Below are 129,305 nucleotides of genomic sequence, written 5' to 3' on the forward strand. Positions count from 1 at the left end.
TACTGCCCCCACACTGCACTGGGCCATTACCCCCGCTCCCTACTGCCCCCACACTGCACTGGGCCATTATCCCCCGCTCCCTACTGCAACCACAGTGCACTGGGCCACTACCCCCGCTCCCTACTGCCCCCACACTGCACTGGGCCATTACCCCCGCTCCCTGCTGCCCCCACACTGCACTGGGCCATTAACCCCACTCCCTCTTGCCCCCACACTGCACCGGGCCATTATCCCACTTCCTACTACCTGTACTCTGCACTGGGCCATTACCCCCGCTCCCTACTGCCCACTCTGCACTGGGCCATTACCCCCGCTCCCTACTGCCCACTCTGCACTAGGCCATTACCCCCGCTCCCTACTGCACGCACACTGCACTAGGCCACTACCCCCGCTCCCTACTGCCCCCACACTGCACTGGGCCATTACCCCCGCTCCCTACTGCCCCCACACTGCACTGGGCCATTATCCCCCGCTCCCTACTGCAACCACAGTGCACTGGGCCACTACCCCCGCTCCCTACTGCCCCCACACTGCACTGGGCCATTACCCCCGCTCCCTGCTGCCCCCACACTGCACTGGGCCATTAACCCCACTCCCTCTTGCCCCCACACTGCACCGGGCCATTATCCCACTTCCTACTACCTGTACTCTGCACTGGGCCATTACCCCCGCTCCCTACTGCCCACTCTGCACTGGGCCATTACCCCCGCTCCCTACTGCCCACTCTGCACTGGGCCATTACCCCCGCTCCCTACTGCAACCACAGTGCACTGGGCAATTACCCCCGCTCCCTACTGCTCCCACTCTGCACTGGGCCATTAACCCCGCTCCCTACTGCCCCCACACTGCACTGGGCCATTACCCCCGCTCCCTACTGCACGCACACTGCACTGGGCCATTACCCCCGCTCCCTACTGCCCGCACACTGCACTGGGCCATTACCCCCGCTCCCTACTGCCCCCACACTGCACTGGGCCACTACCCCCGCTCCCTACTGCTCCCACTCTGCACTGGGCCATTACCCCCGCTCCCTACTGCCCCCACACTGCACTGGGCCATTATCCCCGCTCCCGACTGCACGCACACTGCACTGGGCCATTACCCCCGCTCTCTACTGCCCCCACACTGCACTGGGCCACTACCCCCGCTCCCTACTGCCCCCACACTGCACTGGGCCACTACCCCCGCTCCCTACTGCCCCCACACTGCACTGGGTCATTACCCCCGCTCCCTACTGCCCCCACACTGCACTGGGCCATTACCCCGGCTCTCTACTGCCCCCACACTGCACTGGGCCATTACCCCCGCTCCCTACTGCACGCACACTGCACTGGGCCATTACCCCTCGCTTCCTACTGCAACCGCAGTGCACTGGGCCACTACCCCCGCTCCCTACTGCCCCCACACTGCACTGGGCCATTACCCCCGCTCCCTCTTGCCCCCACACTGCACCGGGCCATTATCCCGCTTCCTACTACCTGTACTCTGCACTGGGCCATTACCCCCGCTCCCTACAGCCACACACTGCACTGGGCCATTGCCCCCGCTCCCTACAGCCCCACTCTGCACTGGGCCATTGCCCCCGCTCCCTACTGCCCCCACACTGCACTCGCTATTACCCCCCTTCCGTACAGCCCCACACTGCACTGGGCCATTACCCCCGCACCCCACAGCCCCTACTCTGCACTGGGCCATTACCCCCGCTCGCTACAGCCCCACTCTGCACTGGGCCATTATCCCCGCTCCCTATTGCCCCACTCTGCACTGAGCCATTACTCCCGCTCCCTATTGCCCCACTCTGCACTGGGCCATTACCCCCGCTCCCTACAGCCCCACTCTGCACTGGGCCATTACCCCCGCTCCCTACTGCAACCACAGTGTACTGGGCAATTACCCCCGCTCCCTACTGCAGCCAGTCTGCACTGGGCAATTACCCCCACTCCCTACTGCTCCCACACTGCACTGGGCCATTACCCCCGCTCCCTACTGCACGCACACTGCACTGGGCCATTACCCCTCGCTTCCTACTGCAACCGCAGTGCACTGGGCCACTACCCCCGCTCCCTACTGCCCCCACACTGCACTGGGCCATTACCCCCGCTCCCTACTGCCACCACACTGCACTGGGCCACTACCCCCGCTCCCTACTGCCCCCACTCTGCACTGGGCCACTACCCCCGCTCCCTACTGCCCCCACTCTGCACTGGGCCATTATCCCCGCTCCCTACTGCATGCACACTGCACTGGGCCATTACACCCGTTCCCTACTGCCCCCACACTGCACTGGGCCACTACCCCCGCTCCCGACTGCCCCCACACTGCACTGGGCCACTACCCCCGCTCCCTACTGCACGCACACTGCACTGGGCCACTACCCCCGCTCCCTACTGCCCCCACACTGCACTGGGCCATTACCCCCACTCCCTACTGCCCCCACACTGCACTGGGCCAATATCCCCGCTCCCTACTGCACGCACACTGCACTGGGCCACTACCCCCGCTCCCTACTGCCCCCACTCTGCACTGAGCCACTACCCCCGCTCCCTACCGCCCCCACACAGCACTGGGCCATTACCCCCCGCTCCCTACTGCACGCACAGTGCACTGGGCAATTACCCCCGCTCCCTACTGCTCCCACTCTGTACTGGACCATTACCCCTGCTCCCTACTGCGCCCACTCTGCACTGGGGCATTACCCCCGCTCCCTACTGCCCCCACACTGCACTGGGCCACTACCCCCGCTCCCTACTGCCCCCACACTGCACTGGGCCACTACCCCCGCTCCCTACTGCCCCCACACTACACTGGGCCATTACCCCGGCTCTCTACTGCCCCCACACTGCACTGGGCCATTACCCCCGCTCCCTACTGCAACCACAGTGCACTGGGCCACTACCCCCCGCTCCCTACTGCCCCCACTCTGCACTGGGCCACTACCCCCGCTCCCTACTGCCCCCACACTGCACTGGGCCACTAACCCCGCTCCCTACTGCCCCCACACTGCACTGGGTCATTACCCCCGCTCCCTACTGCCCCCACACTGCACTGGGCCATTACCCCGGCTCTCTACTGCCCCCACACTGCACTGGGCCATTACCCCCGCTCCCTACTGCACGCACACTGCACTGGGTCATTACCCCTCGCTCCCTACTGCAACCACAGTGCACTGGGCCACTACCCCCGCTCCCTACTGCCCCCACACTGCACTGGGCCATTACCCCCGCTCCCTCTTGCCCCCACACTGCACCGGGCCATTATCCCGCTTCCTACTACCTGTACTCTGCACTGTGCCATTACCCCCGCTCCCTACAGCCACACACTGCACTGGGCCATTGCCCCCGCTCCCTACAGCCCCACTCTGCACTGGGCCATTACCCACGCTCCGTACAGCCCCACACTGCACTGGGCCATTGCCCCCGCTCCCTACTGCCCCCACACTGCACTCGCTATTACCCCCGCTCCGTACAGCCCCACACTGCACTGGGCCATTACCCCCGCACCACACAGCCCCTACTCTGCACTGGGCCATTACCCCCGCTCGCTACAGCCCCACTCTGCACTGGGCCATTATCCCCGCTCCCTATTGCCCCACTCTGCACTGAGCCATTACCCCCGCTCCCTATTGCCCCACTCTGCACTGGGCCATTACCCCCGCTCCCTACAGCCCCACTCTGCACTGGGCCATTACCCCTGCTCCCTACTGCAACCACAGTGTACTGGGCAATTACCCCCGCTCCCTACTGCAGCCAGTCTGCACTGGGCAATTACCCCCACTCCCTACTGCTCCCACACTGCACTGGGCCATTACCCCCGCTCCCTACTGCAACCACAGTGCACTGGGCAATTACCCCCGCTCCCTACTGCTCCCACTCTGCACTGGGCCATTACCCCCGCTCCCTACTGCCCCCACACTGCACTGGGCCATTACCCCCGCTCCCTACTGCCCCCACACTGCACTGGGCCATTACCCCCGCTCCCTACTGCAACCACACTGCACTGAGCCACTACCCCCGCTCCCTACTGCCCCCACTCTGCACTGGGCCATTACCCCCGCTCCCTACTGCACGCACACTGCACTGGGCCACTACCCCCGCTCCCTACTGCCCCCACACTGCACCGGGCCATTATCCCGCTTCCTACTATCTGTACTCTGCACTGGGCCATTACCCCCGCTCCCTACAGCCACACACTGCACTGGGCCATTACCCCCGCTCCGTACAGCCCCACACTGCACTGGGCCATTATCCCCGCTCCCTATTGCCCCACTCTGCACTGGGCCATTACCCCCGCTCCCTACAGCCCCACACTACACTGGGCCATTGCCCCCGCTCCCTATTGCCCCCACACTGCACTCGCCATTACCCCCGCTCCGTACAGCCCCACACTGCACTGGGCCATTACCCCCGCTCCCTATTGCCCCCACACTGCACTCGCCATTACCCCCGCTCCGTACAGCCCCACACTGCACTGGGCCATTACCCCCGCACCCCACAGCCCCTACTCTGCACTGGGCCATTATCTCCGCTCCCTACAGACCCACTCTGCACTGAGCCATTATCCCCGCTCCCTATTGCCCCACTCTACACTGGGCCATTACCCCCGCTCCCTACTGCAAACACATGGCACTGGGCAATTACCCCCGCTCCCTACTGCAGCCAGTCTGCACTGGGCAATTACCCCCACTCCCTACTGCTCCCACACTGCACTGGGCCATTACCCCCGCTCCCTACTGCAACCACAGTGCACTGGGCAATTACCCCCACTCCCTACTGCCCCCACTCTGCACTCAGCCATTACCCCCGGTCCCTACTGCTCCCACTCTGCACTGGGCCATTACCCGCGCTCCGTACTGCTCCCATTCTGCACTGGGCAATTACCCCCGCTCCCTATTGCCCCACACTGCACTCGCCATTACCCCCGCTCCCTACTATCTGTACTCTGCACTGGGCCATTATCCCTGCTCCCTACTGCCCCCACACTGCACTGGGCCATTACTCCCGCTCCCTACTACCTGTACTATGCACTGGGCCATTATCCCTGCTCCCTACTGCCCCCACTCTGCACTGGGCCATTATCCCTGCTCCCCACTGTCCCCACACTGCACTGGGCCATTACCCCCACTCCCCACTGCCCCCACATTGCACTGGGCCATTATCCCCACTCCCCACTGCCCCCACACTGAACTGGGCCATTACCCCCGCTCCCTACTGTCCCCACTCTGCACTGGGCCATTACCCCCCTCCCTACAGCCCCCAGACTGCACTGGGCCATTACCCCCGCTCCCTACTGTCCCCAGTCTGCACTGGGCCATTACCCCCGCTCCCTACTGTCCCCAGTCTGCACTGGGCCATTACCCCCGCACCCTATTGGCCCCACACTGCACTGGGCCATTATCCCTGCTCCCTACTGCCCTCACTCTGCACTGGGCCATTACCCCCGCTCCCTACTGCCCCCACACTGCACTGGGCCATTAGCCCCGCTCCCCACTGTCCCCACACTGCACTGGGCCATTAGCCCCGCTCCCCACTGTCCCCACACTGCACTGGGCCATTACCCCCATGCCCCACTGCCCCCACTCTGCACTGGGCCATTATCCCCGCTCCCTACTACCCCCACTCTGCACTGGACCATTACCCCCGCTCCCTACTACCCCCACTCTGCACTGGGCCACTACCCCCGCTCCCTACTGCCCCCACACTGCACTGGGCCATTACCCCTGCTCCCTACTGCCCCCACACTGCACTGGGCCAATATCCCCGCTCCCTACTGCACGCACACTGCACTGGGCCACTACCCCCGCTCCCTACTGCCCCCACTCTGCACTGGGCCACTACCCCCGCTCCCTACCGCCCCCACACAGCACTGGGCCATTACCCCCCGCTCCCTACTGCACGCACAGTGCACTGGGCAATTACCCCCGCTCCCTACTGCTCCCACTCTGTACTGGACCATTACCCCTGCTCCCTACTGCGCCCACTCTGCACTGGGCCATTACCCCCGCTCCCTACTGCCCCCACACTGCACTGGGCCACTACACCCGCTCCCTACTGCCCCCACACTGCACTGGGCCACTACCCCCGCTCCCTACTGCCCCCGTACTACACTGGGCCATTACCCCGGCTCTCTACTGCCCCCACACTGCACTGGGCCATTACCCCCGCTCCCTACTGCAACCACAGTGCACTGGGCCACTACCCCCCGCTCCCTACTGCCCCCACTCTGCACTGGGCCACTACCCCCGCTCCCTACTGCCCCCACACTGCACTGGGCCACTACCCCCGCTCCCTACTGCCCCCACACTGCACTGGGTCATTACCCCCGCTCCCTACTGCCCCCACACTGCACTGGGCCACTACCCCCGCTCCCTACTGCCCCCACACTGCACTGGGTCATTACCCCCGCTCCCTACTGCCCCCACACTGCACTGGGCCATTACCCCGGCTCTCTACTGCCCCCACACTGCACTGGGCCATTACCCCCGCTCCCTACTGCACGCACACTGCACTGGGCCATTACCCCTCGCTCCCTACTGCAACCACAGTGCACTGGGCCACTACCCCCGCTCCCTACTGCCCCCACACTGCACTGGGCCATTACCCCCGCTCCCTCTTGCCCCCACACTGCACCGGGCCATTATCCCGCTTCCTACTACCTGTACTCTGCACTGGGCCATTACCCCCGCTCCCTACAGCCACACACTGCACTGGGCCATTGCCCCCGCTCCCTACAGCCCCACTCTGCACTGGGCCATTACCCCCGCTCCGTACAGCCCCACACTGCACTGGGCCATTGCCCTCGCTCCCTACTGCCCCCACACTGCACTCGCTATTACCCCCGCTCCGTACAGCCCCACACTGCACTGGGCCATTACCCCCGCACCCCACAGCCCCTACTCTGCACTGGGCCATTACCCCCGCTCGCTACAGCCCCACTCTGCACTGGACCATTATCCCCGCTCCCTATTGCCCCACTCTGCACTGAGCCATTACCCCCGCTCCCTATTGCCCCACTCTGCACTGGGCCATTACCCCCGCTCCCTACAGCCCCACTCTGCACTGGGCCATTACCCCTGCTCCCTACTGCAACCACAGTGTACTGGGCAATTACCCCCGCTCCCTACTGCAGCCAGTCTGCACTGGGCAATTACCCCCACTCCCTACTGCTCCCACACTGCACTGGGCCATTACCCCCGCTCCCTACTGCAACCACAGTGCACTGGGCAATTACCCCCGCTCCCTACTGCTCCCACTCTGCACTGGGCCATTACCCCCGCTCCCTACTGCCCCCACACTGCACTGGGCCATTACCCCCGCTCCCTACTGCCCCCACACTGCACTGGGCCATTATCCCCGCTCCCTACTGCACGCACACTGCACTGGGCCACTACCCCCGCTCCCTACTGCCCCCACTCTGCACTGGGCCATTACCCCCGCTCCCTACTGCACGCACACTGCACTGGGCCATTACACCCGCTCCCTGCTGCCCCCACACTGCACTGGGCCACTACCCCCGCTCCCTACTGCCCCCACACTGCACTGGGCCACTACCCCCGCTCCCTACTGCACGCACACTGCACTGGGCCACTACCCCCGCTCCCTACTGCCCCCACACTACACTGGGCCATTACCCCGGCTCTCTACTGCCCCCACACTGCACTGGGCCATTACCCCCACTCCCTACTGCCCCCACTCTGCACTGGGCCATTACCCCCGCTCCCTACTGCCCCCACACTGCACTGGGCCATTACCAACGCTCCCTACTACTTGTACTCTGCACTGCGCCATTAGCCCCGCTCCCTACTGCCCCCACACTGCACTGGGCCATTAGCCCCACTCCCCACTGTCCCCACACTGCACTGGACCATTACCCCCACTCCCTACTGCCCCCACACTTTACTGGATCATTATCCCTGCTCCCTACTGCCCCCACACTGCACTGGGCCATTACCCCCACTCCCTACTGCAACCACTCTGCACTGGGCCATTAGCCTCACTCCCTACTGCCCCCACACTGCACTGGGCCATTACCCCCACTCCCTACTGCAACCACTCTGCACTGGGCCATTACCCCCATGCCCTCACTCTGCACTGGGCCATTATCCCCGCTCCCCACTGCCCCCACACTGAACAGGGCCATTACCCACGCACCCTACTGCGCCAACACTGCACTGGGCATTTACCCCCACTCCCTACTGTCCTCACACTACACTGGGCCATGACCCCTGCTCCCTACTGTCCCCACACTGCACTGGGCCATAACCCCCGCTCCCTACGACATGTACTCTGCACTGGGCCATTATCCCCACTCCCTACTGTCCCCAGTCTGCACTGGGCCATTACTCCCGCTCTCTACTGCCCCCACACTGCACTGGGCCATTACTACCGCTCCCTACTGCCCCCACTCTGCACTGGGCCATTATCCCTGCTCCCTACTGCCCCCACTCTGCACTGGGCCATTATCCCTGCTCCCTACTGCCCCCACACTGCACTGGGCCATTACCCCCGCTCCCTACTGCCCCCACACTGCACTGGGCCATTACCCCCGCTCCCTACTGCCCCCACACTGCACTGGGCCATTACCCCCGCTCCCTACTGCCCCCACACTGCACTGGGCCATTACCCCCGCTCCCTACTGCCCCCACACTGCACTGGGCCATTACCCCCGCTCCCTACTGCCCCCACACTGCACTGGGCCATTACCCCCGCTCCCTACTGCCCCCACACTGCACTGGGCCATTACCCCCGCTCCCTACTGCCCCCACACTGCACTGGGCCATTACCCCCGCTCCCTACTGCCCCCACACTGCACTGGGCCATTACCCCCGCTCCCTACTGCCCCCACACTGCACTGGGCCATTACCCCCGCTCCCTACTGCCCCCACACTGCACTGGGCCATTACCCCCACTCCCTACTACATGTACTCTGCACTGGGCCATTATCCCCACTCCCCCCGCACTGAACTGGGCCACTACCCCCGCTCCCTACTGCCCCCACACTGCATTGGGCCATTACCCCCGCTCCCTACTGCCCCCACACTGCACTGGGCCATTACCCCGGCTCTCTACTGCAACCACAGTGCACTGGGCCACTACCCCCGCTCCCTACTGCCCCCACACTGCACTGGGCCATTACCCCCGCTCCCTCTTGCCCCCACACTGCACCGGGCCATTATCCCGCTTCCTACTACCTGTACTCTGCACTGGGCCATTACCCCCGCTCCCTACAGCCACACACTGCACTGGGCCATTGCCCCCGCTCCCTACAGCCCCTACTCTGCACTGGGCCATTACCCCCGCTCGCTACAGCCCCACTCTGCACTGGGCCATTATCCCCGCTCCCTATTGCCCCACTCTGCACTGAGCCATTACCCCCGCTCCCTATTGCCCCACTCTGCACTGGGCCATTACCCCCGCTCCCTACAGCCCCACTCTGCACTGGGCCATTACCCCTGCTCCCTACTGCAACCACAGTGTACTGGGCAATTACCCCCGCTCCCTACTGCAGCCAGTCTGCACTGGGCAATTACCCCCACTCCCTACTGCTCCCACACTGCACTGGGCCATTACCCCCGCTCCCTACTGCAACCACAGTGCACTGGGCAATTACCCCCGCTCCCTACTGCTCCCACTCTGCACTGGGCCATTACCCCCGCTCCCTACTGCCCCCACACTGCACTGGGCCATTACCCCCGCTCCCTACTGCCCCCACACTGCACTGGGCCATTATCCCCGCTCCCTACTGCACGCACACTGCACTGGGCCACTACCCCCGCTCCCTACTGCCCCCACTCTGCACTGGGCCATTACCCCCGCTCCCTACTGCACGCACACTGCACTGGGCCATTACACCCGCTCCCTACTGCCCCCACACTGCACTGGGCCACTACCCCCGCTCCCTACTGCCCCCACACTGCACTGGGCCACTACCCCCGCTCCCTACTGCACGCACACTGCACTGGGCCACTACCCCCGCTCCCTACTGCCCCCACACTACACTGGGCCATTACCCCGGCTCTCTACTGCCCCCACACTGCACTGGGCCATTACCCCCGCTCCCTACTGCAACCACAGTGCACTGGGCCACTACCCCCCGCTCCCTACTGCAACCACAGTGCACTGGGCCACTACCCCCGCTCCCTACTGCCCCCACACTGCACTGGGCCATTACGCCCGCTCCCTACTGCCCCCACACTGCACCGAGCCATTATCCCGCTTCCTACTATCTGTACTCTGCACTGGGCCATTACCCCCGCTCCCTACAGCCACACACTGCACTGGGCCATTACCCCCGCTCCGTACAGCCCCACACTGCACTGGGCCATTATCCCCGCTCCCTATTGCCCCACTCTGCACTGGGCCATTACCCCCGCTCCCTACAGCCCCACACTGCACTGGGCCATTGCCCCCGCTCCCTATTGCCCCCACACTGCACTCGCAATTACCCCCGCTCCGTACAGCCCCACACTGCACTGGGCCATTACCCCCGCTCCCTATTGCCCCCACACTGCACTCGCCATTACCCCCGCTCCGTACAGCCCCACACTGCACTGGGCCATTACCCCCGCACCCCACAGCCCCTACTCTGCACTGGGCCATTATCTCCGCTCCCTACAGCCCCACTCTGCACTGAGCCATTATCCCCGCTCCCTATTGCCCCACTCTACACTGGGCCATTACCCCCGCTCCCTACTGCAACCACATGGCACTGGGCAATTACCCCCGCTCCCTACTGCCCCCACTCTGCACTGAGCCATTACCCCCGGTCCCTACTGCTCCCACTCTGCACTGGGCCATTACCCCCTCTCCGTACTGCTCCCATTCTGCACTGGGCAATTACCCCCGCTCCCTATTGCCCCACACTGCACTCGCCATTACCCCCGCTCCCTACTATCTGTACTCTGCACTGGGCCATTATCCCTGCTCCCTACTGCCCCCACACTGCACTGGGCCATTACTCCCGCTCCCTACTACCTGTACTATGCACTGGGCCATTATCCCTGCTCCCTACTGCCCCCACTCTGCACTGGGCCATTATCCCTGCTCCCCACTGTCCCCACACTGCACTGGGCCATTACCCCCACTCCCTACTGCCCCCATATTGCACTGGGCCATTATCCCCACTCCCCACTGCCCCCACACTGAACTGGGCCATTACCCCCGCTCCCTACTGTCCCCACTCTGCACTGGGCCATTACCCCCCTCCCTACAGCCCCCAGACTGCACTGGGCCATTACCCCCGCTCCCTACTGTCCCCAGTCTGCACTGGGCCATTACTCCTGCTCCCTACTGCCTCCACTCTGCACTGGGCCATTACCCCCGCACCCTATTGCCCCCACACTGCACTGGGCCATTATCCCTGCTCCCTACTGCCCTCACTCTGCACTGGGCCATTACCCCCGCTCCCTACTGCCCCCACACTGCACTGGGCCATTACCCCCGCTCCCCACTGTCCCCACACTGCACTGGGCCATTACCCCCATGCCCCACTGCCCCCACTCTGCACTGGGCCATTATCCCCGCTCCCTACTACCCCCACTCTGCACTGGACCATTACCCCCGCTCCCTACTACCCCCACACTGCACTGGACCATTATCCCTGCTCCCTACTGCCCCCACACTGCACTGGACCATTATCCCTGCTCCCTACTGCCCCCACACTGCACTGGACCATTACCCCCGCTCCCTACTACCCCCACACTGCACTGGGCCATTACCCCCGCTCCCTACTGCCCCCACACTGCACTGGACCATTATCCCCGCTCCCTACTGCCCCCACACTGCACTGGGCCGTTACCCCCGCTCCCTACAGCCCCTACTCTGCACTGGGCCATTAACCCCGCTCCCTACAGCCCCTACTCTGCACTGGACCATTTCCACCGCGCCCTACTACCTGTACTATGCACTGGGCCATTACCCCCACTCCCTACTGTCCCCAGACTGCAATGGGCCATTACCCCCATGCCCTACTGCCCCCACTATGCACTGGGCCATTACCCCCACTCCCTACTGCCCCCTCACTGCACTGGGCCATTACCCCCACTCCCTACTGCAACCACTCTGCACTGGGCCATTAGCCCCACTCCCTACTGCCCCCTCACTGCACTGGGCCATTACCCATGCTCCCTACTGCCCCCCCACTGCACTGGGCCATTACCAACGCTCCCTACTACTTGTACTCTGCACTGCGCCATTAGCCCCGCTCCCTACTGCCCCCACACTGCACTGGGCCATTAGCCCCGCTCCCCACTGTCCCCACACTGCACTGGGCCATTACCCCCATGCCCCACTGCCCCCACTCTGCACTGGGCCATTATCCCTGCTCCCTACTAACCCCACTCTGCACTGGGCCATTATCCCTGCTCCCTACTGCCCCCACACTGCACTGGGCCATTACCCCCACTCCCTACTGCAACCACTCTGCACTGGGCCATTATCCCTGCTCCCTACTACCCCCACTCTGCACTGGGCCATTATCCCTGCTCCCTACTGCCCTCACGCTGCACTGGACCATTACCCCCACTCCCTACTGCCCCCACACTTTACTGGATCATTATCCCTGCTCCCTACTGCCCCCACACTGCACTGGGCCATTACCCCCACTCCCTACTGCCCCCACACTGCACTGGGCATTTGCCCCCACTATGCACTGGGCCATTGTACCTGCTTCCTACTGCCCCCACTCTGCACTGAACCATTACCCCCGCTCCCTACAGCTCCCACACTGCACTGGGCCATTACCCCCGCCCCCTACTGCCCCACACTGCACTGGGCCATTACCCCCGCCCCCTACTGCCCCACACTGCACTGGGCCATTTCCACCCCTCCCTACTACCTGTACTCTGCACTGGGCCATTATCCCTTCTCCCTACTGCCCCCACTCTGCACTGGGCCATTAGCCCCGCTCCCCACTGTCCCCACACTGCACTGGGCCATTACCCCCATGCCCTACTGCCCCCACTCTGCACTGGGCCATTACTCCCACTCCCTACTGCCCCCACTCTGCACTGGGCCATTACTCCCACTCCCTACTGCCCCCACTCTGCACTGGGCCATTACTCCCACTCCCTACTGCCCCCACTCTGCACTGGGCCATTACCCCCGCTCTGTACTGCCCCCACACTGCACTGGGCCATTACCCCCACTCCCTACTGCCCCCACACTGCACTGGGCCATTACGAACGCTCCCTACTGCCCCCACACTGCACTGGGCCATTATCCCTGCTCCCTACTGCCCCCACACTGCACTGGGCCATTAGCCCCACTCCCTACTGCCCCCACACTGCACTGGGCCATTACCCCCATGCCCTACTGCCCCCACTCTGCACTGGGCCATTACCCCCATGTCCTACTGCCCTCACTCTGCACTGGGCCATTACCCCCATGCCCTACTGCCCTCACTCTGCACTGGGCCATTACCCCCATGCCCTCACTCTGCACTGGGCCATTATCCCCGCTCCCCACTGCCCCCACACTGAACTGGGCCATTACCCCCGCACCCTACTGCGCCAACACTGCACTGGGCATTTACCCCCACTCCCTACTGTCCTCACACTACACTGGGCCATGACCCCTGCTCCCTACTGTCCCCACACTGCACTGGGCCATAACCCCCGCTCCCTACGACATGTACTCTGCACTGGGCCATTATCCCCACTCCCTACTGTCCCCAGTCTGCACTGGGCCATTACTCCCGCTCCCTACTGCCCCCACTCTGCACTCGGCCATTACCCCCGCTCTCTACTGCCCCCACACTGCACTGGGCCATTACTACCGCTCCCTACTGCCCCCACTCTGCACTGGGCCATTATCCCTGCTCCCTACTACCCCCACTCTGCACTGGGCCATTATCCCTGCTCCCTACTGCCCCCACTCTGCACTGGGCCATTACTCCCGCTCCCTACTGCCCCCACACTGCACTGGGCCATTACCCCCGCTCCCTACTGCCCCCACACTGCACTGGGCCATTACCCCCGCTCCCTACTGCCCCCACACTGCACTGGGCCATTACCCCCGCTCCCTACTGCCCCCACACGGCACTGGGCCATTACACCCACTCCCTACTGCCCCCACACTGCACTGGGCCATTACCCCCGCTCCCTACTGCCCCCACACTGCACTGGGCCATTACCCCCGCTCCCTACTGCCCCCACACTGCACTGGGCCATTACTCCCGCTCCCTACTGCCCCCACACTGCACTGGGCCATTACCCCCGCTCCCTACTGCCCCCACACTGCACTGGGCCATTACCCCCGCTCCCTACTGCCCCCACACTGCACTGGGCCATTACCCCCGCTCCCTACTGCCCCCACACTGCACTGGGCCATTACCCCCGCTCCCTACTGCCCCCACACTGCACTGGGCCATTACCCCCGCTCCCTACTGCCCCCACACTGCACTGGGCCATTACCCCCGCTCCCTACTGCCCCCACACTGCACTGGGCCATTACCCCCGCTCCCTACTGCCCCCACACTGCACTGGGCCATTACCCCCACTCCCTACTACCTGTACTCTGCACTGGGCCATGACCCCCGCTCCCTACTGCCCCCACACTGCACTGGGCCATTACCCCCGCTCCCTACTACATGTACTCTGCACTGGGCCATTATCCCCACTCCCCCCGCACTGAACTGGGCCATTGCCCCCGCTCCCTACTGCCCCCACACTGCACTGGGCATTTGCCCCCACTATGCACTGGGCCATTGTACCTGCTTCCTACTGCCCCCACTCTGCACTGGACCATTACCCCCGCTCCCTACAGCTCCCACACTGCACTGGGCCATTACCCCTGCTCCCGACTGCCCCGACTCTGCACTGGGCCATTACTCCCGTTCCCTACAGCCCCCACACTGCACTGGGCCATTACCACCGCTCCCTACTGCCCCCACACTGCACTGGGCCATTACCCCCACTCCCTACTGCCCCCACACTGCACTGGGGCATTACCCCCACTCCCTACTGCCCCCACACTGCACTGGGGCATTACCCCCACTCCCTACTGCCCCCACACTGCACTGGGCCATTATCCCCGCTCCCTACTGCCCCCACACTGCACTGGGCCATTACCCCCGCTCCCTACTACCTGTACTCTGCACTGGGCCATTACCCCCACTCCCTACTGTCCCCAGTCTGCACTGGGCCATTACTCCCGCTCCCTACTGCCCCCACTCTGCACTCGGCCATTACCCCCGCTCCCTACTGCCCCCACACTGCACTCGGCCATTACCCCCGCTCCCTACTGCCCCTACACTGCACTGGGCCATTACCCCCACTCCCTACTGCCCCCACACTGCACTGGGGCATTACCCCCACTCCCTACTGCCCCCACACTGCACTGGGGCATTACCCCCACTCCCTACTGCCCCCACACTGCACTGGGGCATTACCCCCGCTCCCTACTACCTGTACTCTGCACTGGGCCATGACCCCCGCTCCCTACTGCCCCCACACTGCACTGGGGCATTACCCCCGCTCCCTACTGCCCCCACACTGCACTGGGCCATTACCCCCGCTCCCTACTGCCCCCACACTGCACTGGGCCATTACCCCCGCTCCCTACTGCCCCCACACTGCACTGGGCCATTACCCCCGCTCCCTACTGCCCCCACACTGCACTGGGCCATTACCCCCGCTCCCTACTACATGTACTCTGCACTGGGCCATTATCCCCACTCCCCCCGCACTGAACTGGGCCATTGCCCCCGCTCCCTACTGCCCCCACACTGCACTGGGCATTTGCCCCCACTATGCACTGGGCCATTGTACCTGCTTCCTACTGCCCCCACTCTGCACTGGACCATTACCCCCGCTCCCTACTGCCCCCACACTGCACTGGGCATTTGCCCCCACTATGCACTGGGCCCACACTGCACTGGGCCATTATCCCTGCTCCTTACTGCCCCCACACTGCACTGGGCCATTACCCCTGCTCCCTACTGCCCCCACTATGCACTGGGCCATTGTACCTGCTCCCTACTGCCCCGACTCTGCACTGGGCCATTACTCCCGTTCCCTACAGCCCCCACACTGCACTGGGCCATTATCCCTGCTCCTTACTGCCCCCACACTGCACTGGGCCATTACCACCGTTCCCTACTACCTGTACTCTGCACTGGGCCATTACCCCCACTCCCTACTGTCCCCAGTCTGCACTGGGCCATTACTCCCGCTCCCTACTGCCCCCACTCTGCACTCGGCCATTACCCCCGCTCCCTACTGCCCCCACACTGCACTGGGGCATTACCCCCGCTCCCTACTGCCCCCACACTGCACTGGGGCATTACCCCCGCTCCCTACTGCCCCCACACTGCACAGGGGCATTACCCCCACTCCCTACTGCCCCCACACTGCACAGGGGCATTACCCCCACTCCCTACTGCCCCCACACTGCACAGGGGCATTACCCCCACTCCCTACTGCCCCCACACTGCACAGGGGCATTACCCCCACTCCCTACTGCCCCCACACTGCACAGGGGCATTACCCCCACTCCCTACTGCCCCCACACTGCACAGGGGCATTACCCCCACTCCCTACTGCCCCCACACTGCACAGGGGCATTACCCCCACTCCCTACTGCCCCCACACTGCACAGGGGCATTACCCCCACTCCCTACTGCCCCCACACTGCACAGGGGCATTACCCCCACTCCCTACTGCCCCCACACTGCACAGGGGCATTACCCCCACTCCCTACTGCCCCCACACTGCACAGGGGCATTACCCCCACTCCCTACTGCCCCCACACTGCACAGGGGCATTACCCCCACTCCCTACTGCCCCCACACTGCACAGGGGCATTACCCCCACTCCCTACTGCCCCCACACTGCACAGGGGCATTACCCCCACTCCCTACTGCCCCCACACTGCACAGGGGCATTACCCCCACTCCCTACTGCCCCCACACTGCACAGGGGCATTACCCCCACTCCCTACTGCCCCCACACTGCACAGGGGCATTACCCCCACTCCCTACTGCCCCCACACTGCACAGGGGCATTACCCCCACTCCCTACTGCCCCCACACTGCACAGGGGCATTACCCCCACTCCCTACTGCCCCCACACTGCACAGGGGCATTACCCCCACTCCCTACTGCCCCCACACTGCACTGGGGCATTACCCCCGCTCCCTACTGCCCCCACACTGCACTGGGCCATTACCCCCGCTCCCTACTGCCCCCACACTGCACTGGGCCATTACCCCCGCTCCCTACTGCCCCCACACTGCACTGGGCCATTACCCCCGCTCCCTACTGCCCGCACACGGCACTGGGCCATTACCCCCGCTCCCTACTGCCCCCACACTGCACTGGCCATTACCCCCGCTCCCTACTGCCCCCACACTGCACTGGGCCATTACCCCCGCTCCCTACTGCCCCCACACTGCACTGGGCCATTACCCCCGCTCCCTACTGCCCCCACACTGCACTTGGCCATTACCCCCGCTCCCTACTGCCCCCACACTGCACTGGGCCATTACCCCCGCTCCCTACTGCCCCCACACTGCACTGGGCCATTACCCCCGCTCCCTACTGCCCCCACACTGCACTGGGCCATTACCCCCGCTCCCTACTGCCCCCACACTGCACTGGGCCATTACCCCCGCTCCCTACTGCCCCCACACTGCACTGGGCCATTACCCCCGCTCCCTACTGCCCCCACACTGCACTGGGCCATTACCCCCGCTCCCTACTGCCCCCACACTGCACTGGGCCATTACCCCCACTCCCTACTACCTGTACTCTGCACTGGGCCATGACCCCCGCTCCCTACTGCCCCCACACTGCACTGGGCCATTACCCCCGCTCCCTACTACATGTACTCTGCACTGGGCCATTATCCCCACTCCCCCCGCACTGAACTGGGCCATTGCCCCCGCTCCCTACTGCCCCCACACTGCACTGGGCATTTGCCCCCACTATGCACTGGGCCATTGTACCTGCTTCCTACTGCCCCCACTCTGCACTGGACCATTACCCCCGCTCCCTACTGCCCCCACACTGCACTGGGCATTTGCCCCCACTATGCACTGGGCCATTGTACCTGCTTCCTACTGCCCCCACTCTGCACTGGACCATTACCCCCGCTCCCTACAGCTCCCACACTGCACTGGGCCATTACCCCTGCTCCCTACTGCCCCCACTATGCACTGGGCCATTGTACCTGCTCCCGACTGCCCCCATACTGCACTGGGCCATTACCACCGCTCCCTACTGCCCCCACACTGCACTGGGCCATTACCCCCACTCCCTACTGCCCCCACACTGCACTGGGGCATTACCCCCACTCCCTACTGCCCCCACACTGCACTGGGGCATTACCCCCACTCCCTACTGCCCCCACACTGCACTGGGCAATTATCCCCGCTCCCTACTGCCCCCACACTGCACTGGGCCATTACCCCCGCTCCCTACTACCTGTACTCTGCACTGGGCCATTACCCCCACTCCCTACTGTCCCCAGTCTGCACTGGGCCATTACTCCCGCTCCCTACTGCCCCCACTCTGCACTCGGCCATTACCCCCGCTCCCTACTGCCCCCACACTGCACTGGGCCATTACCCCCACTCCCTACTGCCCCCACACTGCACTGGGGCATTACCCCCACTCCCTACTGCCCCCACACTGCACTGGGGCATTACCCCCACTCCCTACTGCCCCCACACTGCACTGGGCCATTATCCCCGCTCCCTACTGCCCCCACACTGCACTGGGCCATTACCCCCGCTCCCTACTACCTGTACTCTGCACTGGGCCATTACCCCCACTCCCTACTGTCCCCAGTCTGCACTGGGCCATTACTCCCGCTCCCTACTGCCCCCACTCTGCACTCGGCCATTACCCCCGCTCCCTACTGCCCCCACACTGCACTGGGCCATTACCCCCACTCCCTACTGCCCCCACACTGCACTGGGGCATTACCCCCACTCCTTACTGCCCCCACACTGCACTGGGGCATTACCCCCACTCCCTACTGCCCCCACACTGCACTGGGCCATTATCCCCGCTCCCTACTGCCCCCACACTGCACTGGGCCATTACCCCCGCTCCCTACTACCTGTACTCTGCACTGGGCCATGACCCCCGCTCCCTACTGCCCCCACACTGCACTGGGGCATTACCCCCGCTCCCTACTGCCCCCACACTGCACTGGGCCATTACCCCCGCTCCCTACTGCCCCCACACTGCACTGGGCCATTGCCCCCGCTCCCTACTGCCCCCACACTGCACTGGGCATTTGCCCCCACTATGCACTGGGCCATTGTACCTGCTTCCTACTGCCCCCACTCTGCACTGGACCATTACCCCCGCTCCCTACTGCCCCCACACTGCACTGGGCATTTGCCCCCACTATGCACTGGGCCCACACTGCACTGGGCCATTATCCCTGCTCCTTACTGCCCCCACACTGCACTGGGCCATTACCCCTGCTCCCTACTGCCCCCACTATTCACTGGGCCATTGTACCTGCTCCCTACTGCCCCGACTCTGCACTGGGCCATTACTCCCGTTCCCTACAGCCCCCACACTGCACTGGGCCATTATCCCTGCTCCTTACTGCCCCCACACTGCACTGGGCCATTATCCCTGCTCCTTACTGCCCCCACACTGCACTGGGCCATTACCACCGTTCCCTACTACCTGTACTCTGCACTGGGCCATTACCCCCACTCCCTACTGTCCCCAGTCTGCACTGGGCCATTACTCCCGCTCCCTACTGCCCCCACTCTGCACTCGGCCATTACCCCCGCTCCCTACTGCCCCCACACTGCACTGGGGCATTACCCCCACTCCCTACTGCCCCCACACTGCACTGGGGCATTACCCCCACTCCCTACTGCCCCCACACTGCACTGGGGAATTACCCCCACTCCCTACTGCCCCCACACTGCACTGGGGCATTACCCCCACTCCCTACTGCCCCCACACTGCACTGGGGCATTACCCCCACTCCCTACTGCCCCCACACTGCACAGGGGCATTACCCCCACTCCCTACTGCCCCCACACTGCACAGGGGCATTACCCCCACTCCCTACTGCCCCCACACTGCACAGGGGCATTACCCCCACTCCCTACTGCCCCCACACTGCACAGGGGCATTACCCCCACTCCCTACTGCCCCCACACTGCACAGGGACATTACCCCCACTCCCTACTGCCCCCACACTGCACAGGGACATTACCCCCACTCCCTACTGTCCCCACACTGCACAGGGGCATTACCCCCACTCCCTACTGCCCCCACACTGCACAGGGGCATTACCCCCACTCCCTACTGCCCCCACACTGCACAGGGGCATTACCCCCACTCCCTACTGCCCCCACACTGCACAGGGGCATTACCCCCACTCCCTACTGCCCCCACACTGCACAGGGGCATTACCCCCACTCCCTACTGCCCCCACACTGCACAGGGGCATTACCCCCACTCCCTACTGCCCCCACACTGCACAGGGGCATTACCCCCACTCCCTACTGCCCCCACACTGCACAGGGGCATTACCCCCACTCCCTACTGCCCCCACACTGCACTGGGGCATTACCCCCGCTCCCTACTGCCCCCACACTGCACTGGGCCATTACCCCCGCTCCCTACTGCCCCCACACTGCACTGGGGCATTACCCCCGCTCCCTACTGCCCCCACACTGCACTGGGCCATTACCCCCGCTCCCTACTGCCCCCACACTGCACTGGGCCATTACCCCCACTCCCTACTGCCCCCACACTGCACTGGGCCATTACCCCCGCTCCCTACTGCCCCCACACTGCACTGGGCCATTACCCCCACTCCCTACTACATGTACTCTGCACTGGGCCATTATCCCCACTCCCCCCGCACTGAACTGGGCCATTGCCCCCGCTCCCTACTGCCCCCACACTGCACTGGGCATTTGCCCCCACTATGCACTGGGCCATTGTACCTGCTTCCTACTGCCCCCACTCTGCACTGGACCATTACCCCCACTCCCTACTGCCCCCACACTGCACTGGGCATTTGCCCCCACTATGCACTGGGCCCACACTGCACTGGGCCATTATCCCTGCTCCTTACTGCCCCCACTATGCACTGGGCCATTACCCCTGCTCCCTACTGCCCCCACTATGCACTGGGCCATTGTACCTGCTCCCTACTGCCCCGACTCTGCACTGGGCCATTACTCCCGTTCCCTACAGCCCCCACACTGCACTGGGCCATTATCCCTGCTCCTTACTGCCCCCACACTGCACTGGGCCATTATCCCTGCTCCTTACTGTCCCCACACTGCACTGGGCCATTACCCCTACTCCCTACTGCCCCCACACTGCAGTGATGTCATTCCCTGGGGGAAACCTATAGTTATGATTTCATCTGAATGCTGTCCAATGGGACATACGCTATGAAGACTGGGTTCCTTGTTGAGATAGATGTTTTAACAAATATTAACAATATTAATTAACAGAGGCATGATATCTCAGAATTATACTTGGGGGGGAATTTCATAGAGGTCTGAGCAATGTGGACTATCACGAGCTGTGTGGCAGAATTACTCAATAAGTGCAGAAAAGCACATCTCAATATCCACAGGCAATGATCACAGACACTTCGTCCACAGATATTGGCGTGCAGCATCCAGCATGCCCTTGCAATGAACTGGCAGTGTAGGGCAGGGCACACTGGCAACTAGTGTTGAAAGGCTGCAGTAGGCACAGAATCACAGCTCATGGACTGGATGAGGTTGGTATATCAAAGTTGCTCGCTTGCTTTCTTGGCATTCACTAACTGAGCACTTACCTACCATCTAGATGTTGCCTTGCCAGTTGGAGCAGTCACACAAACAGGCAGCATGCCTTGCTGCTAAGCAGTCATCAGCCCTCAGGTGCCAGCAGCTTTTGCTGCAAACACACTGCAAGTGCAGCAAGCAATCAGCTATAATCCACCTATTACAGGAGTTAACATCAATTAAGTCTATGGAGGCTCAGTCAGGGGGCTCTGGCACTATCAGCCAATGGCAGCCTCCTATACTGAGGAATGCCATAATCAGGTGTCTGGTTGGACCAGGTTTGATCAGTGGCTGTGCTGTTGAGATTCCACAGAGCCAGTCCAGGTGATAAGGTTAACTGGTCAGGGAAGGTGTACGCCACCAGTCAGTGGGTGAGCAGGGGGTTCTAGACACATCTTCCCTGGAACTGTCTGGTCAGATTAATTGAGAGGGTGGGCCATGGTCTCTCCTAGACCTCCAGGTACCCATCAGAGAATCGTGGTGCGATCATCCCCTTCCCTGCCATCTCCTGACTCTGTCAATCAGCTGGGCACCTTCAAAATGGCAGTGCTCATCGAGTGCCCTTTAAAGTAGCTGGACTTTTGGTGGATATCTGCTGAGGGGCGAGTTGTTCTGGGAACGGTACACAGTAAGATACAGTGAAAATCAAATGTGAGAGATACCATAGAGCCGCGGTAGGTAATTAATGAAGTGAATTTGGTGAGATACAGTGAAAAGGTGCACTATGCCTTGCAGTAAATAAATCGCTGAAAAAATTGGACCCAAATTAGACTTAGCCACAAAAAAAGATTCAGCCTATAGTGTGAGTTCTATGCTTAATTTTGTTACTGGTATACAAAGCTCTTAGCTGATTACACTACACTGGGCTTGCTTAACTAACTGAGTAAATTTATACCAGAACATCACATACTGTGATCGTAACTAGCTTCCCCAAAGATGCCTTTCTGAGATCTGTGCAATAATACCTTGGGCCCAAATCTCTTGATATTCTTGCTTAATAAAAAAATTATCTATCCCAGATTTAAATTTAACAATTCAATTACCATTGACCGCTGCTTGAGGAAGAGAGTTCCAAACCTCCTCTACTCTTTGCATGTACAAGTATTTTCTAACATCTCTCCAGGTTGGCCTGGTCCTAATTTTTATAGTATACCCCAGGTCTAGAATCTTCAACCAATGGAAATAGTTTATCATTATCAACCCCATCTTTCCCTGTTAATAGCCTGAAAATCTTGATTAGATTACCCTTTAACCTTCTAAATTTTAGAGAATAAAGATTTAATTTGTCTATTGTCTCCTTATAACAACCCCTGAAGTCCAGGTGTCATTCTTGTAAACTTGAATTGAACTCCCTCCAGGACCAAAACATTCTTCCTAAGGTGTTGTGCCCAGATCTACTCACAGTACTCCAAGTTGGGTCTAACTAGGATTTTGTATGACAGCAGCATAAGGTCTACATCCTTGTACTCCAGCCCTTTAGATACTGAAGGCATTTTAAGAGTCCAGTAAGGTCAATTTCTTCGCCAACAAAATACTACTTTTTAAAAACAAGTTGCAAAATCTTTAATGTTCTGCAGGCATGACATTCCCTAATGATAAATTCCCCGTTCTGATGAAGGGTCACTGGACTTGAAACACTAATTCACACTTCTCTCAACAGATGCAGGCAGACCCGCTGAGTTTCTGCAGCAAGTTTTGTTTCTGAACCAAATATCCTGTTTCTAATGCTCTTCAAATCTTCTCTGTCCCCCTCCCAACTCTGCCACCCGTATCGGTAGAGACTTGGCTTTAGCTACATTCCCCCGAAGATCCATTATTCCAGTCAGTGCTCAGAACTGAATATTGGGTGGAGAGTGAAATACACTCAGGCGACTTCTACACAACATGGCCGCCTCCTCCTCCTTGACCATCTGCTAGTAATCCATTCTCTCACTCCCTACACACTCTTGAATGTGATATGCAAGAAGCTCCCAATCTCATGGATGCAACCCAGCTGCAGCACAAAACTATGAAACCTAAATTCAAACTACTGCATTGGGCAACACTTGCTGCAAAACTGGCAGTGCATGACAAAGCCTACGTCACAGGATGTGAACTCCAGGGGTTAGAGCATTCACCTCTCTACATTTCGCTTCTGACTCCACTGTAGAGGATACAAAAATATCTGAGTGATAGTTGTAAGTCAGGAGGTGGAAGGAAAAGAGGAACTTGGTGAAATTATAATCACTTGGATCATAGTACAGAGCAAACCAATGGAGTTGTGAGATGACAAATCCCTGGGTTTGGAGTACTTCATCCTAGGTTTTTAAAAGATGTGGCGAATGAATTATGAAATGTATTGGCACTAATTTTTCAAAATTTGCTATATTCTACTGGAAAGTAGTAAATATAACTCTGCTATTCAAGAAGAGAGGAAGGCAGGAAACAAGAGACTGTGGGCCAGTTAGCTTGACTTTTAGTGTGAGAACCATATCTTTAAGGAGGTTATAACTGGGCACTTAGAAAAACTTAGAATGGAAATCAGGAAGAATCCTGGATAGCAGGCACTAAAATCACAGGGCACAGTCCTTGGATAATGACTGCACTCACTCCTCATTTATGGACCATGGTACCCAACACATACCAGCACTACAGCATCATCATGGCACTACTGCACTATCATGGCAATCCACTTACACTACGAATCTGCACTTCAATGCTGCACTGTGGGAGCACATCGATGTCTTTCATTGGAATGCTGTTGCCAGGACACTTTGCACAGAGGGTCAGATATCCATGTCATGGATTTAGGCAATGTGCATCTCAAAGATCCTCACTTGCTGTCTCAACACTCACTCATTTTGCACCTATTTGGATACTCACAGCATCCTTGCCTTTCCTTTTACTAAGGATTATACCTTGGTACTCTGTACTTAAGATGGCGCTGTGTTAGTGACATTGTGACATGATAACTAATCTGTAACTGAAGAAGTTGTGCCTTGGTATCGTTGACCCTAAGATGGCACTGTAAGTGGCAACACATCAACTTTTTACTGTACTCATTTGAGTACATGTGACAATAAAGCTAATTCAATTCAATTGTTCTCATCACACATCTGTGTTGTTTCGCATATAAATCTAGGCAGCTTTTCATACTTGCTAGTAGTGATTAGTAAAGAGAATGGATGTGTTGCTTGCTATGAAAATAAAAATGCTGGCAATCACAGCGGGTTAGGCAGCATCTCTGGACAGAGAGGAAGCTAATCTTTCGAGTCTAGGTGACTCTTTATCAGAGACATTCCTTGCTATGTTGGGTGACCTCAGGGGGAGTTTATGTCCAGAGGGCCCAGACCTGCTCAGAGACTGGGCACTCTCCTTGATTTGAACTCTTATAGGCCTGAGGGGGGACAGGTAGGGTGGAAGGTGGGAAATACCCGAGAGTAGACTTCTCGGGGGTGGGTAGGGGTGTTAGGTGCTGTAAGTGGTGGGAGAATTTCTGCTTTGGAATTAGGGAAGTTTCTAGGAGCAATAATTCGGGACAAAATTAATAGTTACATTGGCAAAAGTATGCTAATTAGGGAAAGCTAGCACAGATTTGTTAAAAAAGTTTCATATTGAACTGAATTTCTGGAGTATTTTTGAGAAGTAACAGAGAGGGTTATAAGGCAAACGCTGTTGATGTAGAGTACATGGTCATCCAAAAGGCAACATGCGATAATATATCGAAATCTAAACTCCAGGAAGCAAGCACGTCACAAAATCTCTTTGATAGGTGTTGGAAGAAGGTAATTGTGTAAGATAAGTGGATGAGATTGGCATGTATGTGGGTAGGGAAATAAGGTGGTAATGTGACAGGTGGGTAACAGGGTAGGGTACCAGCTGAGTAAGGGAAAGGTGGCAGGTGGATAAGGGTGTTGTCTCGGTAGTGATAAAATATGGAATATCAATTTTAACTTGTAATATGTGATTTTATTATCTGAGATCATTTGCAAAATATTTTTTGATTTTAACAAAGGACAACTATTAATATAAAATGGCTGCAGCATCACCTGAACACAGTTTGGCTCAGAAAATCAATGTGAAATGAATAAACAAAATCTGACCTTAAACGTGTGAGAAACAAAAGCTCACTCACTTTAATAATTTCAGTCCGAGACTAATTTCTGATCAGCCATTTATTTGTACACCTATAGATGGGTGCTTTGTCTAATTACCTGGTAAGGTAATGACAAAATGCACACCAAATCCAACAAACTCTCGAAATTTATACAGTTTGAATCCCCATATTTTTCCTTATTCCATTGTTTGTTCCCTGCTTCGCTTACGTCACAGATTTCCTTAAGACTGATCCCACAACTTCTGTTTATCCTGTCTTGTCCGTGACAAACTCTTATCTCTGACTCCCATAAGGGTGTTTTACGTCAGTCTATTGTAGATTATTGATTAGGCATATCTTTTCTTCTATCAGCATCTATTTCCATCCAGAGGCCACTTTGACCTCTTTGATTAGGGTTAGTTCCTGTGGCCCCGTGTAAGGGGGAAACAGATGCTTTCCTGTTTGCCCATATATCCACCATTGTTCTGTATTCACGTCTCATGCTAACATATCCTTACTTTTTGCTGAATATGTATTTTCTCATTCCTATTCTGTATCAGAATTTATACTTGCAGAAATAACATTAATTCATTTATATCCCACAATTTCCCCTTTTTCTTTTCATTACTATCTGTTATCTTCTGCATTTTTGTCTCTTTTTTTTTAAACATTGTTCCCAAAATTCGCAAGCATCATTTCAGAGATTTCATCCATCTTAGTCTCACTCATCTCCTTATTATTTAGTTGATAAAGTTCCTCTGTCTGATTCCCCTCAGGGGCATTCGTTTCACCAAGGCTGTTTCAATCAGCCTCTGGGTGAGCCCTCGTATACAGGGTATGATACAACAGCCAATGGCCACCAATACCCCGACTACTACTATCAGGGAAGTAAGGATAGAAACCACCACCCCCTTTCTCTGCTAAAATCATATCAAGGGCTATTCTGTTTTCCCATGCCATCCTACTTGTCGCATCAAGCTGTTCTGATATTCCTTTAACCGCCTCTCTTGTATAATTTTATAAATCGCTGTTGATTATAAAGAAAATGTAATTTATCCAGTCTACATTTTTATTAATTGTTACCCACCAAAAGAGAGCTGACTCAAAACCTGCTGCAATCTGGTTACGAGCTTTGAATTCAGGTACTCCCCTAGGGACTCCTACCGAATCAAGATAAATCCTGTCATCAAAAGAATTATCTAACAGTAATCTCTTACCCCTTCCCTTTTTCCCTACTATCTTTTCCTTCTCAAATGCCAAGGTAAATGGAATTGCCAATTGTACAATTGCGCATATCCCTTTCCAATCCGGAGGTAGGGTGGGTCTCAATATTTTTCCTCCACAGTACCACCACAGATCCGCTCGGGGAACTTTGAATGCTGAGTAGTTCCCTCCCTTCTCCGTTTCGGTAACATTCTTAATCTCTGTACATAATTTCAGCTCCCCCAAATCTCTCGACCGACTCGTACCTCGCCTGCACACACATGACGTGTGATTTCCAACTGCGGCGGAAAATGTGGGGGGAACTTTTGCATCTTTCTCCTCCAAGGGAGGGAACATCAGAGATAGGGAGGTACAATTTCTATCATTCCATGCAGTCTCATCCTGATACAGGGCTATCATACATTTCATGCCCTTCCTGTCTCGCTTCCACCCGAGCGGAAAGGGAACTACCTGGGCCACTGGCCTACTGGAGGCACATGCATAGCAATTGCTTTTGTTCAGACTTTTTACAGTATACTTTACCCATTTAAACCCAGGCATTTGCATCCCCATACCCAGTTTCTATCTCGATGGTCTGTTTCAAATCCTTTACCTCTATAATTTTTACTACTTTAGGATCATTGGGAGGGGTGAAAGGTTGTATCTCATTACCCAGTAATTCTACCCATTTTTCCCTGTTCTATGCTAATTCGAAAACAACAGCCCACAAACTCCTTCCCATTTGCTTTCATTTCAATCCCAAATGTTTCATTTAATTGTACCTCATAAGTGCAACCTCCCAAAACTGCTTCGTGCCATGTGGTTTTTCTTATTGTTAAATATATGGGGTTACACTTTTTATCGGGACAATCGGTGCTGGTCGAAAGGGGGCCTGGTGTATTGTGACAAGACCATTATACCAGGTACCATCCCCGAGGCCATCCCCATAGGACTTAAGATGTATCTCTGAGTTGCGGTATTGTCTCTGATTAGCTACATTCCCACAATTTACTAAGCTACATATATCAGTGTCTATTACTTGTGGATTATCAGACTCAGGAACCATTAATAATACATATGAAAATGATATGTGACAAAATCCCAATACCAAGAGGACTAGCATCATAACTCTAAGCATTCCCAGTATTCTGATCATTATGCTAAAACACAAAAAGGCTTAATATACAATCTTACAGAAATAATCCCGCGCTCGCGTCGCCACTGTATAGTCAATTACTCAAAGTCTCTTTAGTCTGAGTTTCAGCGGGTCTTGCGTTGATTCGGCTGTCCAGACTTCTTCCTCAACTGGAGGGTCCACTGGCCCTTTGATCCGAGTGTAGTGAGTCCAGCCTTTTTCCGCCATCCTTATTGCCGTTTCGGTAGTCAAAAGAGCCTGGTACGGCCCTTCCCAGTCTGGCTGCAGCTTAGTCTCTGTCCATGATTTTATTAAGACCCAATCTCCTGGCCGGATGGGAGGAACAGCAAATTCAAGGGGCGGAGTCTGTGCCAATAGACCCTGTTTTCTGAGGAAAGATAAAGAGGAGGACAAGCCCAGTATATACTTCTTTAAAAACAAATCTTTAGTTTCGGGAATTGGCAATTCTCCCTGTGTTCCCAGATAAGGTAATCCAAATAAGATTTCATAGGGGGATAGTCCCAAATCTTTCCTCCGCCAAGGGACAAGCCCAAAAGGCATCCTTTAAATCTATCACACTAAACCATTTGTGATCATGAGGGATCTTACTTGACAACATATAGGGGTTTGGTACCACTGGGTGCCTGACCTGCACTATCCGATTTAATGTTCTCAAATCCTGCACCAATCGATAAGTTCCATCAGATTTCCGCACTGGTAGAATTGGGGTATTATAAGGAGACATACATGGCTCCAACAGTCCATCTCTAATCAGTCCCTCAATTACTGGCTGCAGTCCTCGTTTACCTTCTATGGAAATAGGATATTGTCGCTCACAGACAAAGTCCCCTTTCCGTTTTAAATTTATTAACAGGGAGGGATCTGTAGTTTTCCACGATTCCCTTCTCTAGCCCATACAATAGGGTCTATCTTTCTCTCAGCATCCTCTGTCAACATCGCCAGTTGTACAACTAATTCTTTTTCCTGAATTCCAATCTCCAGTCCTAAAAGGATAATTAGGTCTCTCCCCAGTAAGTTACTTCCTATATCAGGGATATACAGCAGTTCCCCTGTAACCCTACCTTTAGGACCTTCTATCATCATAGGTTCAAATAGTGGAACAGTAAATCCTTCCTCTTTCACCCCCGAAACAGTAATTGACCGTGTAAACATTTCTACTTTCTTTGGTTTAAAATTCGGCGATGACCGTGCTGCCCCGTATCTACTAGGGAGATTACCTCCTCCCTACACGGTCCCACCTTCAAGTTTATCAAAGGTTCCTGGTGGGCCCCTGAGGGCAGGAACCCCTGACACCCCTATTCTTCATCATAATTCATAAGCGGAATTGCCTTTTCTTCCCTTTGTAGATCAGGATACTCCCGCTTAAAATGCCCTATCTTTCCACAATAATAGCATCCTGCCTGTAGCGACTTCCATCTCTGCCCCTGTCGCTCAAACCCTCTATCAAATGTTCCCCCTTGTCCTCTCCCTCTTCCTCTTCCTCTCTGTCCTACATGCTGCCTCCTGCCGCTCCGGTTGCCCACTATTGGTTCCATTCTCCTCTTAATTACCCCATCAACCGTAGCTACCATCATTTTCACCTTCTGTTTTTGTCTCTCATCCTCCCTCTTTACAAACACTTTCTGTGCCCCTCTCAACAATTCATCTAATGGTTTTTCGCTCCATCCTTCTATCTTCTGTATCTTTCTCTGTATGTCTGGCCATGCTCTTGTCACAAAATGTACTTTCAAAAGACCCTGTGCCACTGGGTCCTCAGGGTTCATTCCAGAGTATTTCCGCATTGAGTCCCTTAATCTTTGCAAGAAAGCTGAGGGAGTCTCATCTTTCTCCTGTCTAATTTCAAAGGCTTTAATCAAATTCTGTGACTTCGGAACTGCCTCTCTTATTCCTTTTAGAATCAGGTCTTTCAATTCCCTCATTTCTTCTCTATGCTCTGGGTTTTGGTTTTCCCACTGGGGTCTCTGAGGGGAAACTTCACCTCTCCCTGTCCAGCATCCCCATCTCCAATCGGGTGTTCCCTGTCCCATATTTTAATGGCAGTTCCTCGTATAAGTCCCCTTTCCTCCCCAGTAAATAATATATTCAAAATAGACATTAATTCAGCCCAGGTATACAGACTGGGCCCCAAAAATTGATCAATTTGTTCAGACAATCCCACCGGATCCTCAACCAGGACCTTCATTTCCTTTTTAAATGTTCTGACCTCCCCACTGGTGAGGGGGGCGCACTTACAAACCCAATCTCTTTGTCCCCTATGGGTACCTCCCAAAGGGGATAAGTCGTTACGTTTTTCCCCTTTATCTTTTTTTTTAAAGAAATATTGCAATATTTCTAGCTCCCCATAACTTCAAACACCAATTCATCAATTCATGCTTGACTAACCTTCAAAGCCTGTTCCTAACTTATAAATATATTTATATATATTTACGTTCATTTCTTCAGTATTTAATAGTCAAAATGCAAAATGCATACAGTTCCCAATTTTGCAATTCACTGTAATTACCCAGTTTTAGTCCTTTAATTTAGATCCAGAATTAGTTTTCTTAAATAGTCCTGACCAATCATTGCTCAATTACAATACTATAGGTCGTAAAATAATCTGAGCTTGCCTTAAAAGAATTTGTCTACTCAAGTTTTTTTTTAAAAAACAACTTCCAATGCATGAACAATGGCTGAATCCAAGGTCACAGATATTAACCATAGAATTTTGCTTTTACCACAATCTAATGTTGAACTGAAACTTCAACTGTCCTCCATAAATCGCTGTTATGTAAAGATAAAAGAGATTAGTTAGAAACTGATAGTAAGGCAGTCATGATCTGTAAAAAGAACAGGAGTTATCATTCCTTTTTTTTTAATCTCAATAGAATCCTTAACCTTAAAAGAAATCATGTTAAGTTTCCATAACAAAATCAGATTGAAAACAGTCCTGGAACACAAGCTCCAGGGAATAAAACACAAACATTCAATCACCAACAAACAAATGTTCACTCAAACCAAATCACAAAGGGTTAAACTTCCTACCAGCTGTACAGCTCTTTTCATTCTCTCTCTCTCTCTCTCTCTCGCACATGGACATATAAACTCAGATATTCACAAACCCAGTCTTTGTCCGATCTGTACTTTGGCCAGAAGACAGCGGGACGAAGAATGGAGTCCTTAGTCCATACAAAGCAACAATATTTAATCATCTTTCTCCCTTGTACAAGTATTATTTTGCCAATTTCCACAACATCCTGCCCAAAGGACTTTCCGGAGGAATGTTGTAAGGGACCCCGCCTCCATTTCCATTGCCGTTTCCTTACTTTGTTTCCCCGGAGGCTTTTTCCTTACCCAAAGCGCAAGCCATATTGAGTTCCTTCGTTAGTCCCTTATTAACTACTAAAACTCAATCCCGGCCACCAAGGCAATACTTAAAAGTCAGTTTTCTTACCTTGGTCTGTGCACAGAGTTGCCTGGCCCCTTTTGTCACCGTATTTTCTATCAAGCTCCTATCACTGTCTGATTCAGATGTCTCTCTTATAGGATTCACATCAGTCACCCAAGGGAGCAGACCAAACAGGGACACGAGACCGTTCCTCAATGGGGAACGGGACGCGTCTTCCCAGTGTCCAAGGCCAGCCACTCCCCCCGGTGATGGAAGAAAATCCCGGACACGAGCCCCCAATGGTGAGAAACAAAAGCTCACTCACTTTAATAATTTCAGTCCGAGACTAATTTCTGATCAGCCATTTATTTGTACACCTATAGATGGGTGCTTTGTCTAATTACCTGGTAAGGTAATGACAAAATGCACACCAAATCCAACAAACTCTCAAAATTTATACAGTTTGAATCCCCATATTTTTCCTTATTCCATTGTTTGTTCCCTGCTTCGCTTACATCACAGATTTCCTTAAGATTGATCCCACAACTTCTGTTTATCCTGTCTTGTCCGTGACAAACTCTTATCTCTGACTCCCATAAGGGTGTTTTACGTCAGTCTATTGTAGATTATTGATTAGGCATATCTTTTCTTCTATCAGCATCTATTTCCATCCAGAGGCCACTTTGACCTCTTTGATTAGGGTTTGTTCCTGTGTCCCCGTGTAAGGGGGAAACAGATGCTTTCCTGTTTGCCCATATATCCACCATTGTTCTGTATTCACGTCTCATGCTAACATATCCTTACTTTTTGCTGAATATGTATTTTCTCATTCCTATTCTGTATCAGAATTTATACTTGCAGAAATAACATTAATTCATTTATATCCCACAAACGGCAAACAACATATTGAAACCAGTCATCTGAGTCAAGAAACTAAAATCTGTACTTCCTATTTTAATTTACACTTCTATGAAACTTGTACATACTAGAAGATGAAAGTCTCGTCTGCAAGTTATTGTACTTGGAAAGGCAATAAAGCTGGACTCGGGGATACATTTACAAAACTATATTTCAATAGCTGCTTTTGAGCAGAATAGAGAAGGTAAGATTAACTCATAACAGCAGAACCTGCAATGCTCACTCTCTCTCTCCTCCTGATTATTCATTGTCTCAGATAACTGTAACCAATGAAAAATCAAATTGAGAAAACAAATATTTGCAGAGGACCCCGAGATATTGGAGTCCACTAAAAATTGAACTTTCCTTTAGGATGTGAAGGCATTCGAGAATGTGCAGAAACATTTGTAAAATGGCTTTTGGGATGGCGAGCTTCAATTGCAAAGATAGACTGGGTGAGGTGGGGACGGTTTCCTTGGAAAAGAGGTCGAAAGTGGATTTGATAGACATTTCAAAGTCATGTGGGATCTAAATAGAATGGATATTATGAAAGGATCCAGAACGTAAGCATTTGGATCTAACACAAAAGTAGCAACTGGAGATGTGTTGAGAAAGATTTCTCTCACACACAAATGAGCTGCCTGAGCGAGGTTTAATCATGGCATTCAAGAGGGAAGTGGTAATGACCTGAAAACTGAAGAATGCATAGAGCTAGGGAAGACAGACGACTTCTGAAATGGAAACAGAAAGTGCTAGATAAACTTAACATCTGCGGGAGACAAACAGAGTTAGCATTTGAAGTCTAGCGACCCTTTGTCAGAGGAGCAGTTCATTTCCAGTGCACGTGTGACGGGCCGAACGGCCTCCTTCTGTGTTTCTTTTGGGTGGGGGGGGAAGCGGCCAATGGTTCGCATTATTTGTGAAGTTTTTACATTGTGGTTGTTTGCACCATATGTAGTTGTCTGTGCAATGTTTGAGTGCTATTCGCCCTATTGTCCCCTCGATTCTCGGAGTATTTCCCCAAGCCGGAGGGGTGCTTTTCTCTGTTTCTCAGTACGCTGTCTCTGGGTTGGTCCCCGTTACGGGGCGGTACCATTACAGTGACTCAGCCACTGAACTTCCGTATCCGTGAGAGGCGCCGATTCTGGAGGCTTTATCCGCCAACGCCGACCCCGGCTCCCAGGTTAGTGCCGCTCCCCAAACACAGGGCCCACTACATTACCCAGCCTCTTCCCCTTCCCCGGTCCCAGAGCCGGAAGCAGCCCCAGTTGCATTGACACATTCCCCTCAGGTAGATACATTGTGTCCCCGTGGCTGAGGAACCAATCCGAATCGGACAACAATGTAGCCAACAGAAGAAAGTAACAAGCAGGGTCACTGCTCCTGATCACTGCCTTGTGACTCCTGAGTTAGAAAGGGGAGGGGGGAGAATCAGCCAGGAGTCTTCCTCCTGCCCACATAAATATACAAAAGAAGGACCATTCATTCAATAAGATCATGGCCGATCTCTGCTTGTGTTTTGAATTTTATATTACAATTCAGTTCAATGACCTTTGGTTCCCTGACGAAACTAGAAAAGGTGACTCCTAGTTCTGCAGCAGTGCTCCCGGTTCTGGACTGTCTCTATGAGGAAACCTCCTTTCCGTGTCCCCTATCACTGTCCAGTGACCCCCCGGGATAAGGAAGAAGAGAAATCAGCCACGATTCCTGTCCCTGTCCAGTGACTCCTGGGTTAGAAAGAGGCGGAATCAGCCATGGGGAAAGGCCAAGGGGTTTGTAGAATGTGTTCAACAATGGGTGGGGAAGGTGCAGAGTCTCTTTATGAGGAAGGGGAGTCTCACAATCTGCACAGGGAGGGTTCTGATGCGTGCGATCTCTCTGCTCGTACAGGCATTTGAAGCCACGATGGAAGATTTCCGTTTCCGAGTCCTTCTCAATCAAATCAGTGAAAACCTGGGCAGCGATGAGCTGGAGGCAATGAAGTTCCTTTGCCGAGACCTGTTGCACAGTAACCGGCTCAACGCGGCTGATTCTGGACAAAAACTCTTCACCGCCCTGCAGGAGAAGGGCCTTCTCGATGAAAACGACCCCTTCATTGTGGCAGAGCTCCTCTATCGGACCAAACAGTTCAGGCTCCTGAAGAGGATGAAATACGACAAGGAGGACGTCTGCAAGCAGCTGGAAGAACCGGGAAAGGCCAAGATCTCATTGTACAGGTCAGCTGGATCTCTCATGGTTAACCGTACACTCATTGACTCTCCTTCATGTTCAGCTCAGGAGGTGTGCAATGAGGGCAGATACTCGAGCAGCCTAAACTTATGTGGTTAGGTGTTCTAGGACAGTTGTCAATCACACTCCAGCAGTAGTGAGGATTCCCAGAAACATCTATGAATCAGCTCATCCACTCGACAGTGAAGATGTGGATTGGGAGAGCTGAGCAGGATTCATGTTGAATCAATTAGGGGTTAAATAGGTTGTTAAAAACAATACTTTTGCAATGTTTAAATAGGTCTGTGCCTGCTCAGGGTGTGTTTGGTTGGACAATGCAGAAATACCTTTAAAACTAACTGTATGCTGTACCTGTCCTGGAAAGGTTATGGGGGACTGTGGGAGAGGGAAGGCAACTTTATTTACTACCTAACCCTGTGCTGTACCTTGATGTGTACAATGTAGAGAGATTTGCTCTGTCTCTTAAATTTTATAGGACCTGACGTCCATGTGTTTGATGGGAACTGAACATAGCAGTCTATGAATAAAATAATTTATGTTCATTTTCATTTTTAACACTTTTCAAATGGCCTTGTAATGAATTAAAACCATCCTGTGGGGAAGTAGAGAGGATTCTACTCTTGTTCCTGAACCGTACCTGTCTCTGAGACATGTTTTAATATACATTTGCTTCTTTTGCAGACAGTTTTTGTTCGAGGTCTCAGAGGATATTACTATGAAGGATTTGGAGACTGTGAAACATTTTTTGCGCTCATCTCTATCCAAATTGAAGCTGGAGAACATCACAGTGAGTTTAGTAGATACGCTGGTATTTTTGCCTCCTGTGAAAGAGCTAATCCCCTTTACTATGTCATCGCTATATCTTCCCTGTATCTATTCATTTAGTTTTATGGCAATCAATCTCTATCCTTTGCCTTTTTGGATGGATCCTTGATGGATTATGTTTCCTTTGCCATTTCTCACAAAAAGTTCCAGGTGCTCTCAATCCTCCATACAAAATAAATGCTCCTAACTCTCACTTTGACCTTTTAATGCTGCTGGAATTTGATTTAGTTGTTGAATTACTAGACAATGGTGATAAACCTTCACCATTGGGTGGGCGGCACGGTGGCACAGTGGTTAGCACTGCTGCCTCACAGCGCCTGAGACCCGGGTTCAATTCCCGCCTCAGGCGACTGACTGTGTGGAGTTTGCACGTTCTCCCCGTGTCTGCGTGGGTTTCCTCCGGGTGCTCCAGTTTCCTCCCACAGTCCAAAGATGTGCAGGTCAGGTGAATTGGCCATGCTAAATTGCCCGTAGTGTTAGGTAAGGGGTAAATGTAGGGGTATGGGTGGGTTTCGCTTCGGCGGGTCGGTGTGGACTTGTTGGGCCGAAGGGCCTGTTTCCACACTGTAATGTAATCTAATCTAATCAAAGGGGAAAAGTACTAGCCATCTGTCCTCCTAGCTAAAATCCCTGGGATCATTTCCCAATCCCTTATGTAATTTGAAATGAGCTGCTGGCACGCAGATCTGACAGTAGGGAGGAGTGTGAAAGATATTTGGAGGCCTGAAAGGTTCAGGGAATGTGGTGGTAGAGTTGGGGGGGTAGACAGGAGGCAGATGCAGTTTAGTGTGAAATGTCAGGTAGCAAATGTCTGAGAATGAGGAAAGAGATTGGAGCATTGAAATTCCCTCACTTGGAGGTTGATTAGATAATTTAGAGCATGTGGAATAGGATTAACTATTGGCCAACAGAGAGAGAGAGTAGGAATAAATTGGATATTTTTGTGTTGGCAGGCTGTGACTAGTGGGGCACCACAAGGATCAGAACTTGAGTCCCAGCAGTTTATAATATGTATCAATGATTTGGAGTTGGAGACTGAAATAACTGCACAGAGACTGGGCAAACTGGGCCTGTATTCTCTACAGTTTTGAAAGTCACTCTTGATTTACTTGTACACAGGCTTTGGCCAGCCTGTCAGCTCAGAGTCAGTCCCCTGAACTGAGAAGATTCTAACCATCTGGTTATATATTTTTTAAAACCTAATCTCCTGGTTATATTGGTCTGCCAGGGCTTTTCTGATTAACGAACCCAATCAAGAACCTCGTAGTCAACAAAATTCAGCTGGTTCCAATCACTACAGAGATCAACTGTAACATTTCCAAATTTGCAAAAACTAAGTGGGAATGTGTGTTGTGAGGATGTGTTTTAAAAAATGCTTTATAGTTTGAAAAAATGTGAAGTTATCTGCTTTGGTAGAAGCAGCAAATATGCAGAATTTTTTTTAAATGGTGAGAGTTGGGAAAATGTAAATGTGCAAAGGGATTTGGATGTCCTTGCCGGCTGATGTTTAGGAGCAGCAAGCCGTTAGAAAGGTGAATGGAATGTTAGTATTTATCACAAGAGGATCTGAGTACAGGAGCTATGAAGTCTTACTTCAACTGAATTGATTCGCTTGGCTTGACTGCAGCTAGGGCACTGTGCGCAGTTTTGGATTCCTTATCTCAAGAAAATAATACTACTGCCATACACAGTGAGTTAACCAGACTTATTCCTGGGATGGTGGGACTCACCTATAAAGAGAGATTTGGCAAACTGGGCCTGTATTCTCTACAGTTTTGAAGAGTGGGAGTTTTTCTCAATGAAACTCACACAAAATATATAAAAGGGTAGACTTAGTAGGTGCAGGAATGGTGCTCGCTTTCCCCCCCTTTACTGGGGAATTTAGAAAAGGGACCATTACTGAAAAATAAGGAAATATTCTTTTAGGATTCTGATGAAGAGAAATCTTTTGCTCAAAGGGTTGTAAATGTTTGGAATTCTTTACTACAGAGGGCTGTGGATGGAGTTTTTGAATAGGTTAAGGTAGAGATTTGGGAATCAGCAAAATATTGATGTTGTACAAGGTTATGGGGATGGGGTGGGTGAAAACTATTGATGCATTCGAATAGGTAAGATCACATTGAATGGTGAGAATAGGCTTGATGGAGTGAATGGGGTACTCTTGTTCCTAGTAGGTGCCATTTAGATGCAGAACTGGCTCAAAGTAGAAGACTGAGGGTGGTGGAGGGTTGCTTTTCAGACTGGAGGTCTGTGACCGGTGGTGTGCTGCAAGGATTAGTGCTGGGTCCAATGCGATTCATTATTTATATAAATGATTTGGATGTGAACATAGGAGGCATAGTTACTAAGTTTGCAGATGACACCAAAATTGGAGATGCAGTGGATAGTGAAGAAGGTTACCTCAGAGTACAATGGGATTTGATCAGATGGGCCTATGGGCCAAGGAGTGGCAGATCGAGTTTAATTTAGATAAATGTGAGGTGCTGCATTTTTGAAAGGCAAATCTTAGCAGAACTTTTACACTTAATGGTAAAGTCCTGGGAGTGTTGCTGAACAAAGAGACCTTGGAATTCCCAGATTCTCTGCCGCACCGCACGCTGCCCTCGAAGCGGCTGCGGTGGGGACGAGACTGTCGCACACCTCCTTCTGGAATGTGCCTATGCAGAGGAAATCTGGAGAGGAATGCAGTGGTGTTTCTTGAGGTTCATCCCAAGCGGCGCCATGACGCGGTACTCCGTGCTCTATGGCCTGTTCCCCGGGACGCACACCGAGACGAACATCAACTGTGCCTGGAGGATCATCAGCTCGGTGAAGGACGCTCTCTGGGCGGTCCGAAACCTGCTGATCTTCCAGCTAAAGGAGTTGATTCCGACTGAGTGTTGGAGACTGGCACATTCCAAGGTCCAGGACTACGTGTTGAGGGATGCGCTGAAGCTTAGGGCAGCTGCCGCCAAGGCGCAGTGGGGAAAGACCACCGTGTAACATCTGCCTGCCTAAGCACAGGGGGCTGACACAGTAAGGGGGCTCCGCGGAACCCCCAGCTAAATATGTGGGTAGTAATCATACGGATCTGTATATATGAATGATTACTCTGTCTCTGTCTGCAAAAGAAATGGAAGGTTTATGTATGTATGGCATGACTAATTGTACACATCATCAAAATATTTTAGACAATAGGTGCAGGAGTAGGCCATTCTGCCCTTCGAGCCTGCACCACCATTCAATATGATCATGGCTGATCATCCTTAATCAGTATCCTGTTCTTGCCTTATCTCCATAACCCTTGATTCCACTATCCTTGAGAGCTCTATCCAACTCTTTCTTAAATGAATCCAGAGACTGGGCCTCCACTGCCCTCTGGGGCAGAGCATTCTACACAGCCACTACTCTCTGGGTGAAGAAATTTCTCCTCATCTCTGTCCTAAATGGTCTACCTCTTATTTTTAAGCTGTGTCCTCTGGTTCGGTACTCACCCATCAGTGGAAACATGTTTCCTGCCTCCGGAGTGTCCAATCCTTTAATAATCTTATACATCTCAATCAGATCCCCTCTCAGTCTTCTAAACTCAAGGGTATACAAGCCCAGTCGCTTCAGTCTTTCAGCGTAAGGTAGTCCCACCATTCCAGGAATTGACCTTGTGAACCTACGCTGCACTCCCTCATTAGACAGAATGTCTTTCCTCAAATTTGGAGACCAGAACTGCACACATTACTCCAGGTGTGGTCTCACCAGGGCCCTGTACAGCTGCAGAAGAACCTCTTTGCTTCTATACTCAATCCCTCTTGTTATGAAGGCCAGCATGTTATTAGCCTTCTTCACTATCTGTTGTACCTGCATGCTTACCTTCATTGACTGGTGTACAAGAATACCCAGATCTCTTTGTACTGCCCCTTTACCTAAATTGATTCCATTTAGGTGGTAATCTGCCTTCCTGTTCTTGCCACCAAAGTGGATAACCATACATTTATCCACATTAAACTGCATCTGCCATGCATCTGACCACTTTCCTAATCTGTCCAGGTCACCCTGTAATCTCCTAACATCCTCCTCACATTTCACCCTGCCACCCAGCTTAGTATCATCAGCAAATTTGCTAATGTTATTACTTATACCATCTTCTATATCATTAACATATATTGTAAAAAGCTGCAGTCCCAGCACTGATCCCTGCGGTACCCCACTGGTTACTGCCTGCCATTCCGAAATGGAGCCGTTTATCACTACTCTTTGTTTCCTGTCAGCCAACCAACTTTCAATCCAAGTTAGTACTTTGCCCCCAATACCATGCGCCCTAATTTTGCTCACTAACCTCTTATATGGGACTTTATCAAAAGCTTTCTGAAAGTCCAGGTACACTACGTCTACTGGATCTCCCTCGTCCATCTTCAGAGTTACATCCTCAAAAAATTCAAGAAGATTAGTCAAGCATGATTTTCCCTTCATAAATCCAAACTGACTCTGACCTATCCTGTTACTACTATCCAGATGTGTCGTAATTTCATCCTTTATAATAGACTCCAGCATCTTTCCCACCACGGAGGTCTGACTAACTGGTCTATAATTTCCCTCTTTCTCTCTCCCACCTTTCTTAAAAAGTGGTACAACATTAGCCACCCTCCAATCCGCAGGAACTGATCCCGAATCTATCGAACTCTGGAAAATAATCACCAACGCATCCATGATTTCTCAAGCCAACTCCTTCAGTATCCTGGGATGTAGACCATCAGGCCTCAGGGACTTATCAACCTTCAGACCTAACAGTCTCTCCAACACCAATTCCTGGCAAATATAAATTCCCTTAAGTTCAGGTCCTTCAGCCACTGTTACCTCAGGGAGATTGCTTGTGTCTTCCCCAGTGAACACCCCTCTGAAGTACCAATGCAATTCTTCTGCCATTTCTTTGTTCCCTGTAATATGTTTCTATCTTCAAGGGCCCAATTTTGGTCTTAACCATTTTTTTGCCTTTCACATACCTAAAAAAGCTTTTACTATCCTCCTTTTATGAGTAAAGTATATTTTTAAAATAAAAAAAACCTTGAAGTGCAGGTTCATAGCTCCTTGAAAGTGGAGTCACAGGTAGATAGGATAGTGAAGAAGGTGTTTGGTATGCTTTCGTTTATTGGTCAGAGTATTGAGTACAGGAGTTGGGAGGTCATGTTGCGGCTGTACAGGACATTGGTTAGGCCACTTTCGGAATATTGCATGCAATCCTGGTCTCCCTCCTATCGGAAGGATATTGTGAAACTCGAAAGGGTTCAGAAAAGATTTACAAGGATGTTGCCAGGGTGTGAGGATTTGAGCTACAGGGAGAGGCTGAATAGGCTGGGGCTGTTTTCCCTGGAGTGTCGGAGGCTGAGGGGTTAATAAATCATAAGTGACATGGATAGGGTAAATAGACAAAGTCTTTTCCTTGGGGTGGGGAAGTCCAGAACTAGTGGGCACAGGTTTAGGGTGAGAGGGGCAAAATTTGCAAGGGTCCTAAGGGGAAACTTTTTCATGCAAAAGGTGGTGCAAGTATGGAATGAGTGGCCGGAGGAAATGGTACAATTACAACATTTAAAAGGCATCTGGATGGGTATATGAATAGGAAGGGTTTAGAGGGACATGGGCCGGGTGCTGGCAGGTGGGACTAGATTAGGTTAGGATATTTGGTCAGCACGGACCAGTTGGATCAAAGGGCATGTTGCTGTGGTGAACATCTCTTTGACTCGCCAGGGTTGCCTGAAAGTATATGAGGGAGGTAGGTTCATTTAATAAGGAAATAGCAATTGGGGGTTTTCAAATTAGGTTGAATAGTAGAAAGCTGAGCAATAATTATACACAACCAATCCACTGGCTGAAGGACCTGAAGAAAGGTTACACCCGAAATGTCGATTTCTGCACTTCCTGATGCTGCCTGGCTTGCTGTGTACCTCCAGCCTCCTACCTGTTTACTTCAAGTGAGGTACTTAGCAGGGTGTTAGATGATTATTTAAACAGAAATAATGTGTAGGTTATGGGGAAAGGGCAGCAGAATGGCACTAAATTATAATGTTCATCTGGAGAATCGTGCAGCAAGGTGAATTGAATTGCCTGCTTCTCCACCATCTCTTTCACAAACTCCTTTCACTTATCTTGTAGAGCTCCTCTTTACCCCAGCTAGCATCCTCCTTCACTTGCACCATCTCCCCCACTTCATCCATCTCCATTTCCCCTCCTGTGCCCTCACCCCTCTCCCCTTCATGTCTCATACCCACTTGGCTCCACAATTGGCAGTCTTGCCTTCAGCTGCTTGAGCTCTAGGTTCTGAAATTTTGTCTTTAAATCTCTCCACATTCCTCTCCTACAGTCTATACCAACCAAGTATCCTAAACTGAACTAATCTCACCTGCCTGCATTTGGTCCATATTCCTGTAAACCTTTCCTAATCACATACCTATCTAAATCTTGTAACTGTACCTGCATCTACCACTTCCTCTAGTGGTTCATTCCTTTTAGGAACCACAATGTGGAAAAAGTTGCTTGTCAGGTCCATTTTAAATCTTTCTCCTCTCACCTTAAAAATATGCCTCCTAGTTTTGAAGTCGCTTCCCCCAGAGAAAAGACCTTTGCTATTCACCTTATCTATCTTCCTCATGATTTTTTAAAGCTCTATAAGGTTACCCCTCAACCTCCTATACTCCAGTGAGAAAGGTCCCAGCATATCCAGCTTCTCCTTATAACTCTTACCCTCCAGTCCCAGCAACATCCTGGTAAATCTGAAGCCTCTCCAATTTAATAATATCCTTTCTTAGGGCCACACGGTGGCTCAGTGGTTACCCTCTGAAGAGCATCCTGCCCAAACCCATCCCTGTCCCTGTAACCTCATATATCCCATGGCGAATCCACCTCGCCTGCACATTCCTGGGCACTATGGGCAATTTAGCATGGTCAATCCACCTAACCTGAACATCTTTGGACTGTGGGAAACCCATGTGGGAGAACATGCAAACTCCACACACAGTCGCCCAAGGCTGGAATCGAACTTGGGTCCCTGTCACTGGTCTGCTTCCACACTGTAGGGATTCTAATATTCTGCAGTAGGGTGACCAGAACTGTACACAAGTGGCCTCACCAACATCTTACAATCTCGATATGGTGTCCCAACTCCTATACTCAAAATTCTGAGCAATGATGGCAAGCATGCTAAACGGCTACTTAACCACCCTGTCTACCTGAGCCCTTAAGCCTCCCTGTATGACAACACTACCTAAGACCCTACCATTAATTGTGTAAGTCCTGCCCTGGTTTGTTCTATCAAAATGTAATTCCTTGCAATTAACCAAATTAAATTCCATCTACCTAAACTCCTTAACCCACTGGCCCAGTTGATCAAGATCCTTTAGATAACCTTCTTTGCTATACCATCGACTTTGGTGTCATCTGCAAACTTACTAACCATGCTTCCTAAATTCTCAACCACATAATTTATATAATTGACAAACGATCCTGCTTTAAAACCTTTCACAAAGCCTGTCTTTTAATTACACCTCCAATGTGGCTCCTGTACAATCAGAGTCATTGGGTAAAACATCGAGTAATCAGAAACTGTCTTTTAACAAAAAAAAACACACAAAGAACTGAATACTGGAAGAAGGGTCACTGGACCTGAAGTGTTACCTCTGCTTTCTCTCTACCGATGCTGGCAGACTTGCTGAGTATTTCCAGCAATTTCTGCTTTTGTTTCAGGAACGGTCTTTGTCGGATGAACGTTTCACTAACAGTTTGCTGTGTCACTCTCACACCTCTCCTCAGACCATGCTGGATGCCCTGACTGAAATGGAGAAGGAGGGATTACTGGAAGAAAATAATATGGAGCTTCTGGAGAACATTTGCAAGGAAATTGGGGAGGATTTAGTGAAGAAGTTTGAATGTTACAGAAGGGAAGGTAATGGCCATCGGTTTTCGCGCAGCATTCTACTGGGAAATTCAGGGAGAATGGTCAGTGGGAGTGAGTTTGCAGCCCGCATGTACCACACTGGTAAACCAACCAGTGAAGAACCGCTGACAGCTTGTGGCATCTCGGCTCTTCCACTCCTCTCCCCTCACCACGTGCCTCTCACTGTTCTTTCTGCTCTCTCCTCCTCTCTCTTTCTCCCTCCTCTTTCCTCTGGTCCTTGCTCGCCTCTCCCCTCCCCGCTCCAGGTTCACTAAGTGCTGAGGGACAGGAAGCACTTGAGATGGTTGGACTTGTACTCACCAGAGTTTAGCAGAATAGGAGGACCCCGTTATGGAAACATACAAGATTCTTAACAAGCTTGACCAGGTAGATGAGAGACGGCTGCTTCCCCCCCCCGTGGAATAGTCTAGAACCAGGCGGTGTGATATCCGTGTGAGGGGTTTGCCCAGTTGGGACAGAGATGAGGAGGAATATTTTCTTTGAGGGTAATGAATCTGTGGACTTTTTTACTGGAGAGTCGAAGCTCAGTTCTTAAATACATTTAAGGCTGAGAAAGACATTTTTAATCTGAAATTTTTAATTTATTTTTAATCAAAGATCATGGGGAAAAGGCACAAAAGTGGAGTTGAAGATAATCAGATCAGCTGCATTCTATTTGAATGACGGAACAGGCTTGATGGGCTGAATGGCTGACTTCTACTCTTACTACTTATGGTTTCTTTCCTCTCTCCTCTACTGTCCTCAAGGTCCAGAAAGACCAGGTACAGATCTCTGGTCTTGGGGTTACTCCTCCTGTGTCTGCACCCCATGAGCTCCCACCTGAGCTCACTTACCCATGCAGGGATGGGCTGTTTATATCAGAATGCATAACTCAGCGTCCTTATTCCTTTGTCAATTTAGAAAGCCGGAAGGGCGAGGAATCTGGTCCAGTGGTGGCTCCAACTCCTGAGACTGAGAATCAGTTTGTGAATTTAATTCCTCACAGGTTGCCATCTGGGGTGAGTAAACCTTGCGTTGGTTTGTTCTGTTACATTTGTCTCTCAATCTGACTAATCAGATGTATCTTTGTGAAGTTTTGGTTAGGCCACAGAATGGGGTTTTGCATCAGGTACCAGTCACCACACTCTAGGAAGGATGTGAGCACAGGAGACTTATCGGGATGCTTCCAGGATTGAGGGATTTTATCTACAAGGTTGGAGGAGCTGGGGTTGTTCTCCTTGGACCAAAAGAAGTTGAGGGGAGGTTTGGTAGAGGTGAACTTGAGGTTTCAGCAAGCTAGACAAAGATAAGCTTTTCCCATTAGCTGATGGTGTAAGAACATAGATTTTGGCAAGAGATGCAGGGAGCATGTGAGGAAGAATGTAACATTTTTTAACACAGTGAGTGGTAGTGAGTTAGAACTCACTTCCCACAAGATTTGTGGAAGCAGAATCAATAAATGAATTCAAAAAGAAAGGTGAATAAGAAATCTTGCTAAACCTATGCATGGCACAGTAGTCAGACTACAGCTGGAACACTGTGAACAGTTTTGGACCCCCTATCTAAGGAAAGATATACTGTCATCGGAGGCAGTGTAAAGACAATTCACTGGGTTGATCCCAGGTATGGAAGGATTGTCTTTATGAGGAGTAGGTAATGAGATTGAGTAGGTTGGACCTGTACTCATTCGAGCTTAAAAGATTCTTAAGGGGCTTTGACATAGTATATATGGAGAGGATGTGTCCCCTTGTGGGAGAGTCTAGGATCACGGGGTATAATCTCAGAATAAGGTGTTGCCCAATTAGGACAGAGATGAGGATTTTTGTTTCTTTCTGAGGGTAGTCAATTTGTGATTTTTAAAAAAATATCACACAGACATGTTGGGGTTGGGTCATTAAGTAAATTCGAGGTTGACATAGCTTTTTAATCAGTAAGAGAATTAAATGTTATGGGGTAAAGGCAGGAAAGTGGAGTTGAGGGTTATCAGAGCAATCATGGTCTTATTGAATGGTGAAACAGACTTGATGGGCTGAATGGCCTGGTTCTATTCATAGATATTGCGATCTAACACTTGAGAAATAAACTTGCAGGGTAAGGGAAATGAAGCAGGGGAATGGAACAGAATTAGTCTACAGGCAGCAGGCATGAATTTGATGGGTTGAATAGCCTGCTTCTGTACTGTAATGATTGTGAGGAGACAGAAAGAGACGGGCTATGTTTGGCAGAGGGCCTATGGTCAGGGGTGGAGGAATTGGCCAAAGAAGAGTGGGTGTTGATGGGGTGGGGGTGGGTGTGGCGTTGTAAGGGTTGTAAGTTGGTTTCCTAATAACAGGCAGAGTTTCCTAGTAACAGGACCCTCTCATGCACTCTACTGAAACTGGGAAAACGTTGCCATAATCTTAGACTCCACTCTTCCCATGTGGGCTGGAATACCCCATCTAATTAACTGTATGTCAGTCACCAATCTTTTGTTCAGGAGTGGTGTTTCAGAAGCCTGTCTCCAAGAGTAGTGTCTCTGCAAAGGGACAGGGTGCTGTGGAGGAGGACCACAGAGAGACATAATCCATGTTTAAGTCCTGCAAGCAGGTACTGGAGCACTTGGACATTCTTGAGTGGGCTGAGTCCTGAAAGTGTACCAACGGGGAGGTCAGGTGGCTCAGTGGTTAGCACTGCTGGCTCTCCGTGCCACGGTTCTGGATTCGATTCCACCCTTGTGCAACTGTCCTCCCACAGGTAAGGTGGATTGGCCATGCTAAATTGCTCCGTAGTGTCCGGGGATGTGCAGGCTAGGTAGATTAGCCATGGGAAATGCAGGGTTACAGGGATAAGGTAGGAGGGTGGATTTGGGAGGGATGCTTTTCAGAGGGTGAATGTGCACTCGATGGGCTAAGTGGCCTGCTTTCACACTGTAGGGATTCTATGTCCTTCGATGTTTCGCCTGTGGAGGAAGGCATTCCATGTGTGCCAGTCACTGTTGCCATTTAAGGTTTGATAATGATCCTATCCTCAGATACAATTGTTTTCTCTTTGTAGGAACGGTTGGGACCCCCCAGGATGGTTGAATTGCACAATCCCTTGTCAGCAAAACTGGCACAGCTTTCTGGTACGTTTGTCATTGTATAATACTGGGGTACAGTTCTGGTGGGACAGGTCTTTCACCGCATAATATTGGGGTCTAGGTCTCCAACACAGCCTCTGCTTTCTGTCCATATTTCAGTCACTCAAAACCAGCAAGGTCCTGTCCAGGATGCAAGCAGCAGTAGCAGCAGCAGCAGCAGCAGCACTAGCAGCAGCAGCACACAGAGTCCCGAGAGTCAAGGTAACCAACTCCGTCTGGAAAGGGCATAGAGATACACAGTGAGAGAGGCAGAGGGTGGAGAGCGCTGTCCAAGATAAGGAAATTCTGGGTGTGAGGAGATGGGTGAAGAGTATGCACACAGCAGAAAGCAGATGGTGAAAGCAAGATTGACTGAAAGAGAAGAGCAAGATGAGACAGAGGAGTAAGTGAGTGTCGGAGACAAGGAAAGAGATGGGAAGATGAGAGGCAGTGAAAAAGAGAGAGGCAATCTGAGAGCGGGTGTGTGTTAGGAAGAAATAAACATTATTTCTGTTTTTAAGTAATTAGGATGACCAAATGGGTTTATGCCATATTACTGTATAGCCAGTTATGTTGCATCGAGGATACATGATTGTCTAACATTAAGAAATACAATTCAGAAACTAGTTAAGTCAGTTGAAGAACACATCAAGAATCAATGAGCTCCCTGGATCTGAAGGGTGAAGCTGATAATGTGATGTGAGGTTTCAGGACCTTGGTACCTTTTATGTAACAAAATTCACTTGTACAAGATTCATAGACAGGAGCCTGGCCCTGAGCCTGTGGAAGGGCTTTGAGAATAATGACAGATTAATAAGGGGCTGTTGAGATGGCTAACTTCTGATTACCCTGAGGCAGCTTGGCTTCAGCAGGGTCAGACTAGTTCTGTTCTTGGAGCTGGGCTAAGAAGCTTGCGTGGATGAAGGTAAATCAGCAGATGAAATCAGTTGGGTTTCAGTAAGTGATTCGATACAGTGCCGTGTAAAAGACTAGTTGTTAGGGCACCTGTCCCTTTTATAGGTGGCTCAGTATTTATCTGAGGTTGTACTGGACATTGGTGAGGCCTCTTCTGGAATACTGTGTCAAGTTATAAGAAGGATATTATTAAGCTGGAGAGGGTTCAGAGAGATCTACCAGGATGTTGCCAGATATGGAAGGTTTGAGTTATGAAAAAAAGCTGGATAGGCTGGGACTTCTTTCACAGGAGCGTAAGAGGTTGAGAAGCAACTGTATTGAAGTTTATAAAATAATGAGGGGTAGAGATAAGGGTTGATGGTCTTTTCCCTAGTGTGAGGGATTTCAAGACTAGGGGACAATTTTTAAGATGAGAGGGGAGAGATTTTAAAAATAAAAGTCATGAAGGGCAAGTTTTTTTAGGCAGAGGGTGATTTGTGTGTGGAATGAACTTCCTGAGGATGTGGGTACAATTACAACGTTTAAAATACATTTGGATAAGTACATGAATAGGAAAGGTTTGAAGGGATATGGGTCAGGAGCAGGCAGGTGGGGCTAGTTTAGTTTGGGATTATGTTTGGCATGGACTGGATGGACCGAAGGGTCTGCTTCCATTTCTAAGAGTCAGAAAGGTGATATGAACTGAATCTGTATTGACTTGAATGTAGATGGTGAAGGGGTAATCTGGTTGAGATTTTGAAAGGGTGGATCAAAATCTTTTTTTTGCCTCTCCTGTTGGCTGGCCTAGGTCAATGAGAGACGACTGTAACATTAAAACAGAAGCAGGTCTTGAAATAAGGAAACATTTCTCAACTTATAAGGTTGGAGAAATATGGAAAATACTCCCACAAAGAGCTATAGGTACTGGGGTTCAGTTAATGAATTTAAGCACATGATCAGTAGAGTTTAATGAGACAAGGGCATTAAGGGACAAAGTGGATAGATAGAGTTACAGTGCAGCTATGATTCAGTTGGACATTGGAACAGCCTTGAGGAGCTAAACGTCCTCCTTCCATTCCTTTTGTAGAGGGTGGTGTGTGGGGTGGTATCAGTTGGTAACTGCTCACCACTTGGAAGGTCCCTATGCTGGGTGCTGGTTCCGAAAGTTTGAAATATCTTGTGGGTGACTCGGAATCAGGTGCGGTGCCCTCACTAATGTCTATAATGTTTATAGATCTGGAGAATTTGGACCCAGGAACATCACATTGAGAGGATGCAGAGTTTAGATTTGCCCAATGGGAGCAGAGTGGGCTCTTCAGCCCGTCATGTCTGCTGATGTGATAGCCCTCGACTCCACTTCCCTGCCTTTTCCCCATAACCCTTGATTCCCTTACTGATTAAAAATCTGTTTCTCAGATTTGAGTATACTTAGGATATAGCCGTGACAGCCTTCTGCAACAGAGAATTCCACAGATTCAGTACCCTCGGAGAATAAATTCCTCCTTGTCTTTAAATGAGTGACCCCTTACTTTGAGATGGTGCCCTCTGGTCTGAAACTTTCCCACGAGGGGAAACAACTCCACCAAGAATCTCTTAAGTTTCAATAAGGTCTCCTCTCATTCTTCTAAACTCTAATGAGTACAGGCCCTTCAACCTCTCCTCATAAGACAGTCCTACTTGCTATCAGCCCAGTGAACATTATCTGGACTGAATCTAATGCCAATACATGTTTCCTTAGATAGGTGGACCTGTACACAGTTCAGGAAAATAATACATTTTTTTAAGGAGCCAGATTTTCTTTAGCATTTTGTTCTAAATTTCTCCAAAGACTCAGATGTGCAAACTCTTGGGAATTTCTGCCCCTGCACCCCTTTTCATTTAGTTTCTATCACACTGATGTGTATCTTCTGGACGACAGCATTTACTGAGAATCATTTACTTTTATGCAGACACGAAGGAGCAAGATGGTATTGGCCTCCAAGGTCCAAGTACTGAGGTGACATCTGAGCATCAGGTGAGAGCAGTTCACTCACCTCCCATTGTTTGCTTTTTTTGGTTTAGTTTCTTTACACGATTTTAACCAGGTTCTGATTATTAAAAATGTGAATGTAATATAAACCTTCTAACTAAAGGGGGCTTCATTACAAAGAGCGGAGGTTGTTATCTAAAGGTTTTACTGGACTCCATTTGCACTGTGTTCAGTTTGCCCCTCAGGAAGGACAAATTGGCCTTGGAGGCAATGCAGCACAGAATCACCAAGGTGGTACTGGGACTAAAAGGGTTAAGTTACGAAGGCAGGGTACACAGAGCGAGATTTCCTCACATGTGGAAAATTAAGAGATAATCTTATTGAGGTGTTATAAAGTATTATCGTAATTGGGTGATAAAAGCAGTTCAGATAGAAAGTATTTCCTCTCCTGGGGTGGGGGTAAGGTGTGTGGGAGCATGTCTGGAGTACGGGGCAGAACCTTTAAATTAATGCTTAGCCTTTCGGGGTGATGTGAGGAAGCAGCCCTCTGTAGAAAGGGCAGTGGAGAGCTCATGCTCTCTCTCTATCCCAAAAAGCTACAGAGGTTGGGACCTGATTGTAAATGTCAAAACCAAGCGTCTGTGGGATTCATAAGACTGTATTTTTTCAGAAAGGAGTCACCGAACAAGGACACCCTGTAGGTGACTGATAATCATATTCTGGGGCTGGATGCACTGGTGAAAAGTCCCTGGATGTATCTCACAAGATTCTCTCTTTGTAACAGATTCTGGGCAGGTACAAAATGGAGAGCAATCCAAGAGGCTACTGCGTCATAATTAACAACAGTATCTTCAAGACAATGCCACCACGCAAAGGAACGGAAGTGGACGCGGGTAATTATAGTTACTGTTGACTTGTGCTCAGTCAATGTGATTGACGCTTAACCCATGGGCCCAAACTTGTGTTTCCACAGAACGGCTCGACGCTATCTTCAAGTGGCTTGGATTCGAAGTGGTCCTGTTCAGGAACCAGTCAGCTGTGCAGATGAGAGAAACCATGGATCGGTACCGGGAGATGGACCACTCGCAGCGGGATTGCTTTGTCTGCTGCATCCTGACGCACGGCAAGCAGGGTGTGATGTGCGGCACTGACGGCCAAATGGTCGCCATCCGCGAAATCACCTCGCTCTTCTCGGGCTTACGGTGCCCGACCCTCCGAGAGAAGCCCAAGCTCTTCTTCATCCAGGCATGCCAGGGCTCCAAGAAACAGGACAGCGTCGGGATCGAGGTCAGCCCTGTGGGGGCAGAACCAAGCCTCATGTGGGCAGATCACAGCCCTGTGGGGGCGGAGTTGAGTCTGGTGGGAACGAGGCCCAGGAGCAGCGGAAGTGAGGTGATCAGTGTTGAGACCGACCCCATGCTGGAGCAGGATGCCATTAGCAGCGCAATGGCCACCATCCCTGACGAGGCGGACTTTCTCCTAGGCATGGCGACGGTGGAGGGATACGTCTCGTTCCGACACACTCAGCTGGGCACCTGGTATATCCAGTCACTGTGTGAGAACCTGGAGAAATACTGTCTCAGGTACACACTCTGCTCCCACCCTCCCTCATAGTGACCGAGCAACAGTTGGGGGGGGGGGGGGGTACAAGGGGAGAGAAACTGGGATGGAGAGTGGGACACTCCACAACAAGGCACACTTAAAATAAAGGTCCCGGAAGCAGCACAAAATAAACTACCACACTCGCCGGTATAACAAGATACTAGATTGGATGACCTCTGGCAAAGAGTGAGATTTGAGCACTGCCTTAAAGGGAGTCAGAGAAGTAGAGAGACGGTGAGCTTTAAGGAAGGATCGCCAAACCTTAGGGCCCAGGCATGGCCAGTGATGGTGGTTAGATTAAAACTGAGGATACACACAAGAGGTCAGGATTAAAAAAAAGCACTGATGTCTTAAAGAGTCATGAGGCTGGAGGAAGTTACAGAGACGGGGAGGGTGAGGGAGGTCATGGAGTATTTTGAAAGCAAGGATTAGAATTTTAAAACCAAGCTAGGTCATCAAGCACAGGGGTGAAAGGGGTACGGGACTTGCTGAGAATTAAGATGAACGGCAGAGAATAGAAAATTGGACACCAGTTTGGTGTAGGTTTGAACAGTCGAGTCTGGAGGGAACAAAAACATGAATTATGGCTCCAGCAGCAGAAGGGCTGAGATGGAGCACAGCCAGGTGATGTTGGCGAAGTGGAGAAAGACTGCTTTACAGATATGAAGCAGATATGGCACAGATATTGAGCTCGAGCTCATGTTGGGTTCAAATATGAACAAGATTATGAACTAATTGGCTTATTCAGATTCTTAGATCAAGTATGGAGGTAAAGAAGGAGTTTGGAGCAGGTGCCAAAAACAATGGCTTTGGTCTTCTCAGTACTTAATTGGAGGAAATATGTTCTGGATGTTGGATTTAGGCTGATAATTTAACAACGAGGAAGAGTGGACAGATGTATTGGTGAAGTAGTTATGGGTGACATCAGTGTTCATGTGAAAACAAATGCAGTGTCTTTGAACAGTGTCATCAAGGAATAGCAAGATCAGAAATAGATGGGGGCGAAGAATTGATCCTTGTGGGGACCGGGCAGTTAATGGTGCAGGGACAGGAAGAGAAGTCCGATTGCTTGTTTCGATTAGACCAGTAACACCAAGTGAGAGCACTCCCACGCAGCTAGATGACAGTGGAGAGGCATTGGAGGGGGATGGTGTGATTAACTGTGTCAAAGGCTGCAGACGGCTTGAGAAAGATGAGGAAGAAATGTTTACCTTTGCGACAGTTACCTAGGACATTGTTTGTGACTTTGCTGAAAAGCCGTTCCAGTACTGGAGGGTTTCAAACATGAAGTTCCTGGAAAGATGGATACAGATTTTTGAGGCAACATCATATTGAAGGACTTTGAAAAGCAATGGTACTTTGCAAGGATGGAAGAATTAAGGATTGTTTTCTTGAAGGGAGAAAAGTGAGGGAAATGTGGGTGGAGACAAGCTGAGGTGTTACTTGGCTGTAGGTAGGGCGAAGAGAGAGAGAGAGGGACATTGTCAACAGTTGGGGGAGAGTGGGACGTGCAACGCAGCAAGAGTGAGGCGGTTGTGGTCTCTGAATCTGTCTCTTCCAACTGCGACTGATCTTATTGCAGTGTGAAAATAGAGATTATTCAGAGCGACACTATCTAATGGACTTCTGTTCTTTTCCAGTGAGGATCTATTGAGCATTCTGACCATCGTCAACAGAGATGTCAGTGGGAAAAAGGACAAGAAAGACAAGACCCAAATGCCACAGCCCAGTTATACCCTCAGGAAGAAACTTTACTTCCCTGTGACCCAAAGCTTCGCCAGTTTCAAAAACTCCACTTAGCCACTGTGGCACAGGAAGCAAGGTGGACTTTGGGGTTTGCAAGTCCTGGGGATTCTTAGTAGGTTCTGTGTGCAAGGATTGATTGATGGTGAGTCGGGAAGGACAGTGTGACTGTCTCTGTCAGGAAGCCTCGTCATCTTGTTGTCAACGCAGATCGTTAACTCAACAATTGGTCCTGATCTGAACAAGTTATAGATTACGTCATTACCCAGACCGTTTTGCCATGAAGACGGCAATATTTCCTAGCAGAATTTTTAAAGAAACAATATTACATTAATGAAAATATTGAAGGGTTTTGTGAGAGGTTGGGATTGGGAATTTCATTGAAGGTTTTTGTCACCTGCTGTGATTTTATATTTCTCCTGTGGCTTCTTTCCTGCCTTCTGTACTCAGCACCAGCTCTGGGCAGGTCATTCACCGAGGGCCCTATCTAGTTTTGCTGCTTGCACCTATTGTCTGACAAGGGCTAGAGCAGTGAGGCAGGAGTGGAATGCCTGGAACTAAGTGATGCTGGGATCCAGAAGGAGATTCCAGCCCTTACCTGGGGAACTGACAGTAACTAAGTTGCTCTGGCTGAAGTTCTCCCAATGAATGTAAAAGCATGCACTGCGGAACTTTGAAAGGTGTCCTATTTATGTAAAAAAAAGTACAGACGTTTCTAAAATTTTATATGAGTGACTTTATTATTTGACGTTTGTGAGGCTGACCCATGACATTTTATTACTTATGATATGGTGTGATGTCCTTACCCTCCTGTCGTTCTGTCACCAACCTCTCTACTCTTCATCTGTTTCCCTCTGCTATTTGTGCTCTCTCCATTCTAATCATTCTGTGTCTCATGACTGTATTTGTCATTTTTCTGATTTTTCTTTGCATTGGTAAGGGATAATTTGAGTACTGCATGTCTGTGCCAGGGTTTATGTCTGTGTGTGTACGGTAGTACATGTCTGTGTAAATATCTTTGTGTAAACTAATGTACTTGTCTGTGTGTTCATACATGTGTTCATTTATGTGCAAGTATGTACGCATGTTTGTATGAACGTGTGCAAGAGTATTTCTGCAACTGCCTGTGATAATTTCACAGATTCAAAGTTGTATATGTGATCAGCCTCCCCTGACTGACGTATTCAAACTTGCCTCTCATGCTCCACACTGTCTGGTTAGAACAAGAGTTTTAAGAAAATGGATTCCATTCCTCTCCGGGTCTCCTCTTTGCTCAGTCCCATTGACCAACATGGCTGCTCTCTTCTGTTCCCTCTTCCACTGGGGTCTGCAGACCCAGGAAGTTGATCAATTCAAAGTATGAGAAGACCCAGGGCCTGGTGATGTTTTGATCTCGCTCCAGGCCGAGGAACTCTACCCACAGATTCCGAGAAAATGTTAGGTCACGTTCCATCAGCCCCTTTTGACTGAAATCAGAGAGAATATGGTTAGTAACAGGTAGAGAGGAGGCAGCGGGGATAGATGATGAGGTGAGTGTGGGGCTGATGGTTCAAGGGAAGAATGAGATTAGGGAGGGTGAGGAAAGAGGCTATGGAGTGTAATCTGAGTTTCGAACAGTGAGTGTGCACAAGTGCCTGGTTTTCCAGTAGTGTATCTGTCTTGATAGATATTAACTAAAATTTTCCATGTTTGCCAAAATGAAACAAAATTAGAATGAAATGTGAAGGAGGAAACATATGAACCTTGGTGATGACCTAATGATTAGAAAAGCCCTGGGTTTTTAAAAGTGTTCACAGCTGACTGCAGGATGGTGACCGAGGCAATAATGTGGGTGAGGAGATTTCATAAACTCATTGTTAGGCTCCGATATTCCCAATGACTGGGGATTCCAGATCCAGGGATAACAGTCTAAGGATACAAGGGAGGGGCCATTTAGGATAGAGATGAGGAGAAATTTCTTCACCCAAAGAGTGGCTGTGGGCAAAACATTGAGTGTTTACAGGGAATGACATATAGTTCTTAGAGCAAAAGGGATCAAAAGGTTGCTTAGACTGGTTTGCCTGATCAGCCATGATCACATTGTATGGCCTATCCCTACTGTTACCCTTACTGCTCATATGCTTCTATGTTTGTGTTTGGGCTGAAAGAACATATTTGTTTACAATAAGTCTTCCAACTCATGGATTGGACTGCATGTGTTTGGATTTCCAGCACTCTGTGCCAGTCTGGGTGTAGATATTAATCTAAAAAATTTACTGCAAAAGCTGAAATGAAATGAGAATGAAATCTTTTTTAAAAATTGGTAATGACCTAATGATTAGAATAGGTCATGGCTTTTTAAAGTGTTTGTGTTTGTGCTGAAGGAACATGTTTGTTTATATCAAGTTTTGTAACTCAAGCAATAATAGACTAAACTGTCATTGTAACTCTAGAAAAGCTGAAGTTTAGTTTAAATCAGTGAACCGGATGTGATAATATGGATTATTTATCATCTAAATTTATGGTTATCAAAAATTGTGCTGTGTAAATATCATTTGGTTGATTGGATGACATAAAAATTGTGAACAGTGAGCTCAAGTCACATTTCATTAAAGGCAAGGGATGAACAAGTCTTACTGAGGTCAAACCAACATCATGACATGTTTCTCAGGGGTCAAATTGTTCATTTTCTGGAGACTGGATAGTGTCAAGAGTATAAAAGCTCTACATTTTACATGTAAGGCGAGCTGCTTTCTGCTCTTCCAGTAAAATACTTAACATGCTTGATTGATCAATGATGAGACAGAGCAGTCAAATCCTGTCCTAGTCTGATCTTTGGCCCAAGTCAGTATAAAAGTGATTGAAAACATTGTATGAGGAAGATATTTTTGTATTACACTTCGCCTTAATAAAGAACATTGCGTATATTCTGTTGTAAGACCTGCCTTGGTTTATTGATATTCAGAGTAAACTAGACGGACCAGGGAAAGTCGGAATAAAAGCTGACATATTATTGCTGAGACAGCCATGAGGGTTGACGATAAAAGAAATATCCATGCTAAGTAATGAAAGAGACAACAGGAAGTTTATGTCACAAAGAAGACTCCATTTTAAGTAGAGAGGATCCAGTCCAGGAAGCTGAGTGAACTCGAGTGCCCACTTGTAAGGCACAAATGATAATGGCATTTCAAAAAAAAAAATTCATGATGAGAGATGGTGGATTTTAAATGAAAATTTTTAAAAACGGGAGGTAGTTATGGAGAAGTTGTTGCAACAACTTTAGAGGTGAGGACGAATAGAGGAATCAAGCAAATATGAATTAGAAAGGGAGAAATGGTGTCGTGACTGCAATTTGTTGGAAAGTGGGTGTGTTGGGAATCAGCTGTCTGATGGTCTGACAGAAAAGGAATTTAAACAATGGTGAAGAGCTGAGGAAGCCAAACAGCAGTGTAAAGACCTGACTATAGCTTATCATTGTCTAGTCAAAGAAATGTCCTGGAAGACGGTGACAGGAGGAGAATCCTGGCTTATATTGGGATAAGATGGACAGGCTACAGGAGGTTCTGAAATGAACAAGAGGGATGGTGTGTGCAGTGCAGCGGTGAGATGCACATTAGTGATCTTTAGTCAGAAGATGTTCAAGATATCTCCGTAAATAGCCATCGATGGCTCTGTATCATAGGGGCCAATATCAGCTGGGCAGAATGGGGAGAAGGAACATGAATACACAGTACCACATATCCCTGATCAATTATGGATATGGGTTGAAAGGTTTCCTAAATTAAACTTTGGGAAGGACCCATTCAGATATTTCCAGGAATTGGATCAGATGACTAATCTCCAGAATTTGGATGGAAGGATGGGAGTGGGAAATAATGGAAAGTTATTATTGACGTTATCCAGTGGCCTGATGCCACCTTCTCCATTACATTTAAATGAGGAACAGGGGGATGGGTTGCGTTTCAAAATGATGTACTGGTTGCCATGGGTAGCACTCCGGGACATGGAGCAACCCTTAGATAATCTCCAGGAAGGGCCGAATGAATTCCCAGCTGCCTTATGTGAACGGAATAAGAAAGTGGGGCCAGAATAGAAGCCGAAGGGGAAACGTGTGTGAAGTGAAAAGCAGTCCCCTCAAGGCATGGAATCAGAAGAAGAATCAAGGGGTTAATGGGACTCTGAGCAGGACGGGAATGCTACAATTGTAGCAAAGGGGGCACTTTAAGCAGGAATGCTGGACTCCAAATAAACGGAGAAAAGACAGAAGGTGTATTTGACTTCAGAAAGTTAGGGGAATGATGCTGAGAGGCAGCTGAAGTCAGAACATGGGAAAGGTCCATACCCACAGTTGGGAGAGAACCTCTCCCTCCGATCTGCCCTGATTGTCTTCTCAAGTGGGCAAGACCCTGTGCTCTTGTGTGTAGGGGAAGACAATGGGGAATGTATCCAGTTGGCCCAGAGGGTGATCCATTCATCAAAGCCACTGGGATCTCCCCTCTTCAGGGGACAACCATACCAACTGGAGGGTTTCATGGCTGACTTGGAAATGGGAGTGGAATCAAAACCCTTGAGTCTTAATACCCATCATAGGGACCAATATCAGCTGGACAGAATGGGGAGAAAGAACATGAATACACAGTACCATATATCCCTGATCAATTAGGGATCGTGGTTGAAAAATGGTTGAAACATTTCCTAAATTACACTTCGGGGTGTCATGGTGACTCAGTGGTTTGCGCAGTTGCCTCACAGTGCCAGGGAACCCGGGTTCGATTCCTGCCTCGGGTCTGTGTGGAGTTTGCACATTCTCCCTGTGTCTGCGTGGGATTCCTCCAGGTGCAGGTTAGGTGAATTGGCCATGCTAAATTGCCCATAGTGTTTAGGGATGCATAGATTAGGTGTATTAGTCTGGGGTAAATGTAGGGGAATGGGTCTGGATGGGTTACTCTTCAGAGGCTTGGTCTGGACTTGTTGGGCTGAAGGGCCTGTTTCCAAACTGAGGATTCTTCTTCTATTCCTCTTCTATTAAGGGTGAGGAAACCTAGAGACTCCATGGAATTGAATATTAATGAAGTAGGGAGAGCTGATTAAGGGAGCGACAGAAGCAGATTGGCTCACTGCTCACAGTGTGGTAGTGGATATGGTCAATGACGGTGTGGTAGAGGATACGGTCAATGACGGTCTCTGGGAGGAGTGGTGGAAGACTAGGGATTGTGATAATTCATGGTGCAGTGGGGAGAGGCTAGGTGGGGCAACAATGAAACCATATGATTTGCAGGAACTCTTAGTGAAGATACTGATGAGCAACCAGTCACAAGTTGAGGAAAAAGAAGAGGATTTCCGACAAGAGGTAATACAATTGGCCCAGGAGGTGCTCCAGAACAGAGAAGCGCATCAACAGTAACATTAAAATGGTCCTGTAAAAGGAACAAGCTCAGAAATGGCAGTGAAGTGTTCTCTTCCTATGAAGCAGTAACAGGCAGGCTACACACCTCCTCATGCCAACCATACCAGTTGGTATGGTTGTCCCCTGAAGAGGGGAGATCCCAGTGGCTTTGATGAATGGATCACCCTCTGGGCCAACTGGATACATTCCCCATTGTCTTCCCCTACACACAAGGGCACAGGGTCTTGAGAAGACAATCAGGGCAGATTGGAGGGAGAGGTTCTCTCCCAATTGTGGGTATGGACCTTTCCCATGGTCTGACTTCAGCTGCCTCTCAGCATCATTCCCCTAACTTTCTGAAGTCAAATATGCATTTTTACTTTTCTCCATTTATTTGGAGTCCAGCATTCCTGCTTAAAGTGCCCCCTTTGATACAATTGTAGCATTCCCTTCCCTTATTGGTCCAGCAGACTCAAGAGCTGAATAAACAAATTCATTATGGGAACAGTTGCGGCAAACTGTACAAACAAGCACCCTGTAACTTTGGGAAGAGGCACCAGCAAATTAAATTAGAGCTGATGCCAAACAAAACACAGAAGTGGGATATTAGGGGGTCAGGTGACAGTATAGAACTGTACAAGGAGGGGAGTGTTTGAGTTCTTGAATAGGGGCCTGTCCAGTATTATGGACAACACTAGTCCCATGATCTATGCCGGCCAACGGCCCAAGGACATCAAAATGTGGGAACAAGTTAGCAATTCCAACATAACAGGAAAGAGAAATTCAAAACAGGGAAACTAAGACAATATTGGAATCACATAAAGAAGGACACCATATGGTGTAAAACAACATGCACTCTTATGTTGTACAGTCAGGGAAAGTAATTTCAGGGTCCACCTTGATGGGTGTAAGGTGGGAAACATAGCAATTGTCTGCCCACCCCATCTCCAACACAGAGAAAGCTTTGGATGGTTTTACGGCGTCTGTTAATTGGACAATGCCGGCGCCTTCAGTGGTGATATGGGAGAGACTTGTGTAGCGGTAGCCTGTGCTTGTGAGATGCCTTAAGGCACAAACAACAGATGAAATTTGAGCTTCTGAGCCAAGGATCATCAAGAGGGAATGAGTATGCTTCTGTTTCGTTCCATCTTTGAAGTGTCTCAGAGATTTTAAAGGGTGGAATGTGGAGATATTGACCTACACTTTGCTGTGTTAGCTGAAATGAGAAGGAGAAAACATGTGAAATCTGATAACTTAATGATTCAAAAGCTCATGGGTTTTTAAAGTGTTTGTAGTTGGGTCTGAATGAATGTGTTTGTTCACATCAAGTCTTATAACTCGAGCAATAATGGAGTGAACTGTCACTGTTACTCTAGAAAAGATGAAGTTTAGTTTAAAACAGATACAGTAAATCAGATGTGATAATGTGGACTGTTTATCAGCTGAATTTGTGATTGCCAAAAAATTGTGCTGTTAAAATCATTCAGTTGATTGGATAACATAAAAGTGGTGAACAGTGAGCTCATGCTAAAGTTTTATGTTAAGGTTCATTAAAGGAAAGAGATGAACTTCTTTGCAAAGAGACACAGACAAGTTTTAATGAGTTAATTGATCAAGCTGACATGGAAATCATGACATGTTTGTGTTGTTGGTCAGTGGTCAAACTGTTCATTTTGCGGAGACTTCACTGTGTCAAGAGTGTAAAGTGTAGAGCTGCTTTATATGGAAAGAGTATTCAGTAGCTCGCCTCACAGTAAAATATTTAGCTCGCTCAGAGGAAGGTTGATTGATCAAGGACAAGAATTTGAGACAGAGCAGGCTGATCACCTATTCTGGTCTGTTTTTCAGACAAGTCAGTTTAATGGGGTTCACCTGTAAACACGTGTAAGAATGTAGTCGCATTTTATTTGTAGCACACTATGCTTTAATAAAGAACATTGGTGTAACAACTGCCTTGGATTGTTGATATCCTAATTAAACCCAAAGGACCATGGAAAGTGGGACTAAAATTCTGCGGCATCAGTATGGGTATCCAGCACCCTGCCTGTGTCTGGGTTATGAGCGTGGTGTGTGTGTGTGTGTGTCTGGGTTTCCAGCACCCTGCCTGTGCCTGGGTTATGAGCACGGTGCGTATGTGTGTGTCTGTCTGTCTGTGTCTGGGTATCCAGCACCCTGCCTGTGTCTGGGTTATGAGCGTGGTGCGTGTGTGTGTCTGTCTGTCTGTGTCTGGGTATCCAGCACTCTGCCTGTGTCTGGGTTATGAGCGCGGTGCGTGTGTGTGTGTCTGTCTGTCTGTGTCTGGGTTTCCAGCACCCTGCCTGTGTCTGGGTTATGAGCACGGTGTGTGTGTGTTTCTGGGTATCCAGCACCCTGCCTGTGTCTGGGTTATGAGCGTGGTGCGTGTGTGTGTCTGTCTGTCTGTGTCTGGGTATCCAGCACTCTGCCTGTGTCTGGGTTATGAGCGCGGTGCGTGTGTGTGTGTCTGTCTGTCTGTGTCTGGGTTTCCAGCACCCTGCCTGTGTCTGGGTTATGAGCGTGGTGCGTGTGTGTGTGTCTGTCTGTCTGTGTCTGGGTATCCAGCACCCTGCCTGTGTCTGGGTTATGAGCGTGGTGCGTGTGTGTGTCTGTCTGTCTGTGTCTGGGTATCCAGCACTCTGCCTGTGTCTGGGTTATGAGCGCGGTGCGTGTGTGTGTGTCTGTCTGTCTGTGTCTGGGTTTCCAGCACCCTGCCTGTGTCTGGGTTATGAGCACGGTGTGTGTGTGTTTCTGGGTATCCAGCACCCTGCCTGTGTCTGGGTTATGAGCGTGGTGCGTGTGTGTGTCTGTCTGTCTGTGTCTGGGTATCCAGCACTCTGCCTGTGTCTGGGTTATGAGCGCGGTGCGTGTGTGTGTGTCTGTCTGTCTGTGTCTGGGTTTCCAGCACCCTGCCTGTGTCTGGGTTATGAGCGTGGTGCGTGTGTGTGTCTGTCTGTCTGTGTCTGGGTATCCAGCACTCTGCCTGTGTCTGGGTTATGAGCGCGGTGCGTGTGTGTGTGTCTGTCTGTCTGTGTCTGGGTTTCCAGCACCCTGCCTGTGTCTGGGTTATGAGCGTGGTGCGTGTGTGTGTCTGTCTGTCTGTGTCTGGGTATCCAGCACTCTGCCTGTGTCTGGGTTATGAGCGCGGTGCGTGTGTGTGTGTCTGTCTGTCTGTGTCTGGGTATCCAGCACTCTGCCTGTGTCTGGGTTATGAGCGCGGTGCGTGTGTGTGTGTCTGTCTGTCTGTGTCTGGGTATCCAGCACCCTGCCTGTGTCTGGGTTATGAGCGTGGTGCGTGTGTGTGTCTGTCTGTCTGTGTCTGGGTATCCAGCACTCTGCCTGTGTCTGGGTTATGAGCGTGGTGCGTGTGTGTGTGTCTGTCTGTCTGTGTCTGGGTTTCCAGCACCCTGCCTGTGTCTGGGTTATGAGCACGGTGTGTGTGTGTTTCTGGGTTTCCAGCACCCTGCCTGTGTCTGGGGTATGAGCACGGTGCGAGTGTGTGTGTCTGTCTGTCTGTGTCTGGGTATCCAGCACCCTGTCTGTGTCTGGGTTATGAGCGTGGTGCGTCTGTCTGTCTGTGTCTGGGTTTCCAGCACCCTGTCTGTGTCTGGGTTATGAGCGTGGTGCGTCTGTCTGTCTGTCTGTGTCTGGGTTTCCAGCACCCTGCCTGTGTCTGGGGTATGAGCACGGTGCGAGTGTGTGTGTCTGTCTGTCTGTGTCTGGGTATCTAGCACCCTGTCTGTCTGGGTTATGAGCGTGGTGCGTGTGTCTGTCTGTCTGTCTGTGTCTGGGTATCCAGCACCCTGTCTGTGTCTGGGTTATGAGCGTGGTGCGTCTGTCTGTCTGTCTGTGTCTGGGTTTCCAGCACCCTGCCTGTGTCTGGGGTATGAGCACGGTGCGAGTGTGTGTGTCTGTCTGTCTGTGTCTGGGTATCTAGCACCCTGTCTGTCTGGGTTATGAGCGTGGTACGTGTGTCTGTCTGTCTGTGTCTGGGTATCCAGCACTCTGCCTGTGTCTGGGTTATGAGCGTGGTGCGTGTGTGTGTCTGTCTGTCTGTGTCTGGGTATCCAGCACCCTGCCTGTGTCTGGGTTATGAGCGCGGTGCGTGTGTGTGTCTGTCTGTGTCTGGGTTTCCAGTGCTCTCTGTTTCAGTTGCTGTGATACTCACTGCAGCAGAAAGATTGCTTCCTGCATCGCCTCCTGCGTCAGAATCCTGCTTCTTTCCCCCTCCTTCCTGTGCCGTTCCTCCATCTCCTCCTTCTCTCTCTCCTCTTTAATCTGCTTTAGCCTCAGGTATTCCATTCTCTGTGGTTCATCCATTGCCTTCAGAAGCTCTTCCTCTTCTTCTTGCTCCTTCTGACGCTCTCTCTGAAGTCTCTTCTCCTCCTCTGGTGCAGCAAGGTGAGAAACACAGACACTTCACTTACTGTGCAGGCACTGGCCTCACTCTTATCTCTTTATCTCTGAACTCATTCCCACATCTCTTCATCATTCGTACTAAATTTCTGAAAAGCACCAAGTGTCCTCCTGAACCACCCCATGGGACAAGTCAGCATTGGCTTTGTAAATCACGGCACAGCCTCATCCCACTCACCATGACTCCTGCCTATCTTAAGGGAATGATTCCCTCCCGTCTGGCACTGTACACCCCATAGCACATTGAAATAAGAGTAGACCATTCAGCCCATCAGGTCTGCTTTGCCATTCAGTTACCGTCTACACTCGATCTCATGTAAAGGTCAACCCCCTATTTTTGGCCACAAAATCTGGAATTTTCCATATATCTCATAAAAGTCACCCTTAGTTCTTCACAGATAACAGACCAACATTAATGAGTCAGTGTGCTGATTGTCCTGCTCCAATCTGGGTCTTCAGAATTGCCACAATTCACTGTTTTTTTTCTTTATTTGTTTAGAGATCAGTTGGACATCTGCTAATGATATGATATGAATTTTGACAGGCCTGAGTTTCAGCCCCTCAAAAATAGTATCCATGTAATAGTCAACCTCATAAATTTAACCTTAAAAAGTTGTCAAAAAATGTGATGATTACTCGAGTATATACGGTAGATCACATCTACTCAAATGCTACTTTGCCGCATTATCTTAATATCCCTGAAGTCATTGGTCTTCAGAAACCTGGCAATTTCTGTCTTGAACCTGCTCAATGATTGAGTTTCCACAGCCCTCTGGGGTAAAGAATTCCAGAGATACAAAACCCTCTGAGTGAAGAAATCCTAGAATTCCCTAACAGTACTGTGTATGTTTCCTACCTACAACAAGTGGACTGCAGTGGTTCAAGCAGACAACTCAGCAGTACCTTGTACAGGGCAGCTAGAGATAGACAATAAATGCTGGCCAAGTCAGAGATGTGAACATCCCATGAGCGCATTTTTATAAAAAAACAAATCTGCATGTCGGTTACCCCCATCCACCCACCTGCTCTCTCTGCCAAGCTCCTCTCTTTCCTCCGCTGCATTTCCTGCACTTTCCTACGATATTCCTCCTGCTGCCTTTGTTCCCGTCGTTGTGACTGCTGCTCCTGTTGTTGCCGGTTCTGCTCAGCCTCCTGCTGCTGCAATATCGCGTGCTCGCGTTGTTGCCTTTGGTTCCTGTAAATCACAAGCAAAGTCCGTCACCGGGGTAACACTGCAGGCTGGATGTCAGAGATGGTGGTTTGCGGTCTTGCATGTTACTGGGCCTGTATCTATTTTCTCCTCACATTCCTCAAGGAATGTAGTGCATTCTCCATGGCAATACCTTGACTAATCAAGGCTAATTAGGGCGGCACGGTGGCACAGTGGTTAGCACGTCTGCCTCACAGCACGAGAGATCTGCGTTCAATTCCCAACTCAGGCAACTGTCTGTGTGGAGTTTGTGCATTCTCCCCGTGTCTGTGTGAGTTTCCTCCAGGTGCTCTGGTTTCCTCCCACAGTCCAAAAATGTGTAGGTTAGGTGAATTGGCCATGCTAAATTGCCCGTAGTGTTAGGTGAAGTGGTAAATGTAGAGGAATGGGTCTGGGTGGGTTGCTCATCAGAGGGTCGGTGTGGACTTGTTGGGCCGAAGGGCCTGTTTCCACACTGTAAGAAATCTAAATCAGAGTTGACTTGCTAACCAATCTGCACCCTTTATTCCCATAATATAAATTATTGCTGCCTTTGAAATTGTGCATTCTTGCATGTGTCCCGGTATGAGTGCAAGGATAAACACTGCAGCAGCATGTCGTTTTTACAGCAATAACAGTGCAAGGTGCCAATTATACAGAGAGTTATAAAGAACCCAGGCTTATAGCTAGTACTCCAGACAGTCTCTGCAGAGTTCCAGGTACTGCCAGGATTGTGGAAAAGGGCCAACAAACTAGTACTGAGCTTCAGGCATCTGAACTCTGAGAATGGAGTGGGCTGACGATTTTAGGGTTGGGTGAGATTCTCTCTAACCCCAGGCACCTGCTATGCCCTGAACCTGGGCAGGTGTCTTTGACTGAGAATACTGCTGCACAAAACCCATAGGAGATGGATTTTTAAACTCTTGCTCCCCCCGCCCCTGGTCGCCAGCTCCTGCTACCTGATCTCCTGTTCTTTCTGTCTTTGATCATTGTCCAGTTCCTGCTGAATTCGGCGCTCCACCTCTCGCCGTCTCTGCTCGCTGTGCTCCTCTTGGCTCTGGGGCCAATCTCCACCCTCCATCAGGCTGCTGCTCCCTGACCTCCTGAGGGACCGTGAGCCTGGTAAATGTGTAGTCCCCTGTGGGTAGCCCGGATTCTCCTAATCAGATACAAAGACAGTTAGAGCATGCTGGAGCAGGGGCTTTCTCTGTAAAAAAGACCCAGCTGGATTTTACCTCAGTTGTGAGGGAGAGTTGGCTTTTGGCCTGTTATGGAACCTGAGATTGATCCCTGGGGCCTCTGGGTAAGCAGGCTGATTTGTGTGATGGCACAAGGACACTTCTCCCACTTTACTGTGAAGAATGCTGACAGTTCACCTCAACAGCAACAACTTGATTTATATAGCACCGTCACATAATTGTAATGAAACAAAAGTTGACATGAGTTACCAGATTGGCAACGGCCAGGCCAAAGATGGAGGAAAGGGAGAACAAGGGAGATGTAGGAAGGATATTGCAAAACTTAGGAGCCCAGGCAGCTGAAGTCTTTGCTGCCAAACTAAGAGGGATTAGAATCAGGGATGCTGCAAGAGGCCAGAATTGGATGACTACAGATTTTGCAGAGGACATGGAGGGATTTGATAACAAGGACTTTGCAATGGAAGTATTGTTGACCAGAGGCCGGTGAGCACAGGGAAGATAGGGGACCAGGACCTGTTGCAAGTTAAGAAGGACTTCAAGTTTACGGAGACTAGAATGTTGGAGGCCTACCAGAAAAGTACTCAGACAGTCGAATCTAGAGTTAATTAAAGGTATAGGTGAGGGTTTCTGCAGTCGATGGGCTGAGGCAGGAGTGGAGCCAGATGATGTTAAAGGTGGGTGGGGGGTGGGGGGGTTGCTAAATGCCAGTGGCCCAACTCCTTCCCTGGATATGTCTTTTCCTTTGAGCAGCTGTCTGACCCAATTCCAGTGTCACTTACTCTGAAAGGCTCTCTGTACATCACCTGATCCTTCTCTGGATCTCTCATTTTGGTGTTGTTGTATTGGGAGTTGGGATCCTGGCCAGCAGTAAAGGCAGTGAGTGTTGACCCTGATGTTGGAGTGTTCCTCGTCCTGGTTGAGTGCAGGGGTCCACATTCCTCAGAGCTCTGCTCTGCATCCTCCTCCTCACCATCGCCTCTCACCGTTTCCCTTTTCACCGGTTTGGAAGATTCCTTCTGCTTCGTTTGGGACGGGAATCGTTGCTGGGGTTGCCGCGCTCTCATCTCCCTGGGCCTCCCTATACAAGCAAATGGAGGGAGGATTTCATTTACTTGTCAACTTTGGGATGGCCTTCTCATTCGCTTGCATCTGGATAAGATGGTGATCGGCAATCGAGAAGAGATTCAGCCCTGACGGTCAGTAGCACCAGTTTGACCACAGTGACATCAACAGGATTCACGGTATGAACCGGATCACACCATTGTGACCTGGGAACAAGATGCCGAGCTTTGAGACGAGGGATTTGGGAATGGGGGTGTAAATATTGGTGCTGAATCTTTCTAAAGAGAGAGAGAGAGAGAGAGAACCTGCACAGTTACCGCCTTTGCTGTTTGAATTCCTGTATCGCTGGACATTGAGGTGCATCTGGGAAAATGAACAAACAGTGAATTTCACAACTAATCTTGGAGGAACTGTTGGGTGAAGTTCACAGCACAGAATCAGATAAGTTAATTGTTGTTTTAAGTCTGTCCAAGAGAAAGGCTGTATTAGTGAGTACATTGGGTTCTTTCTTGATTATATGTTTTTGGAGATAAGTCTCTTGATTAAACTTAAAATATAAGCCATAGCTATTAATTTAACCTGGGGCAGCGTTTGTAGAGGAATAAGACGGTGTTATTTTCTGGATCTGTAGATTGTGAAGGAGCAAAAATGGCCTTTGCAGTGATATGTACTTCTTGTCAGATGTGGGAGTTTAAAGAGAATTTAAGGGTTATTGCAGATTACATCTGCCATAAATGCTGTTGGTTGCGAATCTTATCAGATCGAGTGGATCGGTTGGAGAGACAGATAGAAGCGGAGGAATTTGCAACAGCAACAGTATGTGATGGATGGCAGTTATAGGAAGGGGGGGAAAGTCTCAGATACAGTCACATAGATGGGTCAACTCTAGGAAGGGTAGGAGAGGTAGGCAGCTAGAGCAGGAGTCTTTTGTGGATATACCCATTTTAAACCGGTATGCTGTTTTGGAAAATGTAGGGGGTGATGGATTCTCAGGGGAACGTAGCACGAACAGCCAAGTTTCTGGTATTGAGATTGGCTCTAATGCAATGAGGGGTATGTCGGCTTCCAAGAGATCAATTGTGTTAGGGGATTCTGTAGTCCAAGGTACAGACAGACGTTTCTGTGGCCAGCAGAGAAAAAGCAGAATGGTGTGTTGTTTCCCTGGTGCCAGGATCAAGGATGTCTCGGAGAGGGTGCAGAATGTTCTCACGGGGGAGAGGGGCCAGCAGGAGGTCATTGTCCACATTGGAGCCAATGATATAGGAAGGGGAAAGGTTGAGATTCTGAAGGAAGATTACAGAGAGTTAGGCAGAAATTTAAAAAGGAGGCCCTCAAGGGTAGTAATATCTGGGTTACTCCCAGTGCTACGAGCTATTGAGGGCAGGAACAGGAGGATAGAGCAGATGAATGCATGGCTGAGGAGCTGATGTATGGGAGATGGATTCACATTTTTAGATGATTGGAATCTCTTTTGGGGTAGAAGTGACCTGTACAAGAAGGATGGATTGCACCTAAATTGGAAGGGGACTAATATACTGGCAGGGAAATTTGCTGGAACTGCTTGGGAGGATTTAAACTAGTGAGGTGAGGGGGGTGGGACCCAGGGAGATAGTGAGAAAAGAGATCGATCTGAGACTGGTACAGTTGAGAACAGAAGAGAGTCAAACAGTCAGGGCAGGCAGGGACAAAGTAGGATAATAAATTAAACTGCATTTATTTCAATGCAAGGGGCCTAACAGGGAAGGCAGATGAACTCAGAACATGGTTAGGAACATGGGACTGGGATATCATAGCAATTACAGAAATATGCCTCAGGGATGGGCAGGAATGGCAGCTTAATGTTCCAGGATACAAATGCTACAGGAAGGATAGAAAGGGAGGCAAGAGAGGAGGGGGAGTGGCATTTTTGATAAGGGATAGCATTACAGCTGTGGTGAGGGAGGATATTCCCGGAAATACATCCGGGGAAGTTATTTGGGTGGAACTGAGAAATAAGAAAGGGATGATCACCTTACTGGGATTGTATTATAGACCCCCTAATAGTCAGAGGGAAATTAAGAAACAAACTTGTAAGGAGATCTCAGCTATCTGTAAGAATAATAAGGTAGTTGTGGTAGAGGATTTTAACTTTCCCAACATCGACTGGGACTGCCATCGTGTTAAAGGTTTAGATGGAGAAAAATTTGTTAAGTGTGTACAAGACAATTTTCTGATTCAGTATGTGGATGTACCTGCTAGAGAAGGTGCAAAACTTGACCTACTTTTGGGAAATAAGGCAGGGCAGGTGACTGAGGTGTCAGTGGGGGAGCACTTTGGGGCCAGTGACCATAATTCTATTCGTTTTAAAACAGTGATGGAAAAGGATAGACCAGATCTAAAAGTTGAAGTTCTAAATTGGAGAAAGGCCAATTTTGATGGTATTAGGCAAGAACTTTCAAAAGCTGATTGGAGGCAGATGTTCACAGATAAAGGGACGGCTGCAAAATGGGAAGCCTTCAGAAATGAGATAACAAGAATCCAGAGAAAGTATATTCCCGTCAGGGTGAAAGGGAAGACTGGTAGGCATAGGGAATGCTAGATGACTAAAGAAATTGAGGGTTTGGTTAAGAAAAAGAAGGAAGCATATGTAAGGTATAGACAGGATAGATTGAGTGAATCCTTAGAAGAGTATAAAGGCAGTAGGAGTATACTTAAGAGGGAAATCAGGAGGGCAAAACGGTGACATGTGATAGCTTTGGCAAATAGAATTGAGGAGAATCCAAAGGGTTTTTACAAATATATTAAGAACAAAAGGGTAACTAGGGAGAGAATAGGGCCCCTCAAAGATCAGCAAGGCGGCCTTTGTGTGGAGCCACAGAAAATGGGGGAGATACTAAATGAATATTTTGCATCAGTATTTACTGTGGAAAAGGATATGGAAGATATAGACTGTTGGGAAATAGATGGTGACATCTTGCAAAATGTCCAGATTACAGAAGAGCAAGTGCTGGATGTCTTGAAACGGTTAAAGGTGGATAAATCCCCAGGACCTGATCGGGTGTACTCGAGAACTCTGTGGAAAGCTAGAGAAGTGATTGCTGGACCTCTTGCTGAGATACTTGTATCATTGATAGTCACAGATGAGGTGCCGGAAGACTGGAGGTTGGCAAACGTGGTGCCACTGTTTAAGAAGGGTGGTAAAGACAAGCCAGGGAACAGACCTCAGTAGTGGGCAAGTTGTTGGAGGGAATCCTGAGGGACAGGATGTACATGTATTTGGAAAGGCAAGGACTGATTAGGGATAGTCAACATGGCTTTGTGTGTGGGAAATCATGTCTCACAAACTTAATTGAGTTTTTTGAAGAAGTAACAAAGAAGATTCATGAGGGCAGAGCAGTAGATGTGATCTATACGGACTTCAGTAAGGCGTTCGACAAGGTCCCCCATGGGAGACTGATTAGCAAGGTTAGATCTCATGGAATATAGGGAGAACTAGCCATTTGGATACAGAACTGGCTCAAAGGTAGAAGACAGAGGGTGATGGTGGAGGGTTGTTTTTCAGACTGGAGGCCTGTGACCTGGAGGCCTGGAGTGCCACAAGGATCGGTGCTGGGCCCTCTACTTTTTGTCATTTACATAAATGCTTTGGATGCGAGCATATGAGCTACAGTTAGTAAGTTTGCAGATGACACCAAAATTGGAGGTGTAGTGAACAGCGAAGAAGGTTACCTCAGATTACAACAGGATCTGGACCAGATGGGCCAATGGGCTGAGAAGTGGCAGATGGAGTTTAATTCAGATAAATGCGAGGTGCTGCATTTTGGGAAAGCAAAGCTTAGCAGGATTTATACACTTAATAGTAAGGTCCTAGGGAGTGTTGCTGAACAAAGAGACCTTGGAGTGCAGGTTCATAGCTCCTTGAAAGTGGAGTCGCAGGTAGATAGGAGAGTCAAGAAGGCATTTGGTATGCTTTCCTTTATTGGTCAGAGTATTGAGTACAGGTGTTGGGAGGTCATGTTGTGGCTGTACAGAACATTGGTTAGGGCCACTGTTGGAATATTGCGTGCAATTCTGGTCTCCTTCCTATCGGTAAGATGTTGTGAAACTTGAAAGGGTTCAGAACAGATTTACAAGGATGTTGCCAGGGTTGGAGGGTTTGAGCTACAAGGAGAGGCTGAACAGGCTGGGGCTGTTTTCCCTGGAGTGTCGGAGGCTGAGGGGTGACCTTATAGAAGTTTACAAAATTATGAGGGGCATGGAGAAGGTTAATAGACAAAGTCTTTTCCTTGGGGTCGGGGAGTCCAGAACTAGAGGGCATTGGTTTAGGGTGAGAGGGGAAAGATATAAAAGAGACCTAAGGGGCAACTTTTTCACGCAGAGGGTGGTACGTGTATGGATTGAGCTGCCAGAGGATGCGGTGGAGGCTGGTTCAATTGCAACATTTAAGAGGCATTTGGATGGGTATATGAATAGGAAGGGTTTGGAGGGATATGGGCCAGGTGCTGGCAGGTGGGACTAGATTGGGTTGGGATATCTGGTCGGCATGGAGAGGTTGGACCAAAGGGTCTGTTTCCATGTTGTACATCTCTATGACTCTATGAGTCTATGGCTGGCAGCTCACGCCCCAGCAGCGCCACCAGGAGCTGTGGCCATCCTTGGGATGACAGGCAGAAGGGGAAAATATGGAACTGGAATTTCAGGTCAGCCCAGGAATTCACGAGGTGAGCTCCAGGGAGGATGGTAAAAGGTAATCAGGACTAATGGAGCAGGGCAGGGTTAGAGGATAAACGCAGGAGGAAAAAGACAACCTCAGGAGCAGTCCTCTGCTGTCCAACCAACACCACCTCACCTTAGACCAGTCCAGGTTTCACTTGATAGGCCTCACACTTGGCTTTGGGCAGTTTACAGAGAGAATATGGACAAGAGTGAAAAGTCCCCCAACTCCACCCCTGTCATCAAAATACCCATTTGGGGAGTGAGAGTGAGCAGGGAGGTAGTTGACTCAGCGCTGCTGCACATTAACCACTATGCCCCTCCCCCCCCCAACCTGCTTGCCTCCCCCTGTCCCAGTTAGGTGTAAAGTTCAGCTCACCTACAACAAACTCAGCACGTCCATTGTTCCTGTTCCTTTCATTGTTCGGCCCCGAACTTTGGTTCGGACCCAGTGAACCCCTTGGGCCTGGCTGGCTTTTTGGCCCAGATTCCTGGTCTCCATCCATCAGCTTCCGTGCCTCTGACGGTTTGTTCAGCCCTGATGCTGGGTTCGACCCCAGTGACCTCCTCGGGCCTGGTGGTTTGTTCAGGGCTGCTCCATAATTTGATTCCCGTGAGCTCCTCAGCTCTTCAGAGCCACTGGGCATCGCATCACTGTCCTCAGCATTTGGATCCTGGTTGGGACTGTTCTGCCCTCTATTTCTTTTGCTCTTTTTCTTCTGCGGAGAGAACATACATTTACAAATTGCACCTCAGGCTGAATGGCTAGACTTCTAATCCCAGGACTGAGGCCAGTCAACATTCCCAATCCCAGGATTTATCACAGTCACACTCAGAATGGCTGTAGCCCAGAAATTACCTATACTCAAACCATAGCTCATACTGCTGTTTGTGTATCTGAAAGTTTCATCAAATCAGTTCCAAACTATCAACCTTAAAAAAACCCTCCTCTAACTTCAATGCTTTTCTATCAAAATTATTTGCAGACAATGGTCTCACACCATCTTTTAATGTCCTTATAATTCTTCTCTTTGGCTGTTTGTAACAACAGCTGAAAGATTGAGCTTTAATTATAGGGATACTCCAGAATGATCCAGTTCCCAGTCCCCCACAGCCCTGGCCCCCAGTTCCATCTACACCCTGAACCCATTCAGGCCTTACATCAAAGCTAAACCCTTCAGGCTGAGATGGAGAGGAGTTCCACTCTGACTAACTCACGGCCTTGATTCCAGTGCTTCCTTTGTCTTGTTGGTTCCATAATTCAGCCTCTTGGTCTTCAGCATCTGTCCTCGAATCCACTGCAACCATATGGTCATCCTTTAACAGAAGCCGACTCCTCCTACGGCGACTAGGGGAACGTCCATCGTCACTGCACAGAACAGAGCATGTCCCATGGTTATACGTGGGGGCACAGGGAATCAATAGACAATCCCATGCCTTTCATGCTTTTCCAGGAGGCTAAGACCCTAACCAGAGCTGGGCCACAAGAAGAGGGGAAATCTCCTCCGTGGAACAGCAGTCTACCCCACCTTTACCAGGCCAAGCGCAGGGCGGGAAGCGGGGATTCTCTGATATTGGGGCTGTTTTGGTGAGAGAAATCCCCTCAGGCAAGATACCTTTCCCCAGCACTCAGCACTCCGTACTATAAAGTGGGAGAATACAGCGATACCTGCACTCCGAGAATGATTACGTGCGGGAAGGCCATTCAGCCCATTGGGTCCCTGCAGGCTCTTTGAAAGAACAATGCAATTAATTGTGCTTCCCTCTGCTCACTCCCACAGCCTGGATAAATCATTCCCCTCAAATTACAACATTTAAAAGACATCTGGATGGGTATATAAATAGGAAGGGTTTCGAGAGATGTGGACCAAACACTGGCATATGGGACTAGATTAATTTAGGATATCTGGTCGATATGGATGAGTTGGACCGCAGGGTCTGTTTCCGTGCTGTACAACTCTATGATTCTAATCATCCAATTTCCCTTTGGAAGTTATGGCTGGATCACCTGATCAGATCCGCATGTTCCAGATCACAGCAACTCTGAGGTAGTAAGAACTAGCCTTCGGGAGATGTGAGTTGAAGCCCCACCTGCTCGAGAGGCATGTCATAGCATCTCTGAACAAGTGGATTCAAAAATATCTGAAAGGAAAACTCTCATCATCTGCCCTTTGGTTCTTTTGCCAATCCTTTTAAATCCTGGTACCATTGAGCTTCCAGCTAGGAGAACCCTCTCTGCTATTTTCTCACAAATTCAGTAACACTCACACTGTGCGCAGACCACACATTGCCTCCAGCTCATCAGTTGCTGATAGGCTGCTGGGTTCTGGCTCGGACCAGCCTGTCAGGGAAGGGATCACTGCTGAGTTTTCATAGCCGGAACCTGAGAACAGAGTACAGCAGAGCTGGTGAGAAAGGCACTGCTTTGGTAACACATTACATTCTATGGAACAAGTCTGACACAGGGCTGGATTATTGTCTCCAAATGGAGGTAGAGTTGGGTGGTCCATCACGTTTCAAGAGGACAAACCAATTTCTGCTGCCTTCCTGATACCACACGATCTTTGCCTGACCTTCTCAAACACGCCAGGGCAGGTATAGAATGGGTTCAGATATAGAGTCAATCTTATTCTCCCTTTTTAAAATTAAAATTAAAGCTCCCTCGACACTATCACCATCAAACAAGCCCCAGAGAGGTACTACACAGGGTTACACAAAGAGTAAATCTCCCTCTACTGTTTTAAATTAAAAGGGGAAGGAAAGTAAAGCTTCCTCGATGTTGTCCCCATCAAATACTCCCAGGACAGGGATAGCATGAGGTTAGATGCAGAATAAGCATCCTCTCTACTCTTTTAATCATAAGGTCTCTCTACACTGTCCCAAACTCTTCCAGGAGTGGTACAGCACAGGGTTAGATACGGAGCAAGATCCCCCCTATTTTTTTAAACTGAAAGTAAAACGTCCTCTACACTGTTACCATTATACTGTCCCAGGACAGATACAGCATGGGGATAGGTAGGGAATAAAGTGGGCTGTGCTCTTTTAAATGGAAAGCAAATGTCCCTTAACACTATCAACACTCCCAGGACAGGGACAGCATGGGGTTAAATACAGCATAAAGCTCTCTGTATACTGTCTCCATCAAACACTCCCAGGACAGGGACAGCATGGGGTTAAATACAGCATAAAGCTCTCTGTATACTGTCTCCATCAAACACTCCCAGGACAGGGACAGCACAGGGTTAAATACAGCATAAAGCTCTCTGTATACTGTCTCCATCAAACACTCCCAGGACAGGGACAGCACAGGGTTAAATACAGCATAAAGCTCTCTGTACACTGTGTCCATCAAACACTCCCAGGACAGGGACAGCACAGGGTTAAATACAGCATAAAGCTCTCTGTACACTGAGTGGTTCATGTGTGGAATGAACTTCCTGAGGAAGTGGTGGATGCAGGTACAGTTACAACATGTAAAAGATATTTGGATAAGTACATGAATAGGAAAGGTTTAGAGGGATATGGGCCAAATGCAGGCGAGTGTGATTAGCTTAGTTTAGGATTATGGTCAGCATAGGCGAGGTGGACTGAAGGGTCTGTTTAAGTACTGTATGACTCTTTGACTCTCTTACTCTATGACTCCCAGGACAGGTACAGCACGAAGTTAGGTACAGAGTGAAAAACACCCTTGTTCTATTACATATTCATGACAACATGATTGATCTTGTCATGTTGTCTTTGAGTTGAATTTGATAGATAGGGAGTGATCTAGGTGCTGTAGCTAATGGAACAAACTAGATTTCCTCAGACTTAATGAAGTAACTATTGTAATTTCTTTTTTTAAAATGTGGGAAGATGAACGTCAGGTTTCTGAAACTCCTGATCATGATGGACTCTGGAAATATTGTTACAAATTAAGTTGGTACTATCAGAGCAGGATAGAAAACTTTCATCTGAGGAACATTTACTCTCACTTTTGTCAGGCGAAGAGAAGAGCTCTTGTGGTGCAGTGATAGTGTCCCTGCCTCTGTTCAAGTCCCACTTGCTCAAGAGGTGTATCATAACATCTCGCTGATCAGGCTGATTAGAAAATATAAAAAGATCAGGCTCGGAGAAAAGGCAGCTGAAGGTCTTTTTCTGGGATTGGATAGTGTTTCTTTTTTGCTGCTTTGTATGTTACTTATACATTTAATGGTAAAGTTCTGGGGAGTGTTTCCAAATAAAGAGATATTGAATTGTTCCTTGAAAATTGAGTCACAAGCAGACAGGGTAGTAAGGAAGCTTTTTGGTATGCTTGCCTTTGTTGGTCAGTGCATTAAGGAAAGGAATTGGGAGGTCATGTTGTGGCTGTACAGGACATTAGTTTGGCCACTTTTGCAATACTGGATTCAATTCAGGTCTCCCTGTTAAAGGAAAGATATTGTCAAACTTGAAAGGGTTTAGAAAAGATTTACAAGGTTGTTGCCAGGGCTGGAGGGATTGAGCTATTGGGAAAGGCTGAATAGACTGGGGCTATTTTCGCTGGGTCTTCAGAGGCTGAGGGATGACCTTTATAGAGGTTAATGAAATCATGAGGGGCATGGATAGGGTGTACTGTCAAGGTCTTTTCTCCAGGGTCAGGGAGTCCAAAACTAGTGGGCATAGGTTTGAGCTGAGAGGGAACAGATTTAAAAGGGATCCAAGGGGCAACGTTTTCACACAGAGAGTGGTGCATGTATGGAATGTACTGGCAGAGGAAGTGGTGGACACTGGTACAATTACAACATTTAGGAGGCACCTGGATGGGTAAATGAATAGGAAGGGTTAAGAGGGATATGGGGAGAAAGTGAGGTCTGCAGCTGCTGGAGATCAGAGCTGAAAATGTATTGCTGGAAAAGCGCAGCAGGTCAGGCAGCATCCAGGGAACAGGAGAATCGACGTTTCGGGCATAAGCCCTCCTGAAGAAGGGCTTATGCCCGAAACGTCGATTCTCCTGTTCCCTGGATGCTGCCTGACCTGCTGCGCTTTTCCAGCAACACATTTTCAGCTAAGAGGGATATGGGTCAAATGCTGGCAAATGGAACTAGCTTAATTTAAGATATCTGGTCGGCATGGATAATTTGGACTGAAAGGTTTGCATCTGTGTTGTCCACCTCTATGACTAAGTGCATTCCTTAAACATTAGAAGTCTGTCCTGTTGAAGAAATTTCTTCAGCCCCTGGGCTGGATACGCTGAGGATCAGTTTAGAATGCACCACTTACCGCGTGCAGCACGTCTCCTGCCCCGCATTACCTCCCCCTCAAGAAATGAGTCACTGACTGGGCTTCGATAGGAACCAGCAGAGGTCAGATTTCCATCTTCATCCAACACAATATCCTGCAGGTTGCTGGGGTCTTCTGAGGGTTGCCGTTTGACCCTTCTGTGCGAGTTGACCTTCACCCCACCTCCAGGTGATCTGCTCTTGGATTTTCCTAATTCAATGACATGTTAGTGAAATAAAGACACAAATCTGGCTTTTTTCTGTTTGTGATTTCATTTTCTTGAATCAGCTCAGTTCTGCTCCAGTCAGTGAAGAACAGATATAAAATGGATTTAAGCAATGAAAGTTTTTAAACTTTCGGTCACAGGATATGGGTGTCGCTGGCTAGGCTGGCATTTGTTGTTATCCTTAAATGACCTTGAAAAAAATGGTGTTGAACCAACCAGTGTCTCTGCTGTAAGTACACCCACGGTGCTGTTTTAAAGGATTTCCAGGATTTTCACTTAACGTCAATGAACGAACAGTGATATATTTCCAGGTCAGGATGGTGTGTGGCTTATGGAGGAACTTGCAGGAGGCAGTGTTCCCCTCCATTTGTTTGCCCTCGTCTTTCTAGGTGATAGAGGTCACAGGTTTGGAAGATGGTGTCTAAGAAATCTTGGTGAAGTACTGCATCACGCAGATGATACACACTGGTGCTGCTGAGCATCAGCGGTGGAGGGAGTGAATGTTGATTTTGATGGACAGATGCCAATCAAACAAGCTGCTTTCTCCTGGATGGTATCAAGCTTCGTGAGTGTTGTTAGAGCTGCACCCATTCATCCAAGTGGGGAGCATTCCATCACACTCCTGACTTGTGCCGTGTTGATGGTTGACGGGTTGTGGGGAGTCAGGTGACTTACCACAGTATTCCTAGCCTCTGACCTGCTCTTGTAGTCACAGTATTTATGTGGCTCATCCAAGAAATCATTGCCTGGGCTTGTATAGTGTGAATGTTTACTGCCTCTTACCATCCCAAAACTTAATGTTTATTCATATGGACACAGACTGTCTCCATATCTGAGCTGTATTGCATGGTGCTGAACACCATGCAGTTGGTTGCACTTGAGGACTATGTGTGCTGCCAGAATTGGTGCTGGGTCCACCATTGTATGTCATTTATACAAACAATTTGGATGAAAATATAGGAGGCATGATAGCAAATTTGCAGATGACACTAACATTGGTGGTATAATGGTCAGTGAAGAAGGTTATCTAAGATTACAATGAGATCTTGATCAGCTGGGCCAAGGAGTGGAAGATGCAGTTCAATTTAGACAAAAGAGAGGTATTGCAATTTGGTAAGACAAACCACAGCGGGATTTACACAGTCAATAGAAGAGCCCTGGGGGTGTGTTGTTGAACCAAGAGACCTAAGGGTGTAGGTACAGAGTTCCTTGAAAGTGGTGTCACAGGTAGACAGGGTGGTGAAGGCTTTTGGCACACCTGGCTTTCATTGGTCAGAGCATTGAGTATAGGAGTTGGGATGACATGTTGTGGCTATACAAGACATTGGTAAGGCCACATTTGAAGTACAGTGTACAATCTGGTCACCCTGCAATACGAAGGATATTATTGAACTGGAAAGGGTGCAGAAAGTATTTACAAGGATGTATGAAATTGGAGGGTTTGAGTTATAAGGAGAGGCTGGATAGACTGGAACCTTTTTCCTTGGAGCATCGGAGGCTGAAGGGTAATCTTACAGAGATTTATAAAATCACGAGAGGCTTAAATAAGGTGAATAGCCAAAGTCTTTGCCCTAGGGTAGGAGAGTCCAAAACTAGAGGGTATAGTTTTAAGGTGAATTGTTTTCATGCAGAAGTTGTTGCGTATATGTAATGAGCTGCCAGAGGAGGTGGTAGAGGCTCGTTCAATTGCAACAGTTAAAAGACATTTAAACAGGCACGTGGATAGAGTGATATGGGCCAAACATAGACTAATGGGACTAGTTCAGTTCAGGATACCTGGTTGGCATGGACGAACAATCCCCATTTCTGGCCTTATGACGGAGGGAAGGTCATTGATGAAGCAGCTAAATAGTTGGGCCAAGGATATTGCCCTGAGGAACTCCTGCAGAGATGTCCTGGGACTGAAATGACTCACCTTCAATAACTAGCCTTGATGTCATGGGCAGTCCCTCTGGAGTTTAGCTACTTCGTCCATGTTTGAACCAAGGCAGTAATGAAGTGAGGAGCTAAGTGGCTCTAGCAGACCCCAAACTGGGTGCTGGTGAGTAGACTACAGCTGAGCAAGTGCTGACTGATGACTGAGCACTGACTGATGGGGCACCAAATGCCAGCATGGTCTGGAACATGTAGACTGCCCTATGTCCCTCAACCCCACTTCCAACTCAGTGCAGCCTTTAGTATATACCATGCAGACTGGAGCTGACCAGGTAAATAAAAGGACAAAGCTGGACTCTCTCATTTCTGCTGCTAAAATAAAACAGACATTGCTGTGTTCCAATGATATTGTTATGAGGTGCTCAGAGTTAAGACTGCTCAAACACCACCTGAACCCTGTGGGTTAGATGGGAATGTGCAAGAGAAGGGCCCTGCTGGTGACCTTCTGCCCACTGTGCAGCAATTGTAAGTCACATGGCACAAGATCCTCGGCTGCAGTGCCACTCATCGGGCCAGAGATGTGAGTCACCTGGGAAGACGAGTCATGGGCATCAAGACAAGTTCTCTCACCCACAGGTCTGGCACTGATTTCAATTCCCTCAGTAACTGGAAACCAGAGCAGTACCACAAAAGCAAAATTCAGGTTACTTACTGTGGCTAGCAAAGTCAAACATTGGCACTGTCTGTCATTTCCTTCCTTGCCCAGTCAGGGCCCTGGCACACACTTCAGTCTTTAAAACAACACTTACACATTTAACTGTCTCACTTTGTTCTGGTTAAAGCCGACCAAATTTCCTGCAGTTTTGCCACAAAAGGCTCCAGTACTAAGTTCTGGAACCACTATCTCCAAGTTGTGACTTTGAGAGGTCTTCCATCCTCCTCCTTTCTCTGAACTCAGCTCTTGCCCTTTCTTAGGGACTCACTCAACTAGGTCCACTTTGTGCTCGTTTGCTGATAGACAACATGGTCTTTTAAAGCACACTTGGAGCAGACCAAATCTACACCACTGATCCTAATGCAGAAGCAAGTAGCCCATGGGCTGTTGTCTGTATGATAACAGGGAAAGCTCCTGAGGTACCCTGACTGTAGGTGACTGGCTGGGGAGACCCGATGAGACACAGTCAGAAGTAAGTGCAGGTCATTGTGGAGAAACACCTGAAAGGATATGGGTTTAGGAAGTGTTTCTGAAGTTAGTGAAGGATGTTCCGAACTCTTTGGGATCCCAAACTCTTCACCTCCATCCCAGAAGGAAAACTGGTGAAAAGCGCTCACTCTCTCTGAAATAATATTCCAATTTGTCTCTCTCCCCTTTACATCCCTTGCAGATATTTTCCTTTCCAAGTACTTGGCCAATTCTCTTTTAAAGGCTTAGGAACATAGGTCTTGCCTCTTTTGAAATGGAGGAGTGGCATGACCAATACGTAATGGTTATTTCCTGCAGTTTCCTTCAGGGATATGTCTCGGCTCCTGCAATTGGTTGAACCTCAGTGTAACCTACCCTGAGCACAGCAATTGTAGGAAACCTGCTGTGACCTAATCACAGTCACACAAAATGCCATGCTGTGGTCTCTTGACAGCGTTTAAATGGCTGCCTGGTGGTTTCGGACCCAAGTTCCCTGATGACCTGCTCCTTACCTGATGAATCCCCATCAGGGTCAGTCCGTCTCCGGCCCCCTTGTCTGAAAGCCTAAAAAAAGAAATTGACAGAAACTGAGTGCGTATAAAAGTTACACAGTCTGTTGGTGAGAATACACACAGCAGAACTTTAGAGCGGTGTATAAGATTGCTCAGAGATGTCACATAGGCTCTATTTATAATTAAAGCTGTATTGAACCAGGGACTCCAGCATTAGGCCCATCAAGAAGAGAATCAACACTAATATTCATCAAGAGACTGCTGCTGACAACAGTGAACCATTCAGGGGTCACCTAAACACCATGCTGGAGCCAAATTTAACCATCAAAGCCATGAAAATGCAATCAGTAACTCAGATGTCAAAGAGACAACCGACCAAATTAGTGTCCTTCCATGGCAACCCAAGCTTCTCTCAATCCCAATCCTCTAGCCCATCTCCTCAGAGAGGTTCACAAGAATGCTCCCAGGAATGAAAAGCTTAACATGTGAGGAACGTTGGAGGACCCTGGGTTTATACTTGATGGACTTTAAAAGGATGAGGGGGAATCTAATTGAAACATACAGAATACAGAATGGCCTGGGCAGAGAGAATGTTGGGAAGTTGTTTCCATTGGCAGGAGGGACTAGGACCCGAGGGCACGGCCTTAGAATAAAGGGAAGACCTTTTAGAACGGAGATAAGGAGAAACTTCTGCAGCCAGAGAGTGGCGAATCTATGGAATTCACTGCCAAGCAGGCTGTGGAGGCCAGGTCATTGAGTGTAAGACTGAGATAAATAGGCTTTTGAGTATCAAGGGGATCAAGGTTATGGTGAGAAAGTGGGAGAATGTGGTTGAGAAACTTATCAGCCATGATTGAATTGTGGAACAGACTCGATGGGCTGAATGGCCTAATTTCAGCTCCTATGTCTTATAGTCTTATGTTACTCCAGTCCCATTCTCTGTGGTTGACCCATAATGCCCTCACGGGGCTCGATGGCTTCTTGCCATCGTTGCCCACATTCCAAGAATAAATCCTTTCCTGAAAATGGAAGCTTGTCATTGAAGCCTCTTCATCTTGTAATTATCAGGACAAACACTGGAAGTGTCAAATTTCATGCAATCATAACATTCTTTTTTTCCCCTAACCATTTAAATTGATTAGAAAGTGATGGAGGATGATGTACCGAATCCCACAGAAGCAGCATTGACACTGACCTTCCTGGCACGCCCTCGCTGTGACCTCTTGTATGATACTGGGGAGTGATCAGACTCTCTGTCACTCCTGAAAACAATGTCGTCACCTACATCAGAAAGGAATTAGAAGGGGATGTCACTCCATATAGAATCAAAGTAACTAACAGCAGAGATGAAGGCCTTTCAGCCCATTGTAGTCATCTTGTTCTTTGAAAGAGCATTCCAATTTGTCCTTCTCCCCTTTTTGTACCTTATAGCCCTACAGATGTTTTGTTTCTAAGTACAATTCTCCTACAACGGTTTGTATCAAATCTGCTTGTATTCCACATATAACTCTTGTGTAGTTTATTTATCTCAGAGTGGTCCAGAGATTACATTAGTTTCTAAGTATGCAATAAGTTCTATAGTATCCCAGCATTCATAAAATGTCTACGTCCATACTAAGGCTCAGTTTCTAGTCACATTGGTGCTGGGTCAACACCCATACCTCATCAATCAAGCGCAGTGAGCATAGACTTGCAAATCAAACATGGAAGCATTCAACTATTTAACACTATACTAACAACATCCTCTCCTCTGCTACACTAGTCAAAACTGTCTAAAACAAACTATTTTTGTTCTATCACTGGACTTCCACTGTCCAGTGCTTAGCCTATTTGTCAATCTTCTGCTGAATTCAGGCTGTCAGTCAGGTGGTGTTCCTGTGTATAATTCCCAGTTCAGGAGCATATCAAGCACATCAGAATAAAATGAGTTGGCATCCCCAAGGTTACAGGATCTGAGACGAATTTGTGTGCATTCTGCATGCACAGATTTCGATAACTGATGACTTTGTATCAGGTCTCAGATTACAGAATGAATGCCTCTCACATTCCTCAAGGGCAATTAGGGGTGGGCAATAAATAATTACCTAGCCAGCAATCCCCACATCCCAAGAATGAATTAAAAATAAGGTGGGAAGGACTGTATACAGGTAATGGAAATCCGGGGGAAGGCATCCAGGATCTGGGAAACACTCTGAAGAGAATAGAGGGAATCAGTAGGTGGCGATATCACAGAGAAGACGTGGAGTGTTTTTTGAGGAATATTTTGCTGCCATGCTGCTAGCAACTGGAAGGAAAAGAAGCAAATGATGTAATGCTTAACCTGACATTGAATGTGCATACTTAAAGAAAAATGCAGAGCTGGGAGCAACTATGTGTTCTTTTTCTTATAAAGTTTCTGACCTGTAAGAGAGTTTCAGATTCAGAAGGGGCTGAGGTTATGTCAGAGGCTCCTGCACTGTGAACAACTCCTGACAAGACTAAAGTTAGTCTTCCTTATCTGGAAGACTGCAAACTCAGCTAACTTGAGCAGAAGATTGGAAGAATGCCTACTTGCAGATTTGGAAGGAATGGGGAATTACAGAAAGGGCCATTAACTCAGTGTAAAAGACAGTGGTTTTTAAAGTTCCTCACTTCACTTGTGAAGGAGAGGACCTAATCGATTGTTGGGAGGAGACCAAGGAGATTATAGAAAAGATAAATGGAAAGAACTGTGGATGCTGGAAATAAGAAACGAAAATAGAAATTGCTGGAAAAACTCAGCAGGTCTGGCAGCATCTGTGAAGAGAGAGAAAGAAAGCAAGGTAAAGAGGGAGCAAGAGAGAGAGAAAGGGAACAAGGAAGAGAGAGAGAAAGGGAACAAGGAAGAGAGGGAAGTAAGGAAGAGAGGGAAGTAAGGAAGAGAGGGAGGGAGGGAAGGAAGGTAGAGAGGGAGGAAGTTGATGTTTTGGATCTAGTGATCCTTCTTCAAAATGCTTCAGACTCTTGTTCATTATATGATTTGTTACTTGAAACATATTTGAGTAATGCAATGCTGCAACATTTGATTGGCAGGAGTCACAGTCAGGAAATTACAATTCAAATCTAAGTTCTCATGTTCAAATCAAGAAACTTTTCTGGAGGCATTAACTTTTTCTCTTATAAATGATGGATCAAAATAAATGGATACTACGACACTTACAAGATGGTCAAACACAAAAGGATCCAAGTAGGGTGTGATGTTCTCAATATCTGACTCCGAGTTTTACACCAAGATTAATATTAGGTTCAAACCAAGATTAATATTAGATAATATTAGATAAATATTAAATCAATCTCAGGGATCACTAGATGGTGATCAGGATTCAGGAGACTGTGGGTTCAAGTCCCACTGCACTGAATCGAGCACATACTCCAGGTTGGCATCTGGGTCAGACCTGGGAAAGGGCTGCACAGTCTGAGGTGCTGTCTATAGGATGAGACAGTAAACCAAATCCCTGCCTACCCCCTCAGGTGGACATGAGAGTTCTCTTAGTATTTTTCCCATTAACAGCAGGGGAGTTGTCCCAGTAGCTTGGCCAATATTTGTTCCTCAACCAAGAGCACTAGGAGCCGACTCTACTTTGCAGGTACTAACCTGTCTCCAAGTGAACATCTCTGAGGTGTTTGGTATCTCTGTGTACAGCCCCATTCACTACCTCGCCTTCTGTTTCCTGGTTAATTATTGGTCCAGCTTTGCTGCCACTCGCATCACACTCAAGTGGACGGTGCCCTGGAAAATAAGGGAATCCAATTACCATAGAGACCTTGATCAGAGAATCTTGTTCCCTGTAGCTTCCCAGATATAAAGACTCCTCTTTGCCTGATGTATCCAGCTGCCATTCAATCTTAAAAAGCAGGACTGGGAAATGCAGGATTGGATCTTATTCTAGCCTTGGTTCAGAGTTGAAGCTGAAGTCCAATGGGGAGATGAGAGTGACCGTCCTTTGACATCAAGGCAGCATTTGACTGATAATAGCTTTGAGGAGCTGGAGTAAAATTCAAATCAATGGGAATTGGGGGGAAATTCTCATGCAGCCTCAATAATGCCCAGCACAAAGGGCGGTGGTTGTGGTAGTCAGAGGTCAGTCATTTCAGTGCCAGCACATTCCTGCAGGGGTTCCCTCACAACATTGACTCCAGTGGTTCAAGAAGGCATCTCGCCCACCCCTTTTCCCAAGGACAGTTAGGGATCAGCAACAAACACTGGTCAAGCCATTGACCCTATGTCCCATGAAAGAATTTACGAAAATATAAAAACAGAAAACACTGGAGAACTCTCGGCAGGTCTGTAGGTGGGAGGAAGCGTGGGGTTAATGTTTCAGGGTGATGGCCTTTCAGCACAATTCCCATTCCCCACCCCCCGCCCAACTTTTGAGTTTGTTTCTAGGCTCGGGAATATTTCTGCTTTGTGTTTTAGAGGTTTGGGTGTGAAGTGAGCCAAAGGAATGGACAGGAGCAAGACGGTGTGGCTGTTTTCAGGGAGAGAGGAATCTGGGGCTTTAGATTGTCAGTGAGAATATGAGGATGATTCAACCCTCTGGAATTTATTTGATTTCCTAGGTGATAGCCCAGGGATCGACTGTGAGAGGAGATTAAACACGCACATGGATGTATCTCACACACACGCATTCACCAACACCCTGGTTGACTGTAGAAATACACTGGGTGTAACACACACACACACACCATATAAACAGGCACATAGGATGTACCACACAGACAGACATACATGCACATTACTTTTACTCTACAGACACATATACACCCATGTACAGTTGCACATGCATACACATAGATGGAGTGTACCACAAAAATTTACATTAACACACTGGTTGCACCATGCAGGCACATTGTATAGACTAAATACACCAGATGTGCCATACACACAGACAGACACATACACACAGACAAAATGTACCGTACAGACACATAGACACACAATATATCATAGAGAGAGAGAGAGAGAGAGACGCGCACACAAAATGTGCTTATGAGAGACACACACCCCTCATTTGTACAATACAGACACACACTTGGTGTATTATACACAGACACTGCAGATAAGATAGGAACAGTCTCATATGTGATCACAAGACTCAGGCAGTGAGAAGACCATCTGATGACCCAAAGTCTAATAAAAGATCAGCCACTGGCTTCAAATGTTGTCCTTCCCCTTGGAGACAGGCCTGTTTAGAAGGAGCAGAAACCAGCTTGAGTTTCTAGAAACCCAGTCCAGGAGAATTGCTCACCTTGCTGTTGAGAGAAGCTGATCATCAAGTTATTGCTTGGGCATTGGTAAGGTCCCAGCCAGGAAAGGTGCACAATCTCACCATCTGGAGCCATAAGGAGGCTGCCCACTGAAATGTTCTTGTGAACTTCTACAGAAAAAGAGAAAAATCAGAAATCTGACTGTCGCATTGAATAACCCAAAGTACCCTGACTTAGGGCGTTGCCACATCTGGGATAAGAGGCACAGCAAGAGTCCAACCACATTGCAATCACACCCATCACAGTCATTCTTAACAACCGAACAAGTCTGAGTGTGATTGGAAACAGCTCTCAATCCAATACATAGATTCATTTCCCTCCATTACTGTATCCAAATTTGTTGGCCACACTAAGTTAGGTGAAAGCATAAACAGTGAGCATGACAACAGAAACTTGCAAAGGGGTAATGGTAGATGAGCTAAGTGAGCAGACCAATTCCAGGTGGAGTGCAATGCAAGCCAAATGTGAGTTTATCTACTTAAGACCACTGAAATGGTGAGAAGCCTCGCAGTGCTAGGGACCTGGGTTTGATTCTACCCTCGGGCAGCTGTCTGTGTGCAGTTTGCAAGTTCTCCCAGTGTCTGTGTGGGTTTCCTCCCACAAAGATGTGCAGGTTAGGTGGATTGGCCTTGCTAAATTGTCCATAGTGCCCAGGGATGTGCAGACTATGTGGATTAGCCATGGGCAATGCAGAGTCTGGAATGCGCTTTGGAGGGTTGGTGTGAACTCGATGGCCCGAATGGCCTGATTCGACAATGTAGAGATTCTATCCGAGAATGCAAATCACTGAAAAAATGTGAGCAGGTTGAAAATATAATTAGAAAGATGAACAGAAAATTGGCCTTGATGTTCAAATAGGTGGAGACTACATTCAGTGAGATAAAGACTTTGGTCAGCTCCTATTTTGATACTGACGGGTTGCTGTACCTCGGAATGCTGAGATGGATAGACGGAAATGATTTCCTTTGGAGGGGGTAACCAATATATCTGGCAGATTCTTAAAATTAGAGTGGAATCATTCAAGGATGATGTCAGGAAGCATTTTTTCACACCAAGTGTAGTGGACACCTGGAACCTTCTTCCCCAGAAGAATTACTAAGAAAGCCAAGGGGCTGATTCAATGTACTGAATGGAATGCGATTGATTTATGTTGGCCAAAGTTATTAATGGAATTGGAAATAAGGAGGGTTGATGGAGTTAATCAACAGATCAGTCATGAGCTACCTGAATAATTGAATATATTTGAGGGGCTGATTGGTCTCCTCTGTTCCCATGTCAATTGTGCCCCCCTGCTAATGCTCCCCCTTTCTGCTCCCCTGGAATTCTGTGCCTACCCTTTAGTTCCTTCGGTACAGAGCCACGAACAGGACCCAATGATGAAGTCTTGGTTCTCCTGGCCTTGTGCCTGAGGCCTGGCTTACTCCTCCGCTTTCCCACTGGGCCTCTCGTCTCATGAATTGGAGGCAGCAGTTGTAGCGTTCGTCCAGGTTTCTGACTCTGATCGTCACCCCCTGTGTGAGTAAACCAGTCTTTAGAATACAGTCAAGAATCAGACAGCGAAGGACCCGTGGGTGAGCTGAAAATGCCAGGGGCGATTTGAAGTCCCTCAATGTGGCTTACATGGTATGTGTTAAAGTTTAATGTGGTCTTTTGAACCAGTGAGAAAGGAACTCAGCAGACAGGAAATAACCAAGCCTCTCCACAAATGCGAAGTTCAACTATAACTATATCTTCAGGGTCCACCTGCGATTTGAACTCTGAGCCAGCCGGTTCAGATAATCTCGTGTTGGTTAAAGGTATCTCACTGAGCTCTGCACCAGAGCAGAGAGAGTCTCCTCACTGAGCTCCAAACTGGGGCAAAGAGGGTCCCCTCACTGAACTCCGCACTGGGGCAGAGAGAAGGAAACACTGACTATCTCACATTAGAAAATCCATGCTCACCTTCCAAAAGATTCCCATTTTCCTGAATCCGGATCCCATTGGATTCAACCTCTCTTTCCTCCCTCTCCCTTTGGCTATTTTTTTCTGAAATTCCAGTATTCCCACCATTCCGGCCAGAACTCTCCTTTGTGCTGTTTGCATCCTCCTCATTGATTCGGGTGGACTGACCCAGTACCTCCACTCTGGAATTTTGTGCAGATTCAGGGGATTCCAACAGTCCTTCATTACCTTAAAGACAGAATGTCAAAAATGGAATCAGAGGAATTCCTGCATGGAAATAGGCCCATTCAGTCCATTGGACCCATTCTGGTCCAATCTGAACCTGTTAACCAAAATCGCCTTCCTCTCTCCATATTTGTCTCCAATCTTTTATTATTATGAACCTCTATAAGATGGAGGTGAAAAGGACAATATTCCAAAGTTACATTCCCAGTGGAATGCTGACATTTATACCTAGATGACTAAAATACAAGGGGATAGAAATCATTCTTCAGTTATACAAAGCCCTGGAGACCTCACCTGGACTTACTGTGTTCAGTTCTGGAGAATATGCCTTAGGAAAAAAGATACAATGGCCTTGAAAGGAGTGTAACAAAGGGCTATTAGAAGGAACCTGAACACCATGGGTTAAGAGACGAGGAGGATTGACAGAAACTTAGATCACTTCCTTGGTACGAAGAGAATTAAGCGTGATACAAATCAACATTTTGAAAATGTGAAGGGGATCGGATAAGACAGATCGAGAGGAACTATTTGTGCTGGTTCAGGTGACTGAAGTGAAATTAGCAAACCCTTCTATACAGAAAGAATGGTAGACATTGGGAGCTCTCTCTGCAAATGGCAATTGACAGTACATCAGCTGGTCATCTCATGCCTTAGGACGATGGATGTCTCTTAATCAGAAGTACAAGGAGATATGCAGCAACGGTGGCAACAGATCAATCATGATCTCACAGAATCCTGAAACAGACTCAAGGGGGGAGAAAGGCCTCCTCCTGTTGCTCAGCTTCTAAATCTGAGAGATGCACAGAGTGCGGAGAGGAAAGTAAGGTGTTAATCCTTTACTCAGGAACAACACTGACCTCAAACTCTCGGGCTTGCCCCTGAACATTCATAAATGTTAGTGTGAGAAAGTGAATATCTTCTCCAACAGAATCTACACAGGTTGGTGACAGACTGAGGCAGTACAGTCAAAATACTCCTTTTGTGAAGCAGCCTCATGTTGGCAATAAATGATGGCCCAGTTAGAGACTAACCATCCCTTGAAGAATAAAAAGGCCAGAAAGCTTAAGAGAAGGTAACAGCCATTGCCAGGGTTATGGGTGGGTAAAGGGCTAGGCCAGGGTCTGACATGGAGCAGGTGCCCCCTGCCACAGGGTAAGGAGTGCCCCAGTTGTAAACCTGCACTATCCCAGATACTACACGGGGTACACAGTCAAAGCAACAGCTGATTAAATCCTTACACCAGCACTGTTCACTCCAGTACAACATTTTCCTACTTCACTCCAAATTAAACACTTCATTATGGCCCTGTGTTTTGTTAAACATGTACCTGAACCAGGTACGGCCAGGAGGTCTGGGGTGGGCCAAAGGGTTTACAGACAGGAGCTCTGCACTGGGGCAGTGAGAGGCTCATCACTAAGCTCCGTGCTGGGGCAGTGAGAGGTCCCTCACTGAGCTCCACGCTGGGGCAGCAAGAAACTCTGCAATGTGACAGTGAGAGACCCCTCGCTGAGTTCTGTTCTGGGCAGAGAGAGGCCTCTTACTGAGCTCTGTGCTGGGGCAGAGACGGGCCTCTCACTGAGCTCTGCGCTGGGGCAGAGAGGGGCCTCTCACTGAGCTCTGCGCTGGGGCAGAGATGGGCCTCTCACTGAGCTCTGCGCTGGGGCAGAGAGGGGCCTCTCACTGAGCTCTGCACTGGGACAGAGAGAGGCCCCTTACTGAGCTCTGTGCTGGGGCAGAGACGGGCCTCTCACTGAGCTCTGCGCTGGGGCAGAGAGGGGCTTCTCACTGAGCTCTGCGCTGGGGCAGAGACGGGCCTCGCACTGAGCTCTGCACTGGGACAGAGAGAGGCCCCTTACTGAGCTCTGTGCTGGGGCAGAGAGAGGGACAATAACAATCTTCCATCAGGCAGGAGATAACAAAGGTTTGAAAACACCTATTAACAGATTCAAGGACAGTTTCTTCCCTGCTCTTGTCAGAATTATGAACAGACCGCTCACATACTGAAGTTGATCTTTCTCTGAATCTTCTTTGTAGCTGTAACATTATATTCTACATTATTTCTTGTACCCTGCCATACTAATGTAAGCTATGGTTTGCCCGTATGACATGCAAAACAATATGTTTCATTGTATCTTGATACATGTGACAATAATAAATCAAATCAAATATTTCACCCAACGTAATCCATCCTCACCTTCCAATAGATCCCCATTTTCTTCAATCCTGATTCTGATGAACTTGAGATCTCTTTCTTCATTCTCCTTCTGGGTCACTTTCTCTGAAATTCCAACATTCCCTCCATCCTGACTGGACCTGTCCTCTGTGCTGATTGGATAATCCTCTTTGATCTGTGTGGACTCATCCAGTCCCTTCATTTTGGAAATTTCCTGAGATTCAGAAGCTTCCAGCTTTCCTTTGATTTCACAAAGACGGAATGTTATAAATATGTTATAAAGTGGATTTCCAGCATGGAAGGAGTCTATTCAGCCCATTGCCCCTGTCCCAGACCCGGCAGAAACCGTATATTTGAATATTCTCCTCTGCAGACTTCCCATATTTATTAGAATAATTTCAAATTGGCTTTGAACAATGAAAGAGGCAGTTTTCTGAACTTAGATTCCCAAATTTAATAGCTTAGTGCTAGAGGAAGGAAAGATATGGTAGAGGTCCCAGGTTTGGAAGGTGCTAACAAAGTAATATTGGTGAGTTACTACAGTGTATCTTGTAGATGGCACGCACGACTGCTACTGAGTGGATGGAGTGAAGGTTTACGGTGGTGGTGAGTGGAATGTGGGTGAAGCGGGCTGCTTTGACCTGAATGGTGTTGAGCTCCTTGAATGTTTTTGGAGCAGCATTTATCCAGGCAAATGAGTGTATTCTATCGCACTCCTGACATGTGCCTCAGAAGGTTGACAGGTTGGGAGACAGGGAGTGAGTTAATTGCCCCATAATTCCCAGGCTCAGACATGCTGTCCTGCCGCAGTCTTTACATGGAGAGTCCAGTCAGGTTTTGGCCAATGGTAACTCCTTGGATGTTGATAGTGGGGCGATTCAATGATGGTAACGCCATTGCATGCCAAAGGGGTGATAGTTACAGTCTCTCTTGTAGGTGACCGTCATCGCCTGCCCCTTATGTGGTAAAATTGGTCCTTCCTATTTACTAGCCCAGAGGCCAACATGGTGGCAGTGCCTGTTCAATATTGCTGGGCCTGGGCCTGGGCCTGGCTTGTGTCTGAGCCTGAGCCATACCAAGAGCCTGCCTATCAGGGAAAACAATTTCAATTGGAAACCGATTCCATCACTGCACAAAAGAAAACCACAGTTAAAGCAGCTCCACTTGCAATCACCTACATGCCTACTGTTAATCGTGTTCTGCTCCACTGATAACACCAAAGTCCAATGGTTATTTTAATGATAGGTTTCAGCCATGGCACAGCAGAGAGTCAAAGAGGAGACAGATGGAGCTGAGCTCCGCACTAGGGCAGAAGGTTGCCCTTCACTGAGCTCTGCACTGGGACAGAGAGAGGCCTCTCACTGAGCTTCGCACTGGGACAGAGAGAGGCCCCTCACTGAGCTTTGCACTGGGGACAGAGAGAGGCCCCTCACTGACCTCCGCACTGGGGCTGAGAGAGGCCCCTCACTGAGCTCTGCACTGGGGCTGAGAGAGGCCCCTCACTGAGCTCCGCACTGGGGCTGAGAGAAGCCCCTCACTGAGCTCCGCACTGGGGCTGACAGAGGCCCCTCACTGAGCTCCGCACTGGGGCTGACAGAGGCCCCTCACTGAGCTGCACACTGGGATACGGAGAGGCCCCTCACTGAGCTCCGCTCTATGACCCTGTGAGGGCCCCCACTGAGCTCACTCTGGGGCCAAGAGAGACCCATCACTGAGCTGCACAATGGGGCTGAGAGAGGGACGTAACTATCTTACAATATAAAATCCATCCTCACCTTCCAACAGATTCCCATTTTCCTGAATCCGGATCCCATTGGATTCAACCTCTCTTTCCTCCCTCTCCCTTTGGCTATTTTTTTCTGAAATTCCAATATTCCCACCATTCCGGCCAGACCTCTCCTTTGTGCTGTTTGCATCCTCCTCATTGATTCGGGTGGACTGACCCAGTACCTCCACTCTGGAATTTTGTGCAGATTCAGGGGATTCCAACAGTCCTTCATTACCTTAAAGACAGAATGTCAAAAATGGAATCAGAGGAATTCCTGCATGGAAATAGGCCCATTCAGTCCATTGGACCCATTCTGGTCCAATCTGAACCTGTTAACCAAAATCGCCTTCCTCTCTCCATATTTGTCTCCAATCTTTTATTATTATGAACCTCTATAAGATGGAGGTGAAAAGGACAATATTCCAAAGTTACATTCCCAGTGGAATGCTGACATTTATATCTAGATGACTAAAATACAAGGGGATAGAAATCATTCTTCAGCTATACAAAGCCCTGGAGACCTCACCTGGACCTACTGTGTTCAGTTCTGGAGAATATGCCTTAGGAAAAAAGATACAATGGCCTTGAAAGGAGTGTAACAAAGGGCTATTAGAAGGAACCTGAACACCATGGGTTAAGAGACGAGGAGGATTGACAGAAATTTAGATCACTTCCTTGGTACGAAGAGAATTAAGTGTGATTCAAATCAACATTTTGAAAATGTGAAGGGGATCGGATAAGACAGAGCGAGAGGAACTATTTGTGCTGGTTCAGGTGACTGGAGTGAAATTAGCAAACCCTTCTATACAGAAAGAATGGTAGACATTGGGAGCTCTCTCTGCAAATGGCAATTGACAGTACATCAGCTGTTCATCTCATGCCTTAGGACGATGGATGTCTCTTAATCAGAAGTACAAGGAGATATGCAGCAACGGTGGCAACAGATCAATCATGATCTCACAGAATCCTGAAACAGACTCAAGGGGGGAGAAAGGCCTCCTCCTGTTGCTCAGCTTCTAAATCTGAGAGATGCACAGAGTGCGGAGAGGAAACATAGACCATAGAACAATAAAGCACAGAACAGGCCCTTTGGCCCTCGATGTGGCACCGACCTTTGAACTATTCTCAGCTCGTTCCCCTACACTATCCCAAAATCATCTATGTGCTTACCTAAAGATTGTTTAAATCTCCCTAATTGGCTGAGTTGACTACATTAGCAGGTAGGGCATTCCACGCCCTTACCACATTCTGCGTAAAGAACCTGCCTCTGATATCTGTCTTCAATCTATCACCCCTCAATTTGTAGTTATGCCCTCTCGTACAAGCTGACGTCACCGTCCTAGGAAAAAGTCTTTCACTGTCTACCCTATCTAATCCTCTGATCAGCTTGTATGTCTCTATCAAATCCCCCCTTAGCTGCCTTCTTTCCAATGAGAACAGACTCAAATCTCTCAGCCTTTTCTCATAAGACCTTCCCTCCAGACCAGGCAACATCCTGGTAAATCTCCTCTGCACCTTTTCCAATGCTTCCACATCCTTTCTGTAATGGGGCGATCAGAACTGTACACAATATTCCAAGTGTGGCCGCACCAGCATTCTGTATAGTTGCAGCATGATATTGCAGTTCCGGAACTCAATCCCTCTACCAATGAAACCTAACACACCATATGCCTTCTTAACAGCACTATCAACCTGGGTGGCAACTTTCAGAGATCGATGCACATGGACTCCAAGATCCCCCTGCACATCCACACTACCAAGAATCTTTCCATTGACCCAGTACTCTGCCTTCCTGTTATTCTTCACCTCACCTCACATCACCTCACATTTAGCTGCATTGAACTCCATTTGCCATCTCTCAGCCCAATTCTGCAGTTTATCCAAGTCCCCTTGCAACCTGTAACATCCTTCCAAACTGTCCAGTACTCCCCCGACTTTCGTGTCATCTGCAAATTTACTAATCCATCCATCTGTGCCTGCGTCTAAATCATTTATAAAAATGACAAACAGCAGTGGTCCAAAAACAGATCCCTATGGCACACCACTAGTGACTGGACTCCAGACTGAATATTTTCCATCATCCACCACTTGCTGCCTTCTTTCAGAAAGCCAGTTTCTAATCCAAACTGCTAAATCACCCTCAATTCCATGCCTTTGTATTTTCTCCATCAGCCTACCATGTGGAACCTTATCAAAGGCTTTGTATAGCACGTCCATGTATACACGTCAACTGCCCTCCCCTCATCTACATGCTTGGTCACCTTCTCAAAAAACTCAATGAGGTTTGTGAGACACAACCAGCCCTTGATGAAACCATGTTGACTATCTGAAATCAAATTGTTGCTTGCTAAATGGCTATAAATCTTATCTCTCATAATAATTTCCAAAACCTTTCCTACAACCGAAGTAAGGCTTCTGTTAAGGTGTTAATCATTTACTCAGGAACAACATTGACCTCAAACACTCGGGCTTGCCCCTGAACATTCATAAATGTTAGTGTGAGAAAGTGAATATCTTCTCCAACAGAATCTACACAGGTTGGTGACAGACTGAGGCAGTACAGTCAAAATACTCCTTTTGTGAAGCAGCCTCATGTTGGCAATAAATGATGGCCCAGTTAGAGACTAACCATCCCTTGAAGAATAAAAAGGCCAGAAAGCTTAAGAGAAGGTAACAGCCATTGCCAGGGTTATGGGTGGGCGAAGGGCTAGGCCAGGGTCTGACATGGAGCAGGTGCCCCCTGCCACAGGGTAAGGAGTGCCCCAGTTGTAAACCTGCACTATCCCAGATACTACACGGGGTACACAGTCAAAGCAACAGCTGATTAAATCCTTACACCAGCACTGTTCACTCCAGTACAACATTTTCCTACTTCACTCCAAATTAAACACTTCATTATGGCCTGTGTTTTGTTAAACATGTACCTGAACCAGGTACGGCCAGGAGATCTGAGGTGGGACAAAGGGTTTACAGACAGGAGCTCTGCACTGGGGCAGTGAGAGGCTCATCACTAAGCTCCGTGCTGGGGCAGTGAGAGGTCACTCCTGAGCTCCACGCTGGGGCAGCAAGAGACTCTGCAATGTGACAGTGAGAGACCCCTCGCTGAGTTCTGTTCTGGGCAGAGAGAAGCCTCTCACTGAGCTCTGTGCTGGGGCAGAGACTGGCCTCTCACTGAGCTCTGCGCTGGGGCAGAGACGGGCCTCTCACTGAGCTCTGTGCTGGGGCAGAGAGGGGCCTCTCACTGAGCTCTGCGCTGGGGCAGAGAGGGGCCTCTCACTGAGCTCTGTGCTGGGGCAGAGACGGGCCTCTCACTGAGTTCTGCGCTGGGGCAGAGAGAAGCCTCTCACTGAGTTCCGCTCTGGGGCAGAGAGAGGCCTCTCACTGAGCTCCGCGCTGGGGCAGAGACGGGCCTCTCACTGAGTTCTGCGCTGGGGCAGAGAGGGACCTATCACTGAGCTCTGCGTTGGGGCAGAGAGGGTCCTCTCACTGAGCTCTGCACTGGGGCAGAGATGGGCCTCTCACTGAGCTCTGCACTGGGGCAGAGATGGGCCTCTCACTGAGCTCTGCGCTGGGGCAGAGATGGGCCTCTCACTGAGCTCTGCACTGGGGCAGAGAGAGGGACAATAACAATCTTCCGTCAGGCAGGAGATAATAAAAGTTTGAAAACACCTATTAACAGATTCAAGGACAGTTTCTTCCCTGCTATTATCAGAATTATGAACAGACTGCTCACATACTGAAGTTGATCTTTCTCTGCATCTTCTTTGTAGCTGTAACATTATATTCTACATTATTTCTTGTACCCTGCCATACTTATGTAAGCTATGGTTTGCCCGTATGACATGCAAAACAATATGTTTCATTGTATCTTGATACATGTGACAATAATAAATCAAATCAAATATTTCACCCAACGTAATCCATCCTCACCTTCCAATAGATCCCCATTTTCTTCAATTCTGATTCTGATGAACTTGAGATCTCTTTCTTCATTCTCTTTCTGGGTCACTTTCTCTGAAATTCCAACATTCCCTCCATCCTGACTGGACCTGTCCTCTGTGCTGATTGGATAATCCTCTTTGATCTGTGTGGACTCATCCAGTCCCTTCATTTTGGAAGTTTCCTGAGATTCAGAAGCTTCCAGCTTTCCTTTGATTTCACAAAGACGGAATGTTATAAATATGTTATAAAGTGGATTTCCAGCATGGAAGGAGTCTATTCAGCCCATTGCCCCTGTCCCAGACCCGGCAGAAACTGTATATTTGAATATTCTCCTCTGCAGACTTCCCATATTTATTAGAATAATTTCAAATTGGCTTTGAACAATGAAAGAGGCAGTTTTCTGAACTTAGATTCCCAAATTTAATAGCTTAGTGCTAGAGGAAGGAAAGATATGGTAGAGGTCCCAGGTTTGGAAGGTGCTAACAAAATAATATTGGTGAGTTACTACAGTGTATCTTGTAGATGGCACGCACGACTGCTACTGAGTGGATGGAGTGAAGGTTTACGGTGGTGGTGAGTGGAATGTGGGTGAAGCGAGCTGCTTTGACCTGAATGGTGTTGAGCTCCTTGAACGTTTTTGGAGCAGCATTTATTCAGGCAAATGAGTGTATTCTATCACACTCCTGACGTGTGCCTCAGAAGGTTGACAGGTTGGGAGACAGGGAGTGAGTTAATTGCCCCATAATTCCCAGGCTCAGACATGCTGTCCTGCCGCAGTCTTTACATGGAGAGTCCAGTCAGGTTTTGGCCAATGGTAACTCTTTTTGGATGTTGATAGTGGGGCGATTCAATGATGGTAACGCCATTGCATGCCAAAGGGGTGATAGTTACAGTCTCTCTTGTAGGTGACCGTCATCGCCTGCCCCTTATGTGGTAAAATTGGTCCTTCCTATTTACTAGCCCAGAGGCCAACATGGTGGCAGTGCCTGTTCAATATTGCTGGGCCTGGGCCTGGGCCTGGCTTGTGTCTGAGCCTGAGTCATACCAAAGGCCTGCCTTTTAGGGAAAACAATTTCAATTGGAAACCGATTCCATCACTGTACAAAAGAAAACCACCTGTTCTGGTTTATTGATAACACCAAAGTCCAATGGTTATTTTAAATGGTTGGCTGCAGCCATGGTACATCAGAGAGTCAAAGAGGAGACAGATGGATCTGCGCTCTGTTCTGGGGCCGAGAGAGGCCCCTTAGTGAGCTCTGCACTGGGGCAGAGAGGAGCATTTCATTCATCTTTGCACTGAGTCCAAGAGAAGCCCCTTACTGAGTTCTGCACTGGGGCAGAGAGAGGTCCCTCACTGAGGTCCACACTAGGCTAGAAACAGGCCCCTTACTGAGCTGTGCACTGGGGCTGAGAGAAGCCTATTATTAAGCTCTGCATTGTTGCAGAGAGAAGCCCCCTCACTGAGCTCCACACTTGGGACAAGAGAAGCCCCCTCACTGAGCTTCACACTTGGGACAAGAGAAGCCCCTCACTGAGCTCCGGACTGGGGGCACAGAGAGGGACAATCTTAATCAGGGTCAATATCATTCAGTCTCACCTTCCAATGGAGTCCCGTTTTCCTTAATCCTGATAGTGATGAATCTGACCATCCTTTCTTCACTCTCCATCTGGCCGTTATTCTCTGAAATTCGAACGCTCCCTCCATTCTGGGCAGAAATTTCCTCTGTGTTAATTGGATACTCCTCATTGATCCACGTGGACTCATCCAGTCCTTTCATTCTGGAATCTTCTATAGAATCAGGGCTTCCCAACTTTCCTTTGAGTTCTCAGGGACATGATATGAGAAATTGAATTAGACGAGTTCCAAGACGGAAAGAAGCCATTTTGCCCAAGGAAGCTATTCGAGACTAATCTGACCCTGTCTCCTCACCCTCTTCCCATATCCACTTCGAATAATTTTAAATTTCTTCCCAAGATGTATCAGGCAGCTTTAGGCAGAAGGAGACCATTTCCAAAATTTAGATTCCCAAGTCTGAGAGTAAATACCAATGGGAGGAATAACAGTTTTTGAATAACAATAACCTCAGGGTCAGTGTAGGAACATGCATGGAAATGCTTTGCAAATTATTTTCAGAGGATTTTGTACACAAATTTGTTCTAAGAATATTTAGTGTATTGGTCTTGGACCTGTTACACTCAGAGAGTCAGAGTTGATGAGGCAACACTCATGTGTTGGGTGGCACAGTGGCTCAGTGGTTAGTCTTGCTGCCTCACAGCACTAGGGACGTGGGTTTGATTCTACTCTCGGGCAGCTGTCGGTGTGGACTTTGAACGTTTGCCCTGTATCTGCGTGGGTTTGCCCTGGTTCCTCCCACAGTCCAAAGATGTGTAAGTTAGCAGAATTGGCCATGTTAAATTGCCCATAATGTTCAGGAATGTGAAGGTTAGATATGTTAACTGTAGTAAACATATGGTGGGGTAGGATGCTCTTCAGAGGGTTGGTGTTGACTTGATGGGCTGAATAGCTTGCTTCCACCCTGTAGGGATTCTTTGTTGTAGCCTGGCAATATGAAACAAGTGATGGGAGAGGCTTCAATTTCTTTACAGCACTTGACTGACTAGATGGTTCTTAATGCCAGATGTTGGCATGTATTTGATACTTAAACCTTTGGCCACATTACGACTGGATCTTTATTAACCACCAAGTCCTGAAGTGGGAATTGGAATGCGGAGCTTCTAGTCAGAGGCAGCTATGCTATCCACTGTGCCAAAAGATCTCTAGTACAAACAAGGAATGAACTGTGCCACACCAACTCGGGGCTTCCAATTCCAAAGTGCTTTTTGTGAGTTATCTAGCCAATGGTTAGAGTCAAGAAGAATTGGGGCTATCAATACAGCAAAGTCTGGAAACACCCTTAGCTGAAAGGCTTGGACTGGGTCTTTGGAGCTGTGTCTGGGTCAGGACTAGACTGTTGACCTCGACATGGTGATAAAGCTCAGCCACTAACAATTGTTTCCTTCCCCCTTGAACACATACTCAATCACTCCAGGTACAGAAGGAAACCTGGAAGTGAAATCAGGACCTCCCGACTATTTTCACACCATCATTCTTCATACTCATGACCTAGTTCCTTCCCTGTGACACCACAATAACATCCTCTCTGTTAGTTACACAGCCCCTAATCTCGTCTCAGCAAATTTCAGAAAACTTGTAAATTCATCCAACGTGCAGAAATATTCACCTCGCTGATTTAAACATCTGCTGTGCAACTCAGAATGCTGACAGAACTAGACTAACATATTTCTCGTGTTACAGAGCAGCAACCAAGGTTAGATTCTCATTTTCACAAGGATTCCTGTCTTGCTTTTGAATGGCAGTGTTACAATCACACCTTCCCACCTTTGGAGGTTATAGCTGGCTGTAAGAACCTTTGGAAATTATGTGGTTTCTTGTGTTAGATATAGAGTAATGCTGTCTTCCTACTGTTCCCTTCAAACATTCCCAGACCACAGACACCGTGGAATTACAGGAAAGCTCTGTGTACTCTTTTAAACTGAAAGCAAAGCACCTCAATACTGACCCGCACAAACACTTCCAGGATAAGTACAACATGAGGCCAAATACAAAGTAAAGCTCCCTCTAATGTTTTAAACTGAAAGTAAAGCTATCTCAATATGTTAACATAAAACATACCCAAGACAGGTACAGCACATGGTTTGATACAGAGTAAAACTTATATCTTACATTGTCCCTATTAATCATTCCCAGGGCAGGTACAGCACATGATTAGATATAGAGTAAAGTTCCTTCTAAACTCTCCTAATCTAACACTCCCAGGACAGATACAGCACACGGTTAGATATAGAGTAAAGCTCATCAATGCTGTTTTCATCAAGGACTCCCATACAAGATGATCAGAGGATTAGATAGGGTAGACAGTGAAAGACTTTTCCCTAGGATGATGACGTCAGCTTGTCTGAGAGGGCATAACTACAAATTGAGATTTAATAGATTTATAATAGATTTAATAGATTTAAGACCGATGTCAGAGGCAGATTCTTTACACACACCCTTCTTTAAGGGTGTGGAATGCCCTACCTGCTAATGTCGTCAACTCAGCCACATTGGGGAGATTTAAACAATCCTTAGAGAAGCACGTGGATGATGATGGGATAGTGTAGGGGGACGAGCTGAGAATAGTTCATAGATTGGCGCAACATCGAGGGCCGAAGGGTCTGTTCTGCGCTGTATTGTTCTATGTTCTATGTTCTAAAAGATATAGCATGGGTTTCATTACAGAGTAAAGCTCACTCCACACTGTACCCATCAAACAGCATGGTGTTAGACCCAGAATAAATTTCCCACTCTCTTTTAAACTGAAAGTAAATCTTCTTTTACACCGTCCCCATCAAACACTCCAGGATAGGTATAGTATGGGGTTAGAAACAAAGTAGGGCTTCCTCTACTCTTTTAAACAAAAAGCAAAGATCCTTCAGTACTGTCCCCATCAAACATGCCCAGTATAGGTACAGCATGGTGTTAGATATAGAGTAAAGCTCCCTCCATATTTCCCATCAAACATGCTCTGGGCAGGTATAGCACAAACTAGGGTTGGATTGACCAAAGTTTGAATTGGGATGGGTAGATACAGCTGTTGGTTTGGGTTGGGATTGGGGGGGGGGGGGGGTGGGGGAAGCGGGGGGATGGGAGAGTAATGTTGCTGGGATTTGTGATGTGGTGGTTTTTGTTTTGAAGCCTGGGGTGGGGAGATAATCACTGCTTTCTCTCATTTTCGACTGTTTCTCATATTCCCTACCTGTTGCCTCATTGTGGATGTCCTCACCCTTCTCCCTTTGTGGCCTGACATCTGTAAGTGGGGGAAGAATCAATCTCCGCGTGAACCGTGCTGCTTCAGGCATTGGTCCTTTTCTTCGCTTCCCAGCATGCCTTTCTCTTGCTAGAGACCTTCTCCGTATCTGGGGCAATTTCCACCTCTCCAGCTGTTCCACAATCAAAAACACATTATTGGTAAAAGTAGCAGATACATATTAGGGAACAGACCAACGCACAAATTCCTTCAACAGACTAACAGCTGGGAACCAGTGTCACTTCCTGTACACATGTGGATTGCACAGCCAAATTAGAAGGCTGAAAATTTCTGTTTTGCACTCATCAGGACAAACACAAAAGTATCAATTCACAAACAATTCCAACAATTTACACTATTGGAGAAAAGGGTGGGAATTACTTGGCAAGTCAACTCTGATTGGCTGAGGAGCTTGCTATTGAGAAAAGCAATGGGAAAGCCATGTTTGAATTACCTGGGAACTTGGGACAACCTTCGGTTTCTCAATGTATTCCCATGGAAATGCATTGGCTAATCAGACATGGATGTGGAGGCTGGAGGAGGATGGGGTAGGGGTTAGTTTCCAATGGCCATCCCCCTAGCCCTCATTCACACCTCCAGTAACCCTCCCCCGCTGCCCCCCCAGCCCCACAGACGTTTGTGAAAGTAGCCATTTTAGCGCTTTCCCAGCTACTGAGGGATGAGGCTGAAGGACCTTTACCTGCCCTTCACAACTTAAAGGCATTAATTGGTGGTGTGCCAGCAGGTGACCCAGGAACCATGCTCCATAGAACTTGACTGCTGTGCAAACCCACCCTCACTACCTCTACCCCACCTTTATCGTCAGTTCCTGTACAGGTACAGTACATGGTAGGTAAAGGAGAGTGATTTGCTCCTGCCAGGTTCACACTGCCTTCAGTGTCTCTCAGTACTGAAGCACTCCTGCAGTACTGCACAGTCCCCCCTGAGAGACCTGAACCCCCAACGGGAGTCAAGAATGACAGTGATAGTCCCTGAGAAAAGCTAACACTTAGATATATCTTATTAAACTTGGTGCTTCTACAGACATTGGAAGCTCTCTCATGTTGGCTTTTCAGATCCTAGGAACAGTAAATGCTTGGATCATCCCAATTCAATCCAATTGTAGATGGTCACTGTCGGCCCCAGTGCCATGTCTTACCTCACTACTATCTTCCTCCTGTCTTGGTTGAAGTCCTGCTCCAGTCTCTGTGCCAATAGGTGGAAGCTTCAGTTGCCCACTCACAGAGGCAGGAGGTTCCACATGTTGTCTTGAACCACACTGGTCACCGGGTCTGCCTTTCACTGAGGAAGAGGGATAGCTGAGTACAAACGTGACAAGGCAGGAACGGGAGAAAGAAGCATAGTCAACTCTAGACCCTGGAGCCCCGTCTGAGCCAATGGCCTGGTTAGGAAAGGGTGAGGTGGATATATCTTCATCACTCCCGTGGGAATTCTAAGGATTGAAGTGACTGAATGGACTGGAAATCCTTGTATCCCAGGATGCAACCGTATGAGGTATGAAGTCAGTGCAGCATAGAACTCTTCTCACTCCTACCTCCATTACGTACCCCTGTCTCTTTCCCCATTACACATAGTCTCTCTACTGCATCCCCCCACCCTCCCCATACCTCTGTCTTTCCCTTGCTCGTCCCTAGTCTCTTCCCCCACCGTCCCAAAGTCTCTTAATCCTAGACACCAGCCTCTCCCCCAACACTCCAGTCTCTCCACGTCCCCATACCCTAGACCTTCCCTTTGGTGTTCCGCAGTCTCTCCCCCATCACATGAATTGCTCCTCCATTGTTCCCTAATCTCTCTCTCTTACTGTTTCCCAGTCTCTCCTGTATACCCCAATCTCTATCCCTAGTCCCTAGGTCGCTCCACCATTGTTCTCCAGTCTCTCGTCCCAGCTGTTCCCCAGTTTCTCCCTTGTCTACACCAATCTTTTCTGTATGTACACCATCTCCCCCACTGTTTCCCAGTCTTCCCCTGGCCGCTGTTCCCCAGTCTTTCCCTTCCCTGTTGCCCAGCCTCCCCCTCGCTCTATGCCTCAGCCTTCTCCCCGCCCCCCCCCCCCCCCCCACTGCTCCCCAGTCTCCCCCCTTGCTATTTGCCAGTCTCTACCCCCCATGGCTCTTTCCCAGTATTCTCCCCTCCCCCTCCCACTGTTCCTCAGTTTCCCCTCCCGCTGTTCCCCAGTCTCCCAACCCGCTGTTCCCCAGTCTCCCCACCCGCTGTTCTCCAGTCTCCCCCTCCCGCTGTTCCTCAGTCTCCCCCTCCCGCTGTTCCCCAGTCTCCTCCTCCCACTGTTCCCCAGTGTCCCCCTCACTGTTCCCCAGTCTCCCCCTCCCGCTGTTCCCCAGTCTCCCCACCCGCTGTTCCCCAGTCTCCCCCTCGCTGTTCCCCAGTCTCCCCACCCGCTGTTCCCCAGTCTCCCCCTCGCTGTTCCCCAGTCTCCCCCTCCCGCTGTTCCCCAGTCTCCCCACCCGCTGTTCCCCAGTCTGCCCCTCCCGCTGTTCCCCAGTCTCCCCACCCGCTGTTCCCCAGTCTCCCCCTCCCGCTGTTCCCCAGTCTCCCCCTCGCTGTTCCCCAGTCTCCCCCTCCCCTGTTCCCCAGTCTCCCCACCCGCTGTTCCCCAGTCTCCCCCTCGCTGTTCCCCAGTCTCCCCCTCCCGCTGTTCCCCAGTCTCCCCCTCCCGCTGTTCCCCAGTCTCCCCCTCGCTGTTCTCCAGTCTCCCCCTCCCGCTGTTCCCCAGTCTCCCCACCTGCTGTTCTCCAGTTTCCCCACCCTTGCTGTTCCCCAGTCTCTCCCCCTTGCTGTTCCCCAGTCTCCCCACCCGCTGTTCCCCAGTCTCCCCCCTCTGCCTCCGCTATTCCCAGTCTTTCTGAAGGCTATCTCCTGTGTACCGATGCCCAAGGCTATTAGATCCTGGGGTAGAACAGTGGCGTGACACTCACCTCTCCTGACCCCAGCCAGCGGCCCTCCGTAGTAGGTCCCTCGGGATCTCTGACAGCACAGCTGGGAGGAATCAATGATTGGCCGTCCCGGAAGGTTGCTGCTGTGGCATTGGTCCCTTGCTTTGGCAGGCTGTCGTCTATTCAGGGAACTGGTCAGAGGCTGTGGGTCAGAGGTCATTCATAATGAGAGTCCTCGAGTATTGTGGAAACTACACTGTCATGGCACACTCTGAGTCTTCTGGGGGTGGGGGGGCAGGAGGCTGGAGGGGTGGGATGGGCTTGCATGAGGGGTTCAGGGGTTAGGGTATGGGTCGGGATGGGACACGATGGGACACCAGGAAGTGTGGAGATTGACTGGACCAATGGCGATTGGAACATGAGAAAGGCTTCCCCTCCCTGTTCAGACCCCCTTCCTCAAAGGCCACTGCAGCTTTCCTGCGAATCCAGTATGGGAGGGGCAAAGACCATGTAGGAGAGGGCAACAGGAGAAAATGAAGGCAAAATACTGTGGTGTTCAGGAGTAACGGGGGCATTGTGGAGGAGGTAGGGGTAGGAATGGGAAACAGAGGAATTAGAGCAAGCAATGGAATATAAGGGGGAAATACAGGGTTATGAGAGGGGCAATGAGGGGACATGGGGCAACAGATTGTATATGAGAAGCACAATAGTACACATATAAAAGGGGCAACTAAGGGCATATGAAAGGGGAGACGTTGGTGCACAAAAGGAGAAACAGGGGCCTTCAAGAGGGGCAACTGGAGGGTATGAGAGTAACAACAAGAAGGTGTGAGAGGAGGAACGGCACATATGGGAGAGCAAAAGGTCACTATGAAAGAGGCAACAGGGTGTATATGGGGAAGGGCCATTGAATACATACCAGAGGGGTAACAGAGCACGTAGGTGAGGAACAATGGGATAGCACAAAAGGAGAAACAGGAGGGTGTGAGTGAGATAACTGAGGGCAGAGGGCAAGTGTAATGGAGCATGTATTAGAGGGGCAAAAGGAGGAAATGGGTGAAATAATGCGGTATGAGGAGTAATAGAGAGAATGGGAGCTATGTGTGGACAATGGGTCTTATGAGAGGGAAATAGAGGAATTTAAGGGGTGCAATGGGGCTATAAGGGGCCAACAGAGGGTTATGAAAGGGTTAAGAGAGAAATGCGCCAGCAACGACAGTGTCCTTTGGCAAACGTGTCTCACCGTGTCAAACACTTGCTGAGTGGCTTGCACCTGGTCAGCCTCCTCTGTGATCTGCTCCAGGTCCCTGGCTGGGACAGTGACCAGAACATAGAGGCTGGTCTCCTGAGGATCGGAACCCTCTGCTCCACTCTCCCTATTTGTCAGAATTTCCCTCACGCCAGGCCTCGAGCTGTCAGATTGTGTTCCTTTGACCTCATTATCAGTGGCAGGGCAGCACTCACCTTTGCAAGAGGGAAAGAAATCACCACTGCATTTAAACGCTCGGTGCAAATCCTCCGCCAGTTCCTAACAGATCGCTGAAATGTGTGCAGGACACTCACTAGACTCTACCTTTCTCTGAAACCGCAACAGGGCAAGACTCAGATGGGTGGGATTTTTAGAAAAAATGCATTCATAGGGTGAGGGCGTTGCTGACTAGGCCAGCACTTACTGTCTTGTCCCTGATTGCCCAGGGGACAGTTAAGAGTTAACCACATTGCTGTGGGTCTGGAGTCACGTGTAGGCCAGATCGGGTAAGAATGGCATTAGTGAACCAGATGGGTTTTTCAAACGATCAACAATGGGTTTCATGGTCATCATTAGCCTCTTGATTCCAGGTTTTAGAAAAAATTGAATTCAAATTCCACCACTTACCATTGGTGGGTTTTGAACCTATGTCCCTAAGCTATTACCTGGCTCGCTAGTGACAATAGCGACAGACTAGTGACAGTATCACTGGGTCATCACCTTGCCCAGTTGTACCTAACCCAGTGCCAGGTTGGGGTGGTAAGACTAGTTTGGCTACTTAAATGCACAGCAATGCGTTGTGTAACCCACATAATGTAGCAGGGTGGTGGGTTAGTTTTAGCTATTTTCGTAAGTAGCTGTTGTCACAACTCACTGGGGTAGGATGTTGAAATCTGACTAATTCTGGTGCCATCAATAATGTGAAAAGATTTAATCAACCTATCCAAAGCCCCTAGTTTACCTGGCTGATGAATCCAGGTTGAAAGAAATACTCATCTGGTCTCTACTAAACAAGAACACAGCTATTGATTGCAAAGAGATTGTTTTTTAAAAATGTCAGGAAAGAAACACAAAATGCTAACTTATAACTCTGTATAACATACACTCTGCCCCTTTAAAATATTCCCAGAGACATACAAACAGATACAGAAAGAAACAATGTTAACAGTTGAGGAAGAACAACAAAAAAGTCTCAGTGAAGCATAGTTCGGGCATCAGTCTAGACTACTAGAATCTACGACATGATTTCCTGCAATTCCCTTCCAGTTTCTTTTGACTTCAGTTTGAGATCAAGATTAAGTAATATTACTGAGGAGACGGGTATGTTGCTGAAGCTTTCCATCTCAGACTGATCAGTACAAAGGCAAGAATGCCAAATTTCCAACAATCACTGCAATCTACACAATGGGAAGAAATTGATAGATTGGTGAGTCAACTCAAATGCTCTGGAGAAAGCACTGGAGAACTGTAGCTTCCTTGGGCTCTTGGTAATTCAAGAAAGACACAAGGCTTGGACATACTTCTTTTGTTTGTAGTGAATTAATTAATAAATAAGGAAATATTACATTTCAAATTTAGATCTGCATGTTGCTCATATTTACAATTGCCTCATCATCCTAAGTGGACACTCAATTCTCTCTTTATACCTTACTAACACAAGCATCCATGCTTTCAGTAATGCTCTGGGCCCAGAGACTCCTTAAAGTGTCTAGTCATGAAAATGGGCAAAGTGTGGTGAAACACAGATCCCTTTGCAGCAGGGCAGTTAGAAACAACAGAGTAACAACATAGACCCATTACACCATAGAAGGAAAGATGTTAGCTATTGAGTCCATCCCAGTTTTCTGTTAAATAATCCAGTCAGTCCCATTGCCCCACTTTACCTCCTGAGACCCATAGATTTCTTTTCCTCATGTTCAACCAATGTCCATTTGAAATCAGTTATCATCAGCTCTACCACCTCCTTCACAGGTGGGGAGACCTTGGCCATGTCTGGGTGTTAAAACCAAGAGGTTGAGCTAAATTGTCAGTCGCAAAACATCAGTAATAATTGCACTGCTGGTCATCACAATTAACCGTGAACAAACGATACCAGTGCAAACCAATGTCTCATAGCTACCTATTCCTGAAATGCAGATTATGGCCTTTAGTTGTGTCTATATTTCTGTTCATTTATTTATTCAGGCGATGTGGATGTTGCAGGTATGCCCATTCCCAACTGAGGGGTTTGCACAGCATTTCAGACATACCAACTCAATTAATGCGGGTCTGAAGTCAGATGTAGGACAGAGCAAGTAAAAATGGCAAGACTTCTTCCTTAAATACTAATGAACTAAATTGATTTCATTATTCATTACAATGAATAGTTCCAATTTCAGATTTATTGATTACATTTAAATTCCATTGAGAGATTTGATCCCATGTCTCTAAGACATTAGCCTTTGGATTATGAATCCACTGACCATATCGCTAAGCCACTGACACTCAGTATTGTACATTGTGAACAGTATAGGTTAGAGTGCAATAGCTGACGCTAACACCTTGAGCTGACTGACTGCTGAAGGTTCAGTACCTGTGTCAAAGATGGCCTCCTCTCCCTGCTCCTCCTCATCCTCTTCATCCAAACATGGCCAGCTCTGGTACAGGTCAACAACAGGAAGGCAGGGATTGGCACGATAGGGTCTGGGTGCCTTAGACAGATCACACTTAGTCTGCTGTTGAAGGAGTGAGTCTACGGACTGCCCTTGCAGCTGGTTCAGTTTGTTGGTGTAACCTACAGAGACAAAAGAGCTTTTAGATAATGTTGGAGCCTGTTCAGCACATTGACAAGAGTTTAAAGATTATGGATTCAAAAATTACAGTGTATCCCATCCAACTCCCCACCCTCTCACACACTATACTCCACCCAACCCCCTACCCCATCTCACACACACTATACCCCATCCAAATACCACTGTCTTACACACACTAAACCCTATCCAAACATCACTGTCTCACACACGCTGTACCTGATCCAAGCACCACTGTCTCTCACATATACCGCATCCACCCCATCACTGTCTCACACACGCTATACCCCATCCACCCCATCACTGTCTCTCACACACTATACTCGATCCAACCCATCACTGTCTCACACACACTATACTCGATCCAACCCATCACTGTCTCACACACACTATACTCGATCCAACCCATCACTGTCTCTCACACACTATACTCGATCCAACCCATCACTGTCTCACACACACTATACCCCATCCAACCCATCACTGTCTCACACACACTATACCCCATCCACCCCATCACTGTCTCTCACACACTATACCCCATCCAACCCATCACTGTCTCACACACACTATACCCCATCCACCCCATCACTGTCTCTCACACACTATAACTGATCCAACCCATCACTGTCTCACACACACTATACCCCATCCAACCCATCACTGTCTCACACACACTATACCCCATCCACCCCATCACTGTCTCTCACACACTATACCCCATCCAACCCACCACTGTCTCACACACACTATAACTGATCCAACCCATCACTGTCTCACACACACTATACTCGATCCAACCCATCACTGTCTCACACACACTATACCCCATCCAACCCATCACTGTCTCACACACACTATACCCCATCCAGCCACCACTGTCTCACACACACTATACCCCATCCAACCCATCACTGTCTCACACACACTATACCCGATCCAACCCATCACTGTCTCTCACACACTATACTCGATCCAACCCATCACTGTCTCACACACACTATACTCGATCCAACCCATCACTGTCTCACACACACTATACTCGATCCAACCCATCACTGTCTCACACACACTATACCCCATCCAACTCATCACTGTCTCACACACACTATACTCGATCCAACCCATCACTGTCTCACACACACTATACTCGATCCAACCCATCACTGTCTCACACACACTATACCCCATCCAACCCACCACTGTCTCTCACACACTATACCCCATCCAACCCACCACTGTCTCATACACACTATACCCCATCCAACCCATCACTGTCTCACACACACTATACCCCATCCAACCCACCACTGTCTCACACACACTATACCCCATCCAACCCACCACAGTCTCTCACACACACTATACCCCATCCAACCCACCACTGTCTCACACACTATACTCCATCCAACCCACCACTGTCTCTCACACACTATACCCCATCCAACCCACCACTGTCTCATACACACACTATACCCCATCCAACCCACCACAGTCTCTCACACACACTATACCCCATCCACCCCACCACTGTCTCACACACACTATACCCCATCCAACCCACCACTGTCTCACACACACTATACCCCATCCAACCACCACTGTCTCACACACTATACCCCATCCAACCCACCACTGTCTCACACACACTATACCCCATCCAACCCACCACAGTCTCTCACACACACTATACCCCATCCAACCCACCACTGTCTCACACACACTATACCCCATCCAACCACCACTGTCTCACACACTATACCCCATCCAACCCACCACTGTCTCACACACACTATACCCCATCCAACCCACCACAGTCTCTCACACACACTATACCCCATCCAACCCACCACTGTCTCACACACACTATACCCCATCCAACCCACCACTGTCTTACACACACTATACCCCATCCAACCCACCACTGTCTCACACACACTATACCCCATCCAACCCACCACTGTCTCACACAAGCTGTACCCCATCCAAGCCCCCACTCTTTCTCACACACAGTTTGCCATTCAACTCTCCCACCCCCTCACACGCACAAAGCCCTCTCTGAAATAAATCAATGCTTCCTGCATCCTTGGATAGGTTCACCACTGGTTGGGGAAGTTGTGACCTCATTTGCCGTGATCATCCCAACTCATGTCCTTAGGAAGCATTTCCCAAACCCGCCCCTTCTTTCTGGGCTTCACCTGGAGTACATGAATCCTCAAAAACTCCTCATCGCTGCTTTTTGATATCGTCCATGACCTCAGCTTTCCCTCTGTCTGTGACCATTTCCAAACCCACAACCCTCTGAGGTACCCTCTCATTCCAGTCTCCTCTGAATCTCCAATTATAAGATGGTTTCACCACTGGTGGCTGTGCCCCTTCGGCTGCCTGGACCCTACACTCTGAAATTCCCTCCCTACACCTCTCTGCCTCCTTACCTCAGAATCATCCTCTAAGACAAGCTCACAAACTACTGCTTTGACCAAACCTTTAGTCACCTGATCTAATTGCTCCTTTATGTGTGGTTTGGCACTATGTTTGTATTATAATGTTGCTGTGAAGCATCTTGAGATGTGCATTATGCAAAAGGTGCTAAATAAATCCAGAAGACTGCTGTTGTTGTATTGTGTGCAGTGTATTCCGGTCTGGCCCTCCTCTCTACACACTGAGTCTCTGACCTGTCTAATGCTCAGTGATAGAGAATAGGCCACCCGTGAGTCTAAACAGACGAGGCACTGTCATACGTAACAAGTTGATTATTGCGAGATAACTAAGTGCAGTTTACATTAACTTGCTAAGGTTTATCAGTTCGAAATATCAGGAGATGTTATCTGCTCCAGGAACACGTACAGATCTCAAATACCTCCATCTGAGTGCAGTTCAGTGCAATACCAACATGAAGTCATTCAGAGCTACCCCCCTTCTAATAGCATACACTTCCCAATCTGCTTGGTTACAAACAGGAAGGAGCAGACTAACCTGAGCGTTGTAGCCGATACAGGAGAGTGGGGTCACAGGTCTCGGCGAGGCAGGCCAGGTATTGCTTGGCCGAGTAGCCAGGACGGATTTGACGGTTTCCCGAGCGATTCCTGTGCCCAATGAGGAAATGCAGGTAGGGCTCCACTTGCATAGAGCCTGTGCCATTCTGGAAGCAAAAGCAACAGACCTTTCTTCAGGAAAACTGCACACAGAGGTCATTTCAGTTCGATAGGCATATGAACATTTGGCTTATGATTTTTTTTCAGGAATGCAAAACGTTCAGTCCACCCAAACTGGCCCACTCCTTTCTGATAAACCAATCCCACACATACAGCATCTCACTACAGTCGACACACTCACCTGGGTGAAGGGGGTCAAAGAGCATTGACTGGAGGTTGAGAACACGGAAACATTCTCTCAGTCTATTGTACTACAGGCTCGACCTGGCTTCGCCTGATCATGGAGCGGCATGGCTCCTCATTAGGAGGACCAGCTAAGTGATTGAGACCTGGCTGATTCACTATGCAAGCTGTCCAGACTGACTAATATACTGCCCAAACCATCTAGACCTGGCTCATTCACTGCAAAAACTGCCTAATCACGGCTCATTAACTACCCAAACCAACTAGACATGACCGATTCAACACCCAAACTGTCTAGACCTGGCTCATTCTCTGCCAAACGACATTAGACTAGATTCCCTACAGCCCTTCGGCCCAACAAGTCCACACCGACCCTCCGAAGAGTAACCCACCCAGACCCACTCCCCATATTTACCCCTGACTAATGCACCTAACACTATGGGCAAATTAGCATGACTAATTCACCTGACCTGCACATCTTTTTGGATTGTGGGAGAAAACCGGAGGAAACCCACGCAGACACAGGGAGAATGTGCAAACTCCACACAGACAATCGCCCGAGGCTGGAATTGAACCCGGGTCCCTGGCACTGTGAGGCAGCAGTGCTAAGCACTGAGCCACCGTGCCACCCTAAAGAGACCCATGATAAACTCATCCGGACACGGATGATCCTTAATCCCGATAACCTTTTGCCATACCCACCTCTCTCTGCCCATAGGCAAGGATGGCCCTAGCCAGATCCTGCAGAGTGCTGAGTTGAACCCTCACTCTGTGCCGCCACTTCACGCTGTGCTGGTGCTGCCAGGATTGTAGCGCCAGGTCCTCCGAGTAGAGCACCAGGGCCCCCCGACGTGTGCTGAAGGTTTTGGGGGGCACTGGCTGGCAGTGATGGTGTAGGAAGTCTTCGGAATTGTGCGGTTTCGGAGAGACACAGGCAGACTTGCTCGGGGCCTTCCAGTTAAAATAATCCTGTCAAAGGTAAGTGTGAAAAGGGTTTGGGATTCACCCAGAAGAGACTGGGAGAGGTTGAACGATGCTTATTAACTCACATACATCGTAATCCATCATAGAAGGAGGCCACTCAGCCTCTGGGGCCTGTGCTGACCCTTTGAAAGAGATATTCAATTGATCTCACTCCCATCACCATCCCTCTCTGGTTTTTCCCTGTAGGTTTCTCTCTTCAAGTCTTGATCAATTCCTTCATGTAAGTTACAACTACATTCTTTTCCATGACCCTTTCAGAGAGTGCAAGTCAGATCACTGCATGAAAAGATTCAATTCCCCACAAGTGGGGGAGAATCATATGGCCACAGCAGGAGCCTTCGCCACTCTGGTCCCGCCTTGCTTCTTTCCGGAAAGGTCCATTGTTGCTATGAGCAAAATTGGGCACCAATGGGACCCATGATCAGGACCCCCGGCGGTACAAACCTTACCCACAGAGAGACGCTGGCCAATCCGAGGCTGGCAGCTGTTGTGGACTCGGTGACCACCCCACCCCACCCAGTGAAGCAGTGGATGCAACTAGAACAACACCCACTGAGGCCCAGGATCCAGGCTGCAGGTGAGTGATGTAGGTGATGGGTGTGTTGGAGGATGCCAACAGCATGAGCAGAGGGGTCCCACAATCCAGCATCCAGTGCCTTTTCTTAAGTGACACTCCACTCCCCCAACACATCCAGTTCCCCTGGGAGCTGCAAGCCGAATAGAGATTGTAATTTGGACTCCGCATGTGGGGAGTCTGCTACCTACCATTGGGTTAATACCAGACTGCAGAATGGCATCCCTACATTGTTTTTTTCATTCGTTCACAGGATGTGGGTATCTCTGGCTGGGTCAGCACTTATTGCCCATCTCTCAATTACCCGGGGGCAGTTAAGAGTCAGCCACATTGCTGTGGGTCTGAATTCAAATGTAGGCCATACCAGCAGAGGAAGATAGATTTCTTCCCTCAAAGACGTTAGTGATCCAGATGGGTTTTTCTGACAATCAACAATGGTTTATTGGGCATCATTAGACTATTTATTGAATTCAAATTCCACCATCTCCTGTGGCGGGATTTGAACCTGGGTCTCCAGATTGTTGCCTAGGTTTCTGGATTAATAGTCTTTCGCTAATACAATGGGCCGTTGCCTCCCCAAATGGGCAGTGATCGCCCACGTTAAGGGCCTCAATTGGTAACAGGGTGGGAAGAATGACCATGGGCTTTCCTGTCATAGATTTAAGCTGATTGGAGAGGCAAGGTGCCCAACCCCATAGCCTCCAGCTTTATTAAATGCCCCCCACCCACCAGCCACATCACAGGGGAGTGAACAGGAATCCATCCACCCATGGTCTCTGGTACAGTTATAATATCTCCAATGTGCATTCCTGGTTGACTGACTCTCCTGGCCAGGGTTTCTCAGACAATTTCACCTGATCCCCACAAACAAAACCCTTCTCACCGGAGTGTACACGGTTCCTTGCCTATCCAACACAGTCAGCTCAGCACCATTTCCAGTTGTACCCAATAGCCAGTGGCTCTTACAGAGGCAGAGACAACCCCTTCTGGAACCTCTCACTCCGTGACCACTCTCTGTCTCCTCTCCCCTGCACCCTCACTCTGTGACCACTCTCTGTACCCCTCCCCCCCTACATCCTCACTCCATGAACATTCTCTGTACCCCTCACCTCCTGCACCTTCCCTCTGTAACCACTCTCTGTACCCCTCACCCCCTACACCCTCACTCCATGACCACTCTCTGTACCCCTCACCCCCTACACCCTCACTCCATGACCACTCTCTGTACCCCTCTCCCCCTCCACCCTCACTCCGTGACCACTCTCTGTACCCCTCTCCCCCTGCACCCTCACTCCGTGACCACACTCTGTACCTCTCACCCCCTACACCCTCACTCCGTGACCACTCTCTGTACCCCTCACCCCCTACACCCTCACTCCATGAGCATTCTCTGTACCTCTCACCCCCTACACCCTCGCTCCATGACTACTCTCTGTCCACTCTCCCCCTGCACCCTCACTCCATGACCATTCTCTGTACTCCTCTCCCCCTATACCCTTACTCCATGACTACTCTCTGTCCACTCTCCCCCTGCACCGTCACTCCATGACCACTCTCTGTACCCCTCACCCCCTGCACCCTCACTCCGTGACTACTCACTGTCCACTCTTCTTGATCATTCTCTGTACCCCTCTCTCCCTACACCCTCACTCCGTAACCACTCTCTGTCCACTCTCCCACTGGTTTTGTGAAGGGCAGGTTTGCCTCACAAACCTTATTGAATTCTTTGAGAAGGTGACTAAGGAGGTGGACGAGGGGAAAGCGGTAGATGTGGTGTAAATGGATTTTAGTAAGGCGTTTGATAAGGTTCCCCATGGTAGACTACTGCAAAAAATACGGAGGTATGGCATTGAGGGTGAGTTGGAGGTTTGGATTAGGAGTTGGCTGGCCGGAAGAAGACAGAGGGTAGTAGTTGATGGCAAAGGTTCATCTTGGAGTGCCGTCACTAGCGGTGTTCCGCAAGGATCTGTTTTGGGACCATTGCTGTTTGTCATTTTTATAAATGACCTGGAGGAGGGGTTAGAAGGTTGGGTGAGCAAGTTTGCGGATGATAGACAGTGAGGAAGGACGTGGCAAGTTACAGCGGGATATAGATAAGCTGCAGAACTGGGCAGAAAGGTGGCAAATGGAGTTCAATGTAGCTAAGTGTGAGGTGATTCACTTTGGTAAGAGTAACAAAAAGATGGGGTACTGGGCTAATGGACGGATACTTGGTAGTGTGGATGAGCAGAAGGATCTTGGTGTCCATGTACACAGATCTTTGAAAGTTGCCACCCAGGTAAATAGTGCGGTGAAGAAGGCATATGGCGTACTGGCTTTTATTGGTAGAGGAATTGAGTTCCGGAGTACTGAGGTCATGTTGCAGTTGTATAAGACTCTGGTGCGGCCGCATCTGGAGTATTGTGTGCAGTTTTGGTCGCCATACTATAGGAAGGATGTGGAGGCACTGGAACGGGTGCAGAGGAGGTTTACCAGGATGTTGCCTGGTATGGTAGAAAGATCGTATGAGGAAAGGCTGAGGCACTTGGGGTTCTTTTCATTGGAGAAAAGAAGGTTTAGGGGTGACTTGATAGAGGTGTACAAGATGATTAGGGGTTTAGATAGGGTCGACAGTGAGAATCTTTTTCCACGTATGGAGTCAGCTATTACAAGGGGGCATAGCTTTAAATTAAGGGAGGGTAGGTATAGGACAGATGTTAGGGGTAGGTTCTTTACTCAGTGAGTCGTGAGTTCATGGAATGCCCTGCCAGTAGCAGTGGTGGACTCTCCCTCATTATGGGCATTTAAGCGGGCATTGGATAGGCATATGGAGGATAGTGGGCTAGTGTAGGTTAGGTGGGCTTGGATCGGCGCAACATCGAGGGCCAAAGGGCCTGTACTGCGCTGTATTCTTCTATGTTCTATGTTCTATGTTCTCCCCATACCCTCACTTCGTGACCACTCTCTGTACCCCTCACCCCCTACACCCTCACTCTGTGACTATTCTCTGTCCACTCTCCCCTATACCCTCACTCCCTGACCATTCTCTGTACCCCTCCCCCCCTACATCCTCACTCCATGACCACTCTCTGTACCCCTCTCCCCCTACACCCTCACTCAGTGACCACTCTCTGTCCACTCTCCCCCTACACCCTCACTCCATGACCACTCTCTGTACCCCTCTCTCCCTACACCCTCACTCAGTGACCACTCTCTGTACCCCTCTCCCCCTACACCCTCACTCCGTGACCACTCTCTGTACCCCTCTCCCCCTACACCCTCACTCCGTGACCACTCTCTGTACCCCTCTCTCCCTACACCCTCACTCAGTGACCACTCTCTGTCCACTCTCCCCCTACACCCTCATTCCGTGACCACTCTCTGTACCCCTCTCCCCCTACACCCTCATTCCGTGACCACTCTCTGTACCCCTCTCTCCCTACACCCTCCCTCAGTGACCACTCTCTGTCCACTCCCCCTACACCCTCACTCCGTGACCACTCTCTGTACCCCTCTCCCCCTACACCCTCACTCAGTGACCACTCTCTGTCCACTGTCCCCCTACACCCTCACTCCGTGACCACTCTCTGTACCCCTCTCTCCCTACACCCTCACTCAGTGACCACTCTCTGTCCACTGTCCCCTTACACTCAACTTTCAGAGAGCTTTGGTGCCATTTTCACAGGGGTATCGATATTGTAACTGCTCCCATTCTGGGAGCGGGGTGATTAAAACACAGTAAGAGAGGAGTCACTGTTTATCTGGCTGGACAGCGATGGTTGGTCTCTGTCTTTCTGAAAACTATTGATGTTGGTTAGCACAGCAGGTCTGGCCACCTCTCCCTTACCTTCAGCCCTTGGCCAGAGGAGGAATGGCTGGGTTTGGATTCCTGGCCTGGACCTCTCAAGTGGGGGGCACGCCTGCAGATCCCTGGCTTCCCATGGATGGATTACTTGACCTACTACACAAAAGATCCCATCACTGCCTTACCTGATCTTCCAAGTAAACATCCAATCGCTTGTGTTTCCTGTTCGCCAGATCTCCACAGCCACGGCTCAGTAAGGACAGGTTCCACATCCTTCCCGCTCCTTAACCTGCCTTCGCTTCCCCCACCCCTTTGATTTACATTTCCCTCTGTAAATCCCCATGGGACTGACTGGAAGGAGCAGTCGAATCCCAGCAGAACAGCATCCTGGTGAATCCTCAACCCTGGTGGAACAGAATCCTGCTACGATCCCGAATTCAAATGAGGTTGCATCGGGGTGGATTCCTATCCCTATCCCCAGTGGGTCCCAGATTCAAAAGAAGCACCATCCTCCCGGATGCCCAATCCTGGTAGAGCAGGATCCTGATGGAACCCTAATTCCAATGAAATAGTAAAATGATGGATCCCTATTACCGGTGGAACAGAATCCCAGTGGTTCTTGCACTCCAACAGAGCAGGATCTCAGTGGATCCCTGACCTGCCTGAAACGGAATGCTGTTAGAGCGGTATTCCAGAGGGTCACCAGTTGCCACGGATCCTGGTTGACTCTGAGTTCTCAGTGAATCCTGGCAGAGGGAGGGAAGCAGTAAAGCTGGGAGCTGGGAGGCTGGGCTGCTCACAGTCTCTGCTTCTGGCTCTGTGCAGTGTTAGCTGGTTGCCTTGGAAGCAGCTAGACGCCGCTGAAAAAGAACAAACAGCCTCTCGGAGACAGTAAGGAGCAGGCTTACACCTCCCTCTCTCTCTCCCTCTCTCCCTGCCAACCACAGAGAATAAAGTCACAGTGTAATCCCTTTAATTGCTGTCATTCCAGTATGAGACTCCCCTGTAACTGGACATAGGCAGGTCTGTCTGATCTACCCCCAGGGCCCAAAATACCAGTTATCGTGGATCTGGGCCTCAGTCAGAGCTTTGGTCGGCTCAGCGGTATCTGCCGGGGAACTGATTCTCATGTCTATCACCCCCTTCGCAGACACACGGAGAGGGGGAGGAGAGCGGAGAGGAGCTGGGGGGAGCAGAAAGTGAGTGGTCCACTTGTTCCCAGTCCCACCATCTCAACATGGTCCAATCAAGAGTTGGATTATGACTTAATAGCCATTGACAGAAAGACAGCCAGCAAGTGGTGGGGACTGGGGATGTATGGAGGGAGTGGTGTGGCGTGGTTTGGCGGGGTGGTTGGTGAGGGGTGTGGAGGGTGGTATGGGTTAGAGGTATGGGGTGGTTGTAAGGGGAGTTCAGAGGAAGTGAAGTGGTGGGGGGAGTTGTTCAGAGGGAGTGGGTAGGGGGGAGATTGGCGTGTGGGACAGAGTGAGAGGAGGTGTTGGTGGTAGTGGTGGATTGGGGAGAAGTGGGAGGGTGGGGAGTCGGAGGGAAATGGGGGGGAAAATGGGGAGTGACAGGGAGATCGAGGGGGGGGTTGGAGAGTGGGGAGCCGGGTTTGGGGAGAGTAGGGAGCAGGGGAAACAGGTGTGAGGTGGATTTAGGTGGGAAGGATGTGGGTGCAAGAATTGGTGGACACCACATCCAGTCGCTTGTCTAGGCTGGGACACCATTGGGAGTTTGGGGCGGGGGGTTATTCTGTGAGCAGTTGACAGCCATCCGTGTTCCCCAGTTTATTTTTAATGGGACTCTCAGGCCAGTGAATGAGTGGAGCCAGTAACATAGTGCCACCTTCACCTGCAAACACAGTCGTGTGGTGCTGTCATTGTCCCATTGGTGGGTGTGTTCTACCTGGTGTAAAGCATTCCCAAACCTCATTCCCAAAGCTCCCAGGAAATGCAGTGGTGTGACAAAACAAATTGCAGGTGGTCGGTTCTTTAGCTCAATCAATATCTACTTCCTTAACCGGATATTTCGAAAAGCGGAGGGTCGTCTGATTTTAAAACATGCCCCCTTAGTAACTGCTAAGTGACTGTCAATCTCCCACTCACCAGAAGGAAAAGCCAGTAAGACTGATGAATGCGACAAACTGGTGCATATTGTCTTTTATTCTTCAAAATGGTGCTCCTGTATGACCAGTACATTTATTTCCACAATGACTGGTTCCTCACTGGTTGTTATGAGTTGATGCAGTGCTGCCCTATCTACTTGTTGGCTAATTGTTCATTCTGCACACACTATTGGTCAGAGAGTTTGATGATAATAGCATTGGAAACCAAGCTTACACCAAGGGACAAGTACTACAGAGTTAAAATGGAAGATGCAGTGTCCAAATGGACAAATTGAGGTGGTTGGGAAAGTGCTTTGATACACTGCTCTGATTTTCTTTCCCCTTTATTCACCCAAGGGATGTGGGCATCAATGGCTAGGCCAGCATTTTTTGCTCATCCCTAATTACCCAGAGGACAGTTAAGAGTCCAAAATATTGCTCTGGGCCTAAAGTCACATGTAGGTCAGATCGGGTAAGGACGGAGTTTCCTTCCCTAAAGGGCATTAGTGAACCAGATGGTTTTTTCCTGACAATCAACCATGGATTCATGGTTATCATCAGACTCTTAATTCCAGATTTTTATTGAATTCAAATTCCACCATCTGTTGTGCATTTGGACGTTATCTGGGTCTCTGGGTTAACAGTCCAGCAATGATACCACTAGGCCATCGCCTTCCCCAGATTGAAAGGCGCTTGCCCCTGAAGCAGGGTTCACGTCTGCTTGATGCAGCCCTGGATCAATCTGTGTAAGTAATTGGGAACATGATGGGTATACAGTCCAGGTTTACACACTGCTGAGACAATCACCGCAGATTTCCCCAAAGCCATCTCTGGTAAACCACCCAATCCACCTTGCAATGTGAATCAGCTTCCCAGACTGTGTGGTTCTTTTGTGGCCCTCAAGATTCCTTAGTGTTCCCTCAGATTGGGACCAGGACATCTGGACCATTGAGAAGAACAGGAAAGAGAGATAGAGGGGAGCTGCTTTCATTGGCTGCAGAGTCTAGGACATGGTCCAAAAAAACCCCAGATAGACCTTGGAGTGCAGGTTCATAGCTCCTTGAAAGTGGAGTCGCATGTAGATAGGATAGTGAAGAAGGCATTTGGTATGCTTTCCTTGACTGGTCAGAGTATTGAGTACAGGAGTTGGGAGATCATGTTGCAGCTGTACAGGACATTGGTTAGGCCGCTGTTGGAATATTGCATGCAATTCTGGTCTCCTTCCTATCGGAAAGATGTTGTGAAACTTGAAAGAGTTCTGAAAAGATTTACAAGGATGTTGCCAGGGTTGGAGGATCTGAGCTATAGGGAAAGGCTGAACAGGCTGGGGCTGTTTTCCCTGCAGCATCGGAGGCTGAGGGGTGACCTTATAGAGGTTTACAAAATTAAGAGGGGCATGGATAGGGTAAATAGGCAAAATCTTTTCCCTGGGGTCAGGGAGTCCAGAACTAGAGGGCATAGGTTTAGGATGAGAGGGGAAAGATATAAAAGAGACCTAAGGGGCAACTTTTTCACGCAGAGGGTGGTACGTGTATGGAATGAGCTGCCAGAGGATGTGGTGGAGGCTGATACAATTGCAACATTTAAGAGACATTTGGATATGTATATGAATGGGAAGGGTTTGGAGGGATATGGGCCGGGTGCTGGCAGGTGGGACTAGATTGGGTTTGGATATCTGGTCGACATGGGCGGGTTGTACCGAAGGATCTATTTCCAAGCTGTACATCTCTATGACTCTATGAGTGAAATTAGAAGGTTTTTTTTTAAAGGATGGTAAAGGTTTGGAAATCTGCAGCATACAGCAACCATTCCAGATTATTTGTCAAATTTAAATTGGAGATTGATGGATATGTTATACAAAGGTATTAAAGGTGTAAAGATGGGCAATGATTTTTGGGAATGAATCAGCCCTGATCTCAATGAATGGCAGAACAAGGTCAAGGGGTAACTACTCATATGCATTGGGGGAGATTGTGATAATGGCCAGAAATCCAGTGGCTCAGACTATGCTCTAGGGACATGGTTTCAAATCCCATCCTGGAAACCGGTGAGTTTGATGAGTCAATCTGAAAAATAAAGCTAGTCTCAGTAATGGTGACCATGAGTTTATTGGAGAAACCCATCTGCTTCACTAATGCCCTCTTTGGAAGGAAATGTGCCCGCCTTACCTACTCTGGGCCTACATGTGACTTCAGAACCAAAGTGATTGATTCTTCAACTGCCCTTTAGAAATACCTTAATGCAAATCATTCAGCTCAAAGTCAATTAGGGTTGGTCAACAAATGTTGCATTTGCTGACAATGCCCGCATTCCCTGGAAGAAAATGTTCTTGTATGAACAAAGAGCTAAAGTCGGCTACTTGGACCTGTGAGTCCACTCTACCATTCTAAAAGGTCGTAACTGAATCGACTTTAACGTCAACTCTACATTCCTGCATATCTCCGATAATTTTTCATTCCCCCGGGTAATCAAAAATTGATCTACCTCTGCCCCCAGAAATATTTAAAGATTCTGCACCGGCTGATTTTTGAGGAAGTGAATTAGAAAGACTGATACTCTCAGAGAGAACAAAATGTTTCCTCATCTGTTTCCTTTTCAAATGGGCACCCCCCTCACTTCTAAACGATGAACCCTAGTTCTAGATTCTCCCACAGGAGGAAACACCCTTTCTACATTCACCTGGGTCAAGTCCCCTCAGGCTTCAGTTAAGTCACTTCTGACTTTCTGACTATCCATAGGATAGAGGCCTCGCTTGTCCAGCCTTTCCTCGTGAGGCAATTTGCTCATTCCGTGTATTAGTTGGTACTAATCTACCTGGAATATTGTATAGAATTTTGGTGCCCTTGCTTGAGGAGGGGTGTAGTTGTACTGGAGGCAGTTGTGAAGGGGTTCAGTAGATCGATTCCAGAGGTAAACGCTTTGGTTTACGAAGATTGAGCAGTTTAGGCCTATACTCTCAAGAGTTCAGAAGATTGAGAAATCTAATTGAGGCATATATGATGCCAAACGGTATTGACGAAGTGCATGTAGGGAAGATGCTTCTTATGGAAGGCAATTTAGAATGAGAGGTCAGAGGATAAGAAGTAGCAAATTTAAAACAGAGATGAGGAGAGATTACTTCTGTTTAAAGGGTCATGAATCTGTGGAATTCACTACCCCAGAGTGTGGTGAATGCTGAGCCACTAAGTAAATGTAAGGAGGGAGATGGACAGCGTTATAACGAGTAAAAGATTGAAAGGTTATGGAGAGTAGGCAGGAAAGTGAATTGAGGGTCACGATGGGATCAGCATTGATTGTATCAAATGGCTGAGCAGATCGAAAGGCTGCACTTTACTTTGACAGCTGCAGTAGTTAGATTCAAACCCATGGTCAGAGTATTAGACTGCACCTCTAAATTACTGCTACAATGACATTGCCACTTTGCCACAGTTTACATTGTGCAGTGGTGTTATAAGAATTCAATACAACTCTGGCCTCTTGTTAGTATGTACAAGACATATCAATCCCTTCACTGCACACCTGACTCAATCTGTCCAAGCCGCATGTCTGGAATTTTCTCCTTAACACTGCCCCTTCTGTCGCCCCACCTCCCTCTCCTCTACACTGTCCTCTACACTGTCCTCTACACTGGCTATCATTTTGTCAACAATGTTCCTGTCTGTGGAGACACATGGGCACTTTTTGATTGTGCATCTGTCAAGTACTTTTAGCTGCTCTTGTTGCTGATGATGTGAAGCAGGGAGAGGGTGCGGGTAGAGGGGGAATGTTCCCAGACAGCTAAGGATTGTATGGATTGGGAGTCATTGACCTAGGCTGACTGTTCACTGGATGGCCTGCCTGTTGCCTAACCCACTGCTCAGTTTGGGAACTGCCTCCCCACCTCTTGTTCAGATCTGGCTGTTCTGCACAAGTCTTTCATTCCCATTTCTACTTAAATCTGCTACTTCTTATCCTCTGACCTCTCATTCTAAATTGCCTTCCATAAGAAGCATCTTCCCTACATGCACTTCGTCAATGTCCTTTGGCATCATATATGCCTCAATTAGATTTCTCAATCTTCTGAACTCTTGAGAGTATAGGCCTAAACTGCGTTGTGGGAAGCCATAATCTCGGGGCATTTCCTCATAGATGGTGAGTATATTAATTGTTTTTATATAAGTATTTTTATTGAAAAGCTTTTTAAAATCTTTTACAAAACATTTATATATAAAGAAAGAGATCAACACTATCAATACAGAAAAAAAGTAGTACAAAAAAACAAGGCCATAGCATAGTACCATTGTTACTAAACAACTCACTATTCTACCAAAACAAACACATCTACTTAACTAAAATTAAACTACAAACATATTCGATAAATACTAGCTTAAACTACATTCAAATAACTTAAATTAAATAATATTTCACTACTTTATTCTATCTCACTCATCACACTTTCACTGAGGCTCCGATCCCTGGGAGCACCATCTACAGTATTCTTTTTCCTCCAGTCTTCTCCTCCCAGAGCCCTACAGGCACCCATACTGATTCCCACGGCTATATCACGGCCATGATTAATATTGCAGATAAGTCAGCATTGATATAATTTAAAAAGGGCTGCCACGTCTTGTAAAACTGCTCCATTTATGGTGCTCCATATTTGTGAGGTAGTCTTGGGGGAGATGCTCCATCACTAACCTATGCCACCCCATAAGACCTAGTGGTTTTTCTGACGTCCAATTCACCAGAATGTTCCTCCTCGCACAGTGGGTCAGAATATTACACAATCCGCATTCCTCCAGACAGGGTAAATTTGGCAACCCCAAAAGGAGAAATACCGGATCCACGTTAATTTCAATCCCCAGAATGTCCTTTAACTCCCTTACTATAGCACTCCAATATCTTTGGATCTTGCAACAAGACCAATAATAATGTGTGAGAGTGCCGATATTAATTTTACATTTGGGATATTCTGGTGACACTCCTCTCTTAAACTTGGCTAGCCTCTCTGGTGCCATATGAGCCCTGTGTAAGATCTTCAATTGCATGGTCTGCGCTCTGGTACATACTGAGATTTTCTTTACATTCCCCCAGACGTCTTCCCAGACCTCTGGTAAAATGTCCTCTCCTAACTCTCGGTTCCATGTCTTACAGAATCCTTCCATGTCCCACAGGGTGCAATTTTTCTGTAAACGATATAAAGTACTGAGTGAAAGAGCAACCATACACCGTAGTATTCTTTTCTCCACGTTTGATTTGTACCATTGAATCAGGAGCATGGTCTTCCTCTGTATCTAGTCCCTTATCTGGAAATATCGGAAAAGGTCCCTATTAGACAATCCATATTTCTGACTTAACTGACTAAATGACATCATGACCTCCCCCTCAAATATGTCTCCCAGACAGAAGATTCCCTTATTCTCCCATGCCTAAAGCCAGAGTCCATTGTCGCAGGTTTAAATCCTTGGACACCCACCAACAGGGTAAATGGCAAACTCTTAGACCCAATTGCCCTCGTCTTGCCTCATTATCCTCCAGGCTTTTACCATATTTAAGATAATTGGACTATTGCATTGCTGGGTCACAGATTTCATTTTGTCCATAAATAATAAATTAATTAGGGGGCATCTCGACTGTGAGGCTTCAATATCAAGCCAAATCGACTCCGAATCCCCCCATACCCAGTCACCAACATATGTTAACAGAGCACTAATTGGGTATTTCTTCAAATCTGGAAGATCCACCAATCCCTCAGCCTGCGAAAGCTGCAATTTAGTGAATTTAATTAGAGGACGCCTATGGCACCAAATAAAGGACTCTAGCCAACCATTAATCCTCCATAATACTTGTCTAGGTAACAACAATGGAAGCATTCTCATGGGGTACAAGAGTCGAGGAAGAATACTCATCTTAATCAGGGTTATTCGGCCCCAACCATGATAACGGTAACCCCTCCCACTACTGTAAATCCTGTTTTATCCTCTCTAGTAATTGTACATAGTTAGCTGTATACAGCCAATGGAAGGAAGGGGTAATAAAAATTCCCAAAGACAAAAAATCTTTTGGCGATCATCTAAATGGAAACTGCATTCCATCCTTCAAGTTGGGCACCTCCACTAATCCCCCTACTGGCCTTCCGATTTTGTTAAATTAATCTTGTAACCCAAGAAACCACCTCATGAATTAATTGTTTGGATCAGTCGAGGTACAGACTTCTCTGGATTGGCCAAAAATAAAAGGACGTTGTCAGCATATAGGATGATCTTATGCTCCCCCATTCCCACCTTTGGCGCTACTATTTCAGGATAACTCTTGATTGTTTCGGCTAATGGTTCAGTTGCTAAAGTAAATAACAGTGGTGTCAACTACCTCTTCTAACATTAAAGTTATTTGACTTAACACCATGTGTAATAACTGCTGCCTTAGGATCATTATACAGTACTGCCAACCATCTGGCAAAGGATTCCTCAAACCAAAACGCTCTAGAACTTCAAATCAATACGGCCATTCTATCCTATCAAAGGCTTTTTCTGCATATAGGGAGACCACCAACACCGGAATCAATCTTTGCTGACATACCTGTACTGTATTCAGTACTCTCCTGCTATTGTTAGAGGAACTGCAGCCCTTGACAAAACCTGTCTGGTCTTCTTTTATAATATGGGGCAGGACCTTCTCCAACCTCACAGCCAACATCTTTGATAAAAGTTTGAAATCTACATTCAGTAGCAAGATTGGTCTATATGAAGTACCTTCTTTGGGGTCCTTCCTTTCTTTAAAATGAGGGAGATATTAGCCTCCCTAAGAGTAGGCAGCAGACAATCCTGTGTATAAGAATATTTGTACATCCCCAGAAGTGGCTCCACTAACATGTTTATGAATTCCTTATAGAATTCAGTTGGGAATCCATCTGGCCCCGGTGTTTTCCACCCTGGAGATGCCTTATTACTTCCTGCACTTCCTGTACCATTAAAGACCCATTCAAAAGGGAAGCCTGCTCCTTACTTACATTGGAGAGATCCATATTTTCAAAGAAGGACTGCATTCCCATTGTACCGTGTTCGCTCCCCTCTGACCAATATAGCTCTTCAAAATATTCCCTAAACCTAACATTGATCTTTTTCAATTCACGGGTAATTGTACCAGCTTTCTCCCTAAAGGAGATAATAGATTGGGAAGCCTTTTTCCTCCTAATCAAATAAGCCAGATATGTACTAGGCTTATCTCCGAATTCAAACAGTCTCTGTTTGGCAAAGGAGACCTCTTTTTTTAGCCACTTGTGTGTGCATGGAGTCTGGAGCAGCCGGGAGAGCTGTGACCCACTGAGGCTTAACCAATGACGGTCTATTATGTTTTCTCAGCTACCTTCAGCCAGGCCTCCAGCATCCGTTGTTGCACCTCCCTCTGCATTTTTCTAGTCACCGAATATGAAATGACCAGACCTCGTAAATATGCCTTATTGGCTTCTCAAAGCATTGCCAGATTGCTAGTTGTACCCGAATTAATATCCCAAAAGGCCCTGAACTCTCTTGTAATATATTCAATAAATTTACTATCCTCTAACAAAAATGGATCCATGCTCCACTACCCTTGGCTTTAATATCTAAATACACTGGCGCATGATCTGAAATGGCTATGTTCCCAATTTTGAATGCCAATATTCTGTCCAGACCGTCAATTGGCATAAAAAAAAATGTCAATTCGCGTATGGCACTTGTGTGGGTTAGAATAGAACGTGAAGTCTCTTCCATTAAGATGGAGACACCTCCAGACATCCACTAGTCCCAACTCATCACACATGCTCACCAACTACTTAGACTGCGCAGGTGTACCTGCCAGGCCTTTTGGCACCCTGTCAATCTGTGGATCTATTAGGCAATTAAAATTCCCTCCTATAATCATACGGCAAACCCCAAGATTCATTAATTTAGCCATTGCATCAATTAGAAATTTAAGTGGGTGCACCGGGGGACAATATACATTCAAAATACTGTATTCTTCTCCATGTATTAGAGCTTTAAGAATGATAAACTGCCCATGTTCATCTGTTACCTGGAAAGGGAGGTTCCTTCCTATAAGTATAGCCACTCCTCTACTCTTAGAGCTGAAGGATGAGAAAAATACCCTGTCATAACGCCCCTGCTGCAGTTTCAGATGTTCCTTATCAGTTAGATGCATGTCCTGCAGCAGGACAATGTCCACCCTTTCCTTCCTGAGGCTTGGTAAGACCTTCTTTATTTTAATAGGAGAATGGCTCCCTTTTATATTCCAGGTGCACCACCTGAACAAATCACTAGCCATGGTCATCCAGGGCAGCCCATGGTTTCCCAGGAGGAGGGAACTTATCTGAAGTGTGACAAGTTACAAAGATATTAACTCTATGAAGTCTAAGAACTATTCTTATAAAAACAACTACAACTAAAAGAAAACCTACATTTAACTGAAACAAACACCCAAATAACCCCCAACTTGCTCGAGATCTTCCCCCTTGCCCATAGGGGGCACCCTTCCCAATCCTTATTGCTATCTCGACTCCCTCTAGCTGAAGCTGTGTCCTAGCCCCAGGCAATTCACAAATAAAGAAAACTTGTTATTTACATTCTGAAACAATGAATACCCATTTCCCCCTCCACTCGTCTTAGTCACAAATATAAGATCAAAATGACAGCAGTAAAAAAAAACCTAGATATTACCCAGCTGACCGATATATAAAATAATTCCAATTTTACAGTTTTACAACAAAACCATGAATGTACAACCAATAACCATAAAAAAAGGAAGAGGGAAAGGGAGAGAGGGAGATAGAAAGGGGGGGGGGGGGGGGGTAAAAAAAACAAACTCCAAACCATGTCCGCAATAATGCCCCCTCCCCTCCCCTCCCCTCCCAACCCAACCCAACCCAACTCAGGTCCTTCATTTCAGAGACTTCACAAAGTCCTTCACCTTTTCTGCAGAGACAAAGATATATACCGTCCCCCCATGGGCGAAACACAACATGACTGGGTACCTCATGGAGTATTGGATGTTCAGGTCCCTTAATTGTTTTTTAACATTATCAAATGTCCTTCTCCTCTTAACCAGGGCTCCTGAAAAATCTTTTAAAAACATTATCTTTTAACCTTTCTACACTAAAACTTATGAATTCCTTCCCAATCTTCTTGCTGTTTCCACTATTGACAGTTTTTCTCTATAATACAGGATCTGCACTAGGACCATGTAGGGGCGCGGGTCTGGCCCAGACCTGTGCATTGCGATAGGGTGGGCCTGCTCCACGCTTACCAGGCCCGACTCCAACTCTAACTACAGGAACTTTGGGAACCATCCCTGCAGGAAGCCAACGAGGTCTTTGCCTTCTTCACGTTCCGGGAGGCCCACAATCCATAAGTTTTCTCCTTCTATTCTTATTTTCTAGTTCATCGACTTGATCCTGAAGGATCCGAACCTGGTCTTCCAGCATTCGGGTCCTTCCTCCCGAGACCTCTGCTACAGTCTCCGATGCCGCAGTCCTCTCCTCCACTGTGGGAGGTAAAGGTCCACCTTGCCCGGGGGTATGGAACAGAGCCCAGCACAGCAGGCCACTCAGACTGCCGCCATCTTGGATCTCCCGAATATATTAATTGTTAATTTGATAAAGGTATGGAAAGATGTGATTCTCAACTTCTTATTGTATTTTCAAATCCCTCAAGCCCTACAAAAGTGAGGGCAGTTAGCTTGATCACAATGAATATAACGAGCTTTTTGATGCTATCATGTTTCTCTGATGAAGAGAAGGGAGATACTGGTCCTGTCACAATCAAACCAACAATGTGGCACAGCCCACGCTGATTAGGTCTGTCCCAAGCTGCCAAATTTGCATCTCTATCAAAGCTGAAGAGTATCCTTGAATAAGTTGATAACATGATAAATTCAGCACAACATGGATCTTGTGACTGGAAGCCTGGCTTGTTCACTTCAGTGTTCCACGTCTTTCCCTGTGACTGAAATGATCACATTTGGACAGGTTCCTTTTCAATGTTCCTTGTCAAGAATGTCCTCAAGCTAAATGATGGAATGATTAAGGATATTTGGCTCTGAGAAGCAAAGTTACAAATTTGCAAGAAGAACGTAAAACAGCCAAGTTGTGTGTGAGTGTAATAGAAAACTATCCATTTACTGTGAAATTAATTATCCATTTACTGTGAAACTTGAAAGAGAATGCTTTTCTTTAACTTAATGTTGTATAAGTTAAACAATACTTTGGTGAAGGCCTGTAGTCAGCTTGTCTCTGTTTGAATTCTGTAAACATTCAATTCGACCTTGCGATAGTTGAACTCAGCGAAAGCTAAAGAACTGTTATGTCTAAGACTAGGGGATTTGCCATTGAGAGTGTGATAAGAAACAGAATAAAGCAAGTGTCTGTACCATGTTAAGGCACTCCTTTACATGAAGGCATCTAGCATTTGTGTACTGGAGTCACATCTGCAGCGGTAACAATAAAGCTCCTTTCTTTGCTCTTGCTAATAGTTGAGTCAAGTCGATTTAATTTCCATGACAGTAAACTTGGGGGCTCGTCCCGGGACCCCACAACTGGGTGAGATTCTGAAGATTCCCTGGAGGTGCAGGCGCCAGCGCCTTGAAGGTCTTTCACTTCATCTCGAATGTTGAATTGGCCCTTTTGCGTGAGAGGATTGGGAATCTGTGGATCGCCCTAGCGCTGGTAATTCGAATCAAATAGGGTTGGGGTAAAAGTCATGGGTTAAGTAATCCTGCATAGAGACTCAGTCTAAGAGAAAAAATACAGCAGGAAAAGGGTTCAGTGAACTCTCGCGTGGTATTAGAATAAAACCCCAAGTGAAGGGGCTTGCCATCTCTGGAGTGTTTAGGAGACAGCAATGTTATGGGTGGTTTTAGACTTGGAACCACCACTGGCTGAGTTGGACTCACCTAAGACGTACCGGATACGTGGTTTCTTGGTTTACATGGTTTCTTGGTTGAGGCGGACGTGCCCAATGCGAGAGGGGACCTCCGGAGGTCAAAAGGAAAAGATAATGGTACCACGAGAGAGAGAGAGAGAGAGAGAGAGAGAGCTGAACACTTTTCCAGTTACACTAAAAATGGGCTCCGGCAAGAGCAGACAAAGGGAGAGTCCACACAGGACTTGGAATGGTCAACCAAAACTACAATACATGCTAAATAATTACAGCCCAGAGTCTGTAAAGCAGTTAGAATTATGGATTAAGGAATGTGGTTTTCCGGAGGGAGGAAGCTTTAGTAAAAGACAGCTGGAAATGTTGAGGTCGAGGTTGGAGGAGAGAGAGAAGGAGAAAAGGAAGGGAAAAATATAACCTGTGAATTGGAGTGCTTACAACATGTGGAAGGCTGAGGTTGATGTCAGGGAAAGGAAATTTTAAGTAAAAGATAGATCAAATACACGTACAAACACCAGCGCACATGTGGACATGTGTGGGAAAACAACCGAACGAAGCAGTACAGTGTCTTAAATCTGTTTCAGACCCTGACCTTAGACCATAAGACCATAAGACATAGGAGCGGAAGTAAGGCCATTCGGCCCATCGAGTCCACTCCGCCATTCAATCATGGGCTGATGGGCATTTCAACTCCACTTACCCGCATTCTCCCCGTAGCTCTTAATTCCTTGTGACATCAAGAATTTATCAATTTCTGCCTTGAAGACATTTAGCGTCCTGGCCTCC

General features: G+C 48.7%; 2 protein-coding genes and 1 long non-coding RNA gene across 4 annotated transcripts; 1 reads left to right on the plus strand and 2 right to left on the minus strand.

Moving 5' to 3' along the window:
* Positions 1-25,903: 25,903 nt before the first annotated feature.
* On the minus strand, positions 25,904-33,323 carry LOC148149573 (uncharacterized). Its single transcript, XR_015757614.1, has 2 exons — positions 31,632-33,323; positions 25,904-28,565 (listed from the first exon to the last, which is right to left on the minus strand). It is a non-coding gene; the product is annotated as an uncharacterized LOC148149573 (long non-coding RNA).
* Positions 33,324-33,386: 63 nt separating this feature from the next.
* LOC122551903 (caspase-8-like) lies at positions 33,387-55,635 on the plus strand. 2 transcript variants are annotated; one of them, XM_087988804.1, is made up of 11 exons: positions 33,390-33,645; positions 34,353-34,678; positions 35,373-35,478; positions 43,290-43,422; positions 44,335-44,432; positions 46,447-46,516; positions 46,631-46,732; positions 49,354-49,418; positions 50,158-50,266; positions 50,347-50,956; positions 52,616-55,635. In XM_087988804.1, exons 2-11 carry the CDS (start codon positions 34,368-34,370, stop codon positions 52,773-52,775), a joined length of 1,764 nt encoding a protein of 587 aa, XP_087844930.1. In that variant the 5' UTR covers positions 33,390-33,645; positions 34,353-34,367; the 3' UTR covers positions 52,776-55,635. The 2 variants fall into 2 exon arrangements, with proteins under 2 accessions (XP_087844931.1, XP_087844930.1); XM_087988805.1 differs by lacking the exon at positions 46,631-46,732 and having other exon boundaries at positions 33,387-33,645.
* Positions 53,992-116,452, minus strand: LOC122551904 (uncharacterized). Its single transcript, XM_087988798.1, has 27 exons — positions 115,712-116,452; positions 110,887-111,153; positions 109,823-109,988; positions 106,630-106,830; positions 104,052-104,272; positions 102,851-103,010; positions 101,056-101,198; positions 99,846-100,029; positions 96,626-96,853; positions 95,017-95,235; positions 91,094-91,321; positions 89,340-89,558; positions 86,921-87,148; positions 86,314-86,490; positions 84,961-85,089; positions 83,307-83,441; positions 80,889-80,974; positions 79,694-79,745; positions 75,898-76,107; positions 72,925-73,039; positions 71,875-72,025; positions 71,036-71,375; positions 65,706-65,980; positions 64,663-64,862; positions 63,537-63,709; positions 62,267-62,486; positions 53,992-54,184 (listed from the first exon to the last, which is right to left on the minus strand). Exons 1-27 carry the CDS (start codon positions 115,796-115,798, stop codon positions 53,992-53,994), a joined length of 5,007 nt encoding a protein of 1,668 aa, XP_087844924.1. The 5' UTR covers positions 115,799-116,452.
* Positions 116,453-129,305: the final 12,853 nt, after the last annotated feature.

Source organism: Chiloscyllium plagiosum, unplaced genomic scaffold (assembly GCF_037043375.1).
Source record: "Chiloscyllium plagiosum isolate Xiang-an unplaced genomic scaffold, Cpla_swu_hap1 HiC_scaffold_7, whole genome shotgun sequence".
Classification (NCBI taxonomy): Eukaryota; Metazoa; Chordata; class Chondrichthyes; order Orectolobiformes; family Hemiscylliidae; genus Chiloscyllium; species Chiloscyllium plagiosum.

Excerpts from the sequence above, each read along its gene's own strand:
- LOC122551904 (XM_087988798.1), bottom strand. The coding sequence starts at position 115,798 with ATGTGGAACCTGTCCTTACTGAGCCGTGGCTGTGGAGATCTGGCGAAC. Across the intron at positions 104,273-106,629 it reads GGAGGCCATCTTTGACACAG|GTGAGTGCTGCCCTGCCACT; the intron begins GTACTGAACCTT and ends CCTCTTGCAAAG. Across the intron at positions 63,710-64,662 it reads CAGAAAGAACAGGAGATCAG|GAACCAAAGGCAACAACGCG; the intron begins GTAGCAGGAGCT and ends TGTGATTTACAG.
- LOC122551903 (XM_087988804.1), top strand. The coding sequence starts at position 34,368 with ATGGAAGATTTCCGTTTCCGAGTCCTTCTCAATCAAATCAGTGAAAAC. Across the intron at positions 34,679-35,372 it reads GCCAAGATCTCATTGTACAG|ACAGTTTTTGTTCGAGGTCT; the intron begins GTCAGCTGGATC and ends CTTCTTTTGCAG. Across the intron at positions 50,957-52,615 it reads CTGGAGAAATACTGTCTCAG|TGAGGATCTATTGAGCATTC; the intron begins GTACACACTCTG and ends GTTCTTTTCCAG.